Here is a 144179-nt window from a genome sequence, read left to right as displayed (position 1 = left end):
CATATTGCTGTCCGAGAGCCGACGAGTACGCACGCCGGCGACATGTCTTTCGCGGCCGTTGCAGCGTGGGAAGTGGAGCTGGGGAAAATCTCTCGGCTTAGGCACAAAGAAGGAGCGACTAGGATTCAGCACCGGCCAATAGATTGGAGCTAAACGCGTTGCAGCGGGAAATAAAAGAAAGAAAGCTGCAAGACGTACTACAAGGAGAAGCTTAGAGAAAACGAAAGTGTGTGGCGGGCGAGGAGGGAGTGGGGGGGGGGGGGGGACACAAAATCTGGCCGTGCCGGTGGTTGACGGCTGGAAAAGAGCCGCGCCTGGCCGTCCTATATATACAGCGGGGCGTTCTCAATAAGCGTTTTTGCTGCCTGCGCTTGCCGCCTCCGGATACGGCCCGTCGGCCGCCAATCGGTGGGGGCCGTTTGTTATCGGGACACCCGTGGGAAATCACGCTGAAAGCGCGGGATTACTGGGCGTCCAATTAACCCGAACCAGTGTTCACTCGGCCACCCTCATTTTGCTCTTGCCTTCGTCGTTCCTCCTTCCAAGTCGACCCTGTATATTCGCTCCTTCCAGTATGAATTTCCTCCCCGATGTATAACGTTATGTTCAAAGAGGGAAATAACGGGATGTAGCAAGGGGTGACACAGAGAGGGCAAGGGGAGTCTCGAGCTTCTAACCTAGATTTTTAAAAAGAATCCTTCGCTTTACTGGAGAAAATTAGCTCAGCAAGACAATTAGGTGCATACGTTTTCATGCTTTTCGCGCACATTATGCTTCCCACTTTTCATAAACATCTTTTTTTTCTTCTACAGAATCGTGCTGCACCGAATACAGGCCATGTTATATTTTGTTGAGTTGAGATCGTAAACCACGTTTCAACCAGTTTTCCTTTGGCACTGAACATCAGGGGTGGGGCAACGACATTGAAAACCAAATCGAGGAAAGTGACTGAAAGAATTTCAGAGAAGCCAAAGTGAAATTCATAAAAGCCTATATCCAGTAATTTGTAGTGTTATTCACAGGGAACAACAGTGCTCACGGAAAGAACATCTCAATAGTGAAAACCAGTGTGTAGCTGAGCTAATTGTTACGTCGCTGTAAGAACAGGAAATATGTACAGTGCTCAGCGATTGAAACGCGATACTTGGACAGTATGACGGCCGGCGATTCTTGCGGCACGGGTGAGCTCTGGGTGATCGCTGAGGGGGCCCAATGGCGTGACGATGCATCAAAATGACTTTTGTCTTTGCGTGACATAAAATGCATCGGCGCAGTGTCCCCAACGTCAGACGGTGGCGCAAAGATGTGCCGGCGGCCATGCTATCTGAGTATCACCTTTCAATCACTGACTACTGTACGCCTCGTTGCTTTAACTGGGCTTCATGTAGCGAAGTTCAGAATTGTGCCTCTCGCCTTCTATAGAAAGGCAATCGTTAGTCGATTACATCTTGCGAATACGGCGCGCCTTAGTTAATTATTTGGCTTAATTTTTTTCTTCTCAACAGAACAGCTGAGCCCCATCAGCTCCCCCATTATTAAGTAATGTTTCAGTCCTGTCAGCGTAAATTTGAACATATGCGATAGATCTTTTAAGTAGAAAACCTTGTTGCTCGGAACTTTGAATCTGATTGAATTATTGTTTGTTATATGTAATATAGGCATGTAATGAGAGAATAGTATTTAATGTAGGCTGCGCAAACGAATACCGCTGCAGAATGCTTGCTGATGGTCCAGAAGCATCTCTCCATGGATGGGGTCATCTTGAAGAACACTGGCAGTGAGACGAAATCCTAACTAGAAAGAAAAATATTGACATGAACACAATAACAGAAAGAAAAAAAAAGGAAAACAACGTGGCTTAGTCAAAGTGATCGCGCACAAATCACACTCATATTGTAATACTCAAATCAGACAGCCAAATTTTACGTTTCTACGAGCGAATGCAGTTCGCTGCAGTGGTTCCACCTTGGCGGCTCGGTGCCACTTAGTAAAGTAAAGGGGGGGGGGGGGGGTACCATGATAATGAAGTGTTGATGACTGGGGCAGTGACGCCTCATGGCTCGCTCGGTGGGAAATGGGGATGCCTCAATTCAGGCCTCCCTCTTCGTTTTATTATCCGGGTTGGTGCGCCCAAAACACCTAAAAATACGCGTCCTTTTCCCCATACCGCCTGTTCCCCCTCCAGGAATGCGGTCACCACGGCCGGGATTTGATCCTCCGCCGTGGAACTCTGAGCTCAGCTGCAGACGCAACTTATTACCACGTGTTGCAGATATCAGCACCTTATAATTTTGCGAAGTCGACAGTGCGGGCCGTTTGCACGTTTAAGCCGAAGGCTCGCGATCCTACATATGCGCACTCCCTCGCAAAATAGACTACCCCGGAGAGGAACCGCGAATCTCGCTTGCGTACGTTGATTCACTCGCGCAAAACACGCACCGGCGCGCGCGCGCGCGCGCGCGTACCCATGCCGCTTTGTTTGCCCGTTTCCTCTTCCTCCGCGCTCGCTCACGAGCTCAATCACCGCCACCGCAAAGCAGCGTGGTTGCGCGGAAGATGCCCCCCCCCACATTCGACGACGGTGAAGCGCGGTAACACGGGCCGCCACCGCGCACGCGTTGGTTGCGGCGAATGTCGCGTTGTATTATCTTCTTGCTTCCCTACTCCTGTAAAGAGGCTTTCCCCTTTGTTCGCGCACGTCAGTGTGGAAAGCTCCTTCGGAGTTTCCGCCTGATGACGTCGCGCACGCACTGCCTGCACCGACGCCAGGGAAGCGGCGACTCATTTCCTAAAGAGGCTGTTCTCCCTCCTCGCGGCAATGGCGCAGGCTTTCTTTTTTTCTTTTCTTTGGCGGGATAGAGTTTATTTAGCCTGAAATCCGGCGGCCCAGCGCGCATGGCGTTTATCAGGGAGTCGAAATCCCGCCGTCGGGCGCCGACACGAACGCTCGGCGACACCGTGTTTCCCGGCCTCGTGTGTATCCCGCCGCGGTTCTCACGCCGGACAAACCGCGAGTGAAAAAGCTGCTGCGAGATCCTGGAGTCGCAAGCGGAGCGATTAATGCGAAACGCACAGTTAACGCGTGTTTGCGAGACGCGAATTCGCGCCACGCGCAAGCGGGGGAGTGCATGGAACAACGTGCCGAGATTTTTCTCACTAAAAGGCTGGTGCGAATTGGAGAACGAGTGACGCCAATTCTTCATCCCCCCGCAGGGGCGCCTGCGTCAGCAGGCGTTTGGTGTGTTGCGACACCACGTACCCGAGCACACGAGGGTTGGACCCTCCCGCCTTCTCCTTTCCTCTCTCTTCATCTTTTTCTCCCCACACCCCTTTCCCCGTGCAGAGCTGTTGAGGTGTCGTCCTGTGAGAGACAGTTACGGCACTGCACTTATCTCTTCCATTCTCTTTAAAATCACTTCACACACACAATTCTTCATCCCGATTGCACAAGGAGGCCAAATACGGATTACGTGCTGAGCGTGAAAGATATCATGAACTGGTTAAAACTCTAACCGGTAAAATAATGCAGTTTCTTCTTTTCGGCACCCCATGCACACTGTCCTTGTAAAGCTGGGACCTTTAAAGCTGCGTATTCCAAAGATGTACCTAATGCTCACACGCAGAAAGTTCCATCAATATGTCTGCCAATAAATTGCTCATAAAAATATACCTTTAACGGATGAAGTTAGAAGGCGGGTAATATAGTATTGCACGCTAGCTCCTGTAAACACTCATGATTACTAACGTGCGTCAAACATTCGTTTTTACACGGAAATGCAATAGTTAACCATGTAAACATATAATTACCCCACATACTAGTGAGAAATAAAAGCAGGCCAGCATATGTTTCCTGAAAGGGATACAACGACTAGACGCTTGAAAAGGAGAAAAAAAAGAAAATGAAGTGGAAGGAGAGAAAGAAGAAAAAGACGCGAAAGGTACACCACTATTCATTGCATCACATAAATATTACGAACACTACAGACGAGAGTCGAGCATCATAGTTGACAAGAATTCCAGTACGACTCTGTGAGCTTTGTATAGGGATGAAGCTCGATCTACCATTTAGAAACCAATAATTGAGAAAGACCAACCTCCGGGAACTTCCTCAGCAATATGGAGTGATATGCAGTGAAATTTGCATATTATAAAGCCAAGTGCTCACGTGTTTTGCTGTCTTGTCTACATGTAGGCCACTAAAGGCTCGGCGAATGCTCTTGCCACTGAAAGTGAAGTGCTGTATAAAGCACACAGTGCGTAACGTGAGTGAAAGGTACCTTGCGGGGCGTGTTAAAGCACGGTCAGGAATTGGTGTAAGGTACGGTCTCCTGGCGACAAGTGCGCTCGTTATATCACGATCGCGGGGAAATTAAACATTGCCTATTAGTCTGTCTCGAATTGCTTGTTAATCCGTTCGCTGAAAGGCGAGAGACTCTACTTAAAGTGTTGAAACGTATAGAGCTTAAATCGTGCTCTATTGGTCAGGACTTGCTCTTCCCGCAGGCTTAGTTTACTTTAAATATTGAAGTGCTTCACTTCTAATCAATGTTATATATATATATATATATATATATATATATATAATATATATATATAATATACATATATACAAGCGCCGACTTTTCCAGCCAGTTGTGACGTTTGTATGAGTACTTCCTTATAACGATCAATAACTTGATCTAGCAAGACCGGACTTTTTATTGTTGTTGTTTTGGGAAGTTTGCCAAACGACATAAATGATTAGATCGGTGAATTCAGGTCGGTTTAGATGATGTGCATTAGCAAGGCTCTGTGGCTGGACGCACGGAGCTCAGAATTGTAGTCTCGTGGTCTCGTTGAATAAAGGCACACTGTTCGCATATAGCATCGCCAGATCTGGCTAGGGCCAGGGCAAGTAGGTAAGTGTGGCTTGTTTGTGGCTGTCGATGCTGCAGCAGAGTAGTGCGGGCAGTTACCTCCGAATCTTCCATGGAGACTTTGTGGCCAGGCATAGGTGACCGATGGCGTAAGTGCCGCCCTTACACGGGGTCTCCGCAATGCCACTTCCCCCCTGGCGGATAAGGCCACCTGGGATGTTTGAACCACACGATGGGGTTAAATCTCCTAAGGTACGACGGAGACTCACGTTCCGGTGGACGAACTCACCCTGGGGTCACTTGAAAAGGGCGCGGACAAAAGCAGATGCGAGCGTACTGAAGGTTGCGGTGTCGGCTTTTGCGTGAGCGGAAACAGTATCTCTGGAAATCCACTGCATCCGAAGCTCACCGGAAGCCTGTGCAGTTGTTTAGTGGATTTTGTCTGCCAAACAGTGGGCATTGTACACTTTCCCAATCTCTTTAAGCCCAAGTGCAGTCTGTGCGCATTCTCATAAATGGTATATGCGACGCCGAAGCAACTGTGCGGACTCGGCGGAGGGCAGGCTGGTTACGTTTTCTCCGTTTCACCGCCTTATTCGTCGCTGTCAACGTCACTAGTGATAAGTGACATGCTCGCGCCACGTGTAACTCGTTAGACATATTTACCCGCGCAAGTTAAAAAGGCACGCTCGCGTGGAACAATTAGGACATCCTTTTGTAACGTTAGGTCTGCGTGGAGCTAGTTCATCCTCCTCACCCTCATTATCCTCATCGTCCTCCTCTTCCCTTGACAAGACGTTCATCTAAATGTGAGTGCCGTAGGTGGTGACGTATCAGGCTGGCACACGTTGTCGAATTTGCATATGGTATCGTCATAGAAGTCAAGGTTGTGTGCTGAAGTGGCAAAAACGCCAGCCTACTCGTTTTCCGAAATACAGATGTGCAGGAAATTTCTGTAATACCAATACCATCACATGCTATCTCATGTGCAATCCTGAAACTGTACACTCCTAACCTCCAAGCAATCGACCGATGCGTCCACGACAATGTCAGTAATTCGCTACCTATCAGGCGTGCACGTTTTGTTTTTCTACAGTTAATTTCACAGTGTACATTGGATTCAAATTCTCATCTCAGTCTGACGTGCCACTGAAGTGAATCCCACAACCCATCGGCGAAGATCGTAGAATTGCCCCGTCTGGCATGCCAGCGGCGTTATTCACTATTGCCTCACTATCAAATTTCTCCACTTTATAGTATATGTATACATTTATATATATTTTTTCTTTTCGTGGAGCAGTCACGCCGGCTTTTTTACAGCTCGTGATTTGAATAGAAGATCAGGAGTGCGCGCCGGTTTACGAGCCTTCGTGCGCGAGCAATGTCAGTGCTGCATCGCGTTCGGAACGACACAAGTGAGACGCTCTCTCCCTTATTCCATGCCGGAAGGCATGATGTGATGACAAAAGATTTAAACGAGAAAAATATAGAGACAAAAAAAAAGCCCATGGTGAAGCTACAGAACCAAATGTAGATTTCTGTCCATCCACGACACAGCCATCAATAGGATGGAAAACGGACATGACGTTTGGAAAAAGTAACTTAATTCGCTTCGTTTGAATTCATGCTATTTCACGGTATTGAAATGAGAAGAATCTGTGAGAGAAATAAAGCACCGGAACAACGCGGGAAATGGTAATAGACGAGCTCATAACTCTCCTACTTTCGCCGCCGGCCGTCTGCACGGAGATCATTTTATCTCGTCGCTGCCACGGTGTCTGAAAAACGAAAAAGGAACCATGGCGGGAACGTCGAAGCTCACCGAGTACATCGAAGAAATTGGGTTATAAAAGCCAGCTTTCGATTAAGCGGAGTAGATTTGCAGTGCGGCTGATGTATAACGCCCGTACACCAGACCTGTGCGAGATATTTTTGGATCCACTATTCGGTACAAAGAACCGTCCGAAGCAGATAACTAAGCCATCCACACGTGCCTTTTGGTTCGCATCTGATAGCATGCGCGCTTGCTGAATTAGCATATTACATAACGTGCGTGAGTGCATGAGTGCCTATGTGCGTGCGTGTGTGTTCTTTCTTTCATGTTACAGGGTTGTGTGTGTTCTCTCTTTTATGTTAAAGATTAGTTTATCTAGTAAGAACGTATTTTGTGAACTTTTTTTATACGGCACTCTAGTTGCTTTTGAACTTTACGCGAGTTTCTGGATGTTAAAGGCGCATACGATAACGTAACACATGAAGTATTCTTCGGCATATTAGAGGCAGTAGGGCTTGGAAGCAACGTCTATTTCTGGATTAGTAGCTACCTATAAACGAGATACTATATCATACTTGCCGAGGATGGCCCAACCTACCAGCATTACAATAACGATAAGGCCCCTCAGGGCGGAGGGATGAGCCTAACGCTCTTCAATCTGGCACTCATTTGACTCGCCGATATCCTTCAATGCACCGTTCGCCTATCCATCTATACCGACGACATGTGTATTTGTACGTCGTGTGTGACGCGACTGCAGCTTCGCGCGCGGCTTCAGACAGGAGGTTCCTCAATAGCATCCCATTTTCGAGAATAAGGACTTCAAATATCATGTGCAAAGTGTGCAGTGGTGCACAAGTCAAAAAAGTTTCGAGGTGGTTATTGACATAAATATGTCCTGGGCCCCTCGTGTGACCTATGGGAAAAATGTCTGACGGGGATTTGCCATATGTTTAGGTTCCTAGCAGCAAAGACCTGGGGGGGGGGGGGGGGTTAATACGCTCTATGCTGCAACTGTACAGGGTCCTCTTTATTGGCTTCCTGCGGTAAGCCTACCTGTAATTTCCAACACTTGGAGAACTAACCTGAATACAACCAATGATATCGAAACCGAAGCCCTCAGGATGTGCTTTCGTCTATCGCGGATCCCGTCAAAGATAGAAGTCATTGAAATCGCTCAAGATTACACTATCAGAACACACATTACCATTGAAACAATGCCTGTGCACATAAGACACTTCGCCCGGACCCCTACCCACCACCTTTTAGGTCTCCCTGTAGACAGGCTCCACACGATATTTAGTGCAACTGTCTTCGCGCACCGTGCATCCCTTATCCCTTACGTGAGGGTGTGGACCTGCGGCAAAGCCGTCGATTATTCCTCCATGGTGTGTGAGCCCTACTCAAGTAAATTTCCCAATCGGAGGACTTTAGAAGAAGTTGGACTTACCATCATTCACACACAAGCAGCTCAGTTTACTCCTCTTGTACGAGAAACACAGCGACTGCACACCCGTCTTTACTGATGGCTAAACTATATCAGCCAGTTCTGGTGGCGCTGTAGTTATACCAACAAGGGGAATTACCCAACGCTTCATGACTTCCCACATAACTACGTCTACAGGTGCAGAACTCGCGGCTCTCCGCGGTTCGCCTAATGTGATTAATACAGAGAGTCCTGGAAAATTGAGTCTTCTGCGATTCAAGGCTGGCCTTACAATGTGTACAGTAGTTTCTGCGACATGGAACGCATGCTCAGCGGACATGCGAAATCGTGGAACTTATCCATCACTTGAGAGAAAAAGGCCATGATATCTCTTTTCAGTGGATACCAGGCCGTTGCGGTATCATAAGAAATGATGACGCAACGGACGTAAAACCAAGAAAACCGCTGCGTCCCCATTCCTCTCTCAAGGACGGACGCTGCGAGACATCTTTGCGTTCTAGCACGCACACTCTCGTTAGCTGAGTGGAACATCGCACATACAAGGCGCACCACACTGCACAGACTGCTATTATTTTCGTTATTAAATGTTCGTGCAAGCCGCTCCCGGACATAGACGCGCTTAGCGCTTGCCCCTATCTGTTTTGGTCGCATCCGTCGTTCTTCGCGCTACACACAACTCTTTCTCAGATAGCATCGGAGTAGCAACGTCTTGAAAAGACCTTTTGGTGAAATATTGGTGAGAGGCCACTCTTGTTCAACTCCAGTTGATCAGTGCAAGTTTTCGTCATACTGTGAACTACTACTATGTTTGGGCATGAGCAGCAGGCATGACCAATCATGCCTGCGTATTTTTGGCATGTAATAACGCGAACACGTCGTATAACGTATTTATTGTTTATTTTGCCACTTGAGTGGCAGGGGAGCTCAAACGATTAAACGTCAAGGCTTCGCCTTCGTCATACTTAACCTGAAATAATTCTTGGTGATGACGAAATAACCGTAATCGAAGATCATGCAATACTGAGGTATCATGCTGCCGGTGTGCGCAGAATATCGTTGCAAATAGTTTTTAGTTTGAGATTTGAAGCTTCCATTTTTTGTTTCTTGGGGCTAAACACCACTAATTTAGGCAAGTGCCTCATATTTTTTTTTTGTATTCCAACAGTCAGTAGAGCTCGCACACAACTATGTCTTTAATTTTTTTCTTTTGAAAAGGTAATATGAAAATGATTTAAAATTGTTCAACCTATTTTAGCAATGTGAAATGCTGATTTTCTTAAGTAAACTGTGATTTTATTACTTCCTTCGCAGCATTAAACATTCGTGAAACAGAAGCAAAGGTACACAGAAAGCTATCAAACTTTTATGAATTATAGTGATTTAGTGCATTATTTTCTTTGTTGTTCAGGAGGTATGCAGCATCAGCTACTGTGTTGTATCGCAGTAGATGCTCTCACTACGTTATGGCGATACAAACGGTTTCAATGGCAAAGCAGGTAACAAATTGTTTCATCTACGTCCCCACTAATGGGCAGAATAAAAAGAAACAGGCAAAGCATGCCTCCCGTGGTTGCAGTGTTACGAACTGCGGTCTCATTTCTGCATGTTTTCAGTCATGGTTTTCCCTCTGATGTCACTCGACCGTGAAAAGATTCCCAATGATATCGTGCTCCTCTCGAGCTCTCTCTCTTTTTTTTAATGCTGCGAAGCAAGGTGACACTGATGGATCCAACTTTCCCCGCCGCCAAAGACTATTGTGTGTGGCGGGTTCCCGGCACCCAGCTCACCACCTAATAACTTTCGCCAAGCTGGTAGTAATGGCCAGCCACCGGCCACCCGGGTAGCGCGGTTCTTCACTGAACTGCATCTTCCCCACAAACGCTGGGTCAGTATAATGGCTTCTCGTCTCTTAGCCAATTCGAGGGAGAAAATGGCTGCTTTCTGAGAGATAAGCGGTAAGGCGGGCTATTTCAAGCGTCACTTCGTATTTTTTTTTTCTTTTCCTCTCTGTTCTCGGAATTGTGTTAGTCCAATGGAAGCACACTGTTTTTATGTCTCAAACGTGACCTCGGCGCCTGGCAGGCTTCTTTTCGACATGGGTGTCGCTTTCTTTTCTGTCGTAGCCTGTCTTACACTTCGTATGATATTTTCTAGGAGTTTCTAAATAACGTGGTGTTGTTAACTATGCAATTAGCATTTAAAGATAAACAATGTATAACGCGCTGTGCTGGCGCAGTGGTTTCTGGCGTGGCGCTACGAAGCCCGGGGAGCGCGTGGTCAAATCCCGGAACAAAATGCACGCATTTCGCAACCATTTGAATGGGTGCGAAATGCGAAAATGTCCACATACCATGCGTTAGCACGGCGGAGAAGCCCAGGCCGACAAAATAATCCGGAGTACCCCTTTACGTCGTACCTCATATTCTTATCAGGGTTTTGACACTTAAAACCCCAGAATTTAGTTTAAACATTGTGTGTTTTCTAAGAAGTTAAGGTACCTAACGTTCAACTATTTCACTGCAGGCTACTAAGTATTCCTTAAAGAGAAATCAGATAAGCCTGTCGAATCCAGAACTTTCAATACTTTTAGGTTCGAAAAGTTATTTCACTGCTGGTGAGGAAACAGTGCAAGCAAGGTTAACAAAGAACACAACATTAGTGTGTGCAGAACAATGCCCTTAGCGCTTTTTTTCATGACCGGGTTTCGTGCGTTGTTTCAATCCCCGTAATAATGCAGCCACTACGGCTAATATACAACCCGATCACTTTATACGCAGCAGCGAAACGCAGCAGTTACTGATTCACAACGGTTAGTAAAGCACTTTGTCGTTTGAAACAAATAAGTAAAGCGGCCTTGTGCTATGCCCTTGGATGTAGAGGAAACGAAATAGTGCGATCTGCAGGGAGACACTATCGTGCTTAGTGTAACTCCTGAAGCTGTGCTCGTTTGCCAAGCTTGGGTGCGGCAGACTATTGAGCTACTCGACAAATTCTTTGTTCTGTAGCCTAGTGTTAGATTACGCGGCATCTGAACGCGGTTCGTAGCCCAGGCATTTGCGCGGCCATGAAGCGCTTTACACACAAATAATTAGTACCAGTCTCTTCATACGCCTCTAAGCGCCCCCTTTAGGAGGCACCACGTATTTCTTAACTGGTGATAGGACATTTATGGCACGTGCGACAAGCCTCAGAAGCAGTGTGCGCGAGTGCAGCTCCCAAATACGTGGTTTTGAATGTTGGCTTCCCCACAGAACATTAAATTATGCGAAAAAGCCCTCTTCTGTGCAACTTTTTCTTGTACTAGTGAAGCGCAGTAGGCTGAAAATAACTATCAGTTTGCAAAACCGAAAACCTCCACAAGCCAATGGCAGTTGCTAATTAACATTATATATATATATATATATATATATATATATATAACATGGGATGCCAACAAACAAAGAAGCCAAGGACAACATAGGGCAAACCATGTGTACTTACTAATTGAACTAAAGAAATTATTTTTGTATGAGAACGTCTGAAATTTCGGACGCAAAGAACCTTCGCCGTATTTATGTTTTACTACAACAATTAACCTTGGGGTTGTTAGCCAGCGCCACCCCATCACCAACCTTGGTGGCGGATGTGGAAACCCCTTTCTTCTCGTTCATTGTGTATATATATATATATATCAACGCACCGATGGCGAGGGATGGGAGACCGCAGTGTCCAGCTCCTACCAAGCCGATCAAACACGGCTGGTGGACTGGGCTCTGAGAGTCGCCGAGGGCCACAAACTACCGGCCACCCTACGCGCTCCTGAGCCCCCTCACAGGTAGTGTTGTAAGTAAGGCTCAAGTAATAATTATTTACCACCACCACCACTCTAGCGATTCCTTGTAGCCATGTGTTAATCAATCCGCATTCTTTGTGATACCATGACACATGAACGAGGTGGCCTGAGATCACTTAGCCGACGAAAATCCTATGCGCTCATATGATAAGGATACACTTGATCTTAGGCGTATAATTGCATGACTGATACATACATACATATATATATATATATATATATATATATATATATATCGGCGCAGACAGACAAAGACAGCGTCAGAGATATTTTTTTTTCAACTATGGCATCCAAGTAAATTGCGTTTCTTGCACTGCAAGTGAAACACCACGTACTCAATCACCATTAGAATTTACTGTGACGGACGCTGGTATAAAACGATCACAAAGTGCTCCTTCACGATTTCCGTAACCCTGTGCGGAATCAAGGTTATTGTGCTCATAATTACGACAGAGGATAGAACGAATGTTTCTTTTTTGTTCTTCTTGCTTGTTTTTGTGTTTTTTCGAATAAAGAATTGTTTTGCTTGAAACGTTTGCCAAAGCAGTGAAACAGACATATGAACAAACATAAATAGCATCCATAAATGGTTACAAGATTTTTCAAGCCTTGTCATAAAAAACATAGGCGTGCTCCTCGACCTTTTCTGTGCAAACGGTCATCTGCTTAATAGACACCTTGACAGTGGCGTTGACCGTAAATCACTTTTTTTTTATTCTTTTAGCTTGACCGCGCCCGCACGTTGCAGTCGGGGATACTTGCAGTAGTGGCTGCATCTCGGAGAATTGGGTGCTATAGAGCAAGAAATTAAAAAGCTACATATCAATCTTGTCCCTTCGAGCTGAAACAGTGCTCTCATACCTTTTCAGTATTATGGCGGGTTTTCTTTTTCCCCAAGGCCTTTTCGGACTTTCTAAATGATCAAAAAGTCAGGCGCTCATAAATTTACTAAAGGCGCATTTACAGTCACAAACATAATTAAAAAAAGTTTTTGGAGAAGAGGAGCTTTTTCGAGAGTCTTCACCTGTCAGGCTGTTTACCGGGTAGTATGTCGACGCAGGATTGTATACCCCGCAGCGTAATGGCAAATGCAACCAACGCTGCATTGATACGCGTCCCTGGTACTTAAGCCGACTTAGGAGGAAGAACATCGCGGCTGACGCAAGCTACAGCTTAAACAACTTTCTTATACCACGAGGCAACCTGGCTCTTTGCTTGCGTTAATGGACATTTCTAGCACACAATATTTGAATTTTCTTCGAAGCTCTCTCTTAGGAAATCGCAATGCCTACGCATTTTATTCTTTCTTTTTTTTATTCTCCCTGTGTTAATGCACACTGTGATCATAGAATATATTCTGCATGCGTTCAATAAAGTTAGTTCGAGAGTGCATGCGTGTGGTACTTTTTTTTTTTGTTAGCTTTGCTTGTCTTAGTGTCGGCTCTCTTTCTCGGTCTTGTTGGCGACAGCGCATTTAGTCAATTTACACCCTTAGCAGAGTAGTTTGTCCGGTGTACGCATGCTCAAAGGGCTATCGGATACTTCACTTTTTGCTACCTAATGCAAAGTGTGCACGAGCTTTCTGACCATCTGCACGCGAGTCTCATCTTAGTACGGAGCGTGTAGTTCCGCCGCCCTATATCTAATAACCTTTGTACTGGGCTAGACAGTTGCTGTTATTTGAAAATATCGATCATTGCCAGTAATAACAATCTGCCTACGCTAACGCAACGTTGTGTCACCCCTTTAACATTATGACCACGTAAAACCCCCCAAAGCTGGCAAGGCACAAAAATATGGTTGCATAGCGCAAAACATGGACCAGCTCGCCTGGTTAATTTTACCTTGGCTCAGCCTTTTATTCCCATAGCCTTGTATAACGTCTACGTCAGTCGGATAATTTTTCGGCGTGAACATCAAGTCAATGCTCTTCTTCATCATCCTGGAATCTCTAACTGTTGCACAATACAAAAAACACCATCATTGCCTTTATTTTATTCCAATGCCACCTGCGCTTGCTTTTTTATACACGCTTACCATCGTCAAGTGATGTTAAACTGGTCACGTAGGAAGACTTACTTTCTGATAAGTGTATACGAACCACCACCGCCACCCATTTTTCATCTCTGCAAGCTACTTTGAATTCTGTATTTTTACGTGTCGAAGCCACGATTTAATTATGAGGCTCGCCACAGTGCGGGACTCCGGATTAATTTTGACCACCAGGGGATCTTTAATGTGCCCCCAATGCAATAGACACGGGCTTCTTTTTTTTTTTTTTTTTTTTTTTTCATTTCACCTTTCGCCTGTCGGAATGCGGCGGCCGCGGCCGGAATTTCATCCCGCGATATCGTGCTTAGCAGCGCAGCACCATAGCTCCTAAGCCACCGCGGCGAGTACACACACACACAAGCTGCTTTGCTTTAGAGATAATTCATTTCCTGTGTGCACCCATGTTAAAATCAATAAGGAGCGTAGGCGTAAGAAAAGTGGCTGCAGTAGCCATCAGCAGCAGCAGTATTCGTTATAGCTGATCAAGTAAACACGTCAGTGCGCGTCACCTCATCTTCTCTTTTTTTTTTTTTTAATCTAGAAGTTTAGAGGTCACGAATTACAATTCACTGTCGCAATAAACATGCATGCCGCATACTTTTATTCCAAGGAACTGCAGACCCTTTTCGCAGAAATCAAAGGTAGTAGGGAGACCACTTCTGCATTTTCTAGCGTGTCTTCGATAGCCACAGTAATCAACTTTCGAGTCAGTGTACACTCAGTAGCGTCGCATTTCGTTTTTATAAAAAAAAAAACACATTCGGATCACCGGCCCAACCTAACGGTACACGTTATTTATTGGCGGCAGGCGCATGACGAAAAAGGAAAAACTACTACTTCACCATTGCTGACGGAACGTGGCACATTGAATATACCGTCAAACATGGTAGTGCCTTAGTAAAGTGGTCACGTGATAGCAGTGCTCCGTAGTCTGAAGTTAACTCGAGCGCACTGGGTAATCGTAGTGATCAATTGACCCGTAGCTCAGTTTCTGTACATGCTTCGTAAAACAAATTCACGTCCGTAAATGCGGAAACCACGGCTAAAGGGGCCCCCTTCGGCTATACATCATTGCATCGGGCAGTCTCCCAGCCGTTTGCGAAACACAGACGCGGGCTTCCAACTCGAATCCATTATTGGATTGAGAAACAATACGAATGCCTCTCAATGTACAGCTTAGGCGCACTAACCTTGAGAATGTCTCTTGGGAACTCCCTCTTGGATGTGCTATATACGAGGTGCAATGTATGTGATGGCTCATTACCGCCCCTATCCCCCTGCCCTGTTTCTAGGCTGTCTCTTTACTTAACCTAGACGCTTGCTATATTATGTAGCATGAAGTAATGCATTGTTAATGGTAAAACATGACCTCACCTTTTTTTGCAACATTATGTAATGCTCTTCTCATGAGATATGAGTTTCTTTTATTTCATGTAATTGTGAAAGGTTTTGATTTTTTTTCATTTATATTGCTTTTTATATCACTTTCGATTTTGAGATAACCGTCGCAATTATTGAAGGACAGCAACCTCTGCTTATTACTACTAATTCATGACATGCGTTGGCACATAAATAGGCGCTGCTGAGCTGCGCCATTAGCTGACTGAAGCAACAAAATATTGAATGCTTCTTAATTTACGAAACTGCGCCAGAGCTTAAGTTCAAATTACGTTAAATAGAAAGAAACAGTTGAGCCCTCGGCCAGAAGGGCAGTTGAGGCTATTTGTAGACTGCAGTGGTTCGATGTCGCTCTAGGAAAAAAATGAATTCTTGAACGCCCCGAACGTGCTTGCTGCTTACTCGTTCCGGCATTTTCTTTTCACTTGCAAACGTGCGGGACCCACAACCCTAAGTGAGAATTTGTTGCTGATAAACGACCGTGCAAATCTTAAATGATATTACGAAAAAGTAATTAGCACTTGATGCATTAATAACGACGTATGGAAATGCAAGCAACCGTCTCAATATTACCACAGAATAACTGATGCTGCATGTAACTATATGTGTGTGCGTGCGTGCGTGCGTGCGCGTGTGTGTGTGTGTGTGTGTGTGTGTGTGTGTGTGTGTGTGTGTGTGTGTGTGTGTGTGTGTGTGTGTGTGTGTGTGTGTGTGTGTGTGTGTGTGTGTGTGTGTGTGTGTGTGTGTGTGTGCGTGTGTGTGTGCCTGTGTGTGTGTTTCATGCGGTCTGTTCTGCAAACAGATGCCCTTAAGAAGCCAGATAGCGTCATTCAGCAATATGATAATCAGTTACGTGCTGTGATTGTGTTTGTCGTTTTTTATTACTCCGTTCGGTTGCGTGCGGCATCATTTGGAGGCACAAACTTCAGTGCAGAGAGGAAATTAGCATCTTAATCATCCCGCTAGTTAGTTATTCTCTTCCCGAATACCATTTTCTTTTCCTTCATTCTTCTTGCGCCCCTCAGCAACCCTTAGTATCTAGTCCTCCTTTTTTTTTTGAAATGCAGTTTATTGTCACCTGCAATTGCATATTCTCCGAAGTTAGATTTATGAGTCTGATTTTTTTTTTAAACTAAGATCGGGAACAAGAGCAACGATGAAGCAAATAGGGATCAACTCTCATTATATACCTTATTCTTAAGGTATATATAGGCCCCTAACCTTATTCAACCTAACCCGCCGTGGTTGCTTAGTGGAAATCGTGTTGGGCTGCTAAGTAAGAGGTTGCGGCATCGAATCCCGGCCGCAGAGGCCGCATTTCGATGGGGGGCGAGATGCGTGAACATTCGTGTACTTTAGATTTAGGCGCACGTTGAAGAACCACAGGTGAACCACAGGAAGAACCAGATCGGGATTTTGGCACTTAAAGCCTCATTATTATTATTTTTTTCACTCAAGCTAGCCTAAATTATTTTTCAAGCGTCTCGTGCCTATTAGGCCACTTGTGCGGCAGAATTGCAAGCCTAGCAAATATCGCGTATTCCTCATATTTAATGTGGAATCTATTTGCCTTCAACTGCAAGTGACGGCGCCGTGTGTTACCTAATAAAAAACAAACGCGAAGCATCGGAAAAAGAAAGTTTATGCAAAGTGTCGTCGTTTCGAGCCCGTGCGCACAGTGCTCGAGATGATGAATTCTGGAAACTAGAGCTGTCTGCGCGCGTACGTAAGTCGCCCACTAGCATGAGGACAGGGAATAAGCGCTTCGAGGAGGGTTGATGGGGGGGGGGGGGGGGGCAGCAACGCGGTCCCAAAATGTGTCTCGTTCCGCAAGGTTTACCCCGTGCCGTCGTCGGAAGGAACGGTGCATTTTGTTCTGGAGCGATTGCCCGTGCTTCGTTCGACCTTGGCTGCCTGCCTCGTAGCGTCTCTTACTCTCTTACTCCGGCTCGCCGGCGGCACTCAGTCTCTGCAGGATCGCCCCGAGCTCCCTGCGGGATGACTCGTGTGGACCGGACAAGATAACCCGCCACAGCCGCCGCTGCTCCCCGCCGCCGACCCATGCCGTACGCAGCCTCGAACACGGGCTCTTTTCACGGCGGGCTGCTATGTACTTCCTCCGCTGCGCCCGTTCCCTTCCAGTCTCACTCCAGTGAACTGTTCTCTTCTCTATAGCCGGTCTCCGTGCCGTGTGGGAAGAGTGCGAGTGGCTTTTATTCGTGCTGAAATGACTGCGCTGGAAACATGCTGCACGTCTATTCATCAGACGAGTGTCTTTCTTCCTGCCACTTGCCTCCTGGGACCGCGAAGTGTATGGCTGTTTCGTTTCCCGTCTGCCTGTCGCCGCTTTCGAAGAGCGAATGCGGAATGCTGCAGCCGTAACGGCTACGGCGCACTGCTTGAGCCGCGGCGTTTGCCCGAGGCCGCTGTGTGTTCGTGGCGTGACTACTGTTAGGAGTAACCGTAGCGACCGATGGGTTTTCAGCTTGGCATTTTGATATGGTGCAGACATCCTGTGGATATTGGCGAGTTATGTTTTAACGTTTCCTTTCTAGTATTAATAGTTTCTTTTTTCTTTTACTGCGAGGAAGATGGTAACCTTCAATAACCTAACTTGCCATTGCAATTTCCTTGAATTGTCTTACGGAATCCGAAAGCGACTAGCCCTTCACATGTGATGCCATTGACGCATCTTTTAAGATATGAATATACTCATACTGACGTAATTAATTTTAGCTTCCTTAGTCCTTGAAATGGTAAATCTGCGAATGCTAATCCTGCGTACAGTGTCAAAGTTCAGACTTCCATAATTGTTTTTTACCAACTTTCTTCAGCGTACTAGCTCTGACTGCACTCAGCGCAACGTCACAAGGCACAGGTGACGGGCGGTGTTATTTGGAAGCCTGCATTCTAGGAGGACCATGGCATCAAACATTGCGCTTACACGGCTTTATTAAGCCACACTGTTCACACATTCAATGAGATGCGCGATGCAGCGTCGGTGGAGATTTTGTGGGGGCCATAAGAGCCACGAAAAGATTAGCAAATTAGAAATCTGTTACTTCAAGGTTCCTCCCGAATTGCCTATGACAAAGGCCTATGGCAAAGACGAGTCCATCCACTCTTAACCTCGGAACCTTGACTAATGATGCGCACATTCGATTTTACGTGCACTTCTGCAGTAAAGGCAACGCTGTCAACTTCACTTAATGTAACTTATACTAAAGGTGCGCAGTAATTTGTCATGGTCCCGGCACCATTTCTGGAGCAGGGGTAACTCGGAAACTTTTTCACAATCCCCTTTTTTTTTTGTTGGGTTTCATATGTTGGAGTATCATAGAAATTTATACTCAGACCGTAATCTGAAATGATCCACTTCGGCGATACTATCGCCTTGGCGATATATCGCCATCAGGCGCGTGCTGATTGGCTGGTTGAGCAAAACCGGATGACGCAGCTCATCCGGCTTTGCTAAAACAGCCAACCAGTGCGCGCAGATGACGAAGGCATGGGCTAGGCGATAGTATCGATGAAGTGGATCGTTTCACAATACGGCCGCAGTAAAATTGTGCAATCTCATTTCCCGCAACCTCCAAGTAACGCACTGTGGTCCCACAAAGAAGTAAGGTATATCTCTGCGTCAAACTGACATGTAGTACAACGGCAAGACAAGTCGTAACACGCAGCTTCATTTCAAAAGCATGTTTTGTTACCGAGTGCGCAGGTGGGGTGAGGCAGCGTGCATTTTACTAAGTTGTGATAACGTGATACATCGATCTGGTACAGAAGCATAACAACTGCAAATCACTGGGGCATAATGAACGTTCAGAGTGCGGCTGTAACAAGCCCACGGTGGTACTACAACAAATTAAACTTCCTTACATGAATTTTTATATGTTTTGTTATAATAACGCTTGGCGTCCTGCTTGTTCAAAGGCAACATGCGCAGACTCTGTAGGTAAAGCTAAACATTACTTCTGCATGACCTCCTACAACAAAACATTGTGGTGATATATCACCAACGGTGGTGTGCGTACCGATGATTCCTTATGCGGCTTTCTGCGATAAGGTAGGCGATATTTATCTAAGATCATTTGGAAAAATGGGCCGTCTTTACAAAGCGAAGTAAATGTACACTTAAGTAAAAAAAGATAACAGATTATAACAAGAAGCAACATTACTTAGAGGAGACAAACGGTCACAAAACAACAACAGAGCATGCTCGCTGTATATAAAGTATGTTAGTCATTTGCCCTTCTTGTCGTTCACTCCTTACCGCTTCGGTTTTTGTTGACATGCACCAGCCCGTTTCACTATGCGCCACATATCATAATTTCTGCAGTCAATTGTGCTCAGAGTACCAACAATGTGCGAGTTTCTTTATAGCACATTTTACAAGCATGCAGGGTAGCTTCATCAATCACGTATATCTTCACAGAAATCGTATACAAGTTTCATTACACATTGAATACGAGCAACGATTGAGCCCTGCTATGGTACAAAAAATTTATAGGCGAAGTTCAACACATGCAGCTGTTGTGCAAAAAAATTTTGAGCTATTCCACTCTGTGAAGGCGGATGACCAGCGAAGCTGTTTGGCACATGACACAAGGATGACACAGAATTTCTAAGAAAGTTACGAACTCATTTATTGTCTTGATCGGTGGTCATCGTGACGAAATGTACAGACACACATTTGTTGTCTTGATTGGTCGTCATTATTTGTCTTGATTGGTGGGTCACTATTATTAGGACATGATGCTGGTAACGAAGGCCTTGTGGTCGCTATCGCACACACTGATCGGCTCGGGTACAACCTGGCAAACGTTTTTAGCCAGAGTCGCATCTATACACGACCGGTGGTGAGTGGTGGGGTTCGCGCAATTTTTCCTGGCCCATGAAATCAGAGCACTGCAACACAAATTGCGTAAACCACTTCTTGTCCGGTCGGGAGGTCTTTAATTGGACAACGGCGATGATGGGCGCGTTGTTGTCATTTCTGGCCCAGTCAAAGGGCGTTGACATGAGCATCTCGATCTGGCTCTCGGGTGCACCCGGAGATATGTGCACAGTGTACGCCACAATTCTTTCCGTTGTGCGAACGGCGCCCACATAGTCGCTAACACTTTCATATGGCGAGGGGTGCAGGATGTACTGTACGTTACCTTCCCATAGCAACTGCAGAACACAAACGAAATGCGCTGCTCGGGGCCAGCCATTGCTTACGGGGGTAGGAGCCATTGATGATGAAAGTTCTCGACATGCTGTTCTGTATGTTGTATGCGTTATTAGAAAGAATGTAAGCATTCTTCGCTTCACTTTGCTGAGTGTTTGTAGCCTCTGCGTTACGGGGCTATGAACCGTTGCATTCTTTATTGCTTAGAGAGGTATGAGGGCTTACGGGCTCTGAGCCATTGATGCTGATATGTTTTGTTGACGCACACGAAAAATTCACGTAACCCTAGTCATATATAGCTTCGCTGTAATATGGCGTATAAAGAAAATACGATCTTCATATATACACAATGTGCCAAAATAAGATGAACAAGGCGTGCTAAAATTTTTCGAAATAGGTATTGTGAGAAAAAAGTACAAAAAAATTGGCTAGCAATGCCAAGAAACATGGATTTTAGTTGAAGTTGTAGTATGGATATGCATAGAAATAATTTCAGGGAAGAGACTTACGTACAAGGTCTGCTTTTAGGCGATCTTTCAGAAAACCACCCTAAATTTCATTGGAGGAGTGGTGTTTTTGTTATCCTTGAAGGCTGCTTACTTGTAGGGCCTCCTGCAGTGTCCCTATAAAGAAACATCACAGGTTTCTCTCTTACATCATGCTGCTTACGTTAGTCTAAAGTTCAAGATTCTTGCAGTGGGTCTCTTACGTTTTCTTAGATACATATTAAATACCGTTATGGAAGTTAGTCGCGCAGCATACGAATCACAAATACTATTAACTTGCAGATATCTATCACCGAATGCATAAAATTGAATATGGAATTACTTTAGTTGTCCTTGAGCTATATGTTCAATGCATTTGATAGCACAAAGTGTATAAATATTGATATTGTATTCATTGTTTTACCCAGGTATACGCCACTATGTTAATGCTCCCAATTACATTTATCGTTTCCGCACGTCCAAGACATGAAGTCTGCTTAAAACAGAACTTTTATGCCATAGCAGCAAGGATGTCAGCTCTATCACAGGGCATACGGCTGCACTAAACTATCTGTTATGCGCCAGGAGTAAAGTTATCTTAGCTGCTTTGACCATTCAGTCGTTAAATTAAGTCATCAGTCTTACCAAATATCATGACATAGCTCACTGAAAAGCATGACCACTAATGCCCACAGTTAGGCACTAGCTGCGTATTGTGCCGTATTACTTAGTTTTAGTTCTAAGTGACAAAATAATGTCAAATCTAAGTTATGACGCAAATTGGACAAGACGAAATAATAAATGTGCGCCCACGTTTACGACATGTTCATTAGGATATTTTTCGTCATTTGTGGGGATGGGCAACTATCACGCGCCTCCTGATATGTTGTTTTCTCGCATAGCTCCCGTCTCCTGTAATCCGGCTTTACGGCGGCGGTAGGTATGCTTGAAGGGTAGTACGGGAGATGGCGCGAGTGTTGCTCTGCTAACGCCAGCTAACGGCGGGATCACTTGGGCGCAAAAAGGAGAAGGCACTTCCTCTTTGGCTCGGGTTCCGCAAGCGGCGCGGACGTTCGGCGCGTGCGCCGATCCATGCTTCTGCGAGACCGCCCCGCGAGGCCTACCCCGGAATGGACGAACACGATCGTTCGAACGCGCCACCGTTCGCGTGACCGTACGCGCGAACGACCAGGCGTTGGTGTCCAGCATGGGGCGAACATATTCGCTCGTTATCCGGTCGCGGTGAGTCGGACTTCCGCGATTTGTCGCGCGCCCATCAGCATGTTTTGTGGATAGAAACTCGGCTAGCAGGCATTAGTCTATGAAAGGTGCAATAAACGCCCTTGCGATTGTTTGCACTACTGTGTTGTCGTTCCTTCGTCCCAAGAGCATGGGTGAGAACCTCACACATTAAAGTAGTATAATCTCAGGGCTTTCCATTATCGTTCCCACCGACTAATCTTCTTCGACATATACACTAACATTACCAATAATTCGTGATTAAAGAGCACCGTTAGACCAGCAATAACAAGATATCGTGCAAAACTATGAGTAGACGACAACCGGCAAACAGTCGCTGCTAAATTATTTCAAAATGTTTGGTGTCCTCCGACCAACGTGAGAATGTGGAAGCCTTTGTAAACACTTCTTTGTCTCCAACATAATAATTGGGCTACATTATTTTTATATGTTGCTCAAGTCCACGAACATGCACCGTTCGGCAAGGCCTCTCTGATAAAAAGTGCGCGCGCGTCTATGCAAACACCATGGAGGTGAGCTTTGAAAAAAAAAAAAACATTATTGCCTGTAGGTGATGATGTGGCTTCCACAACGCAAGAAGGCGCGCGCAAAGGTCGGCGCCGTGAAAGATGACGAATCGCGTTGGCTGCACGCACTTATGTCGACCGTATAGAGGGTGTTTCACCTAACTTGAACCAATGAATTAAAAAGAAAAGCGATTAACCACAACTCAATGAAACCAATGACATATGGTTTGCCGTCATGTTTCGCTCCTTAGCCTATTTCTATGTTGCGCCTAATTAGTTAATTAACTACGATCAATAGTGCAATGGACGACCGCAGTCACGTGGTTTTATTTCATATTTCACGGGCTTTCTTTAAACGTGGGAAAGAAATCGCCACGCAGCATGTATACTGCCACAAAAACTTGGATCAGTCGCTTTGCAATGTCCTCTACAACGTAAAGAAACGCACTTGGCCCTAAAGTGAATATTTAAAAAATTCTTAATTGATGTTAGTTAATGAACTAATTAGGCGCAATATAAAAAATACCCCAAGGAGCGCCACATGACGGCAAACCATATGTCGTTGGCTTCATTCAGTTGCGGTTAACCACTTTTCTTTAAGTTCTTGGTTCAAGTTACGTGAAACAACCTGTATAAAGGTATCGCACAAAGGACCCTTAGACTTCCGTCAACCAAAGGACCAGGCAGGATTCCGCAAAAGCTACTCAACAATAGACCATATTTACACTATCAATCCGCTGTGCGATATCAGGTGATAGAGAATTGTGCGGAATATAACCAACCCTTATATATAGCTTTCATTGATTACGAGAAAGCATTTGATTCAGTCGAAACCTCAGCGGTCATGGAGGTATTACTGAATCAGGGTGTAGACGAGCCGTATGTAAAAATACTGAAAGATATCTTCAGCGGCTACACAACCACCGTAGTCCTACATAAAGAAAGCAACAAAATCCCAATAAAGGAAGGCGTCAGACAGGGAGATACGATCTCTCCAATGCTATTCACAGCGTGTTTACAGGAGGTATTCAGAGACCTGGATTGGAAAGAATTTGGGATAAGAGTTAATGGAGAATACCTTAGTAACTTGCGATTCGCTGATGATAATGCCTTGCTTAGTAACTCAGGGGACCAACTGCAATACATGCTCACTGACCTGGAGAGTCTAAGCAGAAGGGTGGGTCTAAAAATTAATCTGCAGAAAACTAAAGTAATGTTTAACAGTTTCGGAAGAGAACAGCAGTTTACGATAGGTAGCGAGGCACTGGAAGTGGTGAGGGAATACATCTATTTAGGGCAGGTAGAGACCGCGGATCCGTATCATGAGACTGAAACAATCAGAAGAATAAGAATGGGCTGGGGTGCGTTTGGCAGGCATTCTCAGATCATGAACAGCAGGTTGCCATTATCGCTCAAGAGAAAAGTTTATAACAGCTGTGTCTTACCAGTACTCAACTATGGGGCAGAAACGTGGAGGCTTACGAAAAGGGTTCTACTCAAATTGAGGACGACGCAACGAGCTATGGAAAGAAGAATGATGGGTGTAACGTTAAGGGATAAGAAAAGAGCAGATTGGATGAGGGAACAAGCGCGAGTTAATGACATCTTAGTTGAAATCAAGAAAACGAAATTTGGCATGGGCAGGACATGTAATAAGGAGGGAAGATAACCGATGGTCATTAAGGGTTACGGACTAGATTCCAAGGGAAGGGAAGCGTAGCAGGGGGCGGCAGAAAGTTAGGTGGGCGGATGAGATTAAGAAGTTTGCAGGGACAACATGGCCACAATTAGTACATGAGCGGGATAGTTGGAGAAGTATGGGAGAGGCCTTTGCCCTGCAGTGGGCGCAACCAGGCTGATGATGATGATGATGATGATGACAAAGGACCCTATCAAGGTATATAAAAATGTCGAAGCCGCAGAGGTAAACCACGTAAAGGTCAACATGGTCTAAAACCTGTAAAATGAGGTCGTGATCTCTCCGTAGTGCTTAGAAACCTTTAAGCTATCAAAAAGAATTAAAACAAAACAACAAGGTTTATAACTTGTAAAGTGCAAGTCATTTGTCGCTAAAAGTATCAGCAGGGGTAACCAGATTGACAGTGTGGTCATCATCAAGCTGATATTGAATCCAGAACTCATGGTACTGACGTGTAATGCGATATAAATGATTAATTAGGGACTGCCTCCTAATCCTGATGGCTCCCGAGACTGGGCTCGAGAATTGCGGTGCGTTTGGGCTGAAGCAGTGGACGCAAACTTCCTGACACGCTCAAGGAAGGCTTCGCTTTTAAAAAAATACTAAGGCTTCTAGAATTTAGACAAGACGTCCACAAATAGCTTTCTTCGGCTACTTCACCCGTTTTCGTGGTCGGCGCGCGAACTTTCCCCGTCGATTCAACATGTACGTGCCCTAGCGCAACCGATTTGTGGGGCGGTATCAGTGTCGAACGCCAACTAACTTTTTGAGCTGTACGTGCTGTCACGTGAGAGCTCTGCGGCGTCTGTGGACGGTGGTGTGACGCTGTGTCGCGCCTCTCCATATTGGCCGCGAGATCGAGCAGAGTCGCTGCCTGGCCGTCACTGGCTGAACGACGATAGTGTGAATTGCGCATCGCGTCGTCTGCTAGCCGCTACTTGTTTACATATCCTTTCAAGTCTGTTATTAACGCGACAGCGTTAAGGAGCTCGTGTCACAGAAAATGCGGCGTCGGCGTCCCGTGTCAGCGTTGGACGTCACCTTGCCAAAAAAAAAGAATTTCGGAGCCAAATCCCGAACTACGCATACCCAACCACTTCTCTACCACCAATGTTTTTCAGGTATTGTCTTTCTTTCTTTACAAAGCTATTCCTCGGAATTTTGAGAACGGCAGCCCACAAAAAAATGGAAAGGAAAAGTACACCAACAGCGCATGTCCTTCATGTTAGCTCTTTTCAGACTGAAATAATATAAGTGCGAAATAATAACAAGTGATCGACCCACGCAAGAGGCCGCGCTTCTACCAGAAAGCTCGCCTTCGTGCATAGCATTAGCAGCCAGCGTTTTACGTAAGCTGCAGTTGCCGGGAAGCATGAAAAGCAGTAAGGGGTCTTTGAACGCTATCGCATTTCATTCTTAAAGGCGAAGTAGCTCGGGCCCAACTCCAACGCGGACTATTCAAATACATGTAAAACGCAAAAACGTTTTTCTGATATAACCCCTGGAGCGATTTTGATGAAATGTGTTGCATTTGGGAGAGAAACTTAAATTATAGTGACTGTTGGAAGCAGAATGTCGATTTAGTGCCTGAATTTTGTTTAAGAATTTTCAAAAATTTGAAAGTTTAAAAGAAATAGAAGCAAGAAGTTTACAAATTATTCGCTCTGCTCCAAGAACAGATATCACGGTTTTGTAAACGGCATCCATTAGATCATTGAAAGCAGACAAAGTTGATATGTCATTTTATGTCTTACGTGAATTTGTTACACTGTGAACAAGGGTTCTCCAAAAGCTGTATTTACATATTACTCAATTTCTCTAGATTCATGTGTAACATATCAATTTTGTCCGCTTTAGATGTACTATTAGATGCGATTAAAAGAGTTGTGATATCGTCTTTAATTGCTAAGTTACAGGCTTGTAATCTTGATAGTTTCGTTTTCTGAAAATTTATCGATATTTGCCCATTCTTAATCAAAAGTTTGCGCCCTCAATAAAAATTTCAATACCAACAGTCACTAGATTTTAAGTTTTTCTTTTAAATGCAACAAACCTCGTCAAATTTGGTTCAGTGGTTGACGAAAAAAAACAAATTCTCCTTTTACATATATTTACATAGGAGCACCCGATCTAAAGCTTCCTCTTAAGCTTCCTCCAAATTTTTCCGTGGTTGTATCGCAGTCGCAAATGGTGGTAGGCTTTTTTTTTTTTTTGCGCTGTAGTGACTCCTTTGGCTTTGCGCTGTAGCCTTTGCGCTGCAATAAATTAGTGTCGAGCGCGCGATGTGCGATTGTCGTATCCTTCATTTGTTACAATCATTTAAATTTTATTGCCGCATTGTGATCCACGCACTTCACCGAAAACATCTGGCATTGTTTTAAATGGATGAAGTGGTCGCTGCGATACCTGAACGCAGCGCTCTAGCGATTCCTTGTAGCCATGTGTCGATCATTCCGCAATCTTCCTGACACCATGAAACATGGACGAGGTGGTCTGAGATCCCTTAGCCGAGGGAAAGAAAACCTTAAGCGCTCATATGACCAGGATACACTTGACCTCAGGCGTATAATTGCATGACTGCCGCTTGGAGGTTATGCAGCCATCCTTAGTTGTTCCTTAGGTGCCCATTTATTGTGTGGACATCCCAGTACGCAAAAATGATTTTATCTCGCAAGGGAACTTTCGCGCTTGGTACTTTCATCAGCTGCTACAAAAGGAAGTGGAACTAGAATATTACAAAAGGAACATATGTAACATTGTGGTCACTAGACTGCAATGTTACAGGCCGTCGTAGAACTGAGCTGCTGGCGGCTAACATAATGAACTATTTAGTGGGTGTTCTTAGCTTGACGGGTGGTAGCGGCCATTATTTTCTAATATAAAGAAACAACGTAATGATGTTGCTTCTTAAAATAATTGGAAATTATTTGCATCATTCTCACGCACGTAATAATTTTAAAAATATATTTCGTGCTAAAATGTTGCGTTTTTACCGCTACCATGAAAAAACAAGCAAACAAACGTGCGTAAAGCCCCATGGCAATGCTGCCACGACGTAGTCAGTCGTACTGCACCGCACATTGGTAACTGGTAACTTGGTAACTGTCTTGTCTTTGACAGATAAATTAAAAAGAAGTAAAAACGCAGTTACGTATACACACGAGGGGGAAAGTACAGTCACAAGAACTATCTACCTTACATTCATTGTGCAGGAATACAGGTAATTTTATAACCAGTACGATTATAGCAGAAAGTTTAGTTGAGCAACAGCAGCGCCAACAGAATGGGCAGAAGGTGAACCGAACGCAAACAAAAAGTACCGTGGTAGTACCGGAATAGAAACTGCGTTGTATGCTCCATTCGCGTATAGTAGGAATGTCTGGTAGGAAAAGTGTAATCTGAGTATCTCCAAGCGACGGCAAACAACAGTTTATTGGTTCTGTCCAGGTACTTGGCATTTGCATATTTTTGTAGTGTGACTTGAGTTACGTGGGACACCCTGTATACTGGGCCCTCTGTTATTTGCGTTTCACCCTAACTCCGATTTCTATATTCAAATATGCGTAAGAAAACGAGCTGATTTCATGAGACTACTGCTGAACCAACTTGAATCAAATCTGTTGCATTTAAGAGAGAAAAGTATATTGCAGGGACACTAAACATCAAACTTTTGATCTACGTCTCAATTTCTTTAACGAAAATTACTGAAAACTGTTAAGGTAGCAAAATGAATCTTGAAGTTTACAAATCAGTAACCCTGCACCATGCGTAACTCGTAAGCTTCTGTAAATTGCATCTATTTGAGCGTATAAAACTAAAAAAATATGGTGTATGAATTTACAGCTTTTGTGAGGTTGTTAGAGTGCTCGCGGAGGTGTTGCAAAGAGCTTACTCACAAATTAGTCGTAGAATTTAGAGCGCTGGACAATGCCTCAATTTTGTACGCTTTATATGTCTTAATGGATGCGATACACAGACTTGTTATTTCATTATTTATTACTGACTTAGAATTGAAAACTTGGTAGTGAGACTTCTTTCAATCTTGCAATTTTCAAAAATTTTTTAAAAAGAAATGGCGGCTTAAACAAAATGCCTTGTGTTTACTGGCGCTGTATTCTAACCTTTTCTTCTTTTTCTTTTAAAGGCGACAAACCTCGCCAAAATCGGTGCCATGGTGGCTGAGAAAAACGTTTTCTCCATTCCCATGTATTTATACACAGGCTTCCCAGCTAGAGCTTCCTTTTAAAGATGAACCATTCTGAAGCATTTATTCGCCCTCTCAGCTCGCCGCGGGAAAAAAAAATAGAAAGAAATATAGACGGTGAAGAAAACAAGAATGCCGCCATGGCTAATTGAGAGAGACCGGGTGCTCGCAATTTGAAAGTGGAGCCAGCAGCCCAGCGCTTCGCAAGAACGCAACAGCTAGCGCATAATACATGACCACGCATTCAGATTGCTTCGTCATCCTCAGGCCCGGCTTCCTCCATTATGAGCTGCCGTCTCGCCGGCCACAGGGCTGTCCACAGTACATGGGCGGATCCGAGAATGACGCGGCAAATTAAGTGCCGCTGTGACGCAGGTATATCACCCATCGTCGGGCGAACACTGCGAAAGGCACACTTTGTCTTTCTACTTGTAAGAGAAAATGGAAACGAAAAAAAAAAATAATGTCGAGCCAGCCGATTATTCTCGACGCATGCTTGCGCCGCGCATTCCATCTTCGAGTCGCAGTGCATCCGCGTTTCCGCGTAACCGCGCCGCTTATTCGCCGCCCGACGCAAACGGAGAGAGTCCCGAAGCCTGCAGCGGGACGAACGCGCCGCGTCAATCCAACCCGTCCGTCCGGATGACGAGGCGTCTTGCAGGGGTGGGTGGGGGGGGGGGGGGGGGGGGGGGGGGGCGCGCGATGAGAAGACGCCTCTTGTTCGAATAGCGTCCGTTCCGTACAAAGTATCGATCTGGGCGGATATAAAAAGTCTAGAGACCCGACCACCAGGTGCGCTGTTAGATACGAGTGCGGCGAGCAGCGCGCTGCTCGCTGTTGGGCGGCGGGGGAGAGGGAAAGGAACCGACGAGGGAGAGAAGGTGGGGCGAGAGGGGGGCGCGACGGAAGCGAAGTTGCCCCGTCAGTTCCGCCGCTCCAATCTGCTCGCCACGCGAGGTTCGCGCGTGCCGCGCCACTTTCGGAGCCCCAGGATACGGACACTTGTTCATCGCGCGCGCCAGGGGCTTCATGTTGCCGGCTGCGTTGTTCTATGTTGTCTGGGCCGTGCTCGAGTCGGGTGAGTGCGTTTTACCATCCGCAAGACACGTTTGTACTGTTGTTAATGGCATAGGTGACGCCAAAAGCTTTCGGAGAACGGCGATTCACGACCAAGTTTTCTTTTCTCGTGACTTCTCCGCACTGCGTCATATTTAGGTGAACATTGCTGTGGCTCTTCGCGAAGGGATTCACTTCCCCTTTTGATGCATTCGCGGCGAAAATCTTTTCCTACTTCCCGCACCTGTGCACCAAAACGTTTGTGGTTAGGGATACCTTCAATGCTAAAGCCTTCATGACGTCAAATGCTGGCTCCGCCGTCACAAAAGGGATTCGAAGGAGAGAAAGCTGTTCAATTGATCTTAATATATTTCACTCGCTTCATTGCTGATACGTAATACAGCCTCATTATTCGGTGCAAAGGCCAGGGCGTCCTCATTTATTTCACTACGCTCATATAAGTTACCGCAGTTTGTGTGTGCCTTTTTAGGAAATACAGTAACTGGATATTTAATTCATCAACCTCGTTAATATAATCTGAGTAGTTCACCTACAGTTACTTGAACTTCCTAATACGGGTTCTTGAGTTCTCCGTTTTGTTTATTCGTACTGTTCTTATGAAGCACCAAACCGAGTTGGCCCAGTGCGTAATTAAATAAACGAGCAGTGTTGTTTGGAATATGAAAGTACATGTCTGCCAGTTTTTTTTTTTTTTTACCCAGTCAATGAGCTGTGAAGGCTTGGTTAAGTGAACGGATTGCATGAAAGCTCCGAAGACATAGTAATTGCGACTTAGGATAACATCATTACTATAGTATTTATTTCTTTAGCTATGTGAGTTGTGATGAAATACTCTCTACTGCGGCATTAACTTGTTTATTTAACTAACATTTACATTTTGGAAGAGATGTACAGCGCCGCTTTGTTACACTTAGTTTATTTATCTTCTTCATTTAGTCATTTTGAAGGTTTTCCCTTTAAACACTTGCAAGGATAAATTCCTCAAGTTGTAATGAGCCCTTTGTTCGCCAGTTCTGAACACTTACCGCTTCCACAGGAACAGTCAGCCCTTCTACAGATTAAGCCAACTAAATGAAAGACTACTCACAACTAGAGTTGCCACCCGTCCCGAATTTAGCGGGACAGTCCCGACTTTTGAGCAAGTGTCCCGACTTGACCTAGTCGGGACAGCCAAATGCCCTAACTTAAGCTTTTCTTGTACTGAAATACAGATCATAAACCAGATTTTCTTTTATTAATGCCTGAAAGCTTCGGCTGCCCATTATTTTATTTTGTTTTCTGTTGCACTGGTATTACAATAAGACAGTTTCGATCTCGTCGTGGTTCTAGTTGCGTTTCTAGCCCTAACCGTTCACAGTACATCTATCTCTACTGCGAGCTCTGTTAACCAGGCAAGTGCTACATCTTCCTTGTTGTGAATTGCGACATGGTAAGACTTCAAAAAGAATTTTGCAACTTTTTGCAGGTAGAGACTGGCGGCTCCTGGTATTGATAGGGTAGGTCGTCGCTTACTAGCGGACAACTTTCTGGGGTCATAAAGGGAAAGCTGCGGGGGCGGTAGTCCCCGTAGCTTTCCTACTTCGCTGGCAAAGTAGTCCGCCAGCGTTTCGCTATGCTTTTGGTTGCTCGAAACGGACGCGGAGCCGACGTAGCTTCCACGTGCGACAGTTTCGCGTTTGCCCAGACGTGGAAGGGAAAAGCCGAAAAATTAGTAAACTTTTACATTCAGAGGTGTGTTCTGTCTTATTTAATTGCTGCTAATGAGGTGTTTATGTTTTCTCTTCCCCAGCTTAAGCTAACGTAAATGAAAACGTGGGACTCTTTTCCGAAGCGCTCTCGCTTGTGAGCTCTTTGCCTCCGTAGCTTTCCCCTCATAACCACAGAAGGTTGTCCGCAGGGGTAGCCGCCTACGCTACCCCTCCCCCCCCCCCTCCCCTTTCATCCGTACCTCGTCAACTCAAGAGTTGGCAACCCTACTCCCAACCGAGATTAGTGAAGTATTTGTCGTGTGCCAATACTTAATTTCTTGTAGATTCTAGCGAGGTCACAATATTTTTCCGGCGTCGTCTTCTAGGCTCTCAAAGAGTTTATGTTTATTTCTTCAATACTTCGCACTAGCGTCCCTAAAGCTTCAGCAAAATGTTTTGCTTTCGGTGACGTGAAGTAGTTGCGTGTTTCTTACCTTATCTCAATTTAAGCCCATTATCTCGTTGACACATATTACGCATATCTATTTTATCAGGGGATATCTTTCAGACTACAGTAACTTTCTGTCCATATTGTAGCTCGTATTGCACTGAACTCACCGCCAACCTGTTCCTCCAAACAATATTCGTTCAGCTGTGTGAAATCTTCATAATAGAAAAAAAAAGAATTCATTCCATTTCGGTCAGGCTACGCCGTACCAGGCGAATAACCAGGCCGTAACACTTCCGCAGTTGTATAAGTTTTGTTACTCGAAAGTGTTCCGCGAATCACCGAGAGAAAACTGGCGTCTGCTACCTTTATTGCTAGCTGGAATAGGAGAGCATCTAGCCTATAACGGCGTTCGCGGCATCGATTCCTATTACCAGAACGTTTTTACTGCGATTCGCATTCTTTGCCTTTATCAGGCACTTTACGTCTGTATGTCTATCTGGCTAGCCTTCTAGGCCGGCCCAGTGACCGAAGTTCTCTGCTAGCTTTGGCCACTAAGAACGTGGTCGTGGTCGTTGCGCCGTTCAGGTCATTCCATCGTCGTCGTCGGACTCTCGTCATGCTGTCGCCGTCATACGAATAGTGGTCATGCCGTCGTCGCCCCACTGTCGTCGTGCCAACGTCATAATTTTAGAAAGGGCGTCGCATCGTCGTCATACAGCCTTCGTCATTTCCCCGTCGTATCATTCCATCGTAATCATGGAATCGTCAATTATTCGCGGTTACGCCACCATGGATTGTCATTTTACAGTCATGACTGCGCCTTTGTCTTACACTTGTCGCCATGCGATTGTTATACCGTCGTCGTGATGCCTTCGTGGTCCTTTCGTCGTCGTCATTCCATTCTCATCGTGCCATCGTCGCCACGGCATCATTCTCATAGAGTCGCGTCTTCACGCCACCTTCGTCATACCACCCTCGCAGTTCCATCCAGCACGATCCTTCTTCGTAATTCTATCCCCATCACTACGTCGTATATAGACATCGTCGTACCATTATGGCCATGAACAACCCTGGCGAGCGACTCTTCTAGCCAAGTTGGCATATGCTGGAGACAGCGTGTGTCGAACATAGCCGAAGCAATATACAGAGAGAGAAAAAAAATACGAGAGAAAGCAAGGAGAAGAATGGCAGGGAGGTCAACCAGACGAGCGTGCAGTTCGCTAACCTACACTGGGGAAAGGGAAAGGGGGACTCGAAAGAGTAAAGTGGGAGGGAGTGAACATTCTGTGTGTGCACGCAGCAGAGCGATTTTAAATCAGTCATGGCCAAGCAAGTGCCCCGCCGGTACATTGGACTGCCGTAATTATGTTGTCTGAAGCTAATCTTGGTGCCTCCAAATAGCTAGTGATGCGCGTTGATGTCACCTAGGAAGACCAAGGGGCCATTTCTTGTTAGCAGTGCGTTCGAGCACGTGGCATTCTATCGTTAAAGTAAACCCCAGCTTTTTTTACTTCACTGCTAATAGAATGCCGTGGGTGAGCCGTGATGCTTACTCGAGACATGCAAGCACTGAAATGAGAGCATCCAGCACTTGCATTGCACTTCGCGCTGACGGAGTATACAGGTTAGGAGAGTGCAGAGTAAAGGCAAGGGGCCTAACCAGACTCGAGTTAGCGGTTTGCTCGGTTTGCTATCCTCCAATTGGGGGGGAGGGGGTATTGGTGGGGGGAGGACACAGAGAAACAGTAAAAAGAGGGAACGTGACAGGAAGGGCATTCCAATTAGAGGTGTCCACAACAAAGGCCGGTGGACCTCGTGAAGCGCGGTAGCCCTTCCGCGGTCTTCTGATGCGATGTTAAATTCCGTCGTTGCTGGAGAACTCCTTCCGACAGAGTCCGGTCATCCAACCGATTGAACACGAAGGAAAGCAATTGTCTCTGCACACTGTGCTGTGGACGCTGGCACAGAACATGATGAATTGTCTACTCGTCGCCGCAATGGCCAAAGGCTGCGGCGTCATCCATCACTATGCAAAACGCGTAGGCATTGGTAAAGGCGACGCACAATTATAGCCTACACAAGAGGATCGCGTCTCTTCGGGGAAGCTTTGTGGAAGTCGAAGGCTTAAGGCTTTATCTAGGGAGTATAATTAGGCACGTAAGAAATGTAGTTCATTCCACTCAAATGCGGTGCATTGTCGTCCAAGTACGCGGAGCATCCTTGCAGCGTCTCGGGATCGATAAGGGGTGCTTCTCATGCGCCAAACAAGCAGCTTGATCCGTACGTTTACTGCCGATAATAACACAATGATTTAGTAGCCACTGAAAAAAAAAAAGAGACTTCATGTCCTGTGTTATTAATTTGGCGTATTGCCTATATAGTTTCAACACCAACTGTTCAGGCGGACCGAGCCTTTAGGCTGACAGTAAACACTGCAGTGCCGCCACCGAGTCTCAGAAAATCGACCATTTGTGTGTCGGTTCGTCATCAATAAAGTGCTGCACGGGCGCGAAGCGTTGCGATTCTGCTGCCATCGATGTTGTCAACTGATAAGTTTTGAAGTTCACAGTGGTGGCTTTTGCTGGAATCTGCACTAGAGCTGTTCGGTAGGTAGGAGCCGTTCGTGCACTCAAATCTCAAAAAGACTACTGCAGATTGTATACAGAGGGCTCTTCAGTAATACAGCATGCCGCTGCATTGCTTGAATTATATCGTATTTGCGTCGAAAGTCCTTGTGAGATGATTCTGCCGCAATTTTTCTTCTCTTTCGCGTTCAAATGTTCAGACTTTTTTTACCTTTCTTTTGTTCAGTGAGGCATCATTCAGGCGAATTTTAATTAGGTATCAATGAAAGGCTGAGTAGATGACCTAACATGGTACTTACAAATAATTCTGTGACGCCTAAGGGCGCAGTTCTCTGAGACGCACCACATCTTTAAACTTATTACGAGGGCGAATCAGAAAGTCTTTACCCCTATTTTTAGACAAATCTGGCTATAAATGCCAAGTCAGCATATCCATTCCCAGCGGTGGACCTTTCTTGGACCAGCCCGACCTTATCTGCCGGTAGCTCCGCGGCACGGCGCTGCTGTCAGTTTATGAAGATGGCGATTGTGCTTCACACGTCCACGGCATACGAGCAATGAAGTGTGATTCGTTTTCTATGGAGCAAGTTACGAACGCCCATTGAAATCCACAGGGAAATGCAGCCAACATATGGGGACAGGTGTCTCGCTTTGAGAAATGTGAGGTGGGAGTGTTGGGAGTTCGTAAAAGGCCGTGGAGACTTGCACGACAATGAGCAATCGCGGAGGACGATTGGGTCGCTGACTGACATTTCCCGCGTGGATGCAATGGTGAAAGCGGATAGGAGTGGGTACCTCAAGGACATTTTCCCGGAGCTTGGAATTTCGGATGGGAGTGTTTACGACATTGTTCACGGGTCCTTAGGGTACCGGGACGTTTCATGTCGATGGGTGCTTAAGCAGTTGGGTGACATGATGAAAGGCAAGCGAATGATTGCTTCATTCAGTCATCTGCAATGGTATGCCAAGGAAGTTGAAAGCTTCCTGGACCACATTGTTACTGGTGGTGAAACACGGATACTGCAGATCGTACCAGAATCGAAGCAACAGATAATGCTGTGGAAACGTCCGAGTTTGCCTGTGACAAAAAAAAATTTCCTTGACTGCAATCTGATAGGAAAGCTATATTAACGATATTTTGGGATCGCCGAGGACCGCTCCTGCAGGATTTCATCCCACAAGGTGCAACCATCAATGCCGACAGTAATTGTTCCCCACTGTCACGTGTGCTGGCTGCCATCCGGTGAAAACGCCGAGGGATTCTCGACGTGGACAACGCGGTTATCCTCCACTACAGTGCGAGGTCAGATGTGGCAATCAGAACACCCGGCAAGCTCCGGTCATTTCACTGGGAGAGTGCGGACCGCCCATCATACAGTCCGGACCTCGCCCCTAGTGATTTCCACGTGTTCGGCAGTACAGCACTTCCTGGCAAGTTCCTGGCAGGACAGCGACTCACGTGCAACGATGAAGACAAGGCAGCAGTCCGATGGTTGTTGCACAGTCAGTCGGACGAATTCTACCACAGCGACATCTCAGATTTGGTGCTGCGATGGGACAGATGTCTGAACCAGTGGGAGGGTCTATGTAGAAAAATAGTGCAAATGTCGTAGAATAGTACGTACATCTGTAATTACCTATATGCATACTACGTTGGCTAACAAAAGATAGGAGCAAATAATTTCTTATTCGCCCTCGTACAATAATATGCCCTTTGAGAGATACACTGTGTACATCATTGCAACCATAACTTCTTTTTTTTTTGCCGATTAGAAGACTACTCGCTCGGCGTATCACCGAGCGAATTCGGTAGACATTCACGAGCACGCAGCACATCTTGGCGTGCTTGGCGCGCGCAGAGTATCTTGCCTTCAAGCTGCTGAATTAATATGTGCAGTATGGAAAACGAGAAGAGCTTAGGCATTGCGTAAGGGTTGGGTTCTGCGCTCAATATACCTACAGTGCCTGCGCTTATTTCGTAAGTTGAGTATTCTGCGAGGATTGTGTAAAATAGAGTCGAAAGAGCGCTGGATCTGTAAAATGTATTCCTTCACCGCGAATGCAATGCTCCGTCGGGGGTACCTTCCCGCCGAAGTAACCCACACCTAAACGTACAGTGTCTGAAGGCCGATGGTGCGGCCGCCTGGGATGCGGAGAAATTTAAATTAGCCTAGGATTCCAATCAAACCAGCCGCCCTTTTGCAGCGTTCAGCTTCCTCTAACGCCGTTGTGATCGGACGTAAGCGTTGCAACACACCACCACTCGGCAATGAGTACCCGTCGCCCGCGACAAAGAAGAAAGAAAAAGAAAGACAAGAAACTATCGTCCTCTTTCTTTCCCTAATTTAAAGCTAGCCATTCTCTGCATTCGCGCAGCCCGCATTCGTGCAATAGGCTACTCGCAATCGGCATACCTATGGAAGGCACTTTCCTTCCCCAAGCCAAAGGGCAAAGAACGGATCCTCTCCAGTGTATGGGCCGTTGCTAGTTCCCATGTGTTCCAAAGCATTCTAAGGAAAGCGGACACGACGGAAACGAAACAACGAGTAAGAAAACTAGTGGAAGTGCTTTCCAAATATGGCATGTTTGTTTCCTGGCCTCTTGCTCGTATTTGTCCCTACGGAGCCGTGGGCTGTTTTCAAATTCTAATCATTTGCCGGGACCTTCGCTCAGGTCCTCTGCCCTCTCCCCCAGAAGTGGCAGAGGGAGCACGTCTGTGTGGGATCTAACAAGATTGGGATAAAATATTCACTCGGGGCGACCCTCTACCGCCCCCACACCATCCCCTCCCCTCTAGCCTTACTGCTCTGGCCGATTGCATTTCTCCCGCGTAACCCTCTCTCTTTCTTTTTCTCCTCAATTTCATTTCGTCTCTTCATTCCTCTTTTTTCGCCTTCTTATTTGTGTCTACTGTTGCGTGTACGCGTGTGGCGAATGGGGAGATCGTGGCCGCTGAACGGGGGGCATATTCTTCACCGACCGTTGGAGGAGTCGCCCGTACGGGCTGCCACCGCCGCCTCCACAACGATGCCTTGTTTCTCTTTGCCTACAGTTTCCTTATCGAGTTAGACTCATCGTGTGGCCAGCCGCATCTCACTTTGCTGCCTGCGGGGAGAGCGGCGCTGAACAAGAAGACCGTTGGGGCATCACGGAGACTGGCGGTCTTTTACCGGACCCTGAGCGTTTAACGTAGTACGCCAAGGCACGCACTGAGGGGTGTAAGCGCGGAAGCGTGAACAGCGTCCGAAAAAATCTTTCGTGCTTTTTATCGACAAGGCTCGGTACAAGCTTTTAGTGGAGGAGGGAGTAATAGCAAAGCAAAGTAGCATGGCTGCGCGACTTCTTTACAACGTCGCATAAGAGATTGCCATCAAAAGACCGAACGATTCAGTGGTGCTTCTCGTGCGGCATGAGGGCACAGTGACTAGAAAAGCGGCGTGTACATGTTTTGTCGTTTAACAAAGTTAGGTAAACTATACGTTATATCTGTGCAACCGGATATCTTGCAGCATCGAAGCTCATCTCGGGGCAGTAAGCTACGTGAGAGTTCGATCGGTAGGTTTGAGCAATTTTTTTCTACAGATCCTGGACGTTCCCTCGCCCTGAAGCTGCTGCCTTCGAATGCATTACCCGGTTAGAGACGAACGGCGGACTGTGGTTCGTTTCTCTTTCTTTTCTCTTTCTTCTTTCTCTTTTTTTCCTCGATTCGTATGCCATCGTCAAAACATTGAAAGCACCTCCACGTGTGACTGGATCTCCTGTCGTGTCCGGTTGCAATGGTCATGTAGCACGCATGGCACTTCGAAGGTCATAGGAATGAAGAATACTGTGGCGCTCTCCGAGGCTTTCGATTAGCGAACTTCTTGCACGATCCGTAACACACCACCTGACATATTACCCAGCGACGCACACGGCAATATTAGCATAATTTTTCTGCATCAAAGACTGCCTTCGGGTCGTGTGTTTTAGCATCGTCCCTTGTATTCACAATAAAACATTCTAAAAACACATAAAATTCGGTGTTTAGTAACGACATCAGCGTAGAGACATGGTATTCATAGCGGATTCAATGAGCCGTCAGGTCAGTGCGAAAGTTCCTTCATACGTCTCACGAAAGATTCTTCAATTTCCGGATACTGCGGCTTTATGTGACTCTTTCGTGCTTGGGCAGCAGCAGGTAATGTATTGTCGCGTTACCGTGCATTAGGAAGTGATCATTATTCGTCATGATAGCCAGCTCAAATGGCGCTCCACGGGATGTCCATGTGTAGGGGAAGGCTTGCCTGATGTCGTAGATGTAAAATCAGAAACATGGAAACAACGTATTCATCATGAAATTGAGTTCGACTCCTTGTCTGCTTAAACTTGTTCAGGGATCTCGCCATCTAGAGCATGCCCCTTAGTTATTTAGGGTGTCTACAAGTGAATCCTATCTCTCCTTCTTTTTCTTTTTTGTCTTTAAGAAAGTGCCAATAAAGGTCGTCGGCTGAATGGAAAGAAAGTGTGTGGCAGTGAGATTACACTAGCTTACTTTAGCACTGTTTGTTTGTTTCTTTACATTTTCATTTGGTTCTTTTTTTTCTCGTCGACTTGATATGAAACGCGAAGAATGTGGGACACGGGATTAAAGGTTTTACTCTAATCCTCTTTGGGCAGATTGATGAAAACTACAGGCACGACGGCAAGGGTAGCCCGGGGATGTACTACCTACCCGGAGGAGCGGATCTTGTACGTCGCGCACCCGTCGGGGGCACATTTACTGTTGCGAGGGCGGCTGACACGAGAACACACGAGGAGTGAAGTGTCAATAGGCTTTTCCTTTTCTTCATTTGTAATCGCTTACTTATTTATTTTTTCTCACTTGGTACTTCTTTTTGTCCTATTCTTTTACGAAGTTTTTCTTCATCGACTTGCTCACGGTTCGCTTGATAACAGCATCGATGTTGAACAACGGCTTACAAGATTCGTCAAAGCTTAGCCGAAGCAGTACAAGACAAGGACTGGTATTTATGACGTAGAGGTGTGAGATGTACGGCCAGCGGTGTAGCTGAGATTGCAATGAAAGAGTGGTGAGCACGATCAAGAGGCATCACGCTAGTATTGAACCAGTGAAGTGAAGTAAAACACAACGTGAAAATAAACAAGCAATCGCAAAGTCTCGTACATATGAGCCGTAAGGGAAAATTGGAAATAATAAACATGTACGGTAAACTTGAGCTGCTCTATATGCTTCCACGTATACAGCAACGAGCGACGCTATGTTTTAAGGCTGGAATAATTGTACACTGGTAAATCCGCTGGGTAATTTCGCATTCTTTTAAATATTTATGTAGCTAATGCTGTTATTTCGCGTTATTCTTCCCAACCCTCTCGTTCCTACGCTTGGTTTGCACGCATGCTCTCACGCCGTTTTCGTCCCTTCGAAAATGCCGGACTCAGCAAGCACCGCCGAATGGCAAAATCTTTCGCGGGAATTTCGTGCAATTTGTCAGCACTTGGTGATGCTTCGTATAACTCGTGCCGTTGAACAAGTAACAAGATGGTATGACGTTTGTGGCATGACGTAATTCGTATGCCCGGACTTTATGCTGATCGAACTTTTTTGTAGAAGTTTTCAGTGAATCGAAAATTGTCATTTATTGCACTGCAGGCGACTATAATACTCGTCGGGCAAGTTAGAATTCTGAATTAAATGCTACCCAGTGTAGCAACTTCTTTACAGCAGTTTCTGTATTTACCTCACCAAGCGCCTACTACAAAGGTCACTGAATTTTTACTTGTTCCATTTCTACTTTACCATATTTTACTTGTACGGAGCTGTGTTGACATATTGAAACTTGCCACAAAATTGACTCCATGAGAAGAGAAAGAGCACGGTCTTACTTATGGAGCTGTAGCTCTTCTGCTCCAAGTACAAACCCAGAAAACGCCTGGTTCCGTAAATCTGACCTTCAAGCTCAGGCAAGGTCAAATTGGGACTTGGCCTGCGCGCGCGCCCATATCTTGAAAGCGATCTCCGATGTGGACAAAGTGCGCCGAGTGCTGGTAGCTTCGTATGCGCTGTGCTTTCGACGCCTAGTTCGCGGCGAAGCGAGACGCAGCGTGAAGGTCAATTCGCTCGCTGCTGCTGCCACGCCGAGCAACGTCTGTGTCGTCTTGTGGTGCAATTGTAGACGCGGCAGTTGCTGACGGGGCCGAGCAGCGTCTGTGTTCTTTCCCAAAGCAAGCTAAACAGTGCTATCACTCAACAAGCGTGGTTCAGCTGCGTTCAACCACGCGAATTTTTCTTCTGTTCTATGGCACTCATTGCAATCAAACTTGGTGATGAGCTGCTTTACACGTCTAGGAATCCAAAATAAACAAATTGAAAAGATGTATTTTTCGGTAATTATCACGCCACACAGGTGTTATTAGTCATGATAATAGAAGAGAGAACTTGCTCACGATCATCCCCATCGCAACAAATACTGCATGTTTTTTACTGTATGGTACATGATGTTCTGAATACATGTGCGCGAATGTATATCAGCCGAACACAATGCGTGCCATTTAAGGCGCACTTGGCTGCGGCTTCTGAAAGCTCTTGCTTTCAACTCTTGCGCGACTCGTAACTCTTGCGTAACTTCGTTTCCGACTAGATGTTACAGAAACATTCTTTTTTCCGCATAAAATAGGATGACCGTGTTGCATGTATAGTCTGAAAATTTAGCGTTATTTTGGGCCCTTCGCGTGACGTCAAATCTAGGCTTTATTGACTGTTTAAATATACAGGTATGGACTGCAGGATTTGAGTAGACTTGCATGTTATGTGTTTTGTATCTTCCTTCACTCATCATTGTCACCCATCATGATCTTCTTTCTTTCCCTGTTCCCCTTCCACAAGAGCCGACTAGCTAGCTAGAAGAATGGCCTTCCGGCCAGCCTCTCGGCATTTCGTATCATTAAACTTTTCTCTCTCTCTGATAATTTAGATGTTTCCGATTGATTGATTGATTGATTGATTGATTGATTGATTGATTGATTGATTGATTGATTGATTGATTGATTGATTGATTGATTGATTGATTGATTGATTGATTGATTGATTGATCGATTGATCGATCGATCGTCCGATCGAGTTTTTTGTCGAACTGTCAGCCTTTCACGAAAATAGCAGTGCTCCGTCGACATGCTTTTGCGGCGTGTTAAATTGCGACTACCCGTCGGGAAAGCAGCAAGCTCGCGTCGAGCATGAACTTATATTTATCTGTATATATATATATATATATATATATTCTATGATTGATACCGTCCTCTTCTTAGATCTTCCCCCTTCCGAAGATTTAATAAGGCACTGCATAAAGCCCAATCGAAGCATGGCCACTATCTATCGCGCATGAGCCTTTCGGCAGTTACTTCCGTGCTGAGTAATTATTCAGGCACCTTGCAAGAGACAAAGTGTAAAACTCTAAAGCGCGCAAAACGACAGTCAACATTCCTCTTCGTGACGTATCGGGGACTATTCTAAGCGTGTGCTTTGAAGAGCAGTGATTGTGTGCATGTGCTATATTTTGCTCAATACTTCATTTTTTATTTTTTTACGTTCCCCTTTCCCACCCCGAGTGCAGGGTAGCAAAACGGATTTTTGTTTAGCTTAGCCTCCCGGCGTTTTATTTCCACCTACCCCCCCCCCCCCCTTTGTGGTTCATTCATCGGCATTGCACGTGCAATTTTCGTCACGTTCAACTTCTTTCGCACATAGTTATGCATATTTAGCCACTTCATTATTGGATAACTTCATTTTGTCACAGCAGTATGGCATTCGGGCTAGTTTGTTAGTATTCATGTGAAAGATTCTTAAAGCGCAACGACGAACAGGGAACGGTATGTGGGCTCATACAGTACACGCATGTTACCACTTCCCCCTTTCGAATCACGAGTATTTGCTGCACGCGTTGATCATTTGGGTTTTAAACGCTTCCTTGCTTTTGTCCTTTTCGCTAGCTGATTCATTTTATACCTTCTTCCAACCGGACACTTCATCTGGTTAACATCTCTGCCTTTCCCCTCTTGTTTTCCCTCCTCCTCCTCCTCCTCCTCCTCCTACTTGTTAAGTATTCTGACATCCTCGAAACATAAAGAACTCATTATTTTGTTATCCGGTAATTTTATTGCGCCCAGTGAAGAGAGGATATAAGGCGTACCGGAGTGCATGAACTAAACCCTGCGCTGCAACTCGGACGGCACAGGGTCGATCCGCATAAATAGCTTCGCTGTAAACGGAAGCACACAAACCGCTGCCGGAATTGGAGAATAATTCCGTGTGTTTTTGAATGATGATTTACGGTTATCAGTCGAGCCGCCTGACGTAGCCACTTCTCTGCTGTGCTTATGTGGGTGTTTTTCTAACCTTCCGCGGTGGGCGGAGTACGTCTAGAACCGCGGTGTCCTGCGCCCTATGCGGTTATACGGGTCTGGTGGCCGCGCATCGTTACGCAACCTCCCAAATAACAATACGAATCGGTTTTGGCACGTAACTGCAGTAAGAGCAGTAAACGAGGGATACAAAAGAACCGTGATTGTTCCGCAAATATATATTTCTCTATAATTCCTCCAGAGCTAATTCAAAAAACGTGGCTGGAAATCTTTATTTTACACTTTTGTTTGTTTTCTTGTTCTTGGCAGTGTTCTTCCGGCGCTTCTTTCCTGCGTGAGTCAATTTATTTATTTATTTATTTATTTTAGATACTTTCAAGGCTTGTAGGCGCTACAGAAAGGAGTGGTACTTACACAGAAAAGGAATGCGGAACAATTAATAAGAGATTTTTTAGATGGCATGGAGAACAGCAGTCTTGAACCTCGAGGCGTCTGTAATAGTGGCGACCGATACGGGAAGGTGGTTCCACTCATTGCACGTACGAGAAAAAAAAAACTAATGGTATATACGTTCGTACGACAATATGGCACGAAAACTTTATGAAGGTGATCGCTGCGGGACGAAAAGTGAAAAGGTTGATGTGGTTCCTTGTTTGCCAAGTAAAAGAGGGGTGTATCTCACAGGTGTTCCTGGGAGATATACCTTATGTCATTTCTCTTTCGCGGGTTTACGCGTCTTTATGGTGAACTGTAGGCATTACTCCCATTTGCAGTATAGCCTTGGGTTGCCCCCCCCCCCCCCCCCCCCGAAAAGAAATCCTGGGTTAGTGCCTGACTGAAGCTGAATTCATGCGCTGCAGAGGTGAACACGCACGGGAACTTACTAAAAAAATGTACCGACGGTTACGACACTGCCTAACGCGACATTTGAGCGCAGCTCTACACGTGTTTTCATTTCGCGATATATTGGCTGGCTCGGACAATCTTTCTCGAGCGGCACGTTGCAAAAGGAGCGAAGTGTGGTGCGACTGCCTCGCTCATCTGTAAACAGCGAGAGGCAGCGCGTGGGCGACGCGTAGGTGCGATTCATAGCAGCCGCCGCACACAGACCGCCTAGACAACGCGCACTATTCTGGCGCCATCTGGTACCCATCGTCGCCGCACTACGCTTTAATTCTCACACCTTCGCCCTACCCTCCTCTACTTTCCGCTTCATGGTTCCGCTGCGTCCTCCTCTCTGCTTTCCTCCTCGTGTCTTTCATCCCCCGCTGCACTTCGCGTTCCCTCTTCCATCGTTCTCTTTGGTCGTTCGCTCGGTTACGCCGACGCCGACGCTCGCTGCAGGAAGGGGCTCCTACGAGCTGCGCTCTAAATCCCTGTACAAGAAAGGAAGACGGACCTTGGGCTTTCTTTCTTCAGTGCCCGCATGTGTTCATCTCTGCAGCGCACCAATTCACCTTTACTCATGCCATAAGAACTAGCCCCAGTCGAAGCACATTTGAACATATACAATAACACATTCAGCCACTGTCTTCGATTTGACACACAGAGGCAATGTCAAATGCATTACGGCGACTTGTCCCTTGTCCCTTGTCCATACGGATGCTTCTAGAACATTGACTGCGCCAGTCAACGACCAAAAGTCAGTGACAGTACTTTTGAGCTTTTTGAAAACGACTGGCTTTGCGAGCACCGTTGAATGCGTGGTGCTGTCCGCGTACGTGAACACATTCAGTGCCTTCATCTCTCTGTTCTTACTACTACCATAGCCCTTCCATGTTTTCTTTTTTCTGGTCACGAAACTGGCGCTTCAGTTCTATATAGAGCCAGCGCCTGCCGCTAGGGGCGCAACTGTGCATGAGAGGGCATGCGAACGCTACTGCCGCTGTGGTTGTGTGTGGGGCAGCCTCGGCATTCTAGCTTTCTAAACATCCTCTACTGTCGCTTTACTTTCACCCAACTACTTTTAACATTGGACATGCATAAATAACTGCTTGAGCGCGTCGTCTGCCTTGAGATGAGCGGCCGGGGAAAAAAATTTGCCGCTCATAACATGCAGCTTGCGGTGGTTTCAGTACACCCCCCCCCCCCCACACACACACAAAAAAAAAAATATTCTGGAATTTTACGTGCCAAAACCGCGACAGGATTATTAGGCACGACGTAGTGGAGGACTCCGGATTGATTTTGACCGCCTGGGGTCCTCTAAAGGGCGCCTAAGTCTAAATACACGGGTGTTTTTGCATTCCGCCTCCATCGAAATGCAGCCGCCATGGCCGAGTGGTCTAAGTCCAGATTTCATTCTCAGCGCTGTTCGTCTCTACGGCTCCATAGCTACCGTTTTTTTAATATTTGCCTCAAATGAAACACCGCGCATTCGAAACAAAGCGCCAATGGTGCCACTTGTAAACAGGGGCAGGGAGCTGGGCTGCTCCACTCCTACTCACCCGTAAGTAAGCGTCAACTCTCGTTTGCGCATAGCGCGAGATTGTTCCCCGAGCACAGCTCTTCGCTTTATGTTAAACCGTGAGCAGTGTCTTATCAGGAGATCAAAACAATGAAACCGTTACTGCAAGGGCTGTTTCCGTAGAACGACTTCATTTAATGACAAAGAAAAAGAAACTAAGCTGCTCCGTGCGCTCCAGATTTATTTATTTATTTATTTATTTATTTATTTATTTATTTATTTATTTATTTATTTAGTTTTCACAGGTCCCGTAGAGCATTGGGTGAAGGGGCATATCAATAGAAATACGGTACAGAAATGATAAACCAGAGTAGCGGTACAACAGACGCGGTACAAGGCTTACACACAAAAGGAATACAAAGTTGATTAAAAAAAGGCGTAACATTAACATATTAAAACAGAAATTAAAGAAGAAAACAAACGGGAGCATCTCAAGAAGTGATAATGAAGTACAAGCGAAAGAGTAGTACAAAATAAAGCAGCATTTATAGCAAATGAAAGTGTTACAACAGAAAACGACGTTTAGAACAACATTAAACGGTAAATGCAGGCAGAGGTGGTTTCCGAACAGACTCCAAGGAAGCATGCCGAAACTACATTAACGGCAGAATCGGTCTAAAAGCGCTCCAAATCTTCCTCCGCGCTGGCCAACAGAATAAACCCATTAGACACACCATCTTTTGGGTACCGGGGCACACTGAGATTGAGGGCAACCAAAGGGTAGATAGGATCGCTCGCGAGCATACAAACCGAGCGGACCTAAACAGAGATCCTGAGGACTTCATGACAGTGATCCCAACGTACTCTGACTTACTAAATTACCATAGAGGGACGAGGATCAGATATCCCCCGCCTCACAATACACTCACTCAAGAACAGGCAGTTTACTGGCGAAAGCTGCAGAGAGGAACTTTCCCAAATTTACATAAACTATACAAAATGTTCCCAGGTCAATACAGGGACACATGCCCGTGGTGTGGCGCAATACCCACACTTTATCACATCACATGGGAGTGCAATACGAATAAGGCATTCCACAAAATGGAAAATCCGAGTGCGGAGCAGTGGGAAAGCGTGCTCTCCAGCGGCGACCCTAGCCTCCAACGGAGGCTGGTGGATCATGCCCGACGAGCAGCCACGCTCAGTGGTGCCCTGGAATAGGGGCGCCAACCATGCAGGCCGGAGATCGGCATCAACCAATAGAAGATGAAGACATCCGGCCCGACCGCTGAATTACTCTTTCTAGGGCAATAAAGTTTACTTCCTCCTCCTCCTCCTCCTCCGAACTTTCCAGAGTCAGAAAAGGGATTAAGTTGTCAGGAAGATCATTGCAGAGCTTAACTGCTCTAGGTAATTCAGATAAATTATTGAGGTTTTCCATATATGCGGTTATAGCAGAGATGATTATATAGGAAGGAAGGAAGGAAAAAGGGGAGAAGGAAAGACAGGGAGGTTAACCAGTTTAGCTTAACCGGTTTGCTACCCTACACATGGGAGCGGGATGGGAGCTGAAAGATGGGGAAGGGAGAGAGAAAGAGAGAGCACATAGCACAGCACACACACATCGTCCGTTAGAGTCCATCACTCTAGCGTGGTACGTGATATCAACGTCACAGCCGCTTGTCCAATCCCGTCTCCTTCAAAAACCGAAGTAGTCCCTTCGTCGCCTTCAGCTGCGATGTCTTCTGTCGGCGGCATGTGAAAATCGTGTCGAGGGACAATGGTCTAGTGTCAAGGTGCGCTACAACAGAGGCCAGGGACTGTCGCTGAACATTATATTCAGGACAGTCCCACAGAAAGTGTTCCAGCGTCTACTCGCAAAAACAGGCATTGCAGGGAGAGTTGTCGGCCATTCCAATGCGGAATGAGTAAGATTTCGTGAAAGCCACCCCTAGCAATAAGCGATAAAGCAGAGTCGCCTCTCTTAGGCGGGGTCCTGTTGGCATATAAAGATGCATCAAAGAGGGCAGGTGGTGTTGGTCTGGCTGTTTGGTGTGCACCTTAGAGAGAGCGTGATCTCCTCTGCAAGCACTCGAAGTCCGCTAGCTGCGTTTCAGTGGCTGCCGAGATGATTATATAAGTGCCGTAAAGATCCAGGACGTGATTCCGGAGGTAAAAATAAATTGTGCGTATGAACATATTTACGAAATAAACACAAAAGTGAAATGGAACGATCATTTTCGAGTATGCATATCATTATGGTTCTTAAGCTGGGAGACACTGGCGAGGGGTCTATAATTGTTAGAAATGAACCGGGCAGCTCTGCTTTCAGTGAACGCAAGCATTTCTATGACTTATTTTTGACGGGGAGACCACAGATGAGGCAAATTCCAACTGTGGACAAATGAATGTTAGATACGCTAGTTTTCGAAAGGAACTTGGCGAGTTTCTCACGTTTGGGCGTATGAAATCTAATGTCTTCGAAGCTTTGTTGCAGGTTGTTGAAGTATGAGAAAGCGATACCATTTCTGAACGATATTTAGGAAGGATGAATGTAAGAGAAACATCGCAAATAAATGTCTTCGGCCATGCGTTTAGCATAGGATTAAGGCCAACGTTAAGTTTTAGGACCTGCACAGCTGAAACTGTGTTATAATTAGGCAAGTGTCTTAGCAAGCAGTAGTGTATCGGTAGTGTACGCTGGTACGCGCCGTGCTGGCCCTGCTGGCTCTGCGGCATGCCTCAATGCTTTGCCTGCAGCGTAGCCAGCGCGTTCTAATTGCCAGGAGACCAAAGAGCTTCTACCGACGTGTATACAAACAAGCCACAAGTGATGGAACAGGACGTGCAAGCTTATTGGCGGAAGGCAAGCAGCGTATGTTCTCGTACAAAAGCAGAAATGAAATTCGCATCTCGAGATACGCTGAAACCATTAAAGCGAGCCCGCAAACGGCTCACATTCGTCATCGCGCATGTCAGTCTGGTAACGAGCGACAACTAGCAGCGTAAGCAGATTGGACAAGGTGTCCCACCTGTTTGCACAAACAGTCACCGTTGAAGATGAACAACTTGCACGGCGAAGCAATCGAGTGATGCAGGCGTCTGCTGCCGCAGCCAACACGGCGACATGAACCACCCGGCACATTTGCGTTACCTCATTTCCAAATTGTATGTTTCTTTTTGTTGTTTCGTGGGCCGCTAATGCTTCGTTCACCCTTGGTGCCCCACCTTCTCTCAATATGGACATGGTCGGTTTTCTCAGCATCACCTTCTGCAGCCACTTTTCAAGGCCTCTCCACCCATGTGGCTATTAACTTCATACACTACGAATCATGTAGGCATTTGTGCTGGTATCCGTCCACGCCAAATCACGGCTGAGCACGGCCACAAGCACAATTGGCCCATGGCTGCAGCAGGAAAGAACGAACGGGGAGCCCCAATCACGGTGCGTGTAAATTGGGAGTATGTGTCACTGTGTGCACTGCAGGAGCAGGTGCTTACCTCGAGAGATTGCTTCCGAATGCAACTGACCAGGCCGCGACCAAGTGGGACCGCGCTGAAACGAGACTCTTTAATCAATCACTTCAATGTATCTTGCGCAAGCGCCCAGAATATCGAGCGAGAATAGCAATCCTGAGCGACACTAGCAATCAAATATGGGAATGATAAAGCTTGCATTCAAAAAAGAAGCCACTTTGCTCTGCAAGCACTAAGATCAAAAACAAGAAAAGTCAAATGCTACATAGCACATGGCACAAACGTTAATGCAAGGCACATGCCGATGCCGTATCAGCTATTGCATGAGAGGACTTACACATGGCAAGTTACACTAGAAAATACTGCTACAGATATGTCACCATGCTACTAGACAGTGACTGGTGTTAATGATGAGCCAAGAATTGGTTGACCTTTATATTTGGATGAGGAAGAAAATGATCACGAACAGAAATGAGGTATGAAAAAGCTTGCATTCATAGAAAAGAAAAGTTTATAGTTGACAGAAATGGAATAATTTGAAAAGGCCGGTAAGCTGATTAAGGAAAGGAAACTGAAAACCACGAGTCGTTGAAGCGAAAAAGAAAGGAAGTACTGTGCTTAGTTTTGCAAAAAAATTGGCAGCTACCTGCTGCAGCTTCTGCAGTTTTCTATTGCGCAGCATATTTAATCGCTTTTAACAAGCTTAACACGCGGTTTTTTTTTTAAACCGCAAATGCGAAAGAAGTCGAAGGTGGACATAGAGCTGCAGCGCTTGCTGCTTGCATTGTGATCTGCAAAATGGGGGATTCCCGGTCCCCTCTGCCGAAATTGAGAACCTTTCCCTTGTAACATTTTGATGGTGCGCAATGGGATCTATTGCACGTGTCAATTTGTTTTCCAGCCTCATGACGTACTCATATGCTGCCTCAGTTTGCACACCTAAATGGCCGAGGCCTTTACCCTTTATTTCAACAGCTTTAAACATTATCAATAAATGACTAGGTGTTGCCAGGTCCTGGCTACTTTCCTTCAGGAGGTCATGGCATGTGCTGCACTGTCTTTTCTATAGGGATGCATCTATGAAATATTCACGCACATAGTAAAATATGTTTGATTCAAGCACATTATCACTTGCTTCTTCACTACTTTCAGAGAGCCCTTCTGTAAAAGCAGCACTTGTGGAGATAGAAGCCCCTTCAGTCGCTCTGCTAAGGTTAGTGAGTAGACATGCGTTTAGTTATTTAAAAGAACACCCTTGTCCTGCTCGCAGTTACTTTTGTCAGAAAGCTAGAAAAGCTTTGATACAACAATGTGCCTGAGCCCAAAAGAAAGCTGGTATACATTTGGAGTTTCATTGCAACTGTACTGCTACCGAATGAGCCCGAACATATTGTCAACGGGATCCTGGTTCAGCTGCCATGTCAACAAGAAATGAAAATGAAAAGACTGCTGGAGGTCTCGCCACAGCAAAAACTTTGATTGTGAGCTGCCATCCAAATATAGTCCTAGGTTGGAGAGGCCAATTGAACTTTCTGAACTTAATGCAAAGCACGCAAACCTTTAAAAATTCAATGTGCTCTGTGAACGAGGCAATGGCGTGTCTCATTTTCTGTTCTTTTATGTGCACTGGGGAGCTGTTCAAGGCATCGAGCGGCTTGTCCATTCTTTGCGAAATGCGAAAACACCCGTGAACTTAGATTTAACTGCACGTTAAAGAACCCCAGGTAGTACAAATTTCCGGAGTTCTCCACTACGGCCTGCCTCTATATCAGATCGTAGTTTTGGCGCGTAGAACCCTATAATTTTTTTTTAGCTTGTCCATTTGTTCTACAAAGTTGCCTGTCTCTGTGGCAGTAGGAGGCAGAACGTTAAAAGCAATGAAGGACTCAATTGCCAAATACACACTGTTACTTAATGCCGGCGAGACAAGTTTTACGTTCATGTTGCCGAAAGGAGTTTCGTACAAATGCCTGTCAGTGATTTTTGGAAGATATCTCAGTTTGAGCTGATAGGCGGACTTGTAAATTTTGAATTGTTTTTGAGTGGCAAGGATGTGTTTCCGCGAAACGATATCTTTGCCAATGTGATGGTAATATTTCCGCAAGTTGTTCCTAGTAGATTTCGACAAGTGCGGCGGATCAAAAATCAAGGATTTTTTGCCGCATCTATAAAAAAAAAAAGATCATGTGGGGTTATTCCGAGTGTTGTCCCAAGTGCACATTTGTTGCTAGCTTGATCGCAGATCAGTGCCTTTACATAGAGACCATAGTCCTTCAGTTTACTTACTAGTTCTCTCAATAAACTGAAAGTGGGTCCAGAATGAACTGTTCCGGTCACTTGTCATAAAACTACAGGCTGGAGCCACCGCTTCGTTATACATGACACTATAAACAAGAGTGCTGTGTGTGCTACACGGCGAGACCTTTCAGGGCCGCTCTCAAGATAACCAACAACAACATCATGCTTAGAGTCTTACTGATTATTTCGTTTTAGAGAAATTTCATCAAAGATGCTATATATCTTCTTCTACAACATTCCATTTCTTTTTTTCTTTTGCGAAATTTGGGCTCTCTTGCATCAATCCAGCTTTGCGTGATACTGCCGATGACCAAGTTTTTAACGTTTCTTTTACTGTTGGAAGTATAAGTGTTTTTGCCAGGTACCTATACGCTTTTGGGATACTCAAGTAGAGGTTAAGGGCAACTGACGGAACTCTTTTCGCCAGCGTCGTCCGTGCTTGTTCAGAGGTTGCAGAAGCATCTGAACTCGAAGAAGTTCTAGTAAGTCTTTATTGAGGTGCCTAGATGACTCGGCCAATATCTGGGCTGGTGGAATGATGGCTGAGGCTCTTTCAGTCTTGACACAGTCCTTAATAATTGACTTGATATCTCATCCAAATGCTTCCGCATCCCCTTATTTTTCCGTGGTGTAAAAGCCTTGCGAATTCGGCTCCGGTACTTTCCTGTCGGTGTAGATGCCGGCTTCTGTGATTAGGACCGAGATGTGCTTGGTTGATAGTCTGTTAGGGGTGAACAATAACACATAATATATAGCACAGGCATAAGACGCAAAACATAAGACGCAAGAGCACTGGCAAATGTATACTGTTCGTTATAGGGCGTTTAAGCAGCATGTTAAATAAGTATTGCTACTGTTCATAACATTGATGTCTGCCTAAATACAATGCGTGTGAACAGCTTAAGTATTATTAGGATAACAAATGAGAGCCTCTGTGGGCTCATTTGTACTCTAGCAGTAATCACAGTGCTAGTTCCACAAGCAAATACATGAAAGACATGAAGCTATTGGGACTTATGCATTTGTACATTCTTTTTACTGCACAAACGGGATGCACCGCTTAAATACTGCAAAAATAAATACCCTATGCTAAACGAAACTGAACAGCAAGAATATTTGCAGCCTACAAGAACAAAGCATGTTAGAAGACAAAAAACATTAAGTCGCAACTAAAGGTTTACTACAGAAACAGCGACGGAGGATATTGACAGCCGATATGTAATGCATGATCTAGTTCATTAACTTGTCATCACGTGTAAATTAACGACACGAATATGACGTAACGATTCAGGCAGCTACGTTGACTCACCGGTACTGCCATCGTCAGACTCAGCAGAATCTGGCTTCTGTTTCGATGCAGACGTGTTCCGCATGGTTCACGGCCGGAACCGGAGCTTTCGAGTTTACATCTTCGCTCGCAAAAATGTCACTTCACCCCAAGCTATATAACGCAACTTATCGAAACGCAATAAACTGGTTTTAGCACAAAATAACTAACCAGTCGAAGAGTACGATCCAATGAATGCGTGCCTCCGTGCACGCAAACATAACGGTAAAAATTTTAATCTAGGCTAGAGGTCATGTGGGAAGTCATCGATGATGCTGAACGCTATTTTGCGTTTATAATGGCAAAAAGAAAAAGAGTTAGAGCTCAGGAGTACAATGTATAATTAGGAATGTAAGGAAGATGAACGGCGCTAGACCGTTTCATCGGCATCGTGTGTCACGGAGCCAGAAGATCGGCACACTAGACAGCACTGTAGCCATCGCGTGTCGCACGGCCAGTTCGCCGATTCTAGCTGAGCGATTGTTGCTACCACTGTGTTTCTTGCTGACACTACCTTGCCTGTATTAAAGTGGCAAACATGCCTCTGTTATTTAGACGACGTTCTGGTGTTTGCGCCCCACTTGCAGACACATGTTCGACGCTTGGAGCTGGCTTTTGCCTGCCTTACGCAAGCTTGGGCCATCTAAAGTAAAACTATTCCAATATGTTCTTATTCCAATCTCCTGACGTCAAAGTTGCGTGACCGCCGACGCAAGCATCGGGCAGTCACTCGCAGGGTTGTCTGAACAGCCAAATCCAAACGCTCTCCTCATTTTATAGGAGGTCAGTTTTGTTTACTTCAAAAACGAATAACATTGCCTACATTGAGCGGCTTGTCTTATCTAATTGGCTGACAAGAGGCGAGGAGCACGCTAAAGTGGAGAGGGATTCGAAGGGGCCGAGCCACTGCACTGAAAATTGATAACCGGATAAAGAGGGTGGTGCCGGCGTCTGCGATTGGTACGCTTTCCCTTGCGTAGCTTGCGGTGGCTGGTCGAAAATCGCGGCGGCATGCAACGGAAAGTCAAGAATGACGTTAAACCGGATCCTCAACAAAGAGGAGTTGGCAGAACGAGGTCGTAAACCTGCCGAAAGTGCTCGAAAACGTTACAGGGCCGCGCAAAAAGCTTTATTATACGCAAATAAACCCATTCTCTCCGGCAGGGGCGAGTAGGCAGTGCCTGAGCGATCAGCGGCAGCCATCTTTTGTTCCATTCGGAACGGGACAGCCTGCGGCTATTCAGAAGAAAAGTCTGTTTTGTTCGGCATATCAATGCATCTTTAACGCGTGCACGTCACTTTGACGCGGTGAGTTTTCGTGGTTTTGTGACGTCGCGTAACAGGCAGGTGAAGTGGGGGGGGGGGGGGGGGGGGGGGGGTCCAGAAAAGTTTGTGACCAATCGCGAAGGGCTGATTGCAGAATTGGAACAGAAAAGTTTGGAATAGCTTTATGTTATAGCGCCCCTGGTCTGCAGCTTAACTTAAAGAAGTGTTTTTTAGCTGTCGTTAACTATACTTGGCCATGTTGTTTCCAAACATGGCGTAGTAGCTGATCTCTAAGTTCCGCGCTGCGGCCGACTTTCCCAAGCCAACGACACTTAAGGCACTGCGTAGCTTCATTAAATCCGTCCTTATATTTTTGCCCTTTTTTTAGAAATGTCGTTACCATCATTGCCCCCCGAAATCGCTGCTTGCCGGAACCAGTGACCTTTCTACCTGGTAAGAAGAGTGTGACGCCACATTCACCACCTTACGTCATGTATGTCACTTCTCCGACATACTACGTCACTTCAGTCCGAATGCTCCTGCGAAAATTCGCACTGACGCTAGCGACCTCGGCCTGGCCGCAGTGCCAGCAATACGAAAATCAGGCTTTGACGAGTACGTCGTAGCCTACGCCAACCGAACTCTCACTAAAGCTGAAGCGAACTACACTGTGACTGAAAAAAGAATGCTTAGCCATTGTGTGGGCTCTTGCTAAATGTCGGTCTCACTTTTACGGTCTACCTATCGGCGTCGTCACAGATCACCATGCACTTTGCTGGTTGTCGTCCTTCAAAGACCCGTCTGGCCGCCTCGCGCGATAGGTCTCATGTCTACAGGAATACATCAAGGTTATCTGCCGCTCCAGGCGCAAACATTCTGACGCTGACGCTTTATCACGTCCGCCAATTCCACCCGACGTCGACAGCATTTCGCCCCTGACGCGCGTTGTGTTACCTTTAGGCATCTCCGACTCGGCTTCAGAAGAGCAGAAAGACCCGTGGATAACCGCTCTTGTGGGCCTTCTGGAGAACCCTCTCGGACTACCAGTGTCACGTGCGCCCCGCCGTCAAACGTCACATTTCGCAATTCGAAATTGATTTCCCTGCCGCCGAAATTATAATGCCGATGGCCGCAAATGGTTGCTAGTGGTCCCGCACCAACTCCGTGGCGCTATCTGCGCTTCATTTCACGCCTACTCGCAGTGTGGTCGGGGTTGTGTGTCCCAGACCTACAGGCGGCTTCGACTTCGATTTTGCTGCCGGGGCATGTGTGATTGCGTCAGCAAATACGTAATCTCGCGGCCCGATTGCGAACGCAGTAAATTAGTCCCTCATCAAGCCTCTCTGTTGTAGCCACTTCCAAGCCCAGTCCGCCCATTTGGCCGCGTCGGCACTGATTTATAGGGTCCTCTCCCATGTACGGCTTCTGGCGCCCGTTGGATCATGGTCGCGGTTGATCACCTGACTCGACATGCGGAAACCGCCGCCCTCGCAGAGGCCACAGTGCCCGACGTCGTTTCCTTCATCCTCTATCACCTCGGTCTACGCCATGGCGCTCCTTGGGAACTCTTGAGTGACCGAGGGCGCATGTTTCTTTCTGAAGCAGCGCAGCACCACCACTCGGCCCACTAGAAAGCGCTGTCGCCATCGCATGTCGCGCGGCCAGTTCGCCCGTGAAGCTGAGCGGTCGTTGCCGCCGCTATGTTTCTTGCTGACGCTTGGCGAGTCTAATAAAGAATGGTTGAAATCTGGGCCAGTTGGTACATACTTGAATGAAAAAAACCAGTCAAAAACACAAAGGACAAGAGGAGAGGTTCACACCACAACGACTGGACTTTGCAGAAGGGTTGAAATCTGGGCCAGTTGGTACATACTTGAATGAAAAAACCAGTCAAAAACACAAAGGACAAGAGGAGAGGTTCACACCAGTCGTTGTGGTGTGAACCTCTCCTCTTGTCCTTTGTGTTTTTGACTGTTTTTTTTTTTCATTCGAGTCTAATAAACCTCGTCACAGGAATAATAATTTTGTGCTCTTTGTCTTGTGATAAAAACGCTTCGACGAGTGTGGGCGAATGGTTGTAGGTCAAATTTGCGCTTACTACGGCGCCTCTAGCGGGAGATATTGCGCTCACGTATATTAACATTTTCAGCGAGTGTACTACATGCTTGATTTATTAGCAGCGCCGCACTGTAGTTTTCTTCGCCCTCCGTGGCCATTTGTTGGACTTGGGAGTTTGCGGTGTCTGCACAGAACGCACCACATCAATCAGCTCGTCTCGCATCGCGCGGTCGTTTCGGTACACGAACGATGCCCTCTGTGGCACAGAGAGTCGCCGCGTCGCCACAGCTTTGAGCAGCGTATGAAGCACTCCGATAGCGTGAAGGTGGAGTTTCGTAACTAGTAAAACAAAGAAAGACTATGCTGTTACCCTTCCCCGGCTCAGGGAAACCAACAGGACGTTCTTTTAGTTAACATCCCTGTCTTCTCTCTTTCTTCTCTCCTTATCTAAAGAGAAAGGCTTTAGCGCGAATTTTCTAGCGCAAAAAATATTTTGCTCTGTAGCTTCCCTCTGGGGACAGAAGCGGCGAGCATTTTGCTAAGTGCCCCAAAATACACTGAATAAAGACGTTCTCGCCACCGTTGTCCGACCTACAGCGCTTTCCTCAGACACCCCAAAATGGTGGTGAGATTCTTGGTTCGAGTTTTGACAGGAGCGCCTCCTTCGAATGTCCATACCGACTTCTGGATAGACAGTAACTTTCTTAGAAACGTTCTAGCCAACTGTTTAGTACTGCATGTCGGCCACGAAAGTTCATGCCCGTCACTGAGATGCAGTATTATGACCGACGGGCAGAAACTGCCGTGTCCAAGTAAGGAGCGAGAGGCAAGGAAGAGAGGGAGAAGTATTTGTTCTTCTCCGTGCGACAATTTGCGTTAGATATTTAAAGGCGAATAGATTCCTGCCGCGTAAAGCAGCTTCAATTTATTTCCAAGAGTCACAGGCAGTAAACATTACTTCGTTTCATTCATTTCTCCTCCCTGTCAGCTTTGTTAGGTGCACTTCGCACGCTAAAATTTTCTTATCTTTCACGTACAGAGTTTGCTCCAGTGCCCTGAAGGCATTGTGTGCAAAAGCTGAGAGGTGTACCGAAGTAACTGTAAGGCACTGACGAATGAAAGTGACTCGTCAATACAGTTCTCTCTCTCTCTCTCTCTCTCTCTCTCTCTCTCTCTCTCTCTCTCTCTCATATTTTTTTCGACGTTTGCCACGATGATGGTTATAGCCGCACAGTGCTGCCTAAGCAACAGTTCAATGACACGCAGCCAGTTTCTTTACCTTCTCCGAGCACGTGAGTTTTTCAACTTTGCACGGACAAACTTTTAATGGTTTGCGGCAGCTTGGGCTGCCACGGCGTTGAGGCGGGACACAGCACGTGAGTCTCATTAGCAAGCTCTCGTTCTCTTCCCGGCACATCTCAGGTGGCGCACATTCTCTTTTGTTCGCTTTTTTCATTGCCTTCTCAGAATCGCTTAATCGACGCAAATTAAACTTAGCTTTCGGGTTGTCCTCGTGTCGCGCCTAATGAAAAAGGACGCGACTGCTTGCAACTGGTGCTTTCCCTTGCTCCTTTCTTTTTTTTCATCTTTAGGTGGAGTGTTACAACGCTTGTCAAGGTGCCTTCAAGTACACGCTTGCTAATTCCGTTTGAATAATGACTCTGTCACTAGACGCTGTAAGCTCGCCTACTAACAGATGCGCCTAAGAAAAGAAGTGCTACGTTTGTTCGCTAGGAATGACAGCGGTTTTTCTGTGTTTTAGCCCTGTTTCCCAACATGCATGACAGCAGAAGCCGTGTTTTCCAGGCTCGGAATAAGAAAGAATAGCCAAGAGTTTGCGCCCGGCCATACGTAGACGCTGCATCGTGGAACGAGAGTTACAATAACAGCAGTTTTGCACACCGTGGGCACGTGTTTCTCAAGCATCAAGGGCAAAAACTCCCGCAGCGAAAAGGGAAATATTTTTCGCTCATCGCGCTACAAGAGTCTGTGGCTTGCGTTATTCATTTGATCGTAACTTTTCTTATTTGTCGCGCGATTTGTTGCTTACTCAAGTGAAGCATTGCTCCATACATTGAAAAGGTTTTGCAGCTGTATTTTACTTCTTGGGAGAGAGGTTAGCTCCCTCTGCCGGTTAACTCTAAACACAGAAATAGTATAACAAGACGGAATGTGGGTGTGGAAAAGCAACCGGGTCGGAAAGAGGTACTCCCACTTTCTTGCGCTTCGAAAACCTAAATGAAACATCGAGCGCACCCGAATGCACTTGAGAACATCCGCACTTCGCCTTGAGCCTAGAGCTGGTTTTCTCTTAAGTGTGAGAGCATAATTCTTGTGGCTATATTTTTTCAGCGCAGATTGCACCGGTTAGTGTCTGAGCAATAGTAGAACCAGTTACGATTGCGTTTTATAATATTTCTTGTTTACACTTTGTTTTCTTGTTAACAATTTATAAGCTTACCAGGAATTTTTGCATGCCAGTTTAGCTTAGATAGACTTTGTTAAACAATCTTCGGAAAAACTACTGAATCCGTGATGTATTAGCGCAACAATAGGACACGGTAAAGGAGACGACACCAAGCGCTTACTTTCAAATGAAAGTTTGGCGAAGACACGTGACAAATATACCGTGTGACCCAGCTAACGTTATCCAAGCTATTAAATGAAGAAAGAAAAAGATTGACAAAACACGGTGCAAGATACAGTTATCAGAGTTGCGGTGTGCGGTCGCAAGAGTTCTGAGGACCGAAAACCGTAGGCTATAAATCATACGATGTGCAGTGTTTTTTAAATCTTTCTTTTCTCATTGAAGAGCTTAGCTAGAGTTAGCTGGGACGCTCTATATGCACACAGCGTAGCGTGCCATAAACTGAAAGGTTTTAAACGTAATCCAATTCGCCTAGTTCTCGATTCGTTTGAATACAAATAAACCGTTTCTTAACCTGAGCACCACCATTAGAAAATCGCCTGTGGCAGATTTAAGAAATTTACTGATTGAATTGGGTCACTCAATAAGGCTGATACTAGTTGCCCAAGAAATCAAAACACATAATTGACTAATTGACAAATTACACTAATCAATAGTTATCTGATTTAGTGCACATACTGCAGTGCATACGAATTGAAGCCAATAATTTGACAAGGCGGATCCACTTGGAACGAATCTTGAAACTAGCACCGGTATTGAGATTAGGGTTGTCAAAGTTGAGGTAAAAATGAACTTTTGTTGCACTTAGTTTTCAACAAAATAGCTTTTTTATGTATTTTAAGCTCAAAAATAGATGAAGTACCAATGCATTTCGTCGCGCACTCTGACAACACATATATACCGAAAGTCGTGTCATCCTCGTAATTTTTTTCCAAGGGGATAGGACTTACAAACTGACCGGCTAGAATTCGTAAAATGCAATATGCGCCGTAAATTAGTTTAAAAGTTATATAGCTAAGTTTTAATAATTAGCCGAGTTAGTATTTCTGATTCTCATGCAAATAATGTTCGCCTATTAGAGTAATGCAGCTCAATATGTAAAATTGGGTTACGTGCCACAAGTGATTTTTTTAACGCTATTAGCGATAAATCGACACATAAGTACCCTCATGTACCCCATGTTCTCTTAATTTCACCATGACGCTACCGCGTCTAGTCTTTCTATGGCACCCCCTGGGTAAAGCTTTCAGATTTCAAACATATCAGCATCATTGCACGAAATATGAACTCAACTCCATCGGTACACATGGGCCGATAGCGTCTGATCGAGTTCAAAGCCTTATGCTACGTCGTATTAGCATAAGAAGTCAGGGCAATGTTTTCTCAAGTCGACACGAGCGTACACACAGATGTCAAAACCTGCACGTGTCAGATAACAAAGAAGGCATTCATTCGTTTGCTCCGAGGCAATCTATCGGGACACAAGCAAGAAGTACTGGCGGTAAAAGCGAGTCTCCGTTTGGGCGCTATCGATTTTCTCCGCTGAATGAGCTCTGAGCCGTGTAACGTATTACCTGTTGGCACGGGGAACATTCGTTTCGGCACTGCCTTTTCAATGTAAGGCTAAGGGACGGGAAAGAAAAACACGAATACTGTCTGCGATTGTTGCACACAACATCCGAGCTTTCAATCTTTCTAGTGGACACACAGGAGCAGTGAGAAAGTCCTACTTTTATCTGAGACAATTGCAACAGTGTCTAAGTTTTGAACCTTCTGATCAGAAAGGTGCAAATACATGCTGTGTCAGAGAGTTTTCGGGGTGCCGAAACTCTCCGAAGATATCCTTAATCCATCGGCGTTCACGGCGATCCCTTTCAGAATAGAAAGAAAAGAAGCAAAAGCATTTCATTAATGCAATACAAAGAATTCCGCCGACGTATATGTAAGCGCTTACATGTTACTGTGCATAGGGAAGGGTATCTGTGACAAAGATGCCTTAGGGAGAGGAGGGGCAGCTAGACCCGCTTTCTCATTTCCGCTTATGACACTGTGTCCAGGAATCTGGGGTCCTATAACCTAAAACTATTCCAATGTGTTTTATTCCAGTCTCCTGACGTCAAATTTATGTAACCGCCGACAGAAGCTTCGGGCGGTGACTCGCAGTCTTGCCTGAACAGCCCTCTCAAACGCTCTCCTCGTTTATGAGTTCACTTTTCTTTGCTTTCAAAACTAATAACATTGCCTACATCGAGCGGTTTTTCTTATCTAATTGGCTGACAAGAGGCAAGGAGCACGCTCAAGTGGAGAGGGTTTCAATGGAGCCGAGCCAGCGCAGTAAAAATAGATAACCAGATGAAGAGGGAGGTGCCGGCGTCTGCGATTGGTCCACTTTTCCTTACTTAGCTTGCGGTGGCTTGTCTAAAATTGCGGCGGCGCGCAACGGACAGTTAAAGATGCCCCTAAAACAGATCCTCAGCAAAGAATAGTTGGCAGAGCGTTGTCGTATACGTGCCGTAAGGGCTAGATAACGTTATACGGCCACGCAAGATGTTTTGTTATACGCAAATAAACCCACGCTATCGGGCATGAACGAGTAGCGAGTTCCTGAGCAATACGCGGCAGCCCTCGTTTATTCCTTACCGAACGGGGCAGTCTCCAACTATTCAGAAAAACTTCGGTTTTGTTCGGTATATTAATGCCTCTTTAACGCGTAGGCGTCACATTGACCAAATTACTTTTCGCGGTTTTGTGACGTCGAGTGACAGACAGGTAAAGTGGGTGCAGCCTGAAACCTTTTGACCAATAGCAGAGGGCTAATGACCCGCCGTGGTTGCTCAGTGGCTATGGTGTTGGGCTGCTGAGCACGAGGTCGCGGCATCGAATCCCGGCCACGGCGGCCGCATTTCGATGGGGGAGAAATGCGAAAACACCCGCGTGCTTAGATTTAGGTGCACGTTAAAGAACCCCAGGGGGTCGAAATTTCCGGAGACCTCCACAACGGCGGGCCTCATAATGAGAAAGTGGTTTTGGCACGTAAAACCCCGTAATTTAAGCAGAAGGCTAATGGCGAAAAGGCGTCGAATCAGAAATAATTATTTTTCTTTTGTTCGGTCGAATCATGCATAATCAGTGTGTACACGTCATGTTAGATTGGAAGCTATCGCGGTTTTCATGACGTCGCATGACAGACAGGTGAAGTAGGAGTGGTCGAAAAAAAGTTTTTGAAGTTGCGAAGGGCTGATTGCAGAATTGGAATAAAAAAGTTCGGAATAGCTTTACATTATAGCGCCCTGTTCGCATATTAGTTCAGCCAGCGACAGTGGTCATATGATGAATGTAACCTGTGGCTTGGTTTACTGGATGTTAGTTACTAGCAGTGTTCATGTTGTAAGTGCTCTTTAGGGCCGCTTTTGAGTCCTTGAAGATGACCCATCGTCCTGGTGGTTGCCGAATGATGTGAAGATCGCCTTCCTTTTTATTATAAAGTTCAGTCACCTTGCTCGATGTTACCTCTTCAAGACGGTATTCTATTGCAGCGTATTATTATTCGGAACGGAGCTCCCATTTTATTGCGTGCTTCGCAAAATAACGAGTATATTTAATGCACAATGATGGTCTGTATTGAAGTGACAATGAAGTGTCCCGTTCGAATGCTGCTGATACACCAGTGAATTTTAGCACCCTCTTTGTATGAATATCTCGAAAGGGACGCTGCTTTTGAAGAACCTACTATAGCGGGAGTTGAACCAGGGTACCCCAGTGCTGCTCGCCGGTACTCCACTCATTGGACGTCTGACCCACGCGTATGCGTAGCACGAAACAATAAGAACCTTACAAGCCCTTCCCTAACGATATCCAGAGCTCAGAGGCGCTTTGCGTGTGCCTCGCATGCATAGCAATAGGTTACTTTTAGCCATAACAGCGTCTTCTTTTCGTAGTAGCAGAGAGACTTGAAACGCTACGTAACATAGCGCCGCCTTCGGGAACGGTCCAAGTCAGTGGCCGAAAGGATGCGCCTGGCGTTGCGTGTTGAGTGAAACCACTGTTCTCGTCAAAAGCAAGAGACACGCTTGCGACCAAGTTCGCGCAGAACTGCACGTCTCGCAGTCATGCCTGCGCTGCACTGCGATGCACCGCCGTAGAAAGGAAGGGCGAGGCTTTGAATAGTAGCTTGGGCTTGTTGGTTTTCCATCCTGGCGTTAACAGCGCAAAAGGTAGAAGAGACACGAGAGGAGCAGACGACACCACAAGCGCTTGTGGTGTCGTCTTCTGTCGTGTCCCTTCTACGCTTTGCGCTGTTAACACCAGGAGGCTTTAAAGTTTGGAGACAACAAGCATCGGAACAGCACGGAACTGACTTTATACAAAGACATAAATTCGACGTCAACGGGTATTGAAACTGACGCTAGAACAACCGGCTGTGTACCCGCCGTGGTTGCTTATTGGCTATGGTGTTGGGCTGCTGAGCACGAGGTCGCGGGATCGAATCCCGACCACGGCGGCCCCATTTCGAGAGGGGCAAAATACGAAAACACCCGTGTACTTAGATTTAGGCGCACATTAAACATCCCCAGGTGGTCGAAATTTCCGGATCCTCCACTACGGCGTGCCTCATAATCAGAAAGTGGTTTTGACACGTAAAATCCCCTAAATAAAAAAAAACGGCTGTGTAGTCCTTAGAATATGTTTCGTGTAGCTTTCATGCCCACACTGCAGGGAAACTGCGTTTTTTTTTTTAGTATGAACATCAGTTATAAGCCATAAAATGATGTCAATCTTATTGGTTCATTCCTTCGGCATGCTTTATAGTTCAGGCAAATCAGGATCAACTTGAAAGCTTTACTGCGCAAATCAGATATCATCAAGACAAGGACGATGCGATCAAAACAACGAGTGTGATAAGAACAGCACGACGACTACAAGAGCGAAGACGCTGGTATGGCGAAGACGACAGCAGCAAAACAACGACGCAGTGAGAACGACGATTGTGGTTAGACAACTACGGCAAGACTATGGCGAACCATGGTGACATGGCGACGGTGTCACGGCTACCACGACCGTGGCATATTGACAACGGCGGCGATGCACAACGGCAATGATGGTGATGGCAGCGCAACAAATAGGACACGTTGAACTCGATGACACTAGAATGGTAACAACAACGGATTCAGCACTACATTGACTATGAATACAAGTCTTATATATACGCCACTCTTATCATCCACCGTTCGTGACCGGCTGAACTTGTTGATAACGCGCGTGGAGCGTCGCCATCACAACTGACGAAGCGCGAAAAAGAATATCATCGAAAAACGCGTCACTAAAGAACTACAGCCCAGGGGTTAACCGCGCGTTAGGTCATTACAGTGTGGCCTTCCCCTAATATGTCAATGAATATACATCTGCCTCTCATAGTATGGCCCCCAGAAACGCAGCCGACATCCAGTCATCTTTTCTGGAAAACGACATAGATGCCAAACGAACGCGATAACACGTTCCAGGCAGTCGGCTCTGCAACGTAGTGAGGACAGACTTCTGGCTTTCCGATGCCGACTTGAGTGTTTTGCACATGCGCCCTAGCATCCCCGCTGAGCAGCTGTGTGTAATATTGTAAGTGTGCGGCGGTATAGGTTCAGTGAGCCGTAATCTCTCTGATATTTATTAAAAGCGAAGCATTTATCTGCGATCCTCGCCGGGTTTCGTGACTGTGGCTGCGTTCTAGCTGTTCCCTTGCCGAATGTGCCAACCAATCACAGCAGAGTACGCGTACCGCGCACGCCGCTGGGTTCCTTCAGACAGCACCAGATGGCTCTCGCCTCCGCGGAATCGGCGGCGCCGGCCGTGCGGGAAAACGCACACAGAAAGACTGCCAGAAACCTTGCCTTCGCGAATCCTGCGGCTGCACGGTAATGAGAAAGTAAGCGTTTCTGGCGGACAGAATGGAATCTATTTGCGCAACGTTCAAGGTGTCCGTCGCACTCGATAGTAGTCAACAAATTCGCTTTACAAGAGGCTCGGTATAATTTATGTGCGCCTGCGCTTGTGTGTGTATATGCATGCGTACGTGCTGTATATAAATCCCAAATCTGTTGCATTTTTTATTTGTTCATGTGTTTATCCATTTGTTTGTTGATACATACTGCCATCTATATTTGTACGTAACAACTTACGTGTAATTATTTACTCGTAATCAACTACAGTTCTTGGCAGTCCTGTTATTTAACGATTACTTTCTTTACTCGGTAACGCTTATGGCAATTAAGTTATATTTTTCAGTAACCAGTTACTTTATTGACGAGACAAGCTGTAACGTGCAAAGCAGCTTTGAGAATGTGAATTTGGTGGGAGCTGCAGTAGAACAGCCGAGATGGTGCCACGAAGCAGCCTCAATGTGCCTGTTCACAAAGGTAAACACGGGGGCTCAGTATTTGTTTACTCATCTTGATGCTCCACCAGATGTTGGCTGATGAATTGAAGAGGTGAATTGAAAAAAAAATGCCATAGGTTTGTCTTTTTTGTTTCCTACTGTCAGTTCCAACAGTCAGAACTATACTCCAACAGCCCGACTGATACACAAAGGCACGCCGCGACACAAATACCATAGAACAAGCGCTCGCTCACAACTGAATTTTTATTTAAATAACGCCAATTTTTATATATCTGTCTCAGGATAGGCATGCGTACACAAAGACATGCACATGACAAAAGCGTAGTCCATAATAGTCCATCATCGAAATGTCCACCGAGGCGTCCGTTTGTTGTAGCCAACCTACCATGAACGCACCGCTCTTTCAGCAGGGGAAGAGTTATATTTCTGTTGATTTTCTTTCCCTTGGGGGGCATAGCATTCCTATAAATCATAAACTGCTTTCTTCGAATTCATGGGCAGTTTACTCTTCGTAACCGCAATCAAAGGGATGGAGTATTTCCCACTTAATATTATTAATTTTTTTCATGTGGCCATATTTCACTTGTACACTCCCAGAAGTGTCCATATAAATATCAAAAAGTATGAAGCGGAACGAAAACATTCCTCATATGTATTCCTCTGCAAACAAATTGGTATCGCCTTTGTTGACAGTGTTTGGCCGAAGTCCAATAAGATGGGTCAATGTTCTGACATATTACATTGGCAAGCTGTTTTCTTTTCTTAGGTTTAATAATTAGCGCACATGCTGGACTTACGGTGCTTCTTCTTTTATGCTGGAGCCATAGCCCCGTCCCATATTTGCCTCCTTGATGCAAAGTTTATTGATGCTGAGTTACTTTCTTGCTGTCGGCGTCGCCGTGATGTTCCATATCAAGTCCAAGTGCAATAAAATTGTGGCCGCGCATCGTGTGCTGTAAGTGCGAATCAAAGCGTGCGAGGGTGAGCCGGCAATGGTCGTTCGATCTCGCGCGCGCAATAGAGGACGGCGGGGAGGAAGCGCGCCGTCTTCCATCACGCGAACGGCGCCTGGAGGGGAGTCATTCTACTTCCGTGGCGGCTCGGTATGGCGCGGCCGTGCGCAGCCACGCCATACGCAATAACAATTTGCCATAAGTCTAGTAATTTGCTATCGCAACCGGTGCTTCACCTTTAGGTAAAATTCCGACTTTTTTTTTTTAAACTAAGCTATCGCGCAAATTCAGTTTCTTCGAGATATTGGCGATGGGGTCGCAAACTGGTCGCCCTTTATCCGATAGAGCAGTTCTCGGGACTGAACGGTTTCCACACGTTAAGAACTAAATGTCCCGAAATACATTCACATCCCACTAATTCAAACATTCAGCTGTTTGCCTTCGATTTGCACATACAGTTTCTTCTCGCTATCGCTGGCCTGGGCCGGAAGAGCGAAGGAATTAAGCTGAAGCTTCTTTCCTTACCGTTCATCGCAATTGTCCCGTAGTTAGCCACAGTTATAGTATAACAAGAAGCGGCTGATTAGCAGTTGCTTAAGATAAAAATTTCTTAAAATTATATCGAAGAAAGTGTTTCGTTACGCTGGTCAACACCTTTTCTTTCTTTTTTTCATGCTTCTTATTTAAGGAGTATTCGACAAGAGAGCGTGCTGCAGTATATGGCCAACGCCTCCTAGGTAGCACAAGGCCCGTGCACTTAAATTCATGACGTGACGCTAACTTGCCCGACTGCCATAGAATCTGATTGGGATGCTCTCGTGTAAGCCATGGTGGCTTTGACGTGACCGCTTTCGTCGCACCGGTCTTGACAGTGGAAATATTGGTCCAAGTAGCATGACGTCATAAACAGATTGCACAGGCTATCTAGGGGGCGTTGACTGCAACCATGCTGTATGGTTTGGCTCTGACGTTAACGATAAAGCCTGTTCGTCGGTCACGTGCTACACTCTTAGGCAAAGTTACACCCTTTGGCTTGCCCCTTCTGCCGCACAACAATAATCGTTATCTGCCATGATGCGTTTCCTTTCTTTAACGCTGCGAGCCCGGAACTTTCCAGTAACGAACGGCACGCGCGTTATCAGAAGGGGCACTCCAAAGGGTGTAAACTGTTCTATGCTGAAAGAAAAAAGCGTTTTTTTAATTCAAGCGAGACACAGATTCATTCAACGAAAATAGAATTCCTGGTCAACTTTATATATTATGACGAGTTAAGAAAATACAAGCTTATTTAATTTTATTATTATTAATAAATACATATCAGCGCCCATTGTTACAGGGGGCGTTGACGCCGCTATCACTCGCAATGCAGTGCACGTCTTGAAATGTGCAGAAAAGCACGCTCGTAAATTTCACCTGTTGAAATACGCCCCGCTCACACGTTGTGTTTTTTTGCTTGTCGAAGTTTGCCTTAATTTGGTGACGTGGGTAGCTTCATCGCTTCTTAACCTGTTCGGTCAAAAGTAGTGAGTTACGACCATCAGACAATTGTGTGGTTGTTTTCGCGTGACTGGGCTGGCCGACGGGCTTGGCATCCGACGATAGGACCTGTACTCAACAACTAAAGCTGCCGTCGGCCTCCAAAGAAAGTACGTTCTGTGCAGGGGTGCGATTACGACAACCGTACGGCTGACCTTTTCCTGCATCGCTTTCAGCGCTGAAGGCGCGAAACGCCCGTCAAGTCGAATTGCGGGGTATTTGAATATATAGATAGAAAAGTAGGCCAACAAAACAAAATGACATCACTTCTGCTTTTAACGGATATGGCGTTACATTATTTTTTTTCCGCCGGAAGTGTTCCCTCCGCTTACAGATGGAGCTAAGCCCCATGAACCACCGATGAACCGCCATGTTTTGAACATATGGGCTCCTATGGAAGCTTCGCTACCAGATATATTTACCTTGGCGGCTGTCTAACCTGTGCTAAATGGGTTGTTGGGAGCTTGGTTTAGCGGAGGCAAGTAATATAAGCTTTGACAGGTTGAGAACGAAGAGCAGACTGGCTTTATTCCACAGTAAAGCAGGTTTGCCGAGTGTCAGTGGTGGCGCCCCTATCGGGCAGACACCTCACGTCCCAAGAAAGAGCAGGGTGCAATGACCCCCACGTGGAGACCAGGCTGGGTAATTGAATTTCACAGAAGCGGGGAACAAATCACAGTGACAGACGGTCACTACAAGGGCTCCCTCCCTAGCATGCCAGACGCTTGGGTGTGAATGGCGAAAGTAATGAAGCGTTATTGCCAAAATAGGCGGGTTTCATGCGGTCGCGCGACACTGTATCTTCTTTGCCACGTACGTCAATCTTCAAGGTTTTCTCTGAACGCGAAAGGGGCCTCAAAAGGAAGGAGTCAACCGTGGCTTGATAGAGTCGCGCCGCAGAAAGGCGTGCGTGGTTGTTTACATTGTCGGAAACCTAAACACAGGCTGCCCGCAGGCGATACGTGGGGGTGTAGGTTGAAGCTGGTCGAGCCAGAAATGTAGCCTCTCTAAGTGCTGCACTGACGCCTTGCTGGGTGTCGAAAAACTGGCCTGGAACGTGGATTACTGATCCATAGAGCATCTGGGCAACGCTGACTCCGAGGTCATCCTTGATGGTTGTTCGCAGCCTCAGTCGTACCAGGGGTAGCCTTTCCACCCTGTGCTGTCTGTAGAGCGCGGCGGTCAATGACGCCTTCAGTTGTCGGTGGAGACGCTCGACCATGCCGGTGTTATGCAGGCGCGTGCCGAGCAGTCTCGCTAGGGCGGAGAAAATGAAGCTTTCGAATTGTCGGCCTCGGTCAGTCGTTATTCGCAAAGGGCAACCGTACGGCGATACCCACGTAGCAACAAATGCTTCCGCCACTGTTTCGGCCGTGATGACTTGTAGAGGCGTCACCTCAGGCCACCTTGAGTACCGGTCGACACATGTGAGAAGGTACCTGAAACCTTGGCAGGGCGGAAAAGGCCCCACCAAGTCTAAATGTACGGACGTGATTGAAACGGCGGCACCGCTGAACGCGTTCGCCCAGTCAGTTTCACAGCTTGACAGGCTTGGCAGCTCCTTGCCCAGCTTCGAACATCTTTGTTGATCCCTGGCCAGGCGAAGCAGTTTGTGATAAGCCTCGGTGTCGCTCTGATACCGGGATGGCTTAGCATGTGCAGTAAATTGAATGTTGGCCGCCGAAACTGACGGGGCACGAACGGACGAGGAGCTGCCTAAGATGTGTCGCACGTGACCAATGTTGTTTTGTAGGGAGGCGGTACCTCCGCAAGCTGGAACGACGAGCCTTCTTCCCGTGATTGGCGCAGCTTAGTGCCGTTTCGATGGACAGAGGCTAGAGCTTGGAAATCCACAGAGCCAGTAGACACAGCACCGATCGAAGGTCGATTCAAATAGGTCGCGAAGCTTCGGGCGAAAAGCGGTTCAGTACAGATTGTCACCGACATCAGCATGGGGGGTTATGGGAGCAGCGATTGAAGCGCGACTAGGTTTGGAGGGAACAAACATTGGGAAAGAAAAACGCGTTTTTTAATTCAAACGAGACACAGTTAGATTCATTCAACGAAAATAAGATTCGTAGTCAATTTTATATATTCGTGACGAGTTAAGAAAATACAAGTTTAATTTTATTATTATTAATAAATGCATTTCTTTTCAGCGCCCATCGCTACAGGGGGCGTTGACGCCACTATCACTCCCAATGCAATGCACGTCTTGAAATGGGCAGAAAGGCGCACTCGTATCAGCTGTTGAAATACGCCCCCCTCACAGTTTGTGCTTTCTTGCTTGTCGAAGTTTGTCTGAATTTGGTGACGTGGTTAGCTTCATTGCTTCTTAATCTGTTCAGTCAAAAGTACTGAGTTACGACCGCCAGATAATTGTGTAGTTGTTTTCGTGCGACTGCGCTGGCCGACGGGCTTGGCATCTAACAATAGGATCAGCACTCTACACCTAAAGCTTTCGTCGGCCTCCAAAGAAAGTATGTTCTGTGCAGGGATGCGATTTCGACAACCGTACGGCTGGCCTTTTCCTGCATCGCTTTCTACGCTGAAAGCTCGAAACGCCCATCAAGTCGAATGGCGGGGCATTTGAACATATAGCTGTAAAGGAAGAACAACAAAACAAATTTTGCGCCTTCGAAAACAAAATGACGTCATTTCTGCTTTTAACGGACATGGCGTCACATTATTTTTTTTTTCCGCCGGAAGTGTTCCCACCACATATAGGTGGCGCTAAGCCCCATGGAGCGCCGATGGACCGCCATGTTTTGAACGTATGGGCTCCTATGGAAGCTTCGCTACAAGGTATATTTACCTTGGCCGATCCACGATAGGGCGTCAGCTGCCTGATTTACTGTCCATGAGATATGGCGGATGTACGTAGAAAATTCGGAGAAGTATGAAAGTTGCCGAAGCTCGCGTTCTGAGTACGAAGAACTGTTACTCTTGAAAACGAAGGTTAACGGCTTGTGGTCGATCAGAATGTAAAAGCTATAGCCTTTAAGAAAAAAAAAAACGGAAATGCTTGCGAGCACAATAGATGGCCAACATCTCCCTCCCGAAGGTGGTGTAGCGAGCTTCTATGGGTTTGAGGCGCTTTGAGAAGAAACCCAGCGGCCTCCAGTCTGTGCCATCGTGCTGCTGTAGTACTGCACCCACTGTAGCGTCCACCAGTAGCGTTTCTCGCTACTGGTGGACACGTCAACCATAAGGCGTTTTGGGGCGTCGGGCAACGGATGAATCAGCAACACTACAGTAGCCAACTGCGTTTTGGCTTCCTGGAAGGAGTGTTCGTGCTCCGAGGACCAGTGGAATGTAGGCGGTTTTTCGGAATCACGACGCAGGCGGCCGAAGAACATGCGCACTGGATGGTATGAGGCGCCTGTGAAAATTTATGAGCCCCAGAAACTCGCACAACTTTCTGAAGGAGGTCTGGGTCACCACTTGTATGGATCTCCGTCTAGCGGAGGCAAGTAATACACGTTTTTAGAGGTTGAGAACAAAGGGTAGACTGGCTTTATTCCACAGCAAAACAGGTTTGCCCAGTGGCAGTGGTGGCGCCCCTGCGACGTCCCAAGAAAGAGCAGGGAGCAATGACCCCCACATGGAGACCAGGCGAGGCAATTGAATTTCACAGAAACCAGGAACAAATCACAATGACAGACGGTCGCTACAGGGCAAATGGAATTCAAAACGGTAGACATAGGCGCGAGGTAAACTAAAACAAAAAACAAACAATTTCCGCCAGAAGGCATCTCAGTATGACGGCCGACGTTATTGCCATTAGCTTTCAAGCGATCGTAACGACGCACCGTATTGCCACCGCCGATAAACATCATGTGTGAGGCAGGTACTGCAGCTGGGATCAACTCTCGCGCTTCCCTCTGTAAACGTCGCGCCATCTAGCGTCGCTGCCAAAAAGTCATCACGTGGCGCGTGATGACTTCGAGAGCATCACGTGAGCGTGCAAAGTCACGAAACCGTTTAAAGCCAGAAGGATGAAGTTTGGGCAATAGAAAGCATATGTACTAACCATCATTCCCATTAGAGCCACTTAGATGGCACTGTTGTGGCACATTTGTCGCCCTCAGTGTCACTGCCGCACCTCTGTGACGCCAGCGGACGCTTGATTGGTTATGGAAGGTGTTGAAGCTTAAACTTGTTCATCTGCACAGCCTGTTTATATTGTTGAATGAAGACAGATATGCCAAAAATAATACACCACCGGAAGCTATTTAGCGAGTACTGTAAGCTACAAATGAGTCTTGTGTATTGGCTGTCACAACAGCACATGAATATATATATATATATATATATATATATATATATATATATATATATATTCGCCAGTAGCCATCGAGAGTTTATTTATCAATTCAAGCAATAGCTCCACTTCTGAAAACTGCTCAGACGCGAAGTTGTGTGTGATGACGGCAGCGTTACAAAGGCGACACGACGACAACGGAACGACAGTAGCATGACGACGATGAACATGGTGGGACGATGACGGTGTGACGAAGACGGCATAACGGCCGCCAATGGCCTGCGTGGAAGGCAAGGCGATAGGGAAATTTGGGGCGGAATTTTTCATACGCTGGACCACGAAAACGGCACAAAGCACCAAAGGCAGCTATCGCTTTAACATTTTATGCAAAAGGGGCGGCTACTGAACGTGTGCAGGTAACAAGCAAGCACGGCTCATTGACGTGCGCTCACATGCGTGCGCGTTTTCTCATAAGCACTGAGAGTGAATGGATTCGCGAATCATGTGCAAACGACTCGGCCAACCTATTTAGCCTTTTGGTCGCGAGCGCATACCACATGATTCAACTCCCCTGCGCCGGTTTTCTCGCAGAAACAAAGAATCTCGCTGGAGAGAGTTCGACGTTAACGTCTAATAATAAGAACTGCTTCACTGAAAGCGCATATTCCTTGGTGTCTTTTTTTTTTTTCCTACAAATTACCAGAGAAGAAGAGAACACTGCGCACGGTTTACGCCCTGCAGTAACGCTGCAGCCGGATCCAATAATGCGTATTTTATGCCCGTGTGGAAAACAATTTCGCACGTACATCGAAGAAGAACCATTCCGGGTTTGTTTTCGTTTACTTAGAAAAAAAGAAGGTGATGGGATGTGAGGGTCTATGGCGTACATTTACTGCCATCTTTTGGTTCTTTTACGCTTCTCGCTGATAAAGAAGGCACTTCCGGCCGCATAGTTAGTGAATGAAAATCGCATTATTGGTCAGTTCCTCTCTCTGGCGCTGAAGCAAAAAGAAAAGAAATATATTGCGGCCGTGTAAATCTCTACAGAGGGGAAAACGGCAATCTTGCTGCGAAGTCTGAAGGTTTGATATCTTTCGCCGTTCTACGGGTGGACTGCGTGGGGGCTGGGCTTAACGAAGGCATTTGTTTACGAAATAGCATCAAGACTCGTTTCGAAAATGGCCCTGTATTTCTTTTGATGTGCCTTAGCTCCTGACAGTCGATTATTGTTGCGGCCCGCCTCAGGGAGTGCTCATTGCTTGCGGTGGTGAGCTATAGGAAAGCGATGCATGTAAATAAAATCCAGCCGCTCTCAGTTTAATAATTCTGAGCACCGAAGAAAACACTGAATCACAAAAACAAACGCATCTGATTCCCACTCACCACCAGCCGATAAGGTAAGGCGGCTGTTCGTCCTTCCTCGAGTTTACAGGGTAGGCTATCTTTCCTTAAATAGACTCAAACACTAAATCGTTTTGCACTGTGGAAGCAGTTTCTAAACTCTATGTTCGTTACTTACACGGGAAAATGTTTTATTATAAAAGAAGTAGACCATTATTGGCAACATTTGTTCACAGTGGGATAATTTAGCCATTCAGTAAAAACGAGGCAGAAGAACGTCTGTGGTTCAAGCCTCAATTTCGTTGTGACTTACGAGAGGGAAATTTGAATGCACTGTTTCTAAGTTGACGGAACGTGGCGTCAATAGCTCCAAAACAGCCTCGTATGTTTTTTCGATTGTAACTCACCACGGAGGCTGACCGGCTATGGTTGTCTTGCTGCTTTGCACAGTGTCAAGAGTTAAGACGTCTGGTTGTGGAGGCCACATTCCGATAGTGACAGAATACAAAAACGCTCGTGTACATTGATTTAGGTGGGCACGTTCCCGAACCTCAGATGGTCAAAATTAATCCGGAACCTCCCAGTATGGCGTCACTCCTAAAGGCCAGAAGTTTTCAGCTTTTGCAGGGGGCAGCCATTTTGTTCTGGGGACTTCCGGAATGGGGCCAAACAGTGAGAACGATACCGCTCAGTATGTGGTTGCCGCATGCGTGGTCCATGCAGGGACTGCGAGCCACGCATGCCACCAAAAAGGTGCTGAGTGGAATCCTTCGCGCTTGGAGCGCCTGTCGCTTTCTGACGGGTACCCCAGCCCACCCAATCGGAGAACTTCAGCAGCAGACGAAATAGATATGCCCACTAGATGGACACTTACAAATTGCGACTCCGCTTTGGACCCATTCTCGCAGTCCCCAGAACAAGATGGTTGCCCCCTACAAGGGCTGAAAAATTCTAATCTATAAAAGAGACTTGCTTCGGGATGATAAACTCCACGATGTGATTTTATTGCGCTAGCAAATATACGGACGCTAGAGGCGCACTTACGAAGTTGGCGGCGCCGCCGCCACCGTTGTCGAGCTGTCCCGCTGACGACGCATGCGCGGAGGACTACAGGGTCTCCAGAGTAGCGGACTGCGTTTGCCTGCAAAGAATGCGAAGTGATGTGGACGCGCCGTAACCGCTACGCTCAATCGCCTCTCTGGTGGGGCAAGGGCAGCGTCCTGCCTTCCGCTGCTGGCATGAGCGCTATACGCACGCACGCTATAAGTACACTAGCGTTCCATCTGAGCTGCACTGCGTATGCGCTGGTCTGGGCAGTAAACGTGAAGCTAACGTTCTCTGGTGTTTTACTGGGCACTCTTTTTATTGTTAGCATGATATAAGCAGTTGCTAGCGCCAAAATACGACCCCGGCTACTCCTAGGCTCTTGGACATAGGGTACGTACAAAATATAGTTGCAACATAAAACATACAAGAAGAATTGACATTCACTCTAAGTATCGTTACGTAATTTGAATGCGAAAGCGTCACTTCTCCAATTAATTGGCTCCGTCCTTCATACGTGACGTCATATATTGTCACGTGTCCTTCACAACTCAGCCTTAATCAACTTCGGTCCACCTTGTTCTCATACGTACCAATTTTAACCCACCTTAATGCAGCTTGCTCTAATTTTTACCAACCTTAGTTCACTTTACTTCGCTTTAATTCACATTACTCCAACCTTAAGACACCTCACATTAACTTGTTTTAACCTTCTTCGACATTACTTCACTCTAATTCACCGTGGAATTTCGCAGTTCGAGCCGCAGCAGGCTCAGCGCCGGGAACATAACATCATCACTTGTTCACGTGGGTTTTGGCACTATCGGATGTTAACGTCGGGCGCTCGCTGGATTTGCCGCTACATAAGGCATATAATGCTTTCGCATTAAAATATACAACATAGTTGCAACGAAGTTGCGTTGTCACATAAAAATAAAAAAAAAAGGAAATTCGAGGACTTATACTTTGCCTCTAAAAGTGAAACGCGATAGCATTCAGAACTCCCTAACTGCTTGTCGCCCTTCCCGGAAACAGCAGCTTTCTTCCGGATGCGCTGAGGCGAGCGCCATCTGAATGGTGTTGCTGCAAGGAACCGAGTGGGCTGCGCCGCTGTGTGAATGGTAGAAACGCTGGAAAAAGGGGTTTGTGTTTGAGTTTCCGCGTAACAAAATTACGTTTTCTGGTATATTCAGATTACAATCCGACGATATATCATGTCTGTAGGTTGTGTTTAGGTTTTACTTTACGATTTATATGGCGCATTTTAGTTTGTGTAATTCCATTAGTTCAGTAACGCCTGTGCGCAACGCGTAGGGCCTGCGTGGTTGTGGTTCGGAATGAGCTTTCGCGAAACGACGGCCGACGCAAAACGCTGACAGCGAATTTTTTTCGACACGGGGCCTTTAATGCTATCGCGTTAATAACACGAAAAGATTACAAAGACGCATTTAATGCAATAATGGGAACAGCGTTGTCACATAACAAATAAACACTTAAGCAACGATGCTAATTATAGTAATATCACATGTACACATTGATAATAGAAATTAAGGATTCACATTTTAAGAAATTCTGTGCTTTAATACCGGCCAATAATGCGGCTTTCTTCCAGAAATGTTTTTAATGCTATTAAAGCGCACTTTTGCATTGCTCTAGCTATAGCCACTGCCCTCATTTCTTCAAACGGAGTGGTCTACTGTGTAAGGCCAATAATGGCGATCTAATTCGGTGTGCTATTGTGTCCCGGTGAGGGCATTCTAAGGCCTCATTCACACAGCTGTAAAACATTCCATCGCGTTACAGCCAAGTCCAAAAAATGTACAGCAGGTGCCAGGCGCGACGGAGCAGTGTAGAATAGGCGATGGCGGTGGCGACGTCGACAGCAGCACAGTTTTGTACAGTGTTTACTCATCGGTCCCATGTTCGCCTAAACTTAGAGAAACATATTCTACATTATGCATTGAATCTGCTAAATAACTTTATGTTGGTGCAATGCTTGCATAAACTAATAATAAATTCAGTAATGTGGAAAGTTAGGCTAGTTATCGTGTGTCTTCACCGTGTCCGTGTCAGTGCGCTGCTTCACGAGCATGGTATGATAATAGTAAATTGTTTAATAGTACATGACCAACACTCTCCGGCGCCAACAAGAGGCGGTGACGGTCACATTTGCGCAGCCTATCCGCTAGCCGCTGTTGTTGCCAGTTTGAGCTTTGTAAAATGGCTGTATTTAGCGACGTCTTCTTCCTTATTGGTCCATTTTATAGGAACTGGGCTCCGTCACCGTACTAGCGACGGAAGCGCATAGCACCGCTCTACGTCGCCGGCGACCCGTTTTTGAGGAGAAAACGACTCGGAAACCATCTCCCCTGACAAAAATCGGTGCCATGACGGTGACGTGACGAAACCTTTGACGGCTGTGTGAATGAGGACTTGTAGAAGACGACGGTTTCGCGCTGTTCTCATCCGTGGACCATCTAGATGCGGCGCCTGCAACGCCACTGGCGACACTTCTCATCAGGCCAGCGTTGTGAGATGCCTGGTAGCTGCCAGGGCGCTATTTCTTCTACCCAGTGGAAGTTTCCTATAGCGTGCTGCATCGCGCCAACATGTCGCGCTCTCCTACTGTTAGAACAACGCCCGAGGCGTTAAAGTACAACCTTAAGCCTTGCTACCGCTACCTATACTTCGCTCTTCGAGCGAAACTGCCTAATACTGTTATGAGCATCCAGTATGAACATGCCGTTAAAGAAACGCTTCGCTCCGCGAAGAGAAGACGAGACATGCCTCGAGAGATGCTGTCGGCCATTCTGCGGTAACAGCAGCCTGTAAATATTGTAATATACGTTTTCAGCTCTTCCCCGTGTGCTCGTGAATCCCCGTGGCAACGTGGGGGAGCTGCGGGGTACCAGAAGCGCTGTACAACGGAGCTCCGCAGTGGTCGTCGAGAAGGGATCATCATGATGACAGACGAGAACACGACCACGCCTGTGCCGGCCAGTACGACGCCTGCACCAGCCACGACAACAATGTCAACGATCGGCCTTATGCATCCTAAAGACTCCGGGACGTTGACTTGGATGGCGTTGACGTCGAAGATTGGATTGCCGATTATGAACGCATCAGTGACGTCAATCGTTGGGACCCAACGCTGACGCTGGCGAACGCGCTATTTTATCTGAAAGGAACGGCAAAGGTATGGTTCGCAAACCACGAGGCGGGGATTGGAGGTTGGCACACTTTCAAAGAAAAACTTAGGTCCTTGTTTGGGAAGCCCAATGGTCGAAAGGCAGCCGAAACGAAGGAGCTATCTATCCGCGCTCAGACGTCCGCTGGTTCATACATATCCTACATTCAGGGCGTCTTGGCCCTTTCCCGTAAAGTCGACAGTGACATGGTGAAATCGGACAAGGTTGGTCACGTGCTGAAGGAAATCGCAGAGGATGTGTTCAACCTATTACTGTGCGGAAATGGTGCGACCCCGTCGAAGAAAGGATTGAAGAATGCCGGTGTTTTTAACAAGCCAAAAGCCGGCGTATCGCGAGGACATTCGCTCGGCTGCCGAACACCGCTCCGAGGTCATCTTACGAAGACGGACAGGTCTCTCGTCTGCAGTCGTCGCTACCGTCGTGACTTACACGAATTATCCGTCGGGAAATGGAAGTAATTGCTCCTGCTCTTCCCAACATTGACCACGGCGATTGTCACGTGCTGGCCATTTTCGTGGTCCAGTCCATTGTGCGGGAGGAACTTTGCAAATTGAGTTTCGTTCGCCATCTACAACCTTGCTCATTTTCGGACACCGGACTTTTGTCCTAGGTCACCGCCTCGCCCAAAATCGCCGCCCCAGGACCAACGGTTCTATGCTCGCTCTCGGAATCCAGCTGAATGGTGGATGGCAGATGATTGGCCGATTTATTTCAACTGCCACCGTATCGGTCATGTCACGCACCATTGCAACAACCTTTGGGTGTCACCGTTCATCCGGGATGACACTGCTAGCCGACAACTATCGCCATTTTCAGCCCACTCAGCAATACAACAGTGATAGCTATCGCCGATTCTAGCCTTTTGAGCCGTTCAACGTCCATGCCACCCCTACGCCGCACAGCCACTCCCCGTCGCCCCGAAGTCACCAGTCCCGTTCGCTGTCAACACGTCGTCCGTCGTCTCCTTCGCCTCTACGACCACGCCCGACATCGCCGCCCAACATACGACAGGAAACTAAAAAATGTAGCTCTTAGAGGTGACACTGCATCTTCGACTTCCACCTCAAATACTCTTCTCATGTGGTCGACACGGCCAAACTTGATCGAATTTGGCCTTGACGGCTTAACTGCTCTCGCACTCGTCGATTCTTGGGCACAAATCTTCGTGATGAGTAATCAACTTCGGCACCGCCTCAAGGAACTACTCACCCCCGCCGCTACTGGTATTATTCGCGTCGCTGATGGACGAAGTCCCACGGTCATCGGAATGTGCACAGCTCGTATCGCCACCGCCGGTCAGCATATATCTGTTTTGTTTACTGCCATCGAGCAATGCCCCGTGACGTCATTCTCGGACTCGATTTCTTGTCGGCGCATGCCGCTCTAATTGACTGTGCAACCGGCGTCCTTCAACTTGAGCTTCCTCAACTTGCTGATGTTTCGCCTTCATCATCTTAGCGCTTATGCTCTGTCGATTGCGTTCGGTTGTCACCGCAAGTGTGCTGCCTTGACGACGGCATCACCAGTCCTCGACGGCGACTACGTAGTATCTCCATTAGTTGACATGCTGTTGACCCGAAATATTGCCGTGCCGCACACCCTCGTGACTGTTGTCGACATTCACTTCCAGTTCCCGCACCTCAACTTCAGCAACTCGACCCAAGCGCTCCCGCAAGGCATCTTAGTGGGCAACGTCTCAGAGCTTGGGGCATGCGACATCACGCTATTGGACGCTGAAACTTGTTCCTCCTTTCTCGCAAACAGCGCGGCGAGTCCAGTCCCCATCGAAATTACCAAGATGATTGCCCCTGACCTTCCGACCTGTCAAGCCGCGGAATTCCACCGCCTCCTAGCGAACTACAGGGAGATCTTTGACTTTGATGGCCACCCTCTGGGTCAAACGTCTCTCCTAAGTCATCAAATACGTACGGGAGATGCTATTCCTATCAGACGGCGACCATATCGTGTGTCCCATTCCGAACGCCAGGTCATGCAACGCGAGGTCGATAAGATGGTCTCCAAAGACGTCATAGATGCTTCTTCCAGTCCGTGGTCGGCACCTGTCGTCTTGGTCAATAAAAACAATGGCAGAGGGAGATTTGGCATCGACTATCATGCCTTAAACAAAATAACGCGCAAGGACGTATATCCGCTGCCACGAATCGGTGACGCCCTTGACTGTCTTCACGGTGCGAGATACTTCTCATCCATAGACCTGCGCTCGGATTACTGGCAGATTTTGTTGACCGACTTGGACCAAGAAAAGCTGTCTTTGTCACACCGGATGGCCTCTATCAGTTCAAAGTTATGCACTTTGCACTGTGGCATGAACCCGCAACCTTCGAACGCGTGATGGACTCCCTCCTTTGTGGTTACAAATGGTCCATCTGTCTCTCCCTATCGCGAAACTGGTGTCAACCTGAGAATTCGTTTCAAATAGACCCGCCTTGTGAACAACTGGGCTAAAATTTTTAAATCGCAATATGGGCCATAAGATAATTAGTTATAAAAGTTAATTAGTGAGTGGTTAATTAGTCCATTATGCATATCAATCTCTCGTGCTAGTAAAGTCCGCCGCTTCAGTTAGACCAGCTCATGAACTAGAATTGTGCTATCTGCCACAGGCAACCTTTAAAATTTTTTGAAAGTGTTTGCTGAAACACCCCGTATATTGTTACGGTGCATTTGGGCGGGAGCGTGCGCGCAAGAGGGAAACGACGAGGAAGTGTTAGGCTGTCTCCTGCAACATCGGTGAAGAACCGAAGCGGGGGACACTGCAAAGTTCTGTTTTGAGTCATTACTTCTCACCTCCACCAAATGTTACGAAGAGGGAAGCTCGATGCACAAATGTATTCACAATTATTTCCATGGGAAAATGTTACATGGGGAAAAGCTAATCGCGTGGTTACTGGCGGATTTCGATTAATGAACTCGACCGTGAGAAGACCGCTTTTGTTACACCGGGCGGCCTTTACCATTTTAAGCTTATGCCTTTCGGAGTTTATAATGCCTCAGCAACTTTCGAAAGACTGATGGACTCTCTCCTTCGGGTCTATAAGTGGTCCACCTCCTTATGCTATCTGGACGATGTCGTCGTATTTATTCCTGCGTTTGACAGCTACCTCATTCGCTTGGCCGCTATGCTTGAGGTATTTAGAGAGGCTGGCCTTCAACTTAACTCTTCTAAGTGCCATTTTGCACACCGCGAAGTCAAAGTTCTTGGCCACCTTATCAGTTATGTCGGTATATGTCCTGATTCTGATAAGATTCACGCAGTCAAGAACTTTCCTGTGCCCTGCACACCAAAGATGTGCCCAGCTTCGTGTGGGCTTATGCTACTATTTTGGTCGGTTGGTTAAAAATTTTGCAGATATCACCTGGCCACTGACTGACCTTCTTAAGAAGGACACTAAGCTCTTTTGGGGCCGCGAACAAGCCGATGCATTCGACACTCTCATCCGCTTGCTAACAACGCCTCTGATATTAGGCCACTTTGATCTATCGACACTAACTCAAGTTCACACAGAGGCCAGTGGCTATGGCATAGGTCTGTCCTCGCCCAACAGCAAAATGGAGTCAAGCGCGTCATTGCCTACGCCAGTCACCTGTTGTCCCCTTCAGTGCGCAATTTTTCTATCACCGAGCGTGAGCGCCTGGCTCTGGTGTGGGCAGTGGCTAAATTTTGCACTTACATTTTTGGCTGCCCATTTTCTTTCATCACGTGCCACCATGCCCTGTGCTGGCTATCATCAATAAAAGACCCGATTGGCTGCCTTGGTAGCTGGGCACTCAGACATCAGGAATATTCCTTCGTTGTGATGTACAAGTCCAGCCGCTTACATCTGGACGCCGACTGCTTGTCTCGTCATCCCGCCGATCCTCCTGACAACGACGAAGAAGATTCCAACACTTGCCTTCTGGCCGTTTCTGACTTTCGCGATATCGTTACTGAGCAGCGAAAGGACGACTCTCTCCGGTCGATCATTGAACGCTTGACTTTAGGACAATTAGATCGCTCAACCAGAATGTTTGCGCTCCATGACGACATTCTTTATCGACGCAGCATCAGCTTTTATGTAACAGATTTACTGCTAGTTTTCCCTCGTCATCTCCGTTCTACTTTCATTGCTGAGCTCCACGACGCATCCGCTGCCAGACAGCCTGGCACCTCCCGCACTTACGGCAGAGTTCGATGTCGCTTCATCAGGACGGGCCTTTACCGCTCTGTGCGACGTTACGTTGCGGCTTGCGATCCCTGCCAACGTCAAAAGAGGCCATGTGCGCAATCTGCTGACCACCTTCCTCCAATCGATAGTCCCATGGAGCCTTTCTTCCGTGTCGGCATGGACCTTCTTGGCCCCTTCCCGACATCCATAAACGGAAACAAATGGATAGCCATTGCCACAGACTATGCGACTCGCTATACCATTGCACGTGCCTTGCCCACCAGCTGTGCTACACATGTAGCAACTTTTTACTTCAAGACGCGATTCTTCATCATGCCGCGCCAAGGCAGCTGCTGACATATCATGGCCGCTCTACTTCCTGTCTCATGTTGTCGAAGACATACTTCGTTCCTACTCCAACAAACACAAGCTCGCAACTGCATATCACCCACAAACGAACAGACTGACTGAACGACTAAATCGCACTTTTTCAGAGATGTTGTCTATGTACGTTTCAGCAGACCATCGCGATTAGGACAGCTCTTTGCCCTACATGACATATGCGTAGAATTCGTCACGTCGTGATACCACGGATTGCTCGCCTTCGGTATCACGAGATACCACGCAATGCCACGCAATACGCTCATGACGCCGTTGGCCGGGCTCATATGGCTCGCCACATTGCCTGTGATCGATTTACAGCGGCTCAGACGTCACAAGAGACCCGCTACGACAGTCATCACCGGTACCTTCAGTTCTCTCCTAGAAATCTCGTTCTTCTGTGGACTCCAAGTGGCCATGTCGGTCTGTCCGTAAAACTGCTGTCACGCTATACCGGGCCCTACCACGTATTGCGACTATTGGGTCAATTAAATTACGAAATTTCCCGTGTTGAAGACACGCCGTCCTCATCCCAACTATGAATTGACGTCGTCCACATGTCCCGTTTAACACCGTACCGTTAATCTGGTGCGATATCATTACAAGAAGCGCCGGAACAGCGCTCCAGCCCCCGAGAGCATTTGGACAGGACCGTCCGCGCAGGAGGGAGACGAAGAAGAAGTGATAGACTGTCTCCTAGAGCTCCGACCTTTTTACCAGCCTGCACGTTTAGCTTTTCCCCATTAACTTTTTCACCATGTTAATAGTTGTAAATACACTTGTGCGTCAGGCTTCCTCTTCGTAGCAATACTGTTCATCTAGTGCAGAAAATAGAAGCAACATTTTTCCTTTATTGATTTTTTTCCTTTCAGTAAGATGGCAAACCGAGGCACCATAAGCACATGTTTAATCATGACATCCAAGCTATTTTATAGCATTTACAGAGCTTGAACATTGAAAAAGCAAGCTTCTCAAAATTTCTAAGATCCAGCTTTCAATTCAATGAGAATGCAGTGCCTTCGTTATTTACCAATATGCACTTAATTAAACAATAGCACGCAGTAGATAGAGAAGAGACAAAGCCCTTTATGTCAGTCAAATATGGTGCAAGAACTTCAATAAAGCATCACCAAAGATAATTTTCTGTTTTTTTTTTGTTTTTTTTTTGTGTGTGTGTGTTGTTTCATATTTCATACGTTGCCAAGTCATCGGCTGCTATACAACTAAGTTTCTCGGTATTCTTGAAACGTGATTTGGCAAACATCTCAAGCTGAAAATCCTGTTTAGGACCCCTTTAATGCGTTCTCGGGTTTCTGAATAACTCCTGTTCATAAAAGCGTGAAGCAATTCTTTCTCTCTCTTTCTCCCTTTCTCTCTCTTTCTCCCTTTCTCTCTCTCTCTCTACTAATTCATCTCTACTCTTTTGCGAACGCCTTTTGTTGTACGCACTGCCAAGCGGGAATTCTGTTTTTTTGTGAGTTCATGATGACAGTTGTACTCAGCTCTTTAATTTCACAATGTCACTATTTGTCATGCTTAGCACACCCCACTTTGTTGACCTTATTAAGTTAATGGCTTATTCGCATAGACGTTTTATTTGTAGATAAGGGCGTATTGTTAGCGTGTCGCTAATTGCTGTAGCAAGAGTATCGTGACGACAATAACAATTTCGCAGTGGAGTAATAATACTCGGCAGTGGAGTATTACGGATCAATTTTTGAACGTATCACGTTCCATAACCAGCAGCTGAATCTAACTGCACTGGCGTTTGTTTTTTTCCTTCTTCCTTTTTTTTTCTTTACGTTTCGCCTCTTATCTGCGTAGACTGCATGTGGTAACTGGACCTGCGACATAGTATACTCACGGCAGCACGCCATGTTAGCTGAAATACAGCTGTGGCTGGCGCGAACACGACCGCAACACTGACGCGGTAAGGTCTCTCTTTCGATGCGCAGGGCTCTTCTTATTTCCAAGCATCGTTCGCGACTTTCCCCCCTCTCCGCTCGAAATGGGGCAAAATAACGGCGTTTCGCGGTCCATAAGGTCCGACTTGGCGTTTATTCTCCCCACGCCAAATCTATAGCCCCGCGAGCTTTGACTTGTACCACGTAAGTCTCCGTACAGCCGGAAGGCATGATGACAGTGAGCAAAAGATCATTTATGGTGCGGGGGAAGGAGGGAGTAATTCCCATTTTCTTGAGAAAGCGGGAGCGATGGCGGGGGAGGGACAAAGGACAGTCGGCTTTCAGTAAGCTGCGATCAGATACATCTCAACGCCATCGCAGCTGCTATTTCGGCTTTGCTATCGGTCCTTTCCATGTTTTCTTTTCTGCGCCTGTTCTATTCCTCGATTCGCTTTGGTGGCTTGTGAGATTGGGAAAGGAAGAGCGATCAGGCGGGGCTCCGCGGGACGATACCGACCGTCGGACGTAAACGGACTAAGTGTTGCGGAGGTGCCTCTGGTGTGAAATAATACTGCAGCGCCGTCCACATAGCGACTACTGGACTGTTATTCAATATAGCAAGTCGAAGAAATAAAAGGAAGAAAGCCACCTTCAAGATGGCGTTTCCTGGCAACGGAGGGGAACCCCGCGAGCCTTTGTCACGCGACGTGCTCACGTCGTTCTCAAGGTCTTATCCGCCGGCTGCAGAATCGCGCCACGCCTTCGGCTGAGCGATGTCCAGTGACCTTTTTGCCGATAAGAAACGAAACCACGCGAATAAAACTTTCGCAAGCGAAGCAGGTTCACTACGCCTCGCTCGTTGAGAACAGTTCGACTTAAAGGGTTTTGGCCGGCAGCGCTGTCTCAGTGGCAGTGGCGTTTCGCTGCCGAGCCTGAAGTCGCGGGTTCGATTCAGAATCTAGGCGACCACCTCCCAATCGAGGCAGAAAGCAAGAGCGCTCGAGTGTCGTGCCTTGGGTGTGCGCTAAGGGGCCATCAAATCATTGTTTAAAATTTAAAAAAACACACAAGCTTAAAAACAATCGCGTCTACCTCTCCGGGCTTTCCAGTCTTTGATTCATGTCCAGTCAGTTCCTTCATTTTTTTATTCGCCCTGTATCTTTAAAGTCCTCTGAAAAAAAAACAAAAAGAAACAAGGGACATCCTTGTAAACGCAACAAATGGTAACATGATGCCACATTCTTTTTTTTTTTTTTTACGGGTTTGTAAAACATAAGCGAGGACAGATTGCGGGCGATATTTCGCTGCGGTGATAAACTGTGAGAGCGATGCATATGTTAAAATATACGAATCGAAGACTACACAAGCACCGCAAGGTCCGAATGATGAAAACATTTTTTGTCTATCTCTCGCTCTCAGTGCTGCAACGGGTAAGGTGCATCCGAGTACTTATGGCACACTTACAACAATTCGAGGACACCTGCTGGCTACCAGAGGGTATACTCCTGCTCCAACAGTGTAAGCGCGAAAACAGCATCGATACGGGTGTCAGACATTGTGCTGATCCGACCTGGAGCGAACGCCCTTCATCGTGCCCCCTTCATTATCAATTATGCCAAAGCTCCCCGCCCGCTACCCAAGCGGTTCATTCGTTATTCCTCATTTCTCTCCCAGACGTCGCGCTTTAAGCTGCCCGGAGGCGATCGAAGCGCCCCTGACGCTGGCAACCGCCCACCCTTTTGACCGACCTTTCTTCTTCAGCGCGCCATGGCGACGGCAAAAATATATACGGTGCGAGAGATGCGCAATATTATTGTAAACGTATGCCAGAATACATCGCAACATAATACATGAGTCACTTCACATCCAGCATTGATTAATCGATTGCGTGTCAGACGCTCACTGGGCGCGACTGTCTCCTCCTTGCTACCATTGTACAAAAGCTTCGCGAGCTGGAACTTCGCGTAGTTCAAGCGCACTCGAAAGGCGTGATTAAGTCTTGCCCAATAAAAGCACTCAAACTCATGCTTTCTTTTTCTTTCTTTTATTATCTTTTTTTTTTCAATATTACTCTCTTGTGCGTCACGCTGTCCGTTTCGTCCGTTCTTGTCTAAAATTCAACGCAGAAGGATGTGCTGCGATCAAACAGGCGAGAAACACAATACGCAGCAGTTAACAATGAGTTTTAAAAAGTAGGATACAACGATGCAAGACAACGTCTCATTTTACGTTAGACCGTTGCTTCTTGTTTTACAGGCATATAATGGCGAAATTTGTGCTGAGTAACACGAATACGCAGAAATATTTTACAAATTCAGCAGTCGACGGCACATCTATCGCAAGACAATCCAGCTCGAATTTAAACTGGTTCTCCGCATGCGTGAGAACCGGGGCTCGTGTTGATAAACAGCTCGTACGTTAGAAATGTTCGTAAGCCTGATGCTGGACATATGATTACTGAAGGCGGCCGGCCACTGCAAAGAACACTTACGAACAAAAAGCTTTGCGAATTCGGCTCCGGAACATTTATTTTTCGACGTAATTGAGCGCATGAGCTCTGTTGTACGTAAATAAGGTGCTACGTTAACGGAGAATTCAGCATTTGATAAGTTTGCAAATGAAGTCCACAAAATTCTGGAAACCGTTCAAGTTGGTTTATTCTAGTGGTCAAAAAAGAATTGCATACTGCCTTGTGACTTCGCACCGTTTGCCAAAATCGAGGCCTTCGGAACGACCACAGGGAGTCCTTTAACTTAACGGTAGCCTCATACGTCCAGTGCAAGAAGTTCGTCTGCGGCTCTTCAGGTCGCCATTTCGCAATTTCATTAAGTTTATTTATGGACATTGAAGCTATGCGTTAACTAGCGCCCTCTTTACACAATATGTCACGCTATTCCAGCTCACTGCTACACTTGGTCTCGTGTGCAGAACATAGAAGTATAGGGGTGTGCGAATATTTGAGATTTCAAATACGAGTCGGATAGTCTCTGCCGTTCGACTCTTATTTAATGTGGGAACTTGTCGAATATTCTTTTATTCGAACATTGAAGCCGCGAAGGAGCAAGAACGACTGAAGTAAGGACGGTTGCGAAGTATTTCGGTGAAAGAGAACTGCTGTGACTGCAGAGACACCAGTGTCTGATGGAACGAATAGGGATAAATAACTTATGTATAATAATTTCCAGTCAGTCAATAAGAAAGCCTGACTTCTGTGCCACCTTTACAGGAAGTTGTTTCAATTTATTAGTTGGCCAGTTTTCCTAGGTGTGCTTCCCTTTAAGACAGTGTGCGGAGCGCTGTAATATCATACTTATCTCCTTCAGTAAACACAACACTGTACGTTCATCTGGTGACATGCTGTTCGTTTGTTTCCTTACTTCCATTGTTGCGGTGCTCCATATAACTGCAAAACTTGTCACCTATGGTCGCGACGCAAGGCACAATAATGGCGTACATACGTTCCGTTTCGTCGCGTGCTCAGTTTTCTCTTTCCGGCAGGAGTGCGCTGTATCCGGATCCTATCGCTGGAGGTGCCCCAGACGGTGGTTGTGGGCACGGAGGCCCGGCTGAGGTGCGCCTACGACCTCGAGGGGGACGTGCTCTACTCGGTCAAGTGGTACCGCGACGACGTCGAGTTCTTCCGCTTCGTGCCTTCCGACCGACCGCCCGGGCAGTTCTTTCCTGTGGACGGCATCAGGGTCGACGTGAGTAGTATTCCGCCGCGACCGTACAAAAAGGGCATTTAGGTATCGCGGGAAGTTTGCTCGTAGCATTATTGCTGCGCAGTCGTTTATGTTGGAGGTCAGTAAGGGTGTGCGACCTTCGAGTGCGCCACGTACGGTATTTGTCGAAAGTGTGCGGTCTACGTTGCCCGTGAGTGCCCTTTTCCTGTGGTGCGTCAAACGTTCCAGTGCCCTGGAGAATGAAAAGAACTCTCGTACTAATCCTCCAATGGTCTGGAGGGCTGAGAGCGCGACGGGAAAGCACGGCAAGCAGCCAAGCAACACATATGTTAAAGGTGCGAACGAGCCCATACACTTTGGACAAAGGCTGCAATTGAGTAAGCTGCGGGGCTGAAGTTCTACTTTAGTTCCGTAAAATTATACCTTTCATTTCCTTATTTTTTTTTATTTGTGCTGAAAAACACTGGTGATATTTTCTACTCACTCCACGAAACGTAATATATTATCCATGCTCTGCGCAAAATCTTACTCTGCGCGTTTAGGATAAATGACGCCAGAGGAAGAAAAGAAAGAAAAAGAAAAACCGTCAATCTGTCTATATTGTGTGTCATCAAGACACGAAAGCGAAAAGCATGGCCGCGCAGGCTTCTTTCTTTCCTTCCTTGTTTTTTTTTTTTTTTTCTTGCGAATGCAGGCGCTGTGTCATGAAAGATGCTGAACTCTAGTGAAATCACAGGTCTTTTTAATTTTTTCGGCGTTTTCTCATACAACGGAATCGCTCTACATATTAAACACCGCTTATCTCATCATAAACTCGCACTGTTCTTTTTAATGATTATTTCAAGCACTTTAAACACCGCAAATAGAGCTCAAACGAGAAAAAAAAAAAGCTCTTCGGGAAGTTGTTCTTTACCTGGCGCATTTCTAAACAAACAAAAGCACCTCTCAAAATCATTGCGAGTACGGTGTGCTTGACAACATTCGGTAGTAATAAATAACCCCAAAAGTCTAACGCCCGTTTGTAGACAAGACATGCGGGCACACAATCACTCATCCTCGGCAGGTATAGCACATCGAGCCACGCGCGGTTTGCCGGCGTCCGAATGCCACACGGCCCCGCACAGCCCGCCCGTGCCGCCGGCAGCCACGCAAACGCGTCCCGTGTGCACATTTCGGACAGCAGCACTTGACGTGAAGTGCTTTTTTATGCACGCGCCAGCGTCTCGCACAGCCTTAGCGCCCGGCAGAGTGTGTCACACTCAACACCGAGAAGCAAATACAAGCGACGAACGGCACGAGAAGGCAGAAGCGGTTGGGAGTGATGGAGGGTGGAGGAGGGAGGGGGGAGGGGGTGCAGGACAGAGATTGCTGCTTTCGGCTGCTTCCGTTGCTTCCGCAGACGCGGCAGCCGTAGGGCCGCGCAACATGCATATATAGCGACGCGGGTGCCAGTGAGAGGTGTTTCGCGGGGTTCGCCGCATTAAGTCTTTGTTATTAATACCGAGAAGCAAGCTCTCGGGCGAGAAGGGGGGCTGGGGGGCGCGTAACGCGGGCCACCGCTCGGCTTACAATATTTACACACGACGCGCTGCGCTTTCTTTCTTTCTTTCTTTCTTTTTTCTGTTCCGCTCCACTCGTTATTATGGTAATGAGCGGAGCCTATAACTTTGTTCCCGCGTCTCTGCGGCGTGGCGGGAAGGGAGCGTGCGCAATGGGCGCGAAGGCGTACGAGTGTTTGAAGAGCGCGCGTAATGTAATGCAGTTCGCGCTCGTTATTCCGCCATTTTCATATGTGGTGGCGCGCAACAGCCTAGCAATCGTAATGGGAATGCAAATGCACTCCCCTCTCTCTATGTATATACCGCCGCGAGGATGCCCCCTTCGCGTCGTTTGTCTTGATTCCTCGAACGATCGTCCACCCGCCTGCGCTCCTTGGAGAGCGCGTATATAGGTGTAGGCGCGAGCTCCGCGCCCGCTGCGCGGATTTTGCGCGCCCTGCCAGAGCGCCGACGACGACGTCGCAGTTCGCTGAAAACTGCGCGTTGTCGTCTTCGTCGTCGTCGTCTTTGAGAACGTCTTAGATGATTACGAGTGTATTGTTTCATTTTTACGCATTATTCTTTTTTTTTTTTTTTTTTTTTGAAGATGAGCACTGCGCGCGTGTGAGGCTCGAGCAACGACCCGTGAGCGAGCGCGAACTTGTCGCAGTGCTACGGCCCGCACGTGCGCTCGACACGCGCGTATATATGCGTAGAAAGTTACCGTGCCCGCAGGCATTGCGACGTCGCACATTGCGTGTTGGAGTGACGCGCACATCGTTCTCCGGAAACAAAAAAAAATTGATTTTTTCCTCACTCTGAGTCGCACAGAAAAGAACAAAATAAGAAAGAAAAGAGCGCAAATTTCTTTCTGCACGCTACGGTAGAGACGAACAAAGTAATACGTCGCGCAGAGGCGAGAACTATGTTAATCGTCTGTCGCGTTCCTCGCACAGGGCCTTAGGCTACGTTCTTGCTTTTATCTCAGACGAACTGTTGGGCGTGGGAGAAAACGAAGCGAACGCCTTCAAAGCGTTGTATGAGGTTGCGAAAACTGCAAGAAGCTTCTGAGAATCGCATGTACAAATGAGTGCACCTGGAATTGAGGACTGAGTGCTTGGGGTACAAATGTTTGGGGCTCAACACCAGGGTTAGCCCGCCACTGACTTGTAAGAACTGCACGATATCCATCATGTGCCGATTCTTCTCTTACTTTTACGCTCACGCTCAGCAGCCTAACTATATGGTATGCAATCGAGTCTGCTTGGAAAGTGAAGAAGCAAACACTGCATGAGGGACTCACTCAGTGCTCTCCGCTCTCTTGTTACCTTCCAGTTGCAGCGTTCAAACAACGGCACCGTGTTCATCCGCAATGTGGATCACCTCACAGGCGGCAACTACAAATGCGAAGTTTCGGCAGATGCCCCTTCTTTCAAGACTATGTTCGTGGAAAAGCTCATTCGGATAGATTGTGAGTACCGAAAAGTACTTTCTTCGCTAACTCTATGTTTGTGTATTGTGACTGATAAGGCGTGTGCATATAGTCTTATTGGGAGTGCGCATGCCCCTGTGACTGACGTGTGACCTCGGCGGCGCCAATTCTGTGGGAACAAACACCGCAACAAAGTGCTGTAAACGGTAGAACGAACATGAACCACCACGATGAGGCTTTCATTGCTTGGGAGTAGGGCGGTTGGCATTCAACGCAGTAATGGTGTAAATTTCATTTTCTTTGTATACAGACTGAGTCATGCGGTTCACATTACTTTTTTTTTATTTTACATTTCATGAGCATGACTAAAGCACAGCAGCTCTGAATGCGAATACATGAAAAAGGAAAAGAAAAATAATTTCAGACCACGTGCCTAACGATATCAGTATAAAGAGTTGGGGATTGTAGACTGCTGGGCTGATTGTCAGGAAAAGAGAGGCCAGGCGAACGGGACAGACGAAGCAGCTGAGTATTTATTGAAACATTCCTATGTGCAACACATGCGCTGTTAAGTACGCACATGCGTCTCGGACATACTGGGCACTGGACAATTTCGAGGGAAATACTACACATGTCAATTTCCACGAATATCGTCAGTTCCGTTTGCTTGTCAACTGGTCCTGCCTCCCTCCCCGACAATGTTACCGCTCTGCGCAATAATGAATATACTGAATAGGCTCATTTGCTTATGCCGTTAATTTTTTTTATCCCTGATACTCACCTTGAATTAAACAAAGCCATCCAGTACCGGTCAATATGGTCATATTGAATTACTCTATGGGTATCGTGGTTAGCCAGAATAATCTTTGTCAATACCTAACAAAAAAATAATTGCGACGATGCATGAATTCCGAATGTAATATGTAGCGGTGCCCTGTGATCGCTTTAATATTTTTCTTTCCGAACTAAGAAGCGTCTATGTACTATCGCGAACAAACGAGACCGACTAATAAATTGTGATAAAAAAAAAGTTGTGCCTACAGCGGGGACCGGTCCTGACTTTATGAAATAGATCCACCTCCCTAGTCGAAATTCTGACACCGATCATTCCCAGTTCGTGCCAAACAGTGCCTTTCCATCTTTCCATCTCGGTTAGATAAAACCAAGACTCCTCTTTTCGATCAAACACTTTCTGGGACATCAATTTTGATGCGCGCTGATTGGCTGAGCCAACCGGAACGGATGAGACAAAATAAATGAGACACATTCAATGAATACTACTGTTGCATCGCGCAATTCTAGATTACGGAAGCAGTGAGGCACTTCGGGGGATATTAGAGTTCGCAAATTTAATTAAGGTAGAAAATACAGGGTGTACCAGCTAAGTTTAGCCAGACTTTAAATATATGCGAATGCTACGTAGCTGGACAGAACTTAAGCAATGTTGTATGCCGTCGCTTGGAGATACTCAGAATATTTTTGTGATTCCGGCTATTTAGATAAAAAGCCATAACTAATTAACTTCTGAAATATTAGCATTAGATGGCGAGTTTCAAAGAGAAAATTGTAGAGCAACACCGAAAACAGGTTTCTGTTGCTCGATAAGTGCTACATAAAAGTGTTTTTTCCAAGCGAGAAAGAAGCCCACATATGCACGCAAAATTGGCGCGCGACTAGAGAGAGAGAGAGAGAGATAGAACACTTATTTGTCTTGAGATTGGGTGACTTCCTCGTAGGGTGAAGCCCTTAGTTCAGGGCCCCATTGGCTCGCGCCACTGCGCGTGCCCGCCGGATCAGCCGTCGCTGCACTTGCGGGTCTGAGCTGGTGAGCACAGTCTCCCAGGAGGAAGGTGAAGGTGAAGGAATAGGGCAGTAGCGCGGAGGGTGTGGGCACTCCCAGGTGCAATGACATACAGTGGGCTTTGTTCCACAATAGGGAGGGACAGTACGAGGGATATTGTGTGGGGCGGAGGAGGTGAAGGTAAAAGAGGCAGGGAAATGAATTAGCTTGAAGCTGTCGCCACGCGACAGCATCTTCTCGGTTAAGGGAATTATGTGGTGGAGGGAAGTGTCTCCTGGTATCTCTATAATATTGTAGAGTTTCAGTGTAGTTCAGTGGTTCTGTCGGTGCGTCGTCTGGGTTGGACAGTTCTTCCAGTGGTCCCCGGGTAGCGAGCTCTCGGGCTACCGCTCGGGCACTTTGCATGTATTCGCGGGATTCTTTCACGCTCGGAAAAACACTTTTATGTGGCACGTACTGAGCAACAGAAAGCTGCATCGGAAGTTTTACATGTCGCTTTACAATTTTCTCATTGACACTTTTCATCTAATTATATGATACGAGAAGTTCATTACTTAATTAAGACTAATGATGTAGTTAGGCGTTATGAAAAATATTGTTTGAGCATCTCCATGTGACGACAAACAACACTACCTTGGTTCTGTTCAGCTACGCGGCATTCGCATATCTCCATACTATGGCTAAAATTAGATGGGACACCTTCTACATCGGAAAGAGGTCGTGCTGTTGCTATTTTTGCTAAAGGCGATGTTAGACTATACTCAACACCGTCAATTGCACCACCTGAGCACTGCTGTCCAGAACGCGCCATGCTCTGCCGCTCGCCCATGAGTTCACAGTCATGCAAAAGCGCACATGTTACTAATAGGCACTGCGAGGCACATGTAAGCGTTATATACACGTTCTCCAGCTAGCAGAAAATTACCATCCCCGGCGTCGAGCTACGATTTGTCATAATATGTGGACCAAAACAAAATACCATACGCTTTTTCATTTGCTTCCGTGTTTTGAACTGTACAAGTCGGTTTATAATTGTAATCTCCTCAGCAGCATATTGCTACTTATGTACATGGTCGACAGGCAAGTTGCTCGGTGATCATATCTACGTTATGTTGGAGGCCACGCTGTTTTTCAATACAGGTGGTTCTAGCCTTGAAAAAGCTTTACCGGCACTTGCTATGGCCGGACCACCCCATTATCTCTTTTTTCCTGACTGCTGTTTTAGAAGATCGTGTGAGTCTAAGTCAGTCTAAAAGTGTCTCTGGCACCACATATTTCCCTGCGTGCCATGTAGGACCACGTCTTGGTCGACGTACACAACGGGTGCCAAGATGCCGTGTAAAAGAAAAGTGTAAAATACAAGAAAAAATTTAAAAAACATTGTATTGCCCTTTGACCATTAAGCTCGTAGACATTCATCTCAATGTATTGTATGCTTTCTATAAAACAGATGTTATGGCGAGTCACTATTATTGCGTGTCAGAAATTATCCTTGTTACGTCAGTTCTTTTTCTGTTTATATTCGGATCTTGCTCTCTGACCTCTTCGTTTGAAAACTCTTAAGAATAAAAGCACACATTTTACGGGTGCTAATGGCATATAATGACTAATTTTAGAAAAAGGTATTCCTACACTTCGTTGGTGAGCTGTAACCAGCGCTCTACCTTATCTTTGAATTTGAATTACAGCTCACAATTATTTCTTTGTGTTCTTTGCTTGTTATTTTGTCGTTGCAGTTGGTCTGTTCTGTACCACCCTCCAAGAGCAGTAATACAAAATGTTATTTATAGCTTCTACACTGGGAATCACGTGGTTGTATGAGTGGTTTTACATTATTACGTATTTAGAAACGTCTATGAATGTAGGGGCATTTCATAAGAAGCGAACACTGACACCTAGGACAACATAGGGGAAATTACTCGTGCTTAATAAATGAAATAAAGAAACGATAAATTAATAAAAATAAAAGTGGATGAAAGAACAACTTGCCACAGGTGCATGGGGAACGATCCCACAACCTTCGCAATCTGGTAGAGCATCGCACACGAAATTTGTCGGATCGTTCCCCACTTGGGGCAAGTTGTTTTTTCATCCACTTTAATTTCCATAAGTTTATCGTTTCTGTATTTCATTTATTAAACCCAAGTAATTTCCCCTATGTTGTCCTTGGTGTCAGTGTTTGTTCGCTTAATCTTATAAAATATCACTAATAAAACTCGTACCCTTCCGTTAACCCCCTTTCTTCTCGTTTATGAAAATAGGGGCTTTTTTAACACTTTTTACATGCTTTTATTAGCGGTTCTTTTGTCAGTATGAACATTTCTGGTGTACTTGAATCAAATATTTAGTTTATCGGGCATGAGAAATTCTTGACCTTCTGCCGCCGTTTCCTGCAGGAAGTTCGAATACCTAAATCACGGATTTTCTTGTACTGCACTAGCAAGAGTAAGCATTGATGTAAGCCTATTCCGGATGTCAGAAACCAAACTTCCATTCAGTGTTCCTTGTTCGTGATTTAAAGTACTCCCTTCGTTGTCTATTTCCTGTGTTCTACCACATGTACTACACTGCTGCGTCGTTGCTCCGTTGAATTATTCTTGTCTTTCATGCAATGCGCCTTATATTCATAATTAAATTGTAGGCACGTGTAACCAATCTAACACTGCGCACTAAAGAGAAACTTAGTTGGGCACATTGCTGTATTAAGTACAACTAGGGTTGCGTACCATGCACTGCAATATGGTCATTCGCTCTGTGTGCCTGTCGCTCGTTGCTAGGGCAACATGTGTTATTTGTTCCCAACAGCGTCATTTCTCACGTCATTTCAGGAGCTGAATACAGCCTCTTCTCGTTATTACGGATCCGTAAATGTGAAATACAGGAATTCTGGACTCCTTTCCCTTGGGCCATACATTTATGATGCATGTGCGAATGCTTATTGCAGAAACTTGTCTGTAAAAAACGAGCAAATGTGACCTTATACTTTGGGGTCGCCAATAGAGACAGCCTGTACATTAGCCAAACATCGACTGGCCGACAAATATCGAATAGTACTGAACACACAGCAGCATTCAACGAAATCCTGGGCTTATATTCGTCAAAAGTGCCATTGAGAGTGTGAACTTAGCACAGTAATAGCAAGATCTAGGAGCAATAGCACAACACTAAAAATACATACATGCAGTATAAAATATGGGATTTTATAAGTAACAACTATGAAAGCATGCACGACATATGTGGAAGTATTACTCCTGTGGCATCGGATATTCTCTGGCGAGTTTTCTGGGCCAATTCCACTTATCATCGTCTTGTAATTATAGACGGCTCACTAAACTAGAGTTTTAAGCGCTACACAACGTGTCCGTAATAACCGAGGAGCGACTTTGTTTAGCAAATTCTCCTGACCTTTCCAAGTTTTTACTAAAACAAATTCTCTTCGTTTTCCTTTCTTTTCTCTCTCACCTTCTCCTGTGCCGCCCACTTCTAGCCTCTTCTACCCACATTCAAGTTCCATCTGCGATGGCGCTCCTGCTACTGGCTCTCGCGTCTCGCGTCGTCTCTCATCTCGTGTCCAATCGCTGACCACACCAAGAATCACGTGCCCCAGGAGCGGATGTTCCTCCGCGAATTGCTCATAGAAGCAGGAGACTGTGGTGTTCGAAAACACATGCTCGACGGAGTGGGCACGACCATGCCGTGTCCGAAAACAGCGCCGGAAAACCACTGCAACCTAAGAGATGGCGTGCGGTCTCAGGGTCAATCTGTGCACTTTTCCTTTCTTTCGTCTTCATTCTTTTCTTTTTCTTATTTTTTTCTTGTGTCGCAACAGGATGGCCGAATAAGGTCGCCATTTTTGTCGAGGAAAACACCGTGCTCTCTCGCTGCCCCATGATGCCTCTAAGATATGACTAGTGCTGTGAAACGATCCAGTTAAGTATAGCTAGCTTGCTTATTGGAAGACAAAAACCGCTCACTATTTAGGGGTTCACACCGAAATTCCGAACGCAGCTCTTCTCAGTGCGGGAAGTGTCGCCGTGACTGCGGAGCCTCCGTCACGCTTGTTTAGGGTACCTATAGCAGCCCGCTTCTGGGTGTCTCTGTGCACTCACCAGAGGCCACTATTTCAACGGATCGGGTTTCGCAAAACGCGCGGCCGATTTGGCTGGCCACCTCCAGCCAGGCTCCTTGCCGCGCATTCTGCTGCGTACTTCATTTCGGCATAGGACTCCCATTGTGAGCATGATAAGGTTATAGCAAAAGCCAGGCTACGATACCAAGGTCTACTCATTGACATGAATGCTCTAGAGCTCTCACCGCGGCACCCATTATTGTTGTTGAGCGAGCCGACCCTATTGGCATTGGCCTACCCGTCTGGCACCACATGTTCAGAATCAATCTTGCTCGTCTGTTGGCAGCGCAGTATGAAAACTTAACCTATTTAGCGCACGCCAGTCCACGCTCTAGAAAAGCGCGCCCTGGCTGTTGTGTGTGACGGGAATACGTATGATGTTAGTCAAATTCTTACAAATCAACTTTCGTGTTTCCATAGTGACAAAGAAATGATGTCACCATTTGCAAATTTTAGTCTTGATGCGGAAAGGTATTATAGTTGCTCAGCGTCCGTGAAAAAGAAATAACACTGATCTCCCGGCATCGAAGATAAATGACGATTTAATAAATTATTACACAGCACCCACTTTCCTGACACAAGGCGCTTCGCGTTCAGCTGTGTTATCGTAGGCCTGCCTGGTACTGCTATAGTTAACCAGCTTGCGCTCTATCGCAGATAACAAGAAAATGTTTGGAGCCTTCAAGCCGTGATATCCACGATGCCGAAAATCACTCTGGTAATTTACTCATGCTATACTAACTTCTTGGCCATGAAATACACCACTGCAAGGAGGCGGGAAGATTACTAAGTATGCGTACACGAATCAGTGTATCATGCATAAGGGTGAATGTATGCATAATTTCTTCCGCCTTAATTGGGAAAAGAGCTCCGCTGTTTTATGAGCTCATCCTTATTTATCTTTTTTTACCATCACAGAAGTGGTTCAGAAAATAACAAGCGTTATTATTCTGGAAAGTTTGCTATCATCAATCTTGGTTGAAAGCGTTCAAGTAAAACGGCGAATATGTTGGTCGATATATACCGGGCGATCATATTTAGGTTTTACAGAATTTTTAAATACCACTTCTGACATATGGCTTAACTCCATTGCTTCAGTCGGAATATTCGAAGAGGCGGACATCACTTCCACAAGAAACCGAAGCAGATATTCAATTAACGGAATTTCGCTGAATAAATTCCAATGAGCACATATTACAATTTACGAATGATAGCCAATGAATTTGCAAGGCATATCCACTTCAAAGGAATTTTCAGGGCGACACCAGTTTCAAGATGTTCATTGCCAAAGTGTGTGACTAAGTACATGGGCGTTCCATTTACTTTTGTGCGTCAATGCATGAAATATAATTTTGCTAGAATAGTAAATGGAAAAACAGTGCATTCTTACCACGATTTTGATGGGGCATATCTCGAAACACGGGCCATCCTCAAAATATGTTCCAAGCGGATATGCCCTGCAAACAGACCGGCTGCAATTCGTAAATTGAAGTACGTGCTGTAATACAATTAATTAGGAAGTTAATTAGTGAATTTTCGTCAGTTATTTGTATATGCGTTTCGTTTTCTTCTGCAAATAACGTGCGTCTCCTTGAATTTTTGAGCTGAAGGAATGGCATTATTCTATCTACCACAGGTTATAATATTAAAAAATCCTGAAAACCTTAAAAATGGTCACCCCTTATATATACCTGCAGTTACCCGGGTAGTTGACATTCTGTGAAAAACCATTGCGAAATTTGCACTGCATAAAAGAGGAAGACACAATTAGTAAAATAATTGGGTTCGTGGTCCAGTGCAGGTCTATTTCAAGAACTGGGTGCGATTATTAATGGTAAAATAAATGTTGCCGTGCGAAAAACATGGTCAGGAAAGGTGCTTTATACGGCAAGCCGATCTCAGTGTGTAAAGTGTGTATATGATAACTGTATAACGCAGTTATAGCAGATAATATGTAAGGTACAATGATGAGTTTACTACAACCAAAATGTTTTGTGTATTTCTAATTTATTGCAGCGCAGGTACAGAGACACAGACAGAAAGTACATGAGACAACATGCAATGCTGTGGTCATGCGCGCGCGCGCGTGTGTGTGTGTGTGTGTGTGTGTGTGTGTGTGTGTGTGTGTGTGTGTGTGTGTGTGTGTGTGTGTGTGTGTTTGAGTGCGTGAGTGTGTGCGTGCGCGCGTTGCGACTGCACTGCAGCAAATTAGGAAATGACCTACCACAAAACTCAACTAGCCACTCTGATCTTCTTTACAACAAAAAATTACTCAGAATTACGAGCAGCTATCAATGCCTCAGCAAATTTAGCGCTATTCTTCCTCTTTGGAAGGCCTATGTTTGCATTTGGCACTTCAATTTAACCCCACAAAGCTCAAAGACTGTTGCAAGTGAAAGAAAATTAAAACAACTTGCTCACACGTATTTCTGGCCACGGAGAGTATATTGACATTAAGAAAACAGCGAAATTATAATTGAGGAAAATAATTTGTATGATAGTTATTTAATTAGTAATTCATTCGCTGCACTATTCACAACTGAACACGCCCTCCAGAACATCAAAAATGCTAGTGTGGGCTATACATTGGGTTTACAGCGCTAACTCAGATTTTTCAGGCATCAAATTCAGTGTATCAAAAATGATACGTTGGACTTTGCGGGGTTAATATAGTAAATTGACGCATCTGTGCTTGTAAAAAAATTGTCGGTATAACTTGCGTTTATGACTGTAGTGCATGATCTACTTAGTCATACTGAGTGATCCGATGGTGAAAATAACTGTGTACAGTGCCGCCATGTTCTGGACTTCTGACGCTTTAGTGAGTCTTCTGTGGAAACCTTCGTCATGAAACGAAGGTTCAGTAGAGACAGCATTATTGCGCACTCTGTGTCTGTTTAGCAGCGAGCGCTGTGCGAAAAATGACAGGTACAAAAAATAACTCCTATGATGTTTGTTGCAGAGATTTTTACCTGTCTCCATCAATCTTTGTAGGTTTGCCCACTGAACCGAGTGCTATTCAGCTAACGTGGATTGAACAAGATGCTTCAGGTAGTTACTTTCTAGCAGTGTCCAGTGTAGGCAAGTTTGATTTCTGAGTTGTCTAAGAACGCAAAGTGACTTGCGTTCTAGTTCCTTTGTTTTTGTAAACAATAACAGTTCACGTCATTATTGTACATACTGTCATCGCTGTTACATTACGGAGTTTCAATTAAACTGTAGTTGTTGCACCACTCGCCATTTGTTTCCTTGAATTTTTTAACATGCATGAACATAGTTACGATTAGGCAATGTAGTTAACGTCAGCTGTGAGATACGTCAGAGGACAGCTTCTCTTACCGAGTACTAAGACAATGGCTGAACCATTTACCAGCCGCTAATCTTGCATCAATGGTTCTGTACGTAGTCCATCATAACCCAGGAGGATGAAGGTGAAAAGGAAGGGAGGAAAGGTAGGGAGGTCAGCCAGGCGCACGTCCTGTTTGCTATACCGTACACAGGGGAAGGGGTTTAAGGGAAGAAAAGAAAGGAGAGTGAGGGAGGAAGGTACTATTGGAGGAGGAAGAGACAAAGGGGAGGAAAGACAGGGAGGTTAGCCAGTGTAAGTACCGGCTGGCTACCCTGTGCTGAGGAAAGGGGTAAAGGGAATAAAAGGAGAAAGAAGAAGAAGAGGAAAAAATGTGGAAACCACAAAATTCACACAGTAAAGCGAAACTACGCGCTACAACATTCAAAGGCGGTCGCACAATTCGCATTGCCTTAAAAACTTCAGCAAAGCCCTTAAGGCCTGGAGTGCCGAAGCCCGTCTGGACCAGTGTCCTAGAGTTTTTTCCTCTGTAAAGGGGCGATTGTCCAGTTTTTCGAGCGCGGTCGCGAGCGCTTTTGTTGGCACTTTGTAACGAGGACAGTCACAAAGGAGGTGCTCAATCGTCTCCTCGCAGCCGCAGGTGTCACAAGTAGGGCTGTCGGCCATTGCAATGCGGAATGAATATGAGTTAGTGAATGCCACGCCGAGCCACAGGCGGCACAGAAGTGTTGCTTCCGCTCGTGATAACCCTGGTAGTAGACGGAGTTGCAGACGTGGATCCAATCTGTGGAGACGTGCGTTCGTGAATTCACTGGTGTTCCACAGATTCTGCGTAAGCTGGCGGGCGAGGAAGCGAGGACTTGTGGCTGCATCTGTTCTTGACAGCGGTATGGGTATAATCTGGGCACCATCATGGGCCGACCGGGCAGCATCATCCGCACTGTCATTTCCCGAAATTCCGCAGTGACCCGGTATCCACTGGTAGATGATGTTGTGTCCCTTGTTGATTGCGTGATGGTGGAGTAGTCGGATGTCTGCGACTAGTTGTACATTTGGTCCGTGGTTGAAAGGGGACATCATACACTGGAGAGCTGCCTTTGAGTCACATAAGATGGACCATGAATCTGATGATCTGTGAACAATAAACTCCAGAGCAGCACGGATAGCTGCGAGTTCTGCAGCCGTCGATGATGTAATGTGAGATGTCTTGAACTTGAGGGTGACACACTCTGCGGGAATCACCACTGCTCCAGCTGAACTTTTAGAGGAGGCGTACAAAACCGCAGTTTCTTTTTTTTTTATTGATATGATATAAGGAGATGTTGGCGCGCAATTTAAGGCGCCGGCTACTCCTTATCTCTTTTCTTTAGAGCTGCCTTAATAGCAACGTTTTCGGCCGTTGTGGAGGACATGACTGCAGTGAAGCGAACAGACCAATCATACTTCAAAGAGGGAATGTGAAAAGCAGCTGCACTAGATCCTTTGACCTTGTCCATAGAGCCATCAGTAAAAATTTGAAGATGACGTGCATATTCAGTCTCAAGATTTTCCAGTACCAGCGAACGTGTTGCCGCCAGAGGAAAACTCCGCTTAGCGCGTACGTGAGGCATTGTCAACGAACAATCGAGGCTCGCGAATGACCAAGGCAGTTTCAACCTCTTAGTTCAGCCTCTAGCGTCAAGACCTAGGTAACCAAGAGTATTTAGTGCCAAGTACACTCGGGACTCGGATCTCTTTCGAAGGCGCTGTAGAAGGGCTCGGCCGGCTGCCGTCGGTTTGAGGCGGCCAATTTGCATCAATAACCTTTGTGAAGCGACTAGGCTAAGAGGTTTCGATAGAGATTCATAAAGTACTGCATTGTTAGGAGCAGTCTGCGGAACGCCAAGAGCCCTTCTTAGGCCCTTTCTGTGCAGAACCTCAAGTCGTTCCAGCTGTGATATTGAGGGGGAAATTAAAGGGAGCTGATACGTTATTCGACTCGTCACTAGTGCATCGTGCAACCTGATCATTGAAGACGAGTGATTTCCCCATCGCTCACTTGCAACTCTACGGATCACATTGAGACGCGAATATATCGATATCACAACCGAGTCCACAGCTCGTAGCCACTGTAGGTGGTAGTCAATAGTGACGCCCAAAAAGCGCTTGCGTTTCAATTGTCGAAGGCAAGGCAAGCTTCCCTACTGATGCCTTATGCCTTAGCTCCCTACGCTCGGTGCACAACTCCATATCAAAGGCTTCTCCATACGTTTCCAATGGGTGCCCTCGCACATAGGTATCATAGGCAACGAGATGGCGGACAGCCTCGCCCATAGAGTGCTGTCTGGGAATCCATTGAGAAGAGTGCCTCAAGAGGACAACAGACTCCTCAGAGAAGCGGTGTTGTGCCACTTCAGTTCTTTGTGGAGCTCACCTCACAAGCCATGTGTGATCAAGAGTCTCAAAAGAAACCAAGCCACCTTACTGCTCCGCATTCGCACGGGCTCTGCTCGTACCCCTGCGTGGATGTATAAGACTGGCCTGGCGTTATCACCATTATGTTCAACGTGTGGTGTTTGCGGTGACATAGAACATTACCTAATGTGCTGTACTGTGTATAACGCGGAAAAGAGGGTGTTATTCGGGTCCCTCAAGAAGACAGGAGTTCCACACAGTTTTCTTCAAAACATTGTTTTCCCGCGCGGGAACAGGTTGTGTAGGAAGGAGGTCTCTCGCCTTTTTTTAAATTACCTACAGGACACGGATTTGGCCTCCACATGGTCAACTGAGGAGTGACCATTTGTAATTGTGAGTTCTGTGTCTGATTATGTGATTTACTTATTTTATGTGTCGCTACGGTGGAGCAATTGCCGGCAGCAACTGCAAGGCTAATCCCACCAGTAGCCTACAACTCAACTCAACAACTCAACAACTTTTAGAGGAGGCAGAACCGTCCGTGTAAACGTGGATGCGTCCTCTGTGCTTGTCCTGTAGCACTGAAAGCGCGGTTTGTTTGAGGGCGAAAGTTGACATCTCCGTTTTCTTTTTGATACCGGGAATAACAGTTAGAGCCAGGAGTGGATGGAGGCCCCACAGTGGTAGAGGTGGTCGTGCTGCAGGCGTGAAGTTTGACGGTAAAGTTCCATGACTGGCGGCAATAATCTTGCTAAACGCTGAACGAGGTCGAGCGGCAGGAAGGGAGGCCAGATGATGCGATGGAAGTCGGGCGAAGTGCCTGATATGCATTCTTAAAGTGTCGACTTGAAGATACGTATTGATGGGGTGGTCATGCGCGATGGCTATTGTTGCTGCTGTGGATGCACATCTGGGAAGTCCAAGGCAAATTCGTAGAGCTTGAGCTTGCACAGACTGGAGGGCACGGAGGTTGATCTTACTAGTGCCACCCAGTACAGGTAAGCTATAGCGCAGGAGACCGAGGAACAATGCGTTATAGAGTTGGAGCATCGCACTCACAGACGCACCCCATGACTTTCCCGCAAGAAATCTGAGCACGTGGGTTATCATGACTAATTTCCTTTTTAGGTACTATCGGTGTGAGTCATAACTCTAATAGGGCTTCTGTGTGTATGTGCCTAAATGATGTTTTTGTTATATACAGTTACAAAGATATGAAGTGACACTGCGCAGAAAGGAAAAGAGAGAAGAGAGAACTTATTTTATGAAAAACAGTGAAGTCGGCCTGAGGCAGCACTTCTGCAGCCCGCTACTTTACCTCTCAAAAGAAAGGCTTTACAAGAGTGCTTGAAATCTACAGAGACAGTGACCTTTTCACTGCAGCTAGTGTTCGCGAAACAAAACACGCCACCATGCCACCATTAGAGGTGTTCCTGCAGCTTCAGCGAAGGCCTTTCTTGGAGGAAGCCTTCTTCAAAGGCCCCCATTCTCTGTTTTCGCAGAAAGTGTTAGAGGAGGCCCTTTTTCATTCACAGCTTCGGGAGACGCAAACCTGCTTAGCTGCGACATGTGCACTGACCCTTTGTTTATTTTATTTTTTTATTTGTTTTTCGGCAAGACAATTCCTCACCGCGCAATTTTTCTTTTGTCTCCTTACAAATCCATCGCACCTGGGCTGGTACCCCCCTCTCCCCTCAGCCTCTTATATACAGTCCCCTCTTGTTCGAGCGTGGGGGTTTCGGTAGAAATGGAGGAAGAGTAGAGTTCCTTCACTTCGACAATGCACTTTTCCAACTACGTTGGTCTGCGATGCGGAATCCGTTTTCCTGCAGGCCACCTTCGAACGCACTTCGAATAACGCCCTTTCTTTGCCACCGCCGCCGTTCCAAAAGCCACGGGCAACTGTCCCAATTTTGTTACAGGCTTTCTCCGGGCGCCGCCGTTTATTTTTGCTCTCCCACAATCCCTCGCACAATCTTCTTTACCGCGAGCGCGCAGTTACAGACGTTGGGGAAAGAGGCGCAGAGGTTGGGGAGGAGGGGGAGCTTGTGGAGAGTTTATCCCTAGAGCCCCACCAAGCGCCCTTAGCGCTTCGCACGCCTCACTGAGCAACCCACGTATTGCACCGTCTTTGTTTTATTTTTATTCTCGCATTTTTTTCTCTCACTTTCATTTTTCTTCGCACCTTTCTTTGAACGCCCCCAGACTCAGCTATCTAACCGCCTTTACCGCGGGTAACCCCCCTTTCCACAGAACCACAGACAGACAGACATATCTAGCCACCGACTACGCCCGATGGATGCCTTGCTCTTTCAATCACTTTCTCCCCATCCCCCACTTTCACCTCCTTACTTTCGTGCATGAGTTGAGCTATGCGCACGTTTGATTTTGTTCAGTCGCCTCCTTCCTCCTCTCTCTCCCGTCCTCCAGCGCGTCTGATCTCCCGCCTCGCGCTACGTGTATACATTACTTGTGCTTGCTGGGCATCCACATCGCCTCCTGCGGCGTGGCTAGCTGGCCTCGTGTTAGCTGAGCCGGCCTGTTCTCGCTCTGATGCGGAACCCTTGATTTATTATTTGTTTTCGTTTTCCTAAAGGTGCGGCATGGAAATTTCTGTCGAGTCAAGGTGGCTCTGTGCCACCTTGCTTCGCCACCGTGCCTACTTTGCTGACTGTTCTTTGTATACCTTCGGCACTCATGATCTCAAAATTGTGCTCGCTCACTTCTCCTATTCTTTTCTTTTTTTTTGTCAATTGTTTCTTTGCGTCTTGAGTCTTATATTGGCAGGGCTTTGACTCGGAAGGAGGGGATAAACTCAGCACTGCGAGTGCATGTGGTCAAGTGCGCAGACGACCCCTTCGGATTGATGGAATGAAGAGGAAAGAACAAAATAAGCGTAAGGGGGGGGGGCACCACTAAGACCTATTTGTTTTGATGCGGAAGTATTGATCCCTCCTACCCCCCCCCCCCTCTTTTCCCGCGGTGTTACCGAGCCGTCTGCCATACTGCACCCTGGTTTAGTTGTTTCTATTCTCGATAAAGCCGGGCTACTTGAGTGATTTTGAGACGTCGCCTCTTGCACCTCGTCCCCGTCGCTGACCGGGTGGGCTACCGATGGAAAATGGATTGAAAGCGCGTTCGCCGCAGCTTGTGTTTGCCTTGTTTGTTCCCCCGAAGCCACGATGAAGAGAGAAGGCAAAGAGAGAAAAAATAACAATAAAGCACAGCACTTGCTTGACGCCTACTCGGTTTCCATTATGGGAGCCAGTGAATCAGCGTCTCCAGTTCATCATGATGGGCAGCTCAACAGAGTTCTGCCATACGCACAAAGACGAGCCTAGCAATTTATTGGGAGTGGAATCTTCGCCTGAAAAGCCAGGAATGAGAATTAGATTTCGGTTGAAAGTCTGAGAAAGACGTGACGCTGAAGGTCAAGTGAGCATTCTTTGTCAGTTTTTTGTATCCGTGACATTTGTTTCCTACTGCATAAAACAGATTAACAAACGGCGCAGTAAATGTATGCTTGGGGTATTCAGTACAACTCAGCAGTAAAAGCAGAAAGAAAAATAAGGTGTAAACTAGCGGATCAACTTGGTCTTTGTAGCGGATAATGGAAGCATGGCGCCAGTTGTTGGTGTTTTCATGTTTCCTTCTGGTTTTAATTGTTGCCAAGTATTTGTACCCTCTTGCAAAATGTAGTGAGTATAAGAGTGAACTTATAGTGTGACCGCAGAAGAGGTGCTTAATGTGCGCAACTGGGGTGCCTAACAAGATCGCCTTTAGTTTTTATTTCATAGAATGTTCAGCGATCTCCTGACTAATCCTGACTATACCACAAGCGTTACCTAGATTGTACATTCTCATTGCTTGCCCATGGCTATAAATCACTTTGTTGTTAGCACTCATTTCCAGTCACAACCACAGCACATGCTCAATCAACGACCTCAGCCTGACGCTGCTGAACAAACGTCCAGCCGCATGCGATTCGCGCGAAATGTGAAAACTAGACCACCTGCTGAAATTTCGATTCAAAATTAATACTCCCAAGGGGCCATTTGAGGTGGGTCCTCCTCACTTTGGCGCGTCCCATAGTTCTGGTACATGCTGGAAACATTCAATGTTACTGCACAAACAAATCAATATTCTAATCCAGGATAATCGTTACCTGATCCTGAAATATGTTGCTTTTCCTTGTTCTGGCTACTACCGTAAGGCAAGAGAACCTTTCTATGCAACAGAATAACGCAGTTATCGACTTCGGTGTAAAAGCCTGGCTGACGCGCGCCTTTAAAAGCCACCTGCGAGGCACATGTTGTACACCTGTGAGCAAAAGTATACGGACCACAGGGTCGCCGAAAAAGTTGAATGTCTTCGTAATTTAGAAGCATAAACAGGAATTAACGAGTACATAGAAAAGTTCGCAATGGCAAGTTTCGACTGCAGTCCTCAATTTCGACTTGCGTTCAAAGCCAGACGGAAAAAATTGGTTTTATCACGCAGCCGCTGGTCCGTATACTTTTACTCACGGTTGTACGGAAGAAAGAAACGAGTTAGTCAAGCTGTTCAACGGCTTAACCCAGTTCAAGCTGCCTGGTATCACAAGCGCGCGAGGGTATCGCAGCTTGACGGGCAGTGCGGCCAGCACTTAAAGGAAACACCTAGCTAGCAAGAAGGTGAGTATAACGGAAACGCTGATAGATTATCGAGATAGGAAAATGATATGACGCATTAAGCAGACAGTATGCATTATGAAGTGGTTTGCATTCGGCCATGCCATATTTCCGCTGTAATTTATTACCCCATACTAACTTTGTGTTTATTTTAACAGTAAACCGTACTGTGCTTTCCTCACCAAAGCGCTTTATTTCCACCATCAAGAAATACCTCTCACCAGAGCGTACGCATTAGCCTTCCTCCTCCCCTCCTTCCCCCTCCCGTCATCCTTTTTGTTAATCTCATAAGGACTACTCATAGGAAACCCTACAGCATACATTGGCCATATTGTCGAGGCATTTGTGTCTCTTAGTACTGGCGTTTCCACTGTGTCAATCCGGAACGTATCATTTTACATATTGCGGCGCCGGAAAGGACAAAAAAATGCTCCGACTTAGCCGCTTTGGCATCGAGCGTGGCTCCATCACCGGTGCAGTGGTTCTCTCCGGGGACCGGCGAGGCACCGCAGAACGACAGCGCAGAGGCGATCGCGAGCAAAACAGAACAAAAAAAAAGAGAAAAGGGAAACGAAGAAGCCCGGGCGACTGTGTGGTCACGCGTGGCCATCGCGTCGAAACAGCGCGCCCGCGCGACAACTGAGACGTCTGGATGGTCTCAAGTGTGTGTGTGCGTGGTGTTTGCACGCACGCTTCTCGCGCTTCGTTGTCCGTGCTCGGAATAAAAGGTGTCAATCTCGGAAAAATAAGAGGGAAGGGGGAAGACCTGGAAGCAATAAAAACACGACGCCGACGCGTCGCACTCAGCCATCCGTTAGGTATAAATGGAACCTTGATGCTCTCTCCCCTGCATGCCCATGGCTTCCCTCCTCCTCTCCTTCTTCTATTCTCCCTCCTTCCACTCTCTCCCACTCTCGGTTTCCTCTCCTTTCACCTGTTTCTGCCGGCAATACTATCTTGCAACTTTGCGCGATGTATGTTTGTATCTTTTCAGTTGTTATTTTGCGATCGGCCAATGTGGGAAGTAAGCACCACAGGAGCCTTTCTCCATTCGGGGTGGCCTTTTTCTTTTCCCTTATGTGTTTCCAATGTGCCGCTGCTCTGGTCGCCCTCCCCTTTTCCTGACTCACCTTTCTTTTGTTACGCCGCTGTGGGCAAAACACAAGACGCGCTCCGGCCGCACAGAAGTGGGGCCGTGCTCCCAATGGAATACTGATGAGCGCCGCTAAGCTCGTTGTTGGTCGTCGATTCAGTATTTAACCCTTGTATTGGTGTCCCTGTTTCCTGTCAGATAAAGCGCGGAGGGACACGAAGTGGTTTCTGCCCGGTTTGAAAAGAAGCGCTAAGAAGGCCGTGCGGGAGGGCCCGTACTGTCGTACTTGTGACTGTCGTTGCCGTTACTTGTTGGGTTGTGCGGGGCTTTGTTGGCCTGGCGGCGACCCAGCGCGGAATGTGAACAATGACTCGCAGATAACAAGGCGTTCTGGGGATGCCAACCTTGAAATATATTTATGGAACTACGTGGCACGCCTGTATAAGACGGCACTCTATGGACGGGGGCGCTTTGACTAATGTCTGAAAGAGGGTGAACGCCTGCAACCGGGGAGCGTTATATTTTGCTGTGGACGGGCGGCTGTGTTCTCATGACAAATGCACTTCATGCAACCGTGGATTTCTTGAGAAGGTCGTCGGTCAGTAGAAGAGCACGTGGTTAGTTCGTTTTTCCGGCAAATACTTTAGGTTGTGCCGTCATAGAAATGAATAAAGGCTTAAAAGCCTCGTCTATATGTATCGCTCTGTGACTAAACATTCATCATCATCATCATCATCATCATCATCATCATCATCATCATCATCAGCCTGATTACGCCCACTGCAGGGCAAAGGCCTCTCCCATACTCCTCCAACTACCCCGGTCATGTACTAATTGTGGCCATGTTGATCCTCCAAACTTCCTAATCTCATCTGCCCACCTAACTTTCTGTCGCCCCCTGCTACGCTTCCCTTCCCTCGGAATCCAGTCGGTAACCCTTAATGACCATCGGTTATCTTCCCTCCTCATTACATGTCCTGCCCATTCATTATCGTGCAATGTGAGGATTTGTTGAAACCGTGTTCAATGTTTAAAAGCATGCTACCGTGCAAACATATTTAAGGTGGAGGCATTATAAATATAACAAATATTATAATCAGAGCGAAATTGTCTGTCAGAAAATTGTAGGCCATCACCAAAATTCCAGATTCATCTTTCTGTTGCTGTGTACGTGTTACATAAACGTTTCGTTTTTAAGCATTAAATAAAGCCTGCATAACACGAAAACGTTGAGAGGCACTTTTTATTCTACTTTGGGGATGCCGACTCCTGGAGTAAAGCTTAATGAGTTGCTGCATCACTAGGGAGTTAGTCCTGGTTGTCATCGCTGATAGAGCGCCACTTTGTCTGAGGAGCCATATCTATATATATATATATATATGTATATATATAGTCAAGAGTTCGACGAAAGTTCGTCTGGTCAGGTAACATGATGATGAAGAAATTGCGGCCACTGACCAAGTCAAGGTGAAAAAACACACAGAGACGTTTCCCGAAACGTCTCTGTGTGTTTTTTCACCTTGACTTGGTCAGTGGCCGCAATTTCATCATATATATATATATATATATATATATATATATAGCAAGGGCCACATCAGACGCGAGTGCAGCGTTCCACGATGCGCTTGTAGCCGATACGGACGTGATGAGAGGCAGTGCGTACGTGCATACGCCAGTGCAGCCGGTACTTCGGGTAGCGATGAGATGTCTGAACTGTTCATGGACGAGGCTGGTGCCGAGGATGCCGCAGCGCAAAAGGAAGGGAACGCTTCTGCAGGGATGCCGTCGTAAATATCGCCTGGCCACAAGGTGTATGCAGAACCGAACGCCACACCGAGCACCCGCTGGGTGTGTTACCATAATCGCGACTCCACCTCTACGCCGCTTGACGATAGTGGGAATTCGGCAGATTTCCCTGCAGTGACGCAGACACAGTGGCCGGACACCATGGGGTGTTCGGAAGATGCAGCCTATAACCAATCGGTTAAACGCCCTCGAGAAGAGACTGCAAAAGCAAGCGGCGGTGGAGAGCCATTGCCAAAATCAACACAGACGCGAGCGACGCTCAAACAGAGGCCGAACATTTCGGCCTGATAAGTGCAAAACCCGGCAGCCAAAGATGTAGTCGCACGACTGTGCCAGGTGGGGCGCAACGGGGATGGAGTGCTGTAGTCAGTTTAAATTAGTGCAGTGAGGAGTGCAGCGATGCCCAGAAGGGATATTGCAGAACAATTGGAGGGTAAGCAACATGCACAGGGTAAGCACCGATATTGTATTCGCACTACATTGGGGAACAGCATTTTGTGCTAGATTTTACTCATTTGAAGCAGTGGTGGTTCATACTGAAACAGCCCTTCGTGTAACTACGCTAGAACGTTAGAAGTCTAGAGTCGCGACGACTCCACTGTCAGTGTAATCGTCTTTTGTTTTAAAATGGTGTAGATTTGGCTGCGGTGCAAGAGACTAACGTAAAAACTGAGGAGAAAACAGTGTTAATGGTACCTCCTTTTCGAGTTTGATGTGACGTATGTGTTGATCATAAACACCGGGAGGGCATGCGGCGTTTATGCAAAAGAACTTAGTAATTGTAGAAGCTTTAACTGTTTTAACGGCGACTTTCGAAGTGAGAGAGAAAGCCGCAATGCAGCTGAGCTCTGGTGAAAGGCAGGCAGGCCGAAACATGGATGGATGGATGGATGGATGGATGGATGGATGGATGGATGGATGGATGGATGGATGGATGGATGGATGGACGGATGGACGGATGGACGGACGGACGGACGGACGGACGGACGGACGTATGTATGTATGTATGTATGTATGTATGTATGTATGTATGTATGTATGTATGTATGTATGTATGTATGTATGTATGTATGTATGTATGTATGTATGTATGGACGTACGTACGTACGTACGTACGTACGTATGTATGTATGTATGTATGTATGTATGTATGTATGTATGTATGTATGTATGTATGTATGTATGTATGTATGTATGTATGTACGGACGTACGGACGGACGGACGGACGGACGGACGGACGGACGGACGGACGGACGGATGGATGGATGGATGGATGGATGGATGGACGGACGGACGGACCCTGGCAACCGAGGTGGTCAGAGATAATAGTACTAACACATCTCAAGAGCAGAACGTCAATGTAGTCTTACACCCTGCCTTATCCAGGCACTGTAAACAGGAGCACTGAGCGTACTTTGAAGTACACCGTTCAGATATAATAAAAAGGTTCTGCTCACATAAGTTTGCTATTGCTCGCTAAGTTGCTATTCGCCATAGCCGCGGTGATCGCCTTGTTTTTTGCACCCGTGTTTTATTAGTATCGTACATCAAAAGCCATCCATTGAGAGAACTGCGTTGCGTAACAAATTTCTAATAGATTATTTTTGTTCCACCCTCATCTTGAGCACGACTTTCCTAATGAATACGCCAGCATTCAACTGCATACGAACTTAATGGCTCTCTTTCAGTGCCATCGCAGAACGATCAGATGACAACAAACCGATGGCGACTCCTGCGTGCCGGCTGCAATTTTGCAATACCGAAGTGGCTGCAACTCTGCACGTCCATACTATGTTACCATTCACAATCTACCTTCGTACACCGTTACTCAATTCCAGCTCGCTTCTCTTTGGCTGATGTTGAAAGCCGAAGAAGGAGAGTCATGGTGCGGGCACACCCGCACATTAATTTTCACTCCCGTAGTCGCAAGCACTCGCTCATTCCCGTTACCCTCTGAAAGCGCATTAATGCTTTGGCGGCCTTGTGCATACAAGAGTTATTCAGCCCAGGTACCAAGGTCTTTGCTTCTGAGAAATATCAATCCGTCATGTAAGCGACTGAGACTAGTACGCGGAGCATATCGTTGAAAGTCTAAGAACGGACACTGTCCCAAAAAAGCTGTGTAGTTTTATCACATCTGCAAGATTGGAATGCGGAGACTATTGGCCATGTCAATGTGCAGTGCACAAGCGTTCATGAATAAGCATCCACATACGGGCCGGCCCGTTGAGGTTGTTTCACTATGGGATATTGCGAGTGGCAGGAGAAGTCGCAAGTCAAGGTCCAGTAAATAGGATGGAGTAGGTGTCACGTATAGTTTACTGCGGAAAATTAGGTTTTTTGGGATGATTGACTTTTTGACCTCCTCGTAGAACAGGAAGGTCACCGCCCTTCTTTCGTGTGTTTTAGATAAAATACCCATGCCACGGATCTCCACGCTTTGAATGCTAGAGAAAAACATGGCTCCAGTAAATGGCCGGAAGACACGCTGATTTGGCTTGTTGGCATTCGATTATGCTGCAAGAGCGTATACCGCGAAGTAGCAACGAGTAGCATTGCTGGTATGACTGTTTAGCCAGCCTGAGTATGATGGAAAGTACACCTACTTTCCTGAATTTTGCCCTTCTTGCTACAAATTACCTGCAGGGTTTCATATCTAAATTGTTTTTAAAGCTCATTCTTTAGCCTAAGCTTGTTGTATGGCAACAATCCTTTTTTTATTTCGCCTCTAAGTTGTAGCACTCGATGTTTATGAAATTCCGTTTCTGCACCGTCCTTTGTGCCGCAATGGAGACGACCCTACATAAGAACAGTGTCGTGTGCGCACTGTGGGCTTTAATTTCGCGCCAGCCTTAAGTATTTATTCTTTCAGTGTTATACATTTGAAATAGCTATAATGGTCACACACAAGCATTAGAAAACACAAACTACCGTGATGCAGTGCTTAGGAATTCTAAAACGCGGCTTTTATTTGCAAGGTATCCGAGCGTGAGCGACATTCTCAGAATGGTTTAGAGGGTCTGATCAACTGCTGTCTTGACCGGGTGAAGCATCAACGCAAGTGATCACTCGTCAACTTACATGGAGCCTTGACCAAGACGTGGTATCGGGGAATGCTGAGGAAATAATGCCAGTCCAGCAACCCCTATATCTCTCCCCACAGATGACTTGTGCATCCCCATTTGTTAACAAAAGACTTTCAATCAGTCAACTCGCATTCATTATACGAGCAAATGTTACGCGTGACGATCATTAACAAACATCATCTTAATTTAACCGCAAATGCGCTCAAAGCTGCCCATGTGCTGGAAAATAGATGATAAAGTAAATACCCTGGAACTTCAAGCAAATGTCTGCCCTCTTAGAAACTTTGTGAGATTAACGCGCGGCACAATTGAACAACAAACAGCAGTAAAAGAAGCTGCAGCGTGCTAGCTCGACGAATCTATGCCAAACCATAGAGCAATCGATGACTCGCCCTGATATCTATGGTGGTTGAACGATTGCGGCACGACATTTTAACCTACTGTTTCTTTCTATAAAGCATCTATGACACACACAAGGCAAGGCGCATTCAATTTATCTCCCTTCACTTTGCAAGCGCAACGTCGTAGTTTTCACTCATTTGGTGCTCGAAAAACTTGCACGTAACCAGACGACCAAACCTCTGACCTACTTAAAATGCACCGCAAACTTCCAGAGTGCGGGGGATTCAAAATGTTTTATTGATTCCGTTAAAAGGTGTTAGTCGCGTACTGTGATACCGGATGTTCCCACACCACCGGAACCCTTTACACCAAGCTTGTGCTAAAATTTTCTGTGTACCTAACAAAATGAATCTTTCGCACGTGTCCTCCTCAACTATGATGTGCACCCGACTCACGTTCCCTCCTGAAAATCGCATCTTGAACTGGCGAACGTGAAGAGTAAGCTACCCCGCGGGACATGCGACAAGAACAAGAATACCCTACGGCGACCTGCGATTGTATCTGCAGTGGAGGGAGAAGAAGAAGAAACTTTATTAATGAATGTTCCGGCAGTTTTTGTTGTGGTGGCCTCAGGTGGCGGCTCGAAGTCCTTAGACTCGGGCAGCACCTTCGGCTTGCCGGACGGCCCAGACATTTTAATGACGCCTCAAACAGAAGTGAATGATGTCCAGCAGAATCTGATTCCAGTGTACTTTCTGCCCACGTGGCCGTATGATATCGACTAAAATAATGGTAAACGCGATCGCCTGACAACTACTCTGGATATCACGCCACTGCGTAGAGTTCATGGTTTATAACACACGTCACAAACACACTCACAAAAAAAAAAACAGGGCCTGCATTCGCGATATTATGGGTCAGTTACTACGGCCAATTTACGCCTACATTTGCTAACAGTTACGAATTAGGCAATAAGGCCTTGCTATAAATGTAGAAGCATTTTTATAACATATGCGATGCCTGTCCTACCGGTTGACATCCTGTTTGTTTTAACATGACGTCTCTTTATTTATTATTATATGTGTTCAAGAAGATCTTGGCGCCTGTAGACGGCACCGGCTACCTTCTTTATTAATTAACATATGTGCACCAAATGATGCAAAAGCTTCAAACAAAAGAACGAAAAAATACACTGCACAACAGATCTAAAGTTCATGTATGCGCTCACAACATAATATATATATATATATTTTTTAATTTTATGTGGTTTTCCTAAGGCATAGTATCAAAAAACGTATACAGACGAATGCAACTTCGTATCGTGCAGATATATATATAATAAGAAGCCCACAAACACTGACACCAAGCACAATATAGGGTAAATTATATGTGCTTAATAAATGAATTAAAGAAACGATAAATTATTGGCAATGAAAGTGGATGAAAAAACAACTTGCCGCAGGTGGTTAACGATCCCACAACCTACGCATTTTGCGTGCGATGTTCTACCAATTGAGCTACCGTGGCGCCATTTTCCCATTCACTCTCTTGGGTATTTATGTTTCCTAGTAGAACTCTGGGAGTGTTACCAGCGCCAGCGAAATGCGAACGTTGTGGGAAAGTTCCCTACCTGCGGCAAGTTGTTTTTTCATTCACTTTCATTTCCATTAATATATCGTTTTTTATTTCATTTATTAAGCACAAGTAATTTCCCCTATGTTGTCCTTGGTGTCAGTGTTTGTTGGTTACCTATGATATGACTAAAAATCGGGCACCTCAGTTAACCCCCTTTCTTCTCGTTTATATGTATATCTTTATAATACGCTGGAGGTCGGAGATGCAAGCCTGACTGTTCGCCCATTATGCTACTCCAGGCGCTGGTGGATAGATGTGGCGCGTACAGTGACCACATAAACGCACAACCAGCACATTCAATCACTGACACACACACACACACACACACACACACACACACACACACACACACACACACACACACACACACACACACACACACACACACACACACACACACACACACACACACACACACACACACACACACACACACACACACACACACACACACACACACACACACACACACACACACACACACACACACACACACACACACACACACACACACACACACACACACACACACACACACACACACACACACACACACACACACACACACACACACACACACACACACACACACACACACACACACACACACACACACACACACACACACACACACACACACACACACACACACACACACACACACACACACACACACACACACACACACACACACACACACACACACACACACACACACACACACACACACACACACACACACACACACACACACACACACACACACACACACACACACACACACACACACACACACACACACACACACACACACACACACACACACACACACACACACACACACACACACACACACACACACACACACACACACACACACACACACACACACACACACACACACACACACACACACACACACACACACACACACACACACACACACACACACACACACACACACACACACACACACACACACACACACACACACACACACACACACACACACACACACACACACACACACACACACACACACACACACACGCGCACACGCACACGCACACGCACACACTACAGATATTCGCAGAGATTTCTTAGGGCTTATCCGTAAGAAGGTCAGCAGCGCTTTCGTGGCATGTAACGCGCAGGTGGTGCTCTGCCACGGGCCGAGAATATCCCGCAGCTCCAAGCACGAGCCTCGCTGCTAAAGTAGTGCCGCATTCAAAGACCATCGCTTTGATAAGTAGCGCCAGCAATGCAAGTACACAGTATGTAGGGTTACACGCAGAGCACATTGGCGAGTTGGCTCATTAAATTTTGCCACTTGAAGTAGTTCGTGTAGGCTACGTTAAGTCTGATGAAGTGGCGGCATGCTTTATCTTGCTTAATAAAACGTCGCGGCATGTAAAAGCCACAATACGGATCGATTTTTAATGTAAGGTCTAGTATTGTTCTTTAGTGAGAGTAATCTAGAATTTCCGTGCTGAAGTTAGCAGGCCGGCCAGCGCGGAGGCCAGAACTTCAAAGCAAGAGTCCCTGTAGATGACGTGCGCCTTGGAAAGTCCACAGTAAATGGTACACATCGATGTCTTGTGCAAGGGTCGTGTAGTTAGGGCAGGCGGCGTCGTCCTTGATGAAGTCCTTCCACTTGCAAGAGACAGCAGGGGTGTGGGCTACTCCAGACTGCATTCTTATCAAAATAATTTACGCAAAATCAAATGTTCGTGAACACTTCTTAAAATGCAAATGTTCATGTGGAAATACAAACTACTCCTTCGTTTGTGCTGCGTTACAAACGCAACACTCGCGAACTCGTGCACGAAAACCTGGGTAACACGGTAACAAAAGAGATCACGGAGACACCAATATGTCCGAATACTGAAAAAAAAATTGATAAAATACGCCAATGCAACATTATGGCGGGATCAAAATTATGATGATGAGACTTATGAGCAAAACGAGAACAAGGTGAAAGCCGGAGCCAACGTTTCGACAAGTGTCTTTTTCAGGGCGAGATATATTTTTCTCGGCACAGTTATGTAGGTACGGCTCTTCTAAAGGGGAGAGGGGGTAATGCCGGTGGACAAGGCAACGAACAAAGGTGTGTTAGCGGCGAGGCTGTAAAACTGAAAAGAGATGTATGCTATTCAATGTCGGTGGAGGAATGGGAGGTAGCGTCGTGTGTCAGCCAGTTGACGCGTCACTGTAGGTTCCTTTTTTCGTGGAAGGGGCCTGGAAGATGGGAGAGAGGGGTGGATTATCTGCTCTGTTCGAGGTCAGTGAACTATCGTCGTTATAAGAGAGAGCATAAAAGTAGCAGCGGGAAATGGTGCTCGTGTGAAAAAAAAATTGCTAATACGTCTGTAAATACACATAAATTATATACTATAATTATAACTATATTGCCGCGACAAGGTCCCATTCAAGTTGCGCGCCTTTCCCATTCGACACTGTACACGCCGTACCATGGTGTCATTCAACAATGACAGGCAGCGATGTTCGTGGCACGGGCAGCCGGTTGGACTCGGCTCGGACGCGCCACGCGCACGAGGTGTCACGCGAGGAGAAAGAAAAAGACGGTTCGAGGCCAGTTTGAAAACGCGACTGCCGGGGATTTCTTCGTGACCGCAGTGACTTTTGGTTGTGGGCACAAGTTCGCCCTTAATAAACATCGTTGTTTTATTAACATCGTGACATTTCTGGTGGATGTGCGAGGTATGAGTCGAAGCCCCACGAACGGAAGTCAGCATAGCCCCGACCACCAGCGAGTCCATCGCGTGGAACTTACACCTGTACACCAGCGGACCAGCCGCCGTCTTCGAAGTGACTCGCCCGAATTCGGCCCTCTTCTCTTCATGCCAAGGGAAACTCAGACAACGGACGCCGCCACAATGACTAGCCAGGCAACACAGGCACAGCTAGTCGTAAGCCAACCTCGCAAGCCACCAACATTCCATGGCGACTCGTTCGAAGACGCGGAAGACTGGTTGGAACTGTTCGAGAGAGTAGCGAGCTTTAATGAATGTAATGAGAGACAGAAGCTCCGTAACGTATATTTCGCTTTGGTGGACTTCGCAAAAACGTGGTATGGAAACCACGAACCCTCTTTGTCCTCTTGGGAGGAATTTCGACGACAACTGCCAAAACATACGCCAGCACGGATCGTAAAGAAAAGGCGGAAATTGCACTTCAAGCGAGGAACCAGCTCACAAACGAGAACGTTCCGATGTACATCGAGGACATGTCCCGCCTGTTCAAGCGTGCTGATCCCAACATGAGTGAAGATAAGAAGCTGCGCAATCTCATGCGTGGAGTAAAGCAGGAACGTTCTCTTCGCAGTTCTTGTCCGCAACCCACCGCGCACGGTCGACGAGTTCAGATACGAAGAAACGACCATCGAGAAGATGCTGGAACTGCGGGCTCGGCAATATAACCGTGAGACAAGCTGTGAACCTGCCCATGTTTTCTCTGGAGACGTGCCAAACGACCTTGAAGCCCTGCGGGAGCTCATCCGGTCAGTGATCGTGGAAGAGCTCAACAAGTTGCAGACACCCAAGGCTCCAACTGCAATATCTATCGTCCACGTTGTCTCGGACAAACTGAGGCAGGTCATACGGGATCCAGAGCGTGAGCCACAGCCGATGCGGCGCACCCCAACGTACGCCGACATACTAAGGCAACACGCGGTACACAGTAGTGGAGCAGTTGCGACGACCGTTCCTTACCCGCCGGCAGTACGCAGTGCACCTCGTCTGCTGGAACCACCGGCTGCCTATCCGTCTCCAGGACGTGGTGCACCTCGTTTTGTAGAACAAAGACCCCGAAAGGTGACGTCTGGCGTGACCACGAGCGCGAGCCTCTGTGTTTTCACTGCGGAGAAGCGGGTCACCTGTATAAGTTCTGCCCGTACCCTCAAGCTGGATTAAGGGGGTTTTCCCTTAAGTGCACCATGCCCCCGAAACGGCGAATGGCCAGCAGAGGTCGAAGAATACTTTTCCACGCGCCAATGCCCCATCACTGCTCGTCAACATCAACCACGGTCACCGTCGCCCATGCGCTACCGATCACCTAGCCCACGCGCGTCTCCAAGATTGCGTAAGCGTCGTTCACCAAGCTCACACCAGGAAAACTGAAGCAAGCGACCTGTGGAGGTGAGGCCGCTGATAACAAGAGTTACAAAGATCCTCCAATGCGTTCCCAGTGCGATGACGAGATAATTCCAGTAAACAGGTGTAGGAATGAAACTATTACATAAGATTTGCGCCTGATAATAGACAGATGCGAGCTGAATGCCTTAGTCGACATCGGTGCTCATTATTCGGTATTAAGCTTCAAGATGGCGAAGCACCTGAAAAAAGTTGTGACGAAGTGGACTGGACCGCAGATACGCATGGCAGGCGGTCATCTTATTACGCCCCTTGGCCGATGCACCGCAGGACTTACGATAAAAGGCTTCACTTACGTTTCAAACTTTATTGTATTGCCAGAATGTTCAAGGGCACTTATATTGAGAATGGATTTTCTACAAGCGAATGGTGCCATAATTAAACTACGTAGGTGCAGCGTGTCTTTCTCGACAAAACAAGCTATAACTGCGAAAGGATCGGAGGAGCGACGTCTTCATGCACTGCGCGTCGTTGATGCTGATGTAACTGTGCCGCTACGCTACAGTATAATGGTTCTTGTGGAGAATGAAACATTTTACGACCGCGAAGGCATAGCGGATGGAAACATAGAGCTCCTTTTCAACCAAGGTATTTGCGTGGCTCGGGGTCTTATTCACTTAAGCAATTGCCGTGCAAATGTTGTACTTACGAATTTCGGAAATGAATTCCAACACATCACACAAGGAACAGCTATTGCCTATTTCCACGAGTTATGTGTAGCGCCCGAATTATGCAGCCTAACGACAACGTCAACTGCCCTGCCAGGGACCTGCAGTGTCGCCAGATCAATTACCGTCAACCCGAGACTCCCGGAAGCCCAACAGAAACAGATATATGCCCGGATAAAGGATTTTTCTGACTGCTTCTCCACTTCCTCGAAGGTACGGCGCACGTCTGTTGCAAAGCACAGAATCATAACAGAGGACGCCACAAGACCGGTATGCCAGCACCCCTATCGAGTTTCACCAAAAGAAAGGGAGATCATCAAGAGGCAAGTAGAGGAGATGCTTTCAGATGACGTTATTCAGCCTTCCAGCAGTCCATGGGCGTCTCCCGTAGTGCTCCTCAAGAAAAAAGATAACACACTTCGATTCTGCGTAGACTACCGTAAATTGAACAACATAGCTAAGCGGGATGAACCCTTCCGCGTATCGACAATACGATAGATTGGCTCCGATGTGCAAAGTTTTTCTCCTCCCTGGATCTCAAGAGTGGATATTGGCAAATAGAGGTGGATGAGGGGGACCGTGAAAAGACAGCATTCGTAACCCCTGATGGCCTCTACGAATTTAAAGCGCTTTCATTCGGCCTCTGTTCCGCACTTGCAACGTTCCAGCGAATGATGGACACTGTGCTAGCAGGATTGAAATGACAGTCGTGCTTAGTGTATCTGGATGATGTGGTCGTATTTTCCACCCCATTTGAGCAACATCTAGAGCGCCTTCAACTAGTATTAGAAGCTATTCGCGCAGCAGACTTCACAATTAAGCCGGAAAAATGTCAATTTGGCTTCGATGAACTTCGGTTTCTCGGACACATCATCAGTGCTGAAGGCGTTCGGCCAGATCCCGAAAAGACAGCAGCTGTCGCGAGGTTTCCGACACCCACAAAGAAAATATCAGTGCGACGTTCTTTTCTTATTTTTACGCTCATACTACAGAAGATTTGTGTAAAACTTTTCAAAGATTGCTGAGACCCTTACAATACCAACAAGAGAAGATGAACCTTTCATGTGGAAGAGCGAACAACAAGACGCCTTTGACGAGTTAAGGAAACGCCTGCAAGCTTCTCCAATCCTAGCCCATTTTGATGAGACAGCCGACACTGAAGTTCATACTGATGCGAGTAACGTCGGCCTCGGTGCCATACTAGTGCACTGGAAGAACGGCCAGGCGAAAGTAATATCTTATGCCAGCCGTAAACTCTCAAAAGCAGAGGCAAACTACTCAGCAACCGAGGAGTGCTTTGCAGTCATTTGGGCAATATGTAAATTTCGGCCCTACCTCTATGGTAGACCATTCAGAGAAGTCAGCGATCTCCAGTCGCTTTGGTGGCTGGCAAATCTCAAGGATCCATCCGGACGACTATCAAGATGGAGCCTTGGGCTTCAAGAGTATGATATTACTGTCGTATACCGATCCGGGAGGAAACACAGCGATGCCGACTGCTTGTCACGCGACCCAGTCGAGACAACTGTGTCAGAAGAAGAGGTTCTCCCATCCCTCGACAGTGTTGACGCCTCACAAATCGCTCCACAACAACGAGATGACCCGGAATTGCTTCCACTTATACAGGGCCTGGAGGAACTCGACGTTCAACTCCCACGTATTTTCTCTAGAGGGCTATCTTCGTTCTGTCTGCGAGGAAGTGTCCTCTACAAGAGAAACTACGAGAACAGCGAGACAAAGTTTTTGCTTGTTGTACCCACAGCTATGCGAGAAGAAATTTTGCATGCATGTCACGATGAACCGACATGTGGACACATGGGCGTGCGCCGTACGTTCGCCAGGGTTCATCTGAAATACTACTGGCCTAAGTTATTAGCCTCAGTGCAGCACTATGTCAAGACTTGTCGCGAGTGTCAAAGGCGCAAGACTCCATCTGTAAAACCGGCAGGCCTCCTCCAGCCAATAGAGCCACCAAAACCCCGTTCCAACAAATTGGTATGGACCTCCTTGGACCCTTCCCAACATCATCTTTAGGCAAAAAGGGGATAGTTGTGGCCACGGATTACGCAGAAACTGATTCCCGTTACGCAGAAACTGATTCCCTGTTCAGTGCAACGGCTGCTGAAGTTGCAAAATTCTTTGTCAACAATATCATGCTCAGGCATGGCGCTCCTACAGTTATTACCGATCGTGGAACAGCCTTTACTGCGGTCCTAATGAAATGCTTGCTGCAAATGACACATACTGATTATAGAAGAACTACGGGGCGCCACCCTCAAACAAACGATTTAACTGAACGCCTCAACAGAACACTGACTGACATGCTTTCAATGTATGTCGACGTCGCGCCGTTTGAGCTTGTATTCTGCCGAGCAGTAACCACAACTTTGGATGCTATGTTGCCGCTGGATGAAGAAAACAATAAGTCACCTCACCTAGATGATTTCTTGCAAAGAGCCGAGGAGGCACGACAGGTGGCAAGGTACCGAATACGCCGCCAACAACGCATCGATTCCAGCCGGTACAACCAGCGTCGTAGTGAAGCTCATTATCAGCCCTGTGACAAGGTGTGGGTATGGACCCCAGTGTGACGCCGTGGACTGTCTGAAGAGCTTCTGTGCTGATACTTCGGCCCTTACGAAATACTTCGTCGTATAAGCGACGTCACTTACGAAGTGAAATGCGCTGGACACGAGAGCCCAAGAAGACGCAACTGCACGGAAGTTGTGCATGTTGTCCGCATGAAACCCTACCAGGAGAGGTTATGAGCAAAAAAAATAAGATTAGAGCCCACAGGAACCCCTACTTCCTCTCACGCATCGGGCCGATGTGGTATTATTATTATTTGTTTTGAACACATATACAGAGTTAACAGGAAAGGGAAAGCGAGGAGCAGGCTGGCAACTGCCACCAGAAGGGGCACAACGCCTGCCTACTCTTCTGAAGGGAAGGTGACAGCAACACAGAAATGGAAGATAGGAAGGAGGGGAGGAAAGAGGAAAGGAAGAGCAACAGGACAAATGTAAAGACTAAAGTAGAACACAGTATAGATCACACACAGTAGGGCTGGTCACTGAAGCTCACGCTACTACAGAATGTTGAATGTCCACGCTACAAACGTGAACCTAAGTTAGTTAACTCTAGAAAAGTAAGTAGGGCGCGATGGGACTGATCACGTTTAGACGCGCAACCACTGGGGTATAAACATTCCTCGAGTGTCGCACACACACCGCAGGCCAAGGAGATGATAGTTTCTCACTAGCGACATGCGCTGCGCACTGAAAGCGGGACACTCAAATATAAGGCGCTGAAGTGTCTCGCAGCCGCCACAAGACGTACACAATGAACTTGCCACACGTCCTTGTCTGTATAAACGTTCGTGCACGTTCACGCAACCAACCCTCAGCTTGAGTAGTTGTGCTCTAGCCCGACGAGGCAAGCCGCGGTAAGGAGGGGGATAATGCCGCGACAAGGTCCCAGTCAAGTTGCGCGCCCTTCCTATTGGACACTGTGCGCGCCGTACCGTGGTGTCGTTCAGCAACAACAGGCAGCGATCTTCGTGGCACGGGTAGCCAGTTGGACCCGGCTCGCATGCGCCACGCGCACGAGGTGTCACGCGAGGAGAAAGAAGAAGGTTCGAGGCCAGTTTGAGAACGCGACTGCCGCGGATTTCTTCGCGACCGCAATATACTGTGCCGAGCAAAGCGTATGTCACCTTAAAAAATACAAGTCCACTTGTCAAAACGTTGGTTCCGGCTTTCACCTTGTTCTCGTTTTGCTCATCATCTTGAATTTCCATTTCCCGCCTTCCCCGTGTTTCCCTGCCTTAGATATTTTGGAACTTTATGCTCCATTTACGAGCCGGGCTTTCCTTGACATTCTCCACGGACTTTGCTGTAACTACAATGCATATCACTCACCGCTAGCAGTAGTACTGATAGATAGTACATGATTTGCTGAGCTTTGCGCACCGTCGCAATGGCAGTGACATTCCCTGTAATGTCACAATGACATGACATCCACTGGTGTGTGATGTCAATACAATAAAGAGCAATAAAGCTTGTGAATCGCTGAGAGTCAGCCATCGAAGAGATACCGAGTGTTAAACAAGTGAAACGTAAAGCAGGAAGTATCGCATAAAGCATTGCTGTCGTAGATGTATTAAACTGAAACATCTTAACTGTTCTTCGCTCTCGATATGCCGGCATGAAAAATACCTATGTAGAGCTTCAAATCCAGCACGAACCATTTGCGTAGATTCTCCTTGTTTCATATCGTACTTGTGACACCGATTGAATCTGACATCTTCGATTGGCTGTAATGCACGGCCTCGTACTCTTTCGATTCTTTATAACACAAGTTATCACCTGCGCGCACCTTATAGCTTCTCAAGTAACCTAAAACCTAAAGGAAATTATGTTCACTTCTTCTTCTTTCCTAGAAATGGCGTGGGCGGAACCCACTCTATATGGGCATCGGCCATGAATCGCGCGGTGAAGAAACTTTTGCTCAATAGATTAGGGTTAAATTAAATAAGTAGCTTACAACTGGGATTTAAAGTGTCTACTGCTACAGATATGAATAATCAATCAACTCAGTATTATATAACAAAATTATGAACATAATAAGTATTGGGATGAGTCGTAGCACTTAATTCTTTGTGTCTCACGCAGAAAGATGCAGTGGGCTGCACAGGCTTCAGCAATGCCTATCTTTTATCTGAGCTCTATCGGATTTGTTTGAGGCTTCTGGAAGCTTTTCGTAAACCGTTGATTCAGTGTTCACTTTGATTCACGAACGGCAATCACTCTACCTTACTGAAGCACTGCGTTTGTAGCCAGATAATTATACGTACTTTCCACAATATTTTTACTCAGGCAACGAGTAACTGACGCGTAACAGAGATGCACCGTGCGGATACACATTAATGCATGTGTAACTACAAAAAAAAGAACGAAAATGTTTGGTGTACTTGAAATGCAACGAAAAAACGCGTCAGCTAACGTAATTTCCGCCGAAGACTGCTTAGCAGCCCTATTCTGCGGAGCACACATGTCCTAGAGAGGCCGACGTGGGCCCTCGTGACTGTCGTGGGCCCAACGCCTCCAGCTCGATCCTCCGTACAGCGCGACGACGTGTCGCTATTGCGCGGGACAGCGGGGGGGTGCTTTCTTCCCCCGCGCCGGCGGTGCGAGCGTGTGTCTCGCTTGGCGTCGCTAAGCGCCGCCGGGCCCCGAGGTGCCATCAGCGGGTGCCGGAGAAGCTCTTCTAGCACGCGAGCCGCCGCCGTCATCATTGGCCTTTTGGTGCGACCACTCGGCGCGCACTCGCCACACCCTGCCGTCCGCTTCAAATTATAATACTTCACGCAAGCACGGACACAATATACGTGCGCCGCATGGCTCCTTCCTCGCCTTCCGAGCCGCCATTGGGGTTTGCCGCCGATGACCGGGCTCGTCTCGCTATGTGGTGTGCGGGGGGATCCGCTTAATCTTTCCCTCTTGTTTCTTTCTTTTTTTTTTGCCATTTGCCTAGCCCCATTCACCTCCCTCCCCGCTTGTGCCCTATTGTCTACGGCCGGGCCCCAGCGGGGCTTCATATCTCGAACGCGTCTAGTACCTGTACGCGCCACAGCTTTATCATTCTCAGGGAAGTCACATCCGTCGACTTCCCCGTCCCACCTATGCGGCCGCTAACAAGCGGTCGGGTGGATCTGGTGTAATCGCCGGTACGTCGAAGGGAATGACCGTCACTCTGTGTGTAAATAAGGAAAAGCCGCTTTTGTATGAAGCATCATGTGGAAGGCGAGCGCGTGGGCTTGGGTCCGCGTCCGCAGCGGTGACCATGCGGATGAACCGCGCAGCGTTTTCTGCCCGCGAGGCAAGATTAACCTCGGCGCAGGATCATCGGGCGGTCAGGAGCAATCTCGAGTTCGTTGACACTGCTCCAAATAGGCGTTCATGTAGCTCGTACTGTGTTGGGCTATAAAGTTGTTCAAACTGTGCAAACAGGTCGCTTTGTCATTCGACTTCGACGGCTCGATGTGCTACAATACAAAAGAGGCTGTCTCTCATTTCAGGGCGTAGGCTTCGATATGGAGTCAGTGTGTGCGAGCACATTATGAAACTCAACAGCTTGCGCAAGGCAAACCTGTGGCGCAGCCTTTAAATCACCTCTATATTCCCTTTCATTTGATGTCGTGCCGGCGGACATTGTATGTAACGCATACAATAATGCATGTGATCTACCAGCTAACGTTATGCAAGCTGCTGAATGAAAAAAAAAAGAAGATTACAAAGTCATGGTGCAAGAATACAATTGTAAGACCTGTGATGTCCGGTCGTCAGACCTCTGACGACCACCGCATAGGTTTGAAAATTGGGATTTCTATTGTTTCTTTGTTGTTTTATTTTTCAACCTTTTTTAACAGCTTGGCTAACGTTAGCTAGGGCACACAATGGCTATTTTTGAATAATTGTCGTGATGTGTTCTGAAGGACTAGAGGACTACTGTTAAAGACTATGCATTTTCCACAACTGTGCCTGAAGTATCGTTCACTTCCACTTGCGATACACAGTGCATCTTTCTTCACCACTCGGAGGTGAGGGCTTTATAATCGTCTTTCCAGGACGACGGCTCGCGCTATAGGGAAGCTTTATTATTTTTTATTTGGAATACTACCAGTGTCTGGTTGAGACCTGAGCAGGTGGGCAATAGATTCGTCAGATTCGGCAGCTATAATATCATTGTTCACAGCAGCTCTGCAAAGACAATAATTACCAAAACGATTCAGCAGTAATAAAAGGTGAAAAACAAATTAGTACAAACAAGTTTCAAAAAACACATACAGATTCAAATGGAAACATGATCACAATAAAAGGTCTACTGTTTAGAACCGACAGAATGACCACATCGCTAGTGCTTAAAACGCGTCATCTAGTCGGGAGCAAAAATTTGGAAATGAGTCAGCGTTAGTAATGGATGCGTCTAGGCAGTTTCATTCTCGTGCTACTAGCGGGAAGAAAGAATGTTTAAAGGTGTCACTGTTATATGAATACTCAGTTAGAGTGTATGGGTGCTGGTTCCTTAATGCAGGTTTGTGTGTCAGTGAAACATACTTTGATGAGTTGATCTTAAATGCGTTATGAAATAGCTGATAGAGGAATTTCAGTCGCACGCGCTTTGCCCTTGTTTATAGCGTTTCAAGCCCGTAAATTGCAGCTAGTTCAGGTGGAGAGTCAGTTTGCTTGTACTTATTGTGAATGAACCTGAGTGCTTTATGCTGTAGTCGTTAAAGTCGCGAAAGATTAGTTACAGATTGGGGAAATCAAACTATGTTAACACATTCTAGTACAGGTCTAATGAACGTTTCATAAGCCAAAAGTCTAGTTTGTGCTGGGGCAAGGCGAAGACACCTTTTAAGAAAAAACAATTTCCGCAATGCAGTTGAAGTGTTCTTATCGATGTGCTCGGCCCATCTAAGATCGTTTGTTAATGCAACACCTAGGTATTTGTGTATGCTAACGAACGCCAGTGGTACCCTATTGATTGTTTACAAAAACATTGATGATTGTTTTTTCTGGTTACTGAAATCGCCACGATTTGTTTGTGTTAATTGACATTTGCTGGTTATTGCACCAAGTGTGAGCATTATATTACTCCTTCATTTTCTTCACCTGTATATATTCATCATCATGGCCAGCGTCATTGCCTTCAGCGCGCGACCTGAAAAATAAACCGTCGAGGTTTAACAGCTGTCTCGCAAGTGGTGGAGGCTGCTCTTGATCCCTTGGTCCTCTACGACTTCGAGTTTCCCTGGAGCTTCGTTCAGGTCGCCGCTTGCTCTGCCGTTGGGCCACCGTGCCCCAAGAAGATCCTCCAGGAGCCTCAGGTGCCACTGTCTCTGCCCCACCTGCCGTTCCTTCATGGACCGTCAGCACGCGGCAGCGCGATCCCACCATGGTCGCTGTCCTTCGTAGTGACGACGTTGAGGACTGGCTGGACAATTATGACCACGTCAGTGAGTCTAACCGGTGGGATGATATACACAAGCTTCGCAAGGTCGCATTCTACGTCACTGATGTTGCCAGTACTTAGTATCTTAACCACGAGAACACCTTGCCTGACTGGGCGGCATTTAAACGCCAGCTTCAGCAGATTTTCGGCACCGCCGACGTCCGCTCTGAGGTCGCCAAAAAAAAAGCTTGACGGGCGCATACAACTTCCCAGGGAAACATACACCTCTTATATCGAGGACGTCCTCGCCCTTTGCAGCCGTGTTGACGCCACCATGACGCAATGTGATCGTGTTCGCCATATCCTAAAGGGCAAAAGCCGCGTTCAACGCAATGGCAATCAAGAATCCGAATACCGTTAACGATGTGATCGCGACTTGCCAACACCTGGACGCACGGCAGGCCATCTGTTTACAACTTGTCTCCTGTGACACGCATCCTTCCTGCTGTTTTGCGGTCTTGTTGACTGGCGTCGGTGTTGAGGCGGGCACGTTGGCAACACCGGGAAATGCGCGAAACGAACTCCTCGCACATTGATGTGGACGAGGGCACGGGGACACCGAAGAAAGAAATGTCGAGGATAGTGATCGGTTGGCGACCATACACAAGGAAAAAGGGCGAGCACCCCGTAGTGTGTTGAACGGCCGTGTTGTATGCGAAAGTGACGAATGGTAGAATTAAATCCAAATTGGTGTGGTCAGGGTTTATGTACATTGATATCGTGTTAAACAGCGTGCGATGAAAGCGCTCTGTGAGACCATTAGCTTGAGGGTGGTAGCTGGAAGTCGTTTTATGGATGGTATTGGACGCACAGAAAACATCGTCGAGAAGTTTATACAGAAAGGTCCGGCCGCGGTTACTCAAAAGGACACCTGGGGCTCCGTGCCGTAAAAAGATGGCTTCCAAGAAAAAGGCTGCAGCCTCCTCTGCGGATCCCGAAGGTAGTGAGGGTGTTTCAGCGTACCGTGTCAAGTGGTCGACAGCTGTGACGATCCATCGTTTACCGCCAGTGGATAAGGGTAGCGGTTCATAGAGGTCGATACTAATGACTGCGAAAGGAACTTCCGGACACGGGACAGGTTGGTGCAGTCCAGCCGGAGGTGAGGTCAGTTGTTTGCGGTTTGGCAGAGCGAACAGGAAGACACGTATTTCGCTACGCTGGTTGCCCGTCCAGGCCAAGAGAAGCGGCTACGAATTCGCTCATAGGTTTTATGGAAACCAAAGTGACCGGCAGTGGGATCTTCGTGAAAGGTCTCCAGTATCTGGGCCCGAAGTGATCGGGGAACGACAGGAACCCAACGGTGTCCTTCTGGATAAAACATGTACCGGTATAACAGAATTTTCTATCTTGATGCTCAACTGCCGACGGAGCCGAGCGTTAGGTGTGCGAGATGATTCTCGAATACGTTCCATAACGGAGTGAGAGTAGGAGTCACTACGTTTGCAAGTTGCAAACGTATCAGAATGGCTGGATGGGAGCCGGTCAAGAGCTGCGAGTGAAGGGAATGCAGACGACGCGTCCTGCGGTGTGCTCACGGAAGGTGGTAAGCAAGCAGCATTTGGAGACGGTGGTAGGGGACAACAAGAGAGAGCATCGGCATCCTGGTGTTTCTTTCCAGACTTGTAGGTAACCTCGAAGTCATATTCTTGTAACCGAAGTATCCAACGGCCGAGACTTCCCGTTAAATTCTTTAGCGTGGTCAACCAGCACAAGGCGTCGTGATCAGTAACGACCGTAAAATGGCAGCCGTGTAGATAAGGCCGAAATTTCTGGACGGAACAAACAACGGCGAGACATTCTTGCTCGGTAATCGTATAATCTTTCTCTGCAGCTGTTAGCATGCGACTAGCGTACGCAACCACACGTTCTTCAGAATTTTTCTGACGTTGCAGAAGAACAGCGCCGATACCGTGGCCGCTGGCGTCAGTATGGAGAAGAGTGGGTGCGGTGTTGTCAAAATGACAAAGCACAGGTTCGGACGTTAGGGCACGCATGAGGGCGTCAAAAGCAGTTTAGCATGCGTCCGATCATACGTAGGGAGCTCCAGAAGGAAGGAGTTGATGGAGCGGCGCCGCAATGCTGGCAAAGTTACGTATGAAGCGCCGGAAATTCGAAGATAGGCCAAGGAAGCTACGCAAGTCCTTGGCACGTTGAGGCCTGCGGAAGCGGAGGACAGGGGTAATCTTATCTGGGTCGGGTCGAAGGCACTCCTTGCTGAGAAGGTGTCCGAGTACTTCAATAGTTTTGCTGGCGAAGTGGCACTTTTTTGTATTCAGCTGAAGGCCAGCAGCTGAGAGGCATGTCAGGACTTCGTCGAGGCGCTGTAAGTGCTGATGGAAGGTCGACGAAAATATGATGTCGTCAAAGTAGCATAAGCGAAGTCTTCCACTTTGGGCCCCGTAGTACGGTGTCAATCATCCGCTCAAATGTGGCGGGAGCATTGCACAGGCCGAAAGGCATTACGTTAAACTCATAAAGCCCATCGGGTGTGGCAAAGGCAGTCTTTTGCTTGTCTGCTTCGTGTATGGGGAAGTGCCAGTATCTGGAGCGTAGATCATGGCTGGAGGAATACTCAGCGCCTTGTAACGAATCTAACGCATCATCGATGCGGGGCAGTGGATATACATCTTTGCGGGTTATTTTGCTCAAGGCATGGTAGTCTACGCAAAATCGTACTAAGCCGTCTTTCTTACGCACCAAAACGGCAGGTGACGACCAAGGACTTGAGGAAGGGCAGATTATGCTACGTTTCAGCATATCGGCAACGTGGGTATCGATGATCTGGCGTTCGGTAGAAGAAACGCGATATGGCCGCCTGCGCACGATGGAAGTGCCATCTGTGTGTATGCGATAAGCCGTCGCAGAAGTCTGTCCCAGAAGAGGAGAGTGGACGTCGAAGGAGTCTTTATGCTTGGATAACAACGCCAGTAACTCATCCGTCTACTGTGGCGTTAGATCGGTGCTGCTGGCACTAGCGAGAACAGAAGCAGGTACCGGGTCTATAGCTGTGGCTGGTTGTGAAACAGCAGTAGTCGAGCTAAATACAGAGACAGGCTGAGTGTCCAAGACGCACGTGACAACAGCGCCTTTAGGAAGCAGTATTGGCTCAGTGGTTGTGTTGAGTACAGCCAAAGTGGCCGTGCCGTTGGTGAAGCGAACAAGGCTGGGTGCCTAAGCAATCCCTGTGGATAGGCAGCAGGCTGACGGTACAACTGAAACATCGCCATCGGTGATGTCAGAGTTAACTACAAGGAGTTGTTCGCGGCCAAGTGGCACCATACAATCGTCAGCAGATCGTAAACGAAAGCACGGTTCATACACATCGTCAGAATTGTCGGTCTCTGTCAAGGTAACGAGGCGTTGACGACACGAGATGGAAGCACACGCCGAAGAGAGAAAGTCTCACCCTAGTATAAGCATGTGAGCACAGGCAGACAACACTGCGAACTGGATATGGTGGCGTATCTCGTCGATCGAAACTCGAACGGTGCATTGCGCCGATGGCTGACTCAGAACATTATTTGCATCACGAAAAAGAGCTCCATTGTAAGGTGTAGTAACTTTGCGTAGACGAGAGCACAAGTCAGCGAGAATAGTAGAAATAGCTGCTCCCGTATCAATCAATGCTAGAAATGGTACACCTTCTACACACGCGAGTATGGTCCGGGCATGCTGGAGGAATTGTAACCTGTGCGAGCCATGCAGCTTTCCCTCCAAAAACTGCACCACCTAGTTTTCCGATCGGTAGTCAGGAGTGCGGGTCACCGGTTGCAGGGGTGATGTCGAGCGGCGGAGAGGGGAGGGCGAGCGGCGGCGCCCTGGACGGTAGTTGCGAGGCGCTTCGGTAGGTGGAGAAAGTGAGCGTGTTGAAAGCCGGCGCTGGTAGGGACTCGGAGAAAGCAACGGGTCTCTCTCATAAACATCGTAGCCACGGCGTTCATTCTGTTGTCGTCTTCGGCAAAGGCGCGATATGTGCCCGCGAATACCGCAATAACAACAAATGAGGCGGGCCGTAGGCCGGGTGGTGTAAAATGCTGTAGCAGGCGGACGGGGTGCTAGAGTCGCCAGATGGTTGGGAGCAGTAGCAGGAGCAGGAGGAGTAGTCTGAACGAATGCTGGTTGCATAGCCGCAACCTGAGCATACGAGGTCGACGGTGAAAGAGGGGCACAGCTCGCAGCGCAGGTCATGGAGGACAGCTCCTCTTTGATGATGTCGCGCAGGCCAGGAACCGAAGGTTAAGGCTGGAGGACGCGATACTGAGCAGGCCAGACGCTTGGAGCTCTTCGCGTATGAGAAGAAGCAATCTTATCTAATGATCTGTTAAGTATCGCATGGTCTTGATGGCTCCTGATTTCTCTGTGAGTTATCCGAACGTCACCAAAGAGTTTAACGTGACAGTTGATATCTCCAGTAATTCATAGAGTTCTAATGAAATCATTGTTATCAGCACTTCCCAGCTGCATATGTGTTGCCGCCGTGACTATGTCTTTAAAACAAAAAAAAAACAAAAAAATAACTCCCTTGCGTTACTCTTTATCTTGATTGCAATGTCTCAAGTTGTTCCATGCGAGCTCGTGATAATGATGTTGTAAGAGAAATATGATATAAAGTCGCTTAAACGCCCATGTTCAACGAGTTCGTCTTGTTCCTGATTATTTTCATATATTGCGTTATATATGTCAAGTAAGTAGGAAACATGCTTGCAGCAGTCTGTTTGTGTCAATCCTGATTGAAATGTGTCCCGTGAGGCAAGATTAACCCCTGCGCAGGATTATCAGATGGTCAGGAGCAATCTCGAGTTCGCTGACACTGCTCGAAATCGGCATGGATGTAGTTCATACTCTGTTAAACTATAATATTGACGTTTTTTCTTGCAACCTTTTTCAAGGAACACGCCGAACTCTTCATTTAGTGAGTCATTATGCACATACTGCTACGTTAGGTTAGTCACATTTGAAATGTTTGTACTTGGTTGTTATGTTCAGTAACCATGCTGAATGTGCCGCATTGATACCACGAAAGGTGAAGCCATGATTCTAAAAATTCAGACGGATCAAATGTAACATTTCTCACCCCGACTTTCTTGTTGTTTCTTCTTTTGTTTTTGCAAGACCCATGTGTGCACGCATCAGCAGGCAATGTCTATGCGTGGACCTACCTCATAGTACTTTTCGATGTGAATCGCTCATGCGTTCATGTGTGTCTTCTAAAAGACTAGAACAATCTTTATTGATCTCGGTATACGAGGCATTTCCTACAGCAAAAAAAAAAATCTACGAATCAGAGAATTAAAGCGAAGAACACAACTTATTGTAGAGCACGTCCCGTCTCATCTTATGAGAGGCAGGAGATAGAAGGCATTGCTGACTACCCGTTACACAGTTTAATTTAACGGCAGTGCAAAATTCCGCGCATGCCTATCGGGTGAACAACCTGCCTAATCTGCACTTACAGTCTATTTGCATCAAAAAAGTATAGCCATAATGTCCGCAATGAATGTTCATCGAAGACTGTCATGCCCGGAGCTATACGACATGTACTTGACCCGCGGCCCAGCTCTGCCTGGGCGTCTCGCGCAAGAAAGGATCTTTTGAACTTTTTTAGAGACACTGGTCTAAACATATACCTTGTTTTATGTATGTTAAGCATTGAGGTGTGTTTGCGTGTTTTGCATCTGTGATGTACCTTGTACTTACCATTTCGTTTCATCATATTCATCCGGAGTATGTAGCATGCAGGGCTAGCCGTGAGGCAAACCTAGGATTCATTAAAGAGCTATATAACTCTCTCCCGATCGCATCGCACTTTAGTCCTTAGATTTGTCCTGTTACTCTCCTTTCCTCTTTCCTTTTTTCCTCCCCTCCTTCCTATCTTCCATTTCTGTGTTGCTGTCACCTCCCTTCAGAAGAGTAGGCAGGCGTCGTGCCCCTTCCGGTGGCAGTTGCCAGCCTGCTCCTCGCTTTCCCTTTCCTGATACCTGTGTATATGTGTATATGTGTTCAAAACAAATAATAATAATAACAATAATACCTTGTACTTACCCTTTCGTTTCATCATATACATCCGGAGTATGTAGCATGCAGGGCTAGCCGTGAGGCAAACCTAGGATTCATTAAAGAGCTATATAACTCTCTCCCGATAACATCGCACAATTTTTTTAGGCTTTCGTAAGCTTCCAAGCACTTGGACAGTGGTGCAGTTGTACTCCCAAGTCCGGCACTTGCGTCAATTCCGTATACTTTGTTAAAATGTATCTATGGCGATCACTGACAAGCGAGCAAAAGAGGCTGTATTCACAAAGCTTTCCGTTCACACGTGTTCTTTTTTTTTTCTGTATTATTTTTTTTGCTATTAGCCGGCCCGATTATGTTCAACGTGGCAGTTCTCGCATCTGCTTTTACGTGCAGTTCTATTATAACGATTTCGTTTTAATACTTGTCAAGCTTTTTTATGTCTCCGGCATGAACAACGCCGGCCGAAAACACAAGCCTTTCAAAACACGCTGAAGGTAAAAGGAACACTACTCGAATGAGCCCCACAAATGAAACACACACACACACAAACAGAAATCGCTACACCAAAGCACGCTCCGAAAAGAGCACGTGGGCGATCCGCCGTGGAATCGTGTGCGGTGTTTTATATCTAGCGCCGCTCACACAAAAAGCCCAACACTGAGTAGTTCGTGTCCCGACACGATACCATAACTTTCCCACCGGCACATGTGCAGCGTGGGCTCAGTCGTGCGTTTCTGGAACAGGTCGCTCCGCAAGCATAGGTGATGGCCACTCGGGTATATATATATATATACGGTGTGTTGCGCTCGCATTGGGAAACCAAAGCGCGCCGTCTTGTAAACCGAACAGAAGCGAGCCAGGACTGGCGCGCGAGCTGCGATGCTCAGCATCGGGCTTTCGGGGTCCGAGAGTGGCATACCAAAAGCCTCCTTTCTCTCTCTCTCTCTTATTTTACTTTTATTTTCCGACTCCGAAACGATGGACATTGTCCGTCGCGTCGAGCGAGCCGCTCCGCTTCGGCCACCGATGCCGGTCACGAAGACGGCGCACGCCGCCTGAGGTCGGAATACGTGAGTCCACCACGCGAAACCCTAATCACCGGCGCGCCAGTCGAGCTTGCTTCCGGCCCCTCGACGTGCGGCTCTCCCTACACCTCCCCACTTTCGCGCTGCGCATCCCCCTTTGGGGCCAGCTCTCCTCCCCATTCTCCTGTCGGGCAGATTCCGCAGCACTACTTGTCCGCTACTCCCCACTGTTGGCCGCCCTATATGTATGCATTCCCTCTCCCGACACCGTTCGTTTCCCTCTTTACTATGTGGCGCCTTCGCGTTTGCGCCAACGCGCAGGCTGGCTCACTGCGCTGGGCGTCCTCTTCGACACTTCCAGACATCCTATTTAAATGACGCAAATTGTATCACGCTCCTCGGTTCCCAAACGGAGTTTCCGACCAGTTGGAATCCCAAAAGGCGAGCGAGGGAAAACGAGGAGAGGGGCGGTCGCGGCTAGAATACGGCTTGAGAAGGGGTGCGGGGGGGAGCGGAATCGCGTTTCACGCGTTGTCCTCACCACTGTCTGCGTCCAGCCCGCGCGACTGCCTTTGAATAGGGTTTAACTGGGCCGATTCCACTGGGACTGATGCAGCGCGCGCGCGAGTGCGTGGGTGTCTGTTTCAGCGCTGACGAACTGTCTTTGAAATTCCGGCCCCGGAAACCCGGCGTGGGGAAACTTGACATCAGTCCGCGACGCGTTTCGGGAACGGCAGCCGCTGTCGAATTAGCAGGAGGAAGCGGTGGCGTGCCGGGCGCCGCTGTAAGCAGAGCAGTGCTATAGAACCTGGCAGAACATTGTGTGACAGGCGATTTGTTCTCTTACACCTTAAGAATTATCGTACGGAAAGTGGTGAGAGAGAGAGAGAGAGAGAACTACGATAAAGCTCTTGAGATATCAACCACCGTTCATGCAACTTTTTTTTTTTCTGAGGTGATTTACAGTTCATATGCGAGAAGCATGTTGTTGCAATAACCTCTAAATCATCGTATCATCCTAAAGCTTTAGAGCGAATCGCTAACCTTATCACGCAATTTCACAATAAAGCCATTTCTTCTCTTATCTTTCTTCTAAACGCTTACAGAAGTCGTACCCACTGAGTTTGGAAATAATATAGGGTATAATAACGTAGCTTACGACTAGTGGTAAATTATGCGGATGCTATAGCCTTAAGACCATTGTTTCGCCCTATAATTCTAAAGGAAATTGCTAACCAGTTCGGGAAGTCTCATACAAAATTAACAGTGCCGTGATCTGTGACCGAAAATTTCAAGCGAATCTACACATTAAAGATCCATGGGAAAAAAGTGGGCTAACCTACACTCCGTTTCATCGCGTAACTTGGAAAATGTCGACGGATGGGTTACCTCAACACACCAAGCAGGAGAGAGCCATCTGCTTCTTTGCATAGTTCCCGGAACATAGCTTATTTTTAATGCGAAATTCCTTGTTCGTATATTCTTTATCGCTCTCATAACTTATCATCAGACATTTCTCGAAAGATAAATTCACATGAAAAATTTTTTTCTCATCACTTTGATTTTCAATTTAGAAACAAGAAAGATGCGTCATGGACAAAGGGCGGTGTGACAAATACGCAAGCACATGCGGTGCACACGTAGTATGGAGGCGTGTGTATGGAATGTCTGCGCTATGTTTCCTTTCTTTTCTTTTTTTTCTTCGAGCAGACAACAGCGGCCACTTCATGCCACCACGCCAAATAGGCACGCAGACTTTGTTAGGCGTTGAAATAGGCGCATACGTTGTTTGGACGCATGTATCTGAAATGTCATCGCTATGGCTTTATTTCTCTTTGAGCCGACAACAGCTTTCGCTTCGGCTAGTCGTGAATGCGGGCGTAGTGATACACTGGGAGACGTCACGTGGCGTCCTACTGCAATACTATTGGCCCACAGCGCCCCCTAGGCTTCTCCGTCTGCCAAGTTACGGTTGAAAAGAGCATAAGCTAATGACTGCCAAGAACTTTACAGGCCAAAACACGACTAAGTAATCAATACGAGGAGGTATCAGCTGAGTTTGGAAACAGCCTGCGTCTAATACACGTAAAGCACCCAAAGCAGAAATGCCTGCGAAAGTGCGTAACTTGAAACACCGGCTTCAAGTCAGCAACGAAGGATGTAGAAAACTCGCTTATATCGTTTCGCGATGATGACGAAAGATATCTCTGCTCCATAAAGTTTGCTCCCGCCCATGAGATGCGTTGCTTTGGCAAAGAGAGGCGTCGCCTAAGCCGATCAACAAGCGTGTAAAGAGACAAGCGATGGTGGACTTTAGTTAGACCTCTGAAGCAGAGCGTTGGCACGATGTCTCTTCTTTGAAACTTTTGCTGCCGCCACACAAGCGCGCCACTCTGATTAGACGAGTGGCCTCCAAGATCGGGGGGCCGTCGTTGCCCTACAATGCAAAAGAAACGGTGCCTTGTCTTAGTCGCATGAGGAAGTGTGTTCGCACGAAATCACTTTCCAGTGTAGCCGGCGCAGCACAGCGCCATTTTCGCGGACAAACATAATCTGGTTGTGGCGTGATACGCACCTGCGTTTGTTCCCAGATTGAAATCGCTGATCCCGTCGCTAACAGGATTTCAACGCCCCCCTCTCAAACTCGCGGTAGCCGAAGCGAGCGCCTAATTCGTACCCAACTGGCGCACGCGACGCGTTGTCAGCTTCCCAACGCACAGGGCGGCGGCGGTGCGAATCTTGGCGGATTCTATTACGCGATGTAATATCCTGGCCGCCATAATTACCGCATTTGCATTGCATATTCGCGCGGTGCGTCGATTGAAGCAAACTGCGTTGGCTAGCGAGCGCTATGTATATTTGAGCGAAGTTGGCGCCTTAAATATTTCGTGAAGAGTCGTGTGACCTCTCTTCAACTTAATTACGCGGTGAACTTCATTACCGCAAAGCATGAAGAGCATTACACGTGCTCTATGCGTTAAAGCTGCGCACCTATATGACTGTTTCCCCCTCTTTCCGGAAAAGCGCATTAAGAAGGCTGTCATCGCTGATGCAGGTGACGTCATTTACTGTAGTGATAGCAAAGACAGCCACGGCATTTGTCCTATAGATGCGTCAGAGCAACCACGCGATGTGCTCATCAAAGCAAGTGGTGGCATAATCTGTCGCTGTTGGATTTTAAACGTGGAATATGGAACATTTTGTAGCATGAAGTACAACATGTAACGCTCTCTGGTATTTCTCAACCTTTGTGGCGCTCTGTGTATAAGATGGTTCCGTCAGATGTTACGGATTATATCGAGGTTTCGAATTTGGTGCGTTCAAGCAGGTGACACTAAACTATCAAAGTACCGTTTTGCTTAGCTTGAGAGCAAGGTAGCAGGTGCTGGCTCTATACGTTGAAGTGTGAGCACTGGGGGGGACGTCACGTTTCGGGTATGTTAGTTACACTCGCAATTAACAGGGCTGATAGATATAATGTTGTGCACACGGCTAGCGCCGCCGTTTCCTACTCCGGTTCTTTAAGCGCACTGGTATTGTTGAGGTGAAGAGCGGATGCACTTCAGCTTTAGGCCCGTTCGCATCGTCGGTCGGGGCACGAGTACAGTGCTTAGTAAGCGGTGGGTCACTTTCAAGCCTTACCACACAACTTTCGCTATGATTGCTTGAGTGATAGGCCGTACCTGTTAGCACCTTTTTAAGTTGACCATTTGTTGCAGGCTTTCCTTGTTTGCGCATTCTTTCCTCCACCTAGACATTGGTGCGTGTGTATGTGTGCGTGTGTATGTGTGTGCGTGCGTGGGCATTAGTGTGCGTGAGTGTGTGTGCGTGTGTGTGCGGGGTGTGTGTGGGTGTGTGCAGTCGTTTGTGTATGTGCGTGCGTGTCTACGTTCGTGTGTGTGTGAGTTTGTACGTGTGCGTGCGTGCGTGCGCGTGTATGTGTGTGTGCGCGTGTGTTCGTTTCGTGAGAGAGAAGGGGGAGAGGAAGAATGTTTTACATAACTGATTTGTGCTCCAATCTCTTTATTGTGTCATCGGGCCAAAAGAATTGCGACAAAGAAGAGGTTTCGTAATAAAAGCCGCTGAGCTCAAAGAGAGAAATGCGCCGCTTTAAAACAGATTTCTACCCACAGAGTGGCGGAATAAAATCACGCAATGCTCAAACAGCGGTTCAAGAGTATCGCCTTCTGCACCTTGCCTCCGCATAAGTGCGTTCCCGCTCAGTTTAGCAGTGTTATGGAAGCTTACGAAGAAAGCAAATCGCCTTTCACGCTGTGCGTGACCGAAAACATGGGACGCCTCAGCCAAAAAACAACGGGAGACAAATGTACTACCGCTCAGCCACTCTGCCGATGTTACGGCAGTGAAAAATACTAATCCGGCAAAAACGTGATCGTGATGTCCGATCTTGCATAATTCTAAAACGTAGTTTTAGTGCTTTACCGAGAGAGGGGCTCATCGTTTATCAGTTTGTATGTACGCAGACTATTGCGACACATTTTAGAATTGAATTCTAGAATTAGGGTTGGAACGAAGACACCACTTTCACCACCAGCTCTCAGGCAACTTTCGTTGCTCTTGCTGTATGAACGATACAACGATGATACCCATATATACACTGATGGTTTAACCACCGAGGACGGTTCTGCAGGATCAGTAACTTTTCCTGCGCTAGTCACCACCTTGAAGTTGAAGACATCGCATAAGACTACATCGACAGCCGCGGAGCATGCTGCTCTTCGTAACACACTACGCATAATATGATACGAACCACCTCAAAAATAGAGCATTTTCAGCGACTCTAAGGCAGCTCTACATTGCTTGCTTTCCGCCTTACGCCGTGGACCCTACGAACAGCTAGGTGGTGGTACAAACTTTATTAGTGCTGCAAGCCTGAGAGCTCCTTCATCACCTCGTCGAGCAAGGACACGACGTCTCATTTCAATGGCTTCCCAGTCACTGTGACATAATGGGTAATGAACAGGCCGATGAAGCTGTTTGGTGTGCTCATGATGATGCGGTGCATGAGCCAATCTCGCTGTCAAGAACTGATGCCGCAGCGCAACTTTTAGTGCTTGCATATGATGCCTTACAATTACAGTGGCTCACACCCAGTTTCCAGCACACACGTCTACATCGACTGGACCCCTGTCTGTAACTTCATTCACCGCCTGGACTATCCCGACCCGAGACAACGGTACTTTGCCGAATGTGGCTTGGCGTCGCACTTACAAAGTCGTTTGCTTTCCGCATCGGATGGGAGGATAGTGCTGTGTGTGACCACAGCGGCAACGATGAAACTATCAAACACGTTCTTTGTTATTGTCCCCTATACCGCACACACATGCAGTCACTCGCGACCACGCAGGCGCGTTTTGACGACCCGCTGTTTCCGGAGCAGACAGTCCTGGAAAGCCGAGCTATACAGTCGTCACACCTCAAAACAGGGAAGGCATTCTTCAAATTTTCCCGTTCGTGTGGCCTATTTGAGAGACTCTATTTCTCATGGCCGTTCACGACCTTCCCTACTATTTTTTTTTCGTTTCCTTGCTTTTTCTCTCCACTGTCCCACCGTTTTCTTTATTTCCCTTTCCCTAGTGCAGGGTAGCAAACCGGAATCTCACCCGGTCAACCTTCTTGCCTTTCCCGTCCCATTTATGTCTCTTTCTCTTTAACTGACCTCGACAAGGGGACTTGTCGAAAGACCTTGATGTACCCAAGCCCCACTGTCGAAAAGTTGGCTTCAGGCTGAGGTTTTTCTTGTTCTCTCATTGTTGGTGACGTTAATTGTACGCGTTTTACTCAACACAACCATTCCATGCATGTGCCATAATGTCGGTATTAAAGAAACACTAAACGGAAAAATATTGTGAATTTTATTGGCAAACTACCCTTCGGCAATGCCAAAATGGCACCTCTTACCGTAAGAGGCTTGGTAATCGAGAAAATACAGACATTCAAAAGTGCGGGAGAGAGAAAAGCACGTTTATTGAGAGCAAAATAGTCGTGTTGCAGTAGTGGTTGCCTCTTCAGGGGAGTCCATGTACTGTCTTGGCTAAGACGGGTGGCAATGCTGCGTTGAAGTGCCCGTACCAACTTGCTGTGACGTCGTCAATTTTGACGCCGTCTACTCTAGCCTATTCATATTTTTTTACCTATAAAGATGGGCTGCAGTATACTCTAAAAGAGGCAGCACGTTAAAGAATCCCCAAATGGCCAAAAATTATTCCCATGTACCCCAATACGGTGTGCCTCATAATCAGATCGCGGTTATGTCACGTAAAACTTCAGAATTTTTTTTTACAGAGGCGAAGACAGCACTTTATAAATTTTAGGAAGTTTTACTGATTCACGGAGTCCTAAATACGAGTAAATACATTGAAATCCGTGAGGCTACGTTGACGTTCAGGCGCTGGAGTTCGCTCGTAATATTCGAAAACTGAAACACTGACCTTGATTTTATTTTTTTGGTAATCAAGCTGTTACAGCTAAATTTTCGAACGCAGAGTATTCAAAGAATATCAATCTAAACTAATTTAGTGCTTCTGTTCAGTGTCTTCTTAGAGCTAGAAAGTCCTCAACACAACCTCGTTTGAAAAATTCTGAGACTTTCGGCGGGTGTGAGGAGATCGTTATTTAAGTTAACATGAGTTATAACAACCTCAAAGAGCACAAAGAGAGAGAGAAGCGGATTAGCCATTCAGCGAAGTGTAAAGCGGGGCTAGTCGGGATGGTTCCGTTGGTGTATGACAGCGCGACAGTCCAAACACGCAAAAAAGAAAACGACGGGACGAGCGCTGACTTTCAGGTGAAACTTTAATGTCAAACCCATGCGATATACATACATCTCAGAGTGTGCGCAGAAAGAGCCTGTATGAAAAAAAGATGTATGTATATGCATGGGTTTCGCATTAAAGTTTCATTTGAAAGTCAGAGCTCGTCCCGTGGTTTCCTTTTCTCTATGTTTCGTTTGTCACGCAGTCATATACCAATGGTTAGCCTCTGTCTTCCAAAAGAGACGCTACGCCCACTCGCATGAAGGGAATAGAAATTAAAGGAAAAAAATAGGGCAATGGTAATCCCACGATGGCTGTCGATGGTAATGAGATTAGCATTCGAACAATGTAACAGCACACCGTATTTCTGAAATCACGTTTATTTAACAAGTTTAATGGTCATTTTGAGGCTTCCGTTTCTCCGGATATATGCGACGTACCGCGGTACCTCCCACTTTACTATGTCACTCGCTTGCTAAGTTTATTTGCTTGCCGATGAGCATGGCGCAATGACGACGACTGTATGACATTGATGCAGTGACGATAGAATGACGAAGGAATGACGTAATGGAATGACAAAAGCGATATGACGACGATGACATGACGACAATAAGATAAAATGGCTGAAATAGGCAAAGAATCCTAATCGCATTAAATGTAGAAAGAGGATGGAAATAAAGAAATTAAAGGAAAGATAAGGGGAGAAAACAGAAGCACAGGGAAGTTATATAATGTAATGACAGGCTACCTACCCTGTTTTGGGATAAGGGCGCAAAAGAAATGAAAGGTGATGTATGAGAGTCGAAAATAAAATAAAGCTGTCGCATCTCGCACGGAAGAATCCTGGAAAGTTGGTGGCAACTGCCCTCATCACAGATGATCTTAAACGCTTTGCTCTGCTTCTTGAGGACATTCGCACTGATTGACACATTTTGAAAGTTCTTGCCTGCTGCATTGCGGGTAGGTAGGCAGTTTCTTTATCACACTTGCAGTAGCTTCGTAGTGTGTTACGGACACTAAACTAACAGGCTTCTTCTTCTTAACAGCGATAGGACCGACGGGCTCGCTTCCCTGGTCGTTTTGATGCCGGCCGGTGTCGTCCCTGAAATTCCTAAATTATTTACGGAGTATCACAAGGAATGAAGTTTCTCATTCTGCCACGAGGACTCAAACTTACGACCGGAACATTGGCAGTCCAGGATTCTACCTCCGCCACTCTACCGATGCTAGAGCTGTGGGGAATACTAATCCTTCAGAGAGCGCGATTGGGATATCAGATTTTGCATAATTCTAGAGCGCAATAGTAGCGCTTTACTGAAACCCGTGCCTATCGTTTATCGATTTGTAGACGCGCCAACAGATTACTGCGGCATGTTCCCGTCGGACCACACATTCGACATGGAATCGACCTTGTCGCCACGATCGCAAACGGAAGGTTCGATGACGCAAGCATGCAAAAACGGCCAGACACAAGCGGCCGTCATCGGAGTCCAAGACCACTCACCTCAATTCACATATCAGATTGTTTCTATTACCGCAGGTGAGCTGTATCTTAGTTTAGAGGGCACAGCTAGCACAGGTTCGCCCAACATGTTTAACTCGTCTCTGCCTGCTTGCCTGAGCGCCGTCGGAGCCGCGTGACAATATGGCACCCGTGATTTTAGATGTAGTCGCAAATTTGTTACGTGCAACTCGTGTTAGACTGCATTCCTTACAACTTCCTTGCTCCGACATTATTCAAGGCCGTGCCTGGAAAAAGAAAAAAAGAAAGAGAAAGCAAAAAGCAGAAACAGCGTGAGATAGAGGGGAATGGGGAGGCGCTGGGGGTACGAAACACGCAGTAAGCGTAAGGTGTGTAAGTGAAACAAACTGGCGCCGCTTTGAAGACGCTTTAATGGGCGCTGGCCGTGCAACAGAAGGAAGAGGCGGCCTTTAGCAAGACGCTTCACGTGCTCTGGAACTCTCCTGGGGCGAGGTATCGGCAGGGCGATCACGTTCGGCGCTGCGGCTAAGAGCGAGAAAAGTGCGCCCGCCTGCTACCGCCATCGCCGGTCGCTGCTGTTGTTGAAGCTGGAGAAACCAGATCGCAGCCGAAGCATACTGTGTTCTTCTTTGGCGGCTGCCTCCTCTTTGTTGCTCCACTCGCTTTGTCGACAGCGGCGCTGCCATTGCCAGCGCTGGCAACCGCGCGGTCGCATTCTGAAAAGCTCCGTACACGAATGATTGGTGCAGTCTTTGAAGCACTTCTCGCGTCCCTCTGGTCTCCACAAAACACCTTTAGGTCAAGTGCAGAGGTTCTAGGCAGAGCTTCTAGACGGACAACGTCTAAGTCGGAGCTGCCAAGGGAACTCATAGCGGATGGTTTAGAGTCGAGCGTGTACTTATAACAAAGTGTTTGAGAAATCGAAAATTTTTCGTTGTACAGTTCACTTTATTGTAGAAGTCGCACCCCGTGCCACTCACAATCAAAGAGGCTAAGGACGTTCAACAAAAGAAAATTTTAAAGTTAACATGAGTTCAAGAAACAATAAAGTGAGTCGCTATTTTTTTTTTTTTTTTGCACACTTTGTCTGACAGAATGCGCAACTGAAGCCAACCCTATTGCACCAATGTTGGCAGCACGCTCTGCGGCGAAACGCAGGTACCACGAATACTGCTATCATACTCCTATACTCCTCGCCATTAAAATTGTTGTTTCATTTACAAGATCTTCATCACTGTTGCGTTCATTGACCTCTGGGTCCTTTACACCCTAGATGCATTGGAAGGCGTCGTCGGTTGTCAGTTACGAGTACATAATCACGTTATCATCAACTGCGACGTGTCCGTCAGCTGTCACAGACACTTACGCGTTAAAAGAAGCAGTGAACGAGTTGAGCAATTCTTGGAGCAATGCAGTAGGGCCATACTTGTGATATCGGTACGCCCGTGAAGTGCATTGCTAGGGCTGCCGTTAGCGCTAGTGCAAAGCGCAGAATGCGCTTGAGAATGACGCAACGAGCAACGAGCTATGGAAAGCAGAATGATAGGTGAAACGTTAAGGGATAAGAAAAGAGCAGATTGGGTAAAGGAACAAACGCGAGTTAATGATATCTTAGTTGAAATCAAGACAAAGAAATGGGCATGGGCAGGACACGTAATGAGGAGGGAAGATAACCACTGGTCATTAAGAGTTACGGAATGGATTCCAATGGAAGGGAAGCGTAGCAGAGGGCGGCAGAAAGTTAGGTGGGTGGATGAGATTAAGAAGTTTGCAGGGACAGCATGGCCACAATTAGTACATGACCGGGGTAGTTGG

The 144179-nt window shown here is 46.8% G+C and overlaps 1 protein-coding gene across 1 annotated transcript; it reads left to right on the top strand.

Moving 5' to 3' along the window:
• Window positions 1-29624: 29624 nt before the first annotated feature.
• On the top strand, window positions 29625-99111 carry LOC126531060 (uncharacterized). The gene is made up of 4 exons (XM_050178444.3): window positions 29625-29767; window positions 86791-86996; window positions 89849-89984; window positions 95234-99111. Exons 1-4 carry the CDS (start codon window positions 29719-29721, stop codon window positions 95326-95328), a joined length of 486 nt encoding a protein of 161 aa, XP_050034401.1. The 5' UTR covers window positions 29625-29718; the 3' UTR covers window positions 95329-99111.
• Window positions 99112-144179: the final 45068 nt, after the last annotated feature.

This window comes from Dermacentor andersoni, chromosome 5, assembly GCF_023375885.2.
Source record: "Dermacentor andersoni chromosome 5, qqDerAnde1_hic_scaffold, whole genome shotgun sequence".
In the NCBI taxonomy this organism is placed as follows: Eukaryota; Metazoa; Arthropoda; class Arachnida; order Ixodida; family Ixodidae; genus Dermacentor; species Dermacentor andersoni.
This window is presented reverse-complemented; position numbering and strand designations above follow the sequence as displayed.

Bases quoted from the DNA above. Each gene is read 5' to 3' on its own strand.
- LOC126531060 (XM_050178444.3), top strand. From the start codon at position 29,719: ATGTTGCCGGCTGCGTTGTTCTATGTTGTCTGGGCCGTGCTCGAGTCG. The intron at 29,768-86,790 runs GTGAGTGCGTTT...TCTTTCCGGCAG, and splicing joins CTGGGCCGTGCTCGAGTCGG to GAGTGCGCTGTATCCGGATC. The intron at 89,985-95,233 runs GTGAGTACCGAA...GCCCACTTCTAG, and splicing joins AAAGCTCATTCGGATAGATT to CCTCTTCTACCCACATTCAA.